The sequence below is a fragment of the Notolepis coatsorum genome, assembly GCF_963971535.1.
Source record: "Notolepis coatsorum genome assembly, chromosome: 2".
Lineage (NCBI taxonomy): Eukaryota > Metazoa > Chordata > Actinopteri > Aulopiformes > Paralepididae > Notolepis > Notolepis coatsorum.
In genome coordinates this window covers 44,327,086-44,471,264 of record NC_140166.1, presented here as the reverse complement: position 1 = coordinate 44,471,264, position 144,179 = coordinate 44,327,086, and the positions used below count along the sequence as shown (strand labels likewise).

Below are 144,179 nucleotides of genomic sequence, written 5' to 3'. Positions count from 1 at the left end.
AGTGCACAATTAAGAAACGACAATGAATACAAGAATCGTAACAATAAGTAGTAGTAGTAGTAACATCAAAATAAAATATAAAATGAGGTAAGATAAAATAGTCAATTATTTACAGTAGTAGTAGTAGTAGTAGTACGATAAATAAAATATCAGAATGAGGTAAGATCAAATAAAATAGTAAATTTTTAATAGGGCTATCTCCTGTTCTTGTCCTTGTTCAGGAGTCTTGTGGCTTGTGGGGAAAAAGCTGTCCCTGAACCTACTATGAGATGTGACGTGTCCTCACTCAAATGAGGCGTAGATGCGCTTTAGAACCGCCAGTTTACCCTTCCTCCGTGTGTTCCACTCTGCACGTCCATGTGTCGGTGATGCTCGCCTTGGGTTTTAAGAATTATGCGCAAGACTTGTTTTGGTTTGTTTGATTGATTGATTGAACATTTTATTAACCGATTGCAGAATGGGTACAATACAGTACAGCTCAATACACACAATTGTTAAGGGGATGCAGACCAGAGAAAGACTTTCGTCTTGTTTACATCAGGGTCCCCCATTTTCGCGGATGGAGACAAAGTTCAAAGACTTGCTTTGGTTTCCTTTCCGCAGATGGAGACAAAGTTCAAAGACGACGGCAACGACGTGATGACGAGGAGGGAGGAGCCGTTCAGAGCCGTTGTCAAGTTCTCCAGCACCAACATCCTGGAGTCTCTCAGGCACTGCGTGTCTTCAGGTACCAAACCTCTTCTTTATGTTCTGGGGGAGATGGATTCAGCTAGACCCCCCATGAATTGGACCTATCTCAAACCCCGCCCACTTTGCTTGATCCTTGTCCGAGGGAAGCAACAGTTGTGATTGGAGGATCGAGAAAAGGGGATGGGGTTTGTGTCGATTGAAACCATTTGTTTTGAAAACTCTAGATACAGTATTGAATACTGAGGTAATGACCCGGAAGTAAACAAGCACAGCTGCAACCGTTTTGCCAATTGGCATGAATACACAAACACACACACACACACACATACCTGACCTCCATGCCCAATTTCAGCCTCCTAGGGTGAAACCTGTGAACGTTGTAGACCGACCTACAGAGTGACATACAGCTGCTGGTCGCAGCTTCAAATTAAATGTATAAGAAAAGTCTCCAGAAAACAATGCAGGATTATTTGAAAATATTACCTACAAGTCCATAAATGGCCACAAGAGGGCAAACACACATATTATATGAGGCTAATTCCTTTCAAATGTACAGTATTTGTACAGTATTTGGTGCCACAAACTAAGCTATACCTCACCATTTTTATACCAGATGTACATACTGTATATAGAGGTATACTGAAAATTTTTGTTTACTTGTGTTTACTTGACTTCTTGACTTTATATTTTTACTTATTATACTTATTTATACTATCGTATTATTATCTAGCACACTCTCAGGAGCGAAACAGAACAAAACATTTCATGCAAAGTATTCTGTATTTCTGTATGACAAATAATAAAGAAACTTGAAACTTGTAGTGGCTATATGTCAACAATAAAAACTAAAAAGCCACTGAAGCACCAGGCAGCGAATCTTATGCAGATCAGGAAGTCCATTGTCCAGACAGGCATTGATGGTTTTGTGGCATTTATTGTGATTAAAGAATATACAGCAAAAAGATGTTTGAAATGATGTTTTCTTGTCTCTCCCTGACGCTGGTCAAAAACCATACACCTTCCCTGGGCCCTATTCCTCGTACCTGGTTCAACTAAGTCGATCAAAAGTCCCATTATCCAGATTCAATTAACCCGATGTTTGAATCCGCGCTTTCCCTGTTCCTCGAAGGTGGATTCACTCGTTAATTCTAACCAGACTTGATGCTCAGGCCGCCTCACCTGAAAAGACAGCAGGTGTCGATCGCAGAAATCCTGATTTTCTAACGCCATTGATTGATTGATTGATTTAAAACTTTATTAACAGATTGCAGAATGGGTACAATAGAGTACGGCTCAATAGCCTCGCCGACAAATTAAATGCATAATCTATAGGCTAATTTTAAATCCCTCATTACCCCAATCAATCAGATTATATTTCTTTAAATGTGCCTGCTGGCAGTAGGCTTAATGCCTGGAATGAATAATCGAATGAGATCTATTGCTAGCGAAAATAATTCGTTTTCAGAATAAGTTACTAACAAGCCCAAAGAGTATCTAATTGATACGAATTAATAGATACTTATGAGGATATCTGTACTGTATGCGCTCGGCTTAGGTATCATGTACTTTATATATAAATACATGGTTCCCAAAACGTTCAAGGCACGACCCCCGAAATAACGGTGTCAGAGAGGCTTGGAGGGAGGCTATACAGTTTCACTATTAATCAGGTTAATCTGTTTCGGACATCATCCATACATGCATTTAATTGATAAACCTTTGGTTTATACCAGTGACACCTCATGTTCATCATCAGCAGTGTTGGGCAAGTTACTTTTAAAAAGTAACTAGTTACAGTTACTAGTTACTTCTTCCAAAAAGTAACTAAATTACTTACTCAGTTACAAATTATAAAAGTAACTAATTACTTCAGAAAGTAACTATTGCGTTACTTTCAAGTACATGTGTTACATAAACAACATACACAAATCTAAACTATTTTAATGTTGCTGTGGGACAAAGTGAGACTAGCCTCCAATCAAATGCCATGTATGTAGATATTATAATTACTATGTTTATATAGTGGATCATACAAATACAAACACAATAGATGTTTTGGAACTTTTTATATGTATTGCCCCTCAACAGGCCACAACTGGGCAACATTAAATTATGCTTGTTAAGCACTATACCAAAAATAAATAACAAATATATACTGATTGATTGAACATTTTAATTAACAGATTTCAGAATGGGTACAGTACAGCTCAATGTACACAATTGTTAAGGGGATGCAGACCAGAGACTTTCGTCTAGTTTACATCAGGGTTCCCCATTTTCAATTCATGACATTTATGACATACACAACATACAGATATAAGAATCTAATCTAATCATCTAAAGTAATCTAATCATATATATATATCTCTGAGCACCTGAAGACTGTGCTATTAAACCAGGAAGTGCAGCACTGTTGATAAGGCTGTAGCCTCCACTACTGTAGTGCCCTGCGCTGCAACACAACTAACACAAGAGTGTCGCTGACTGCTCGCTTGTGTTGTTCGTTGGATTAGTTTTGGATTATTTGGGCTCGCCAAACAAACTATCAAAACACGGAACCACGCTCTGTCGTTGACCTTAGGGGCCTTTCTCACTCATTATATTCGTTTCCATTCCATTCCGTTCTAGCCCATTCCGAGATCTAATGCGAAATTCCCCCCTCCCTCTCCCCCCTCTAGTTTGTGTACACACTGCAGTCTTGGTTCGCTCCGGGTTCTGTTTACTGTTTGCCTTTTGAGCGTTTACGCTTGCCGTAGGCGATGATGTCACGTTCGAAAATGTAAACAGGAAGTGTCTTAACACGATGGCGGAGACTGGATGCTGATATAAAATGAACAAATAACCAATAAATATGAAGTTATATTTGAACCTCTGTTGTCAAGCCTTGTCAATATAACCCACCCCATTTTATCACGAATGGATGGTGTTGTAGAGTCCGCTTTTGAGCGTTTTGCAGGGTTAACGTTAACGCTAAGCTAACGGCTAACGCTAGTTAGCTTAGCCTTTTACTAGTAACATTGCTGCATCGATTATATTGAATGTCATTGATCTACTGGTCGACCACGGCCGACTGGTTGGGCACCACTGGTCTAATAGAAATAAATGCATTCGAACAAGAAAGTATAGTATACAGCAATGGCTAACGCTAAGCTAACGGCTAACGCTAGTTAGCTAAGCCTGTCCAGCAGCTAACATTATCCCATCGCTCGTGGCAATTATATTACATGTCATTGATCTACTGGTCGACCACGGCCGACTGGTTGGGCACCACTGGTCTAATAGAAATAAATGCATTCAAACAAGAAACCAATGTATAGAAATAGCATGGCAAACAAAAATGGCCAGGCCTAATGTGAGCCAGAAGTGCTGTGCTTTGTAACGTGGCTTCATGTTTTCATCCACTGAGCTGTGAGGTTCCACATGCTTGTTTTTGGTTGAGGTCTGAACTCTCAAATTGCCCATAAATATCGTTTTTTGTGTGTATTCTGCAGTTGTTGCTGTGTGGTTCTATCTGCCCAAAATTCAAGCAAGCATGACAGTAACGGCGTTGTGTGTGTCACGCCCCCCGCTCCCACTGGCCCGCATCCAAAACCACCTAATCCAACTGGCCCAGGTTCAGCGGGGGCAAAACGAATCAGCGCCGGTTCGATCCCAAAAGGGGTGTGCCCGTCTGAGTGAGAACACTCCCCCCGTGCCCCGGGACGGTGATTCGATCCCAATAGCTGAGTGAGAAAAGCTCCTGAGTCGCTTGTGTTGTCGCTGTGTGTCAGACTCTACAACTGTGACATCACAAATGTTCTAGAATGTTCTATTATGACAAGTAAATAAGTCAAGAACAAAACAAGAACACCATAAAGTCCAACATTTTTTAAATAAATGATTCCACAGACATAACTTTGACCACAAGACCACCTGACATCAGGGACGTGCACAGGACTTTAGAGGGGCAGGTGCTCAAAGGCTCAAAGGCCTTTCACTTAGCAAAAGCGAAAGGCCTCTCCTCTGTCCTGATTCTCCTAGATCTATCTGCAGCCTTCGACACAGTCAACCACCAGATCCTCCTTGCGGCCCTCGCAGGAATGGGAGTGGCTGGCTCTGCGCTGACATGGCTGTCATCATACCTCAATGACCGCTCCTACCAAGTGTCATGGAGAGGGACCCTGTCGGCCACCCGCCCCCTGCGGACGGGTGTCCCCCAGGGCTCGGTTTTAGGACCCCTTCTCTTCTCCCTCTACACTAAATCACTGGGTAACATTATCACGTCTCATGGCTTCTCCTACCATTGTTATGCCGACGATACTCAACTCTTCCTCTCCTTCCCTCCCTCAGATATCCACGTCTCTGTGCGGATCTCGGCCTGTCTGTCCGACATCTCAGCCTGGATGACGTCCAACCACCTCAAACTGAACCTAAGCAAAACAGAATTGCTCCACCTGCCGGCCAAATCCTCCCCCCTAACCGACCTTTCAATCACAGTCGAGAATGCAGCTGTGACTGCGTCCCCGACCGCCAAGAACCTTGGTGTTGTCCTCGACGACCAGTTGAACTTCTCTGCTCACATCGCAGCGACGACCAGAACCTGCCGATTCCTCCTGAGCAACGTCAGAAGGATACGCCCCTTCCTGACAAAAGAAGCCACCCAACTCCTCGTCCAATCAACAGTCATCTCCCGCCTCGACTACTGCAACGCACTGCTCGCTGGCCTCCCGGCCACTGCCACTAAGCCTCTTCAACTCATTCAGAACGCAGCGGCCCGCCTGATCTCAAACCTACCGAAGTCGGCCCATGTCACCCCACTTCTTAGGGACCTGCACTGGCTCCCCATTGCTGCACGAATCCGCTTCAAGGCCCTCGACCTAGCATACCGTGCGGCAAAGGGAACCGCTCCCGCCTACCTCCGGTCAATGGTCTCTAACTACACACCCTCAAGACCCCTACGCTCTGCATCTTCTGGCCGCCTCAGACCTACTCCTATCCAAGCTCCGGGAGGGTCATCAAAGAGAAGTCGCCTATTCTCAGTCCTTGCCCCACAATGGTGGAATGAACTACCCACCCCAGTTAGGACAGCCGAATCACGTCCAATCTTTCGCCGTCGACTAAAGACGCACTTCTTCAACCATTATCTGAATTAAAAAAAAAAAAAAAAAAAAAAAAATCTAACCCTAACTAACCGTACTGTCATGCACTTGTCCTAATAAACTAACCTACACTGTAGCACTCAACACTTTGATGAACATTGTTGCTCAGCTGATAGAGTTGTGCCCTTCCTGATGGCTTGTCGTACAGAACTTGTAAGTCGCTTTGGATAAAAGCGTCAGCTAAATGACTAAATGTAAATGTAAATGTAAAAGGGCACTATACCTGTGTCTTTTAACCGAGCACGCGAACCAGATTTTTAAGGGCCCTTTTCGGGCGGGGGGGCCCCCTTTTTATGCTTTTTGGGGGGTTTTGGTGATCAAATATTGAATATTGAAATATAATAATCAGTGCAGGAGCTCACTTATCCTTGAAAGACACTTTTATCACTGACTTAAAAGGCCCTACATCTCCATAAATGTTCAGGGGGGAGGGAATAAGTGCTTACCCCCCAAGAAGTGCTGTATATTCTGTATTGTTTAATATAAATGCCTTTTTTATTCCAATCCCGATTTGTATTTGAGATTCCCAAATCCCATCGGACTTGACTTCTTCGTGTCCCTCAATGAGTGTAATACCAGCATTCAACTGTATGCGCCACAGCGGTTTCTATCATCATCATCATCACCACCCACGCTATGCATAAAATATATAGGTCCGTGGAGAGGCACGCTGAGGAGGCCGTGCAAACTGCAATGGAATATGGGGCATCTCTCTCTCTTTACCTAATATTTTGATTCTATCCTGACATTTTTCAGTTGGAAGGGCAGTCTATATGCGTAACGGTAATTTTTTTTTTAAAGGGCACTTTTATTACGAGGCTCAAAAAGACAGGTGCTCAAGCACCCCTTGGGCTCTATGTGTGCACGTGCCGACATACCCACATATAGTGTCTTATGTATAGTCTTATGCATAATTGCACATAGTTCATGTATAATATTGTAAAATAGCTTAGACATAGCCTACTTGCATAGTCATGTATAATAAATAATGTATACTGCTGTACAATACTGCTGTAGGCATATAATACTGCTGTTCATAACCAGTATACACATATTTACATTAAACATAATATTCACCATTCCTTAATTACCATCATACCCACATAGACTGTAGCATAGCAAAAGTATACCGTTACCTGGCCCATGGGGACATTAACGTGTGTTGTCGGGCCTTACAAATACATTTGATTTTGATTTGATTATCAATAAGGTAGGATATCTGGAACACACAAACACTATTTTTTAAATCACATGCCATGAAACTCTGGGACCTGGCTGAATTTAAGACTGCACAAATCATGTTTAAAGCACGAAACAATTCACTCCCGGGTAACATCCAAAAATTCTGTTATAGAGAGGGGGGTTACAATTTAGAGGAGAGTCTAACTTCAAGAAACAGGCTGTTCATTCAACAATGTATGTATATTTCAGTTTGTGGAGTGAATATGAGTTGCATACGATAATAGAGTGTGAAGGTATACTGAATAGAACAAAGAACAAGTTGCAGGTTGAAAAAACTCTCAGCTCGGAACTAGGTAAAATCTGCATATGGCTCGCTGATAACAAACTATCATTACACATGGGCAAAACAGAGTCCATTCTCTTCGGTTCAAATAACAAACTCAGCAAGACCGACGGCTTCTCAGTTACAGTGGGTGACAATATTGTCACAAGGAAAGATGAAATTACCTACCTGGGTTCCATCCTAGAGGCAAATCTTTCCTGTGACAAAATGGCATCCAATGTAATAAAAAAAAGTCAACCAACGAACTAGATTCTTGTACCGGATCTCCTCTCTGGTAAACAAGAATACCCTGAAGACTCTGGCAGGAGCACTCATTCAAGGGTACTACGACTATGCTTGCACCTCATGGTACCAAAGCACCTCAAAGGCACTAAAAACAAGATTACAAACATCACAAAACAAACTGGTCAGACTACTACTTGACCTTACCCCTAGAACCCACCTCACCCCTGCACACTTTGACAACCTATAGGATGGCTTAGAGTAGGACAGAGTACAGCAACTTGCAATGGGCCTGGTCTACAAGATACACTATACGACTCTCATGCAGGGTATCTAAATTATGTATTTCTTAATGGGGAATTCAAATATGAGTACATTTTTGGGATAGGATAACTCTAACCTACATCATTTTGGATTTCAAAATTGCAATTTCTTTACTATTTTTAACCCCTTGGTCATACGCAGGTGCCAGAATGAATCTGAAAGAAATCCTATCATGCAAGGTGTCTAAATTATGTGTTTCTTAATGGGGAATTCAAATATGAGTTCATTTTGGGGAAGTGAACTGCATATAACTGGATACAACTCCAAAGATCAATAATAATAATAATACTAACAATAATAAATTGTATTTGTAATGCTCACAAAAATCTATGTGCTAAATCTCGATCGCCTGACTTCGTGAACTTTGCCAGGTTTCAATGTCTTGCTTGGACTCATTCTTGGACAGCAATGTCCTGCTGGTCTCCTACTGTACTGCTTTAGCCATCAACCTACAAACACAAACTTAAAGTCAACGTCAGCCATAAATAGGTGACAATGGTGACAGGCTTCTGCTAAGTACTTTTCACAAGAAAAGGGATAGAGAGATCAGGGCCCTATTCCCCGTACCTGGTTCAACTAAGTCGATCAAAAGTCCCATTATCCAGATTCAATTAACCCGATGTTTGAATCCAGGCTTTCCCTGTTCCTCGAAGGTGGATTCAGTCTCGTTAATTCGAACCAGACTTGATACTCAGGATAATTGCGAGCGGCCGCCTCACCTGAAAAGACAGCAGGTGTCGATCGCAGAAATCCTGATTTTCCAACGGCATTGATTGATCGATTTAAAACTTTATTAACAAGATTGCAGAATGGGTACAATACATAGCCTCGCCGACAAGTTAAATGCATAATCTATAGGCACATTTTAAGTCCCTCATTACCCCAATCAATCAGATTATATTTCTTTAAATGTGCCTGCTGGCAGTTGGAATGAATAATCAAATGAGATCTTGCTAGCGAAAATAATTAGTTCAACTCTTTCAGAATTAGGATAAAAACAAGCCCAAATAGTATATCTAATTGATATGAATTATATTATGAGGATATCTGTACTGTATGTGCTTAGGTATTATGTACTATATAAATACATGGTTCCCAAAGAGAGGCTTGGAGGGAGGCTTGCAGTTACACTATTAATTAGGTTTTAATCTGTTTCGGACATCATCCATACATGTATTGAATTGATTAACCTTTGGTTTATACCAGTGACACCCATCATCAGATAACAGTGCTTGAAAAGATAAATGCATTTTCTCAAATTCATTCATCAAAAACGTCAAAGGCTCATTCAATTTATTAAGTCACGTCACGTCATCAAATCCATCAAACAGCGCATCTCCTCATATATTTTAAACCCAGTTACAATATCACAATAACGTGTGACACTGTCACAGTGACAGTTAAACAATCCACAGATTCAGATTCCTCATAATTCATATCCACAATCCACGCATAGACGCTTCAATGTATGCTTGAAATACACAGCGAAGAATATTAAACTAATCAGAGCCAAACGCCCGATAGGTTTCATTCATTAAAAATATCCCGCAGGATTCACATTTGCAATGCGCCGTTATTGAAATAACCACATGCAGTGTGTATCGTGACTCCGAGCGCCGTATCCGTATAAATATGACGTGCATTATTCAGGACAAAGTAAATCTATAGGCTGAATATGATTTATTATCAGCATCTTAGGTATATTATTTTACATTTCAAAAGCCCCCTCTAGAAGAACGAAGCACAAAAACATAATTCAGAATGGTATAATGGGATCTAGACTGTGAGAATTATTTCAGGAAGCGAGCTGCATTTCTTTGCGAGGGTGTGGCCATGCAGGTTATCCAGCTAACTGAACTAAACTCTGCCCTCGACCAGGTTCAAACTTTCTGATCTGTTGCCATAGCGACTTAGACAATCCGATGTCGGGGAACGGAAATGTCTGGCTTAAGTCAAGCTATGCTGAAAATTATCCGGCTAACTCAGTTAGCCAGGTACGAGGAACAGGGCCCAGAGCTCAGGAGACGAGCAGGAGGGTGATGTCCAAGAATGAATCCAAGCAGGACTTGTGCAACCTGGTAAAGTTCAAGAAGATAGAGGCTTGATGGAGCCCCATGGATGTTCTCAATACATTGAGAGGTTTGTTAAAATGGTTACTGAGGTTTCTGCTGAGTAGTTCTGGGAAATAGAGCGCACCTAATTATGTCTGACGTTGACTTTAAGTTTGTGTTTGTAGGTTGATGGCTAAAGCAGTACAGTAGGAGACCAGCAGGACTTTGCTCCAAGAATGAGTCCAAGCAAGACATTGAAACCTGGCAACGTTCAAGAAGTCAGGAGATAGAGATTTAGCACTTCGATTTTTGTGAGCATTACAAATACAATTTATTATTGTTAGTATTATTATTATTGATCTTTGGAGTTGTATCCAGTTATATGCAGTTCACTTGTTAATCAATTTGATGGCTTTGTCATTATAAATTATTTCCCATATCTTAAATCTTCTAAAGGGATTTGAATGGGTGGGTACATTTGGCAATTTAGAAATACAAAATGATGTAGGTTAGAGTTATCCTATCCCCAAAATGAACTCATATTTGAACTCCCCATTAAGAAACACATAATTTAGACACCGTGCATGATAGGATTTCCTTCAGATTCATGTTGGCACCCATGGCCAAGGGGTTACAAATGGTAAAATCTGCCATTTTGAAATCCAAAATGATGTAGGTTAGAGACGAGTTATCCTATCTGAAAAAATATGCCCATATTTGAATTCCCCACACACATATTTTAGACACCCCTCATGTTAGGATTTCCTTAAAATTAATGTTGCACAAAAGTATGGCCCACCCTAATATAGGCACATAATCCTGGAGTTGGTCCTGCAGGCACCAGACTGTGGCTGCCCACTGCTCATAAATTAATTTCCCCAAGGGGATCAATAAAGGAATATCTTATCTTAAATAATTCTGTATATATATACCATATTTATATTTACCATATATATTTATCCACATCTGTCTGAATAAATACCTGCATATAATCCTTGTTATATACCTATGTACCTGCATATATAACCCATATAGTAACTCTGTATGCATTGACAATAATGCTGTATATACCATCATATATATTCTTATTTACCGTATATATTTATCCACATCTGTCTGTATATACCTGCATATAATAATTTGTACATACCCATAGTACTATATCTATATCTGTACACATTCCTTACATACTCTATAGTTATACAGTTGGCCAGTATGACTTACTACCATTACTACTATCTTTATACCTGTATCACTGTACACAATAACACTATAATAACACATACATCTGATTAGCATTATTACTCAGTAATACTAATTTGATATATACTCCAGTTTAATCACCTGTACATTGTATATTGCTAATGCACTTTGCCGTTACATTTGCACTCTGGTTAGATGCCAAACTTCTTCTTGTTGTACTGTACTTGAGCTGTATAATGCATTTGAATCTAATCTAATCAAATATAATATAATATAATCAAATCTAAATAGTTAGGATGGGTTAAATGCAACAGACAATCCCGGTATGTCTAAAGAATGTACTTGGCAGGGCGGCTACGTGGCGTAGTGGGCAAGGCGCTCGCAACGAAACCTGGAGACGCTGGGCTCGCCTGTTCGAGCCCAGCGCTCCACATTTGCTTTCAGTTTAACTGGTTGTCCGTACTAATACACATTGGCCGTATTAGGGGGTGGGAAACTGATGGGTGGGGATCGGGCGTTGTGGACAGCGACTCCTACAGGTCGGTTGGTGCGCCTGCGCAGTAGAATCAGGAAGTGTCGGGGGCAGCGTGAGCCTCCCACGCGTTACTCCTCGCCACTGAGAGATCGAGCTGCGCAGGTGAAAAGATGCGACTGCTGTTACCTCAAGTACCGGAGGGGACTTGTGCTATGTATGACTTAGTCCACATTGCAGCCTGCTTGTGGGAGGCAAGAAACAGCGTTCGTGACAGGGGAGGGTTGAAATTGGATGATACGAAATTGGGATGGGAGAAAATATAGAAAATGGGAGAAAAAGTGGATCAAAAAAAAGAATGTACTTGGCAATAAAGCGATTCTACTTCTACAGTACGACTACTTCTACTTTCCACCACAATCATCAATGGAGGGCTCAGCTGATCAAGAAAGACCGGTGACCACCTGGCACCTCTCTTTTTTTAAGATAGTAGGGCTAAAGAGATGCAATAGAGATTAGCAGTATTCTGACCGTGGTCTTTAGGCAAGAGAGACGTGAGGACAACAATGGCAGAAAAAGCAGCCCAAACTATTAGCCTAGAAGACTTCCACATTGTTCTCAGCCTTGTGTGTATAAGCACAACAGAAAAGGTCAAGGGAAGTTAATGTTTTTTCGTGTGTTTTTAACATTGTGAATACTGGGGAAACTGCAGCAGCAGGAGAGATTACTGCCAGATGTCAAGCGTCTTCATGGCGTGTTGTATTGTATTCACATAATTGTCTGTGTGGATGATGATTATATCCTACATTCTTGGCTCAGTAAGCAGCTTTGAAGGGACTTTGCTAAATGTGCCCTGTAAATCTTGCAAACATTTGTTACTGACAGGAAACAAAAGACCCTGGGTGCCGGGAGCAGATCACTTTAATCCCGGTCAAATGCAAAGCAGGCGTGTGCAGTGGCAACACATATTAGAGGGAAATAGTCCTTTTCTAACCTGATAACATAAACTTACTAAAAGGGCCCACTTTTTTTTCTTTCTGTAGCTGACAGGAAATACACTAGGGCCAAAGCTGTTCCCCCCCAATGGGATTATTCTGAAAATGTTGTTGTTGTTTCCGGCCGGTCCACCTCGCTTGAAATTGCAATGTATTTCCAATGGACACATTTCTAAATCGTCTCGTTTTAAAACAAATACCTATTCATGGCATGGTGTACCTTTCTGTGTGTCTTCATCCACAATCTATAGCTCAACATGAAACAATTCGCAATTCATTGTAAAATAATTACGTATAATTTTATTTCAACCAAAAATGCTTAAACAATAAAGTTAGTGATAGAAGGGAACTAATTTTGTGCAAAAATGGAAAGCTTGCCAATGTTCATGAGGCAGAATTATTACAATAGCCGATAATACATTTTCCCAATGATAAATCCCTATACGGGTGGACCGCGCGGGAAACTAAAGTGACGTCAGACTACACCTCCCTATATAAGCAGGTAGACATCCAATCCATTTCTTCTTAGTGGTAGACAGAGCCTATGACAGAAATGTTCCTGACATGCTCATAGAATGATGTGTGGCGTATTCTTCTCCACTGTATACAGTATAATATTTTGATCACAGTCAAGTTGTCAGAGAATTGTATTATATACTGGTTAGCAGTGAGGGACCAAATGATAAGGTAGGCCTATACAGCTAATTTAAAGTAGCCTGAAGGCAATTTTTTCATCTATATTTTAAGTTAACCCTTTCACTACCACACTACAGAAGGTTAACCCTTTACTATCACACTAAACAGACGGTTAACCGCCTGTAGTGTGATAGTAAAGGGTTAATCTTCTGTAGTGATTGATTGAAAAGTTTATTAACAGATTGCAGAATGGGTACAGTACAGTACAGCTCAATACATACAATTGTTAAGGGGATGCAGACCAGACAAAGACTTTCGTCTTGTTTACATCAGGGTCCCCCATTTTCAATTCATCATATGACACACACAACATACAGATAGACAGTACTGCTACATCTATACATTTATGACATACCAGATTTGCAAATACAGTACTGTGTGATACAAAAAAATCCAGAAAAAGAGTGTATATACATTTGACATAGAAACTGTACATTGGAGGAGGTTGGGTAGGTGGGGTGGGGTTGGGTGGGGCTGTACATTGGAGGTGGGGGGGGGGGGGTTGGGTAGGGGGGGGGGGGGGAGTCCCGGGGGACACTGTACCCTGTACATTGGAATACTGACATACGTTTGACATAGAAACTGTACATTGGAGGAGGTTGGGTAGGTGGGGTGGGGTTGGGTGGGGCTGTACATTGGAGGTGGGGGGGGGGGGGGGGGTTGGGTAGGGGGGGGGGGAGTCCCGGGGGACACTGTACCCTGTACATTGGAATACTGACATACATTTGACATAGAAACTGTACATTGGAGGAGGTTGGGTATGGTGGGGTGGGGTTGTACATTGGAGGTGGGGGGGGGGGTTGGGTAGGGGGGGGGACACTGTACATTGGAATACTGACAAAGCCATACTTGGTCTTTACTGTACAACTGGGTTAGGACATTTGTAGGGGCCAGTTTCGAATTGCAGTCTCCCGTAGGTGTTCTTTGAGAGTGTTTTTGAAAGTGGGTAGTGATTCACATTCCTTGTGATGCTGGTCCCAGGCTGTGATGCTTCCTGCCGGCGCATCCAATTCCCCCAATGCCCCAACTGCGCCATCATTGGTTAGGAGCAAGCGTGCTGATATGAAGGTTGCTGGACTTAGGAGCAAGTGTGTAATATGAAGGTTGCTGGGAACCTTCATGTTTTCCTGTAAAAGATAAATGCACACAATAAAAACACTGGGAGCTAGGCTGCTGTGCATGTTATATGCTCCCCCTGTACAGCACTTTGTGCCCCTGTGGCTGTTAAAGTGCTTTATAAATAAAGTTGGATTGGATTGTTGCTGCTGTTGGGAGCTAGGCTGCTGCAGTAGCTACGCAAGTGGGTCACAACGGTGTTCACGTTTTACGGTAATGTTGCGACAATGCTGTGAAAATACCGTAAAGCGTTGTGGTAACGAGAGGCGTGTACCACTTCCGCAACGTATTTGATTTCCGGGGTTGGCCTGATTGGCCGCGACGGCCACGTGACGCGCGTGGCACGCCCCCGCGGCAGCCGCAGCGGCAAGCGTGCTGCCGTTGGCGAAAGCAGGATGAGAGAGCGTAGATTTCGCTGTGTATCATTTAATCATTTATCATTTAACATTTGAAAGGCATACATTGTTGTCATACAGAAGTACAGAATACTTTTATCCAAAATACTTCTTACTGTTACACTGTTAGAGACTGTGCTAGACAAATTAATGACTAATTCGGTCTGAAATAGCATAACTAATAACGTTAGTAAGCACTGCTTATATGCTTATTATGTCTGCGGGGTACAGTAAACGTTTCTCCTGGTACATTCTGAAGAGCTTACTTACTTACTTACGCCTTTTACCCCGTTTGGGGCATAGGCCGTCAACAAGGGTTCTCCAAGCATCCCGATCCTGAGCCAACCTCTCAAGCTGGCCCCAGGTGTGTCCCATCTTCTTGGCATCATCTTCCAAGTCTCTGCGCCAGGTGTTTCGTGGTCGGCCTCTCTTTCTTTTCCCTTGGGGGTTCCACCTGAGAGATTGTCTTGTGATGCTCAGGGATGGTTTACGGAGTGTATGGCCAATCCATCTCCAACGCCGTTGGAGAATCTCTTTCTCTGCTGGCTGTTGTGTTCGTTGCCACAGGTCTTTATTGCTGATGGTGTTAGGCCAGCGAATCTGGAGGATTCGGCGCAGACAGGTGTTTAGGAAAACTTGTAATTTATTGGTTGTTGTGACAGTGGTCCTCCAGGTCTCAGCGCCATAGAGTAGGACTGACTTCACGTTGGTGTTAAATATCCTGATCTTGGTTGTGATGGAAATGTCTCTTGAGCTCCAGATGTTTTTTAGTTGGAGAAAGGCTCCTCTGGCCTTGCCAATCCTGGCTCTCACATCAGCATCTGTTCCACCTTGCTTGTTAACCATGCTGCCCAGGTAGGTGAAGTTGTCTACCTCTTCCAACGCTTCTCCTTCCAGAATGATGGGTGATGTGTTGTCAGAATTGATTCTCATGACCTTGCTCTTCCCTCTGTGGATGTTAAGCCCAAGCCAAGTAGAGTTGTCAGCGATGGTACTGGTCTTTTCCTGCATCTGCTGCTGGGTGTGAGAGAGAAGGGCCAGGTCATCTGCAAAGTCGAGGTCTTCTAACTGCGTCCATAATGTCCATTGTATGCCATTTCGTTTCTCTGCCGTGGATTGCTTCATGACCCAGTCTATTGCCAGCAGGAACAGAAATGGTGACAACAAACAGCCCTGTCTCACTCCAGTTTTTATCTGGAAGGCGTCGGTGGGTTGACCGCCATGAATTACCCTGCAGGTCATCCCCTCATAGGAGTTCCTGATGATATTTCTGTACTTCTCTGGCACTCCGTAGTGTCTGAGTAGCTTCCAGAGGGTCTCTCTATTTACGCTGTCGAAAGCCTTTTCATAGTCAATGAAATTAATGAATAGGGGTGAATTCCACTCTAATGACTGCTCCAGTATTATCCGCAGTGTTGCAATCTGGTCTGTGCAGGATCTGTTTTTGCGGAAGCCCGCCTGGTGGTCTCGTAGCTGTGGGTCGACTGCGTCCTTCATCCGGTCCAGTAAAATCCTGTTGAATACTTTTCCTGGGATGGAGAGTAATGTGATCCCTCTGTAGTTTGCACATTGGCTCAGATCTCCTTTCTTCGGTATTTTGACGAGGTAGCCCTCCTTCCATTCTGATGGGATGTGTTCTTCTTCCCATATCTTCTTGAAGAGAGGATGGAGCATCTCTTCCATCGTCTCTATATCGGCCTTCAGTGCTTCTGCCGGAATACCGTCGGGTCCTGCAGTCTTGCCGTTCCTCAGCTTCTTGATGGCTTTGCGGATCTCTTCTTTTGTTGGCACGCTGCAGTCTATCAGCAGATCCCTGTCAGCTTGGTGGATGTCTGGTGGGTCCTGTGGTGCTGGTCTGTTTAGCAGTTCCTCAAAATGTTCTACCCATCTTTCCTTTTGTCTTTCCTCTCCGATGATTGGCTGTCCATCTTTGTCCTTAACTGGTCTTTCTGGTTTACTAAACTTTCCTGACAGCTTCTTGGTGGTGTTATATAAGTCTTTCAAATTTCCATGTCTAGCTGCTTCTTCAGCCTCTGCCGCAAGACTCTCTATATAGTCCTTCTTGTCTGCCTTGATGCTTTTCTTAACCCTTTTTGTGGCTTCTGTGTACTGGTTTTGTGCTTTGACCTTTTCGGCTCTTGTTCGACTGTTGTTGATTAGTGCCTTCTTCCCTTTCCTCTCCTCTATCTTCCTCAATGACTCTGCTGATATCCACTCCTTGTGGTTGTGTTTCTTCTGAAACATTCTGAAGAGCACACCGCTGTATGTTGGAGAACCAGCGGTCTTCCGCTCCTCCTCACTCGGAGCGGCACCTCGGCACAGCTCAGCCCTGTGTGAGACGCGAGCAGGAAGGAGGAGATAGGAGTCCTTCCAATCGGAATATGTTGTTTCTTTACACATATGTTGGATTATGAATATGTCTTTATAGCTACAAATGAATGCTGCCAGGCTGGTCCGCGACCCTCCGTGCTGCGATCACCAGCGGGGAGAATATGCTCACGCGAGCGGCATCGCTGAGCTCTGGTGACGGTCTTATTGGGGCTTATGCCGAGAAGCAGTAACACCACATTGCAACTGTTGTGTTACTGCTTTCTGACCGAATTAGTCATTCATTTGTAGCTATAAAGACATATTCATAATCCAACATATGTGTAAAGAAACAACATATTCCGATTGGAAGGACTCCCATCTCCTCCTTCCTGCTCGCGTCTCACACAGGGCTGAGCTGTGCCGAGGTGCCGCCACGAGTGAGGAAGAGCGGAAGACCGCTGGTCCTCCAACATACAGCGGTGTGCTCTTCAGAATGTACCAGGAGAAATGTTTACTGTACCCCGCAGACATAATAAGCAGCAGTGCTTACTAACGTTATTAGTTACACTATTTCAGACCGAATTAGTCATTCATTTGTCTAGCACAGTCTCTAACAGTGTAACAGTAAGAAGTATTTTGGATAAAAGTATTCTGTACTTCTGTATGACAACAATGTATGCCTTTCAAATCAAAATCTACGCTCTCTCATCCTGCTTTCGCCAACGGCAGCGCGCTTGCCGCTGCGGCTGCCGCGGGGGCGTGCCACACGAGTCACGTGGCTGTTGCGGCCAATCAGGCCAACCCCGGAAATCAAATACGTTGCGGAAGTGGTACACGCAACGATGATTTGTTTACTTGGTAACACGGGTCATCAAGGTATGACGGTGTGAAAAAAATTATACCGCCCAAGCCATTGCTTATTAAATACATTTTCAGTCATTCAAAAAGAAATAAAAAGTGACAAAGTTGTTTAATTAAAGTACAAGTGGATAATGGATCAAAACGTTACCTTAGAACAAATCCCACAGCTTCTGTGACCAACACACTGAGTCTTCTTCTTCTTCTTTTCTATTTTATTGGCGGTTGGCAATCACTTTCGACGAGCATTACCGCCATCTACTGAAAAGGAGTGTGGATCTGGATGTTCTAAATCCTATAAAATTTTTGTTCTCAAAAAATTAAATAAACTCTCCATACAAACTTCTCCAGAACTTCTTTGCAAAATATCAACTATTTTAAGTGCTATCTTTTCCCTCTTCAAATCCCTAATAAGAACTTTCCTTTGCCTTCGATATAATGTACACTGTTCTACCACATGTTCTACCGTTTCTAGACTAACACTACACTCACATTGTCCATCTGTTCTAGTCGGCACAATATACAGACCGCCAGATCAAACTGGCTTTTATGATACTCTGGATGTGTGCTTAGCTGGAGCTGAGGATGCGGAAAAAATTCTTATTGGGGATTGGAACACGGATATGCAACAAAAAGATGCACCCGTCTTCAAATCCTTCAATAGGTTTTGTGATCTGCACGGCCTCAGCCAACTAATCACCCAACCCACAAGGATATCCTTAACCTTTAGTTTGACTATACTTTGGATTTCAGCCTTACTACTCTGTATATTCATTGTAACTCTATTAAGTTCACAAGCTCCTTTGGCCAACTTGTCCGCCAACTCATTCCCTCGAACTCCTATATGGGCCGGCACCCACGAAAAGGCAACCATAATACCTGAACGCCGAAGTCTGTCTACCATCTGCACTATTTCCAGCACAATATCCATCCTTGACTGGGACACTACATTTTGTATACTTATCAATGACGACATTGAGTCTGACGCAATTAAAATCTCACCCTTAGGCCTATTCTCCTCTATCTATGCTAACGCTATCATTATAGCTACTAGTTCTGCCGTATATACTGCAGCTATACTGTCACTCAATCTCTCTTTTTTTGAAATTCCAAGACTTGGGATTGTAAATGCCGCACCCACTCTGCTTGACTCCATCTTAGACGCATCTGTATAAACCACCAGTCTTTCACCATATTTTAACCTAATATAACTCTCCACCATATGACTACTAATTTCCTCGCTCTCCTTTAACTCCAATAATTCTATATCAACAACAGGGGTACCCATCAACCAAAGAGGAACTACTGGGAAACAGACTGTTGGACACACACTCATTTCCAGAATGCCCATCGCTCTAGCTTTTGACTCTATAATCCACCCAAAACTTTCTAGCTGTGCCTTCTCTTTTTCCTGACACTGCACTAATAAATGTTTGCTAATATGATCCTCCTTATGACCTCTAAGATTGGCCCAATACACTAACCCCAACTTATCTCTTCTAATATGCAGGGGCATTTCTCCCATCTCCACTTGGAGTGCTGCAACTGGCGTAACACACTGAGAGTCTGAACTCAGGCCTCCTACATAAAGGTGGTCTGCAGATTTGACAGCCAATCATCTTTCTCTTTGTCTAATTCGTTGATTGGAAACAGGTGGAAGGCGGTGAGGTTAATTTTCTCTAATTGGTTAATTGATTCTGGACTGGTGTGTTTCAACAGGCCATTTGAGGTGACTTGTAAGTCGCTTTGGATAAAAGCGTCAGCTAAATGACTAAATGTAAAATGTAAATGATTTTGAAAGCCTTTTTCCTCAATTGGTGATTAGTGAGAATTGCTCTAATTGGAACGTCTGTTGGATTGATATTAATTGTTTTTGAACTCGGTCCATTTACATCATTGACATGGCATTTAAATGTATTCTAATGTATTCATGTGACTGTGAGTCAGGAGGCTACATGTTTTTTCCAGGGCTCAATGAAGAGCAGCATACAGACACCCTGTACTGGATTGTTAGCTAACGAGAGTTACAAGCAGCTGGGATGATTAGGTTCAGAGGAGGTCCATGAAGACACTAGAGTAATATATAGTTGTTACAAAGGATCAGATTAAACGAATATATATATTTATTTATTGATATATATTGCATAGTATTTGTATATCGTTTGATATCCCCTGTATATTCCTTGTACATATACACGGAATATCCCTTTAGCCCAGACCATAATATTCCATTCTCCTATTGGACAGCGGTCCACCGGCGCCAGGGACCGGCCTCCGGAGTCAGGTTCAAAGTCACCGTCAAGACGTGTCTGGACATGCCCGGCCTTGCCCAGGGATACGCGACAGAAATGAGATTGGAACTAGTTTGTTCACCGTGCGTATAAATACGGCGCAGGTGAATATAGAAGCCCCTTACCCTCTTGCCTTCTTAGCCTTAGTAAGTTACCGATAAGTTGAAGCCTCACCCACGATACAACGTGGGGTGAAGTATGGCCTGTTTGGCCCCAGAATAGAGCATTGAGACCGTGTGCGAATTAATAACTGAATTGTCAGAGTTTGGCGCTATACCGTCGAGTGCGACATATTTCTATTAAGTCATTAATAGTCTATTTGTGTATAGTGTATCGTGCGGTTAAAGTTCTACAGTGACCAGCATCTCCGACGCTTCCTCGTATTAGCTAGAGTTCTTATCCAGGCTGGGCTGACCACATGGCGCTTTCACCCGAGGAGACCTAGACGAGAACCGTATGGACATGTACACTGGATTAATCTACCCGACGACTACATAGCCCTTTGCGGCTGGAATATATTTGCTTTGGTCCTGTGATTTATGGAGCGGATAATCGCCGACGCCTGCACGTGTTGGATTTACCCCGCGAGGAGTCAAGTCGAGTCGGCGCCTCAGAGAGACTGAGGCCGACTAGCTTTCTTCACTGTGGAGCTACAGTCTACAAGAGAACCAAGCTGTATTCGTCTGTGGATCAAGAGGCTACTGCACCGGCTCCTGTACCTGGAGTCTCCCTAGTCATCGTTGACCAGACGTTCTACTACCGACAGATCTTCTACCCTGCTGGCTTACAACCAGGGGGAACCCCTTCCAGTATCTCCCGCTATATTACTAGTGTACCATAGATATAATTCCCTAAGATTCAGGTTGTATAATTACCTCCTGCGTAACCAGAGAATGGACATTCATTATTGATTTGCCTACGCATATTCCTTTGCCTTACAAGTGCATACAAAGAATAATGTAAAGTATCCTATGTACCTTTTGCTCCATTAAATACTTGATTATACCTTTGTTTGGAACCGATTTCATTGTGGGAAGTGTTCATCATATTCATATATCGTGTACTGTATGGCCAGTAATTAAAGTACATAAAGCGGTAGTGGTTTAATGATACCATACTTATCAATACATTCAGGGAATTGTACCCCTCAGTTACAATTGGTCCTTCGAGCCGGATGGTAACTAGTGTAATATTAATATAGTGGTATTAATATTGACATGGCCTATGATGAACACTCCACAAAACGGTTCTCCTAAAGTAGATCGCCCGCAGCGTAGACGGCAGACACCTCAGTACTTAGAGGATTACGTTGCCAGTATACTACCTAGCCTTCTACAGACGGTAAACGCGGAATAAGTAGATAGTAAAATTATGTCCGACCCTATCGCCCAGGTTACCCCGCCAATAGAGGCCCTAGTGGGTTCTAACGTAACTGACCAAGCTCACGGTAGGGACCAGGAGGGACCTGACACGACTTTACCCCCCGCCAAGACCGAAGAAGTAGTCCCCGGAGAGCTCCAGGATAAAGACAGCTCTCCAGGGATGGAACTCTACCCGCTACAAGAAGAGGAGAGCACCCCGGAGATGGATCTCCAGGACTCGCCACAGGAGAACAGATCTCCAACGAGTACTGCCAGGAGCGGATCACCTCAACCAGCGTCTTCCCCCAGCGGGGCGGACAAGATGCTGGCACAGGCATTCCTCGCCAGCCTAGCAGCCTCTACAGAGCGCGATCGACTCCAAGCACAGATGCTTAGCGAGCGCGAACATTCTTCCATGGAAAGAGAACGCCTTCAAGTGCAGCAACGGAGCGACGAAGATCGTATACGTCTAGAGATTAGACGCCTTCAGACGGAAGAGAATATGGTAAGAGACCGGGCCGAAGCAGAGCGCGCCGCCGCCGAAGCAGAGCGCGCCGCCGCCGAAGCCCAGCGCGCCGCTGCCGGTGCCCAAAGAGAAGCAGAGCGCGACATCGCTCTCACCAAGCGCGAAGCCGAGCGCGAGCGATTACAAGCGCAGATAATGGAGCAGCTGATCGCCAGGGCGACACCCCCTCCCTCCGCACGGGGTTCCAGGGCCTCGTCAAGACACGGGTCAAGGGCACCCTCCCCTACCCGATCAAGCGACCCTGAGCCCGACCCCCAGAGAGAGCCTATACCCCCCTCCGAACTCTTTCCCCGACCGGTCCACGCGAGGACCAGTTACAAGGAAGAAACGGTGTACACCGCGGAGAGGCTAAATAGACGACTACAGGATCTAGAGGACCTGCCAGAGCAAGAAGAAGAGGGAGAGGAGGAGAGTCAAGCCCGACAGCAGCACAGAACTCCACAGGACCAGGAGGTCCAGTACAGCCCAGGCTCTACCCCCGCGGCTCTGCGCTACAGACCCCCGACTCAATTCACGGGTGAGCTTGACGCACGACCAGCCCCGAGGAATAGCACCTGGATACGCGGGCCATGGTACCCAGCAGGTACCAGCCCACCAAGAGGCGTAAGAGGAGACTCGCCTAGGAGGCCTCTCTTCCAACGCTCACCGATGTGCCAGCCATCCATGGCATCATACATTGGCACACCGACGTTTCCGGACTTCACCCACGAGAACAGAGCACAGTACACGGAGCTACGAATGTGCTTAGAGACAATGATGTCCGATGTAGCTGACGAACCGTACAAGTATGGTATCCTACTGAAGCACCTCAAGGTGCCCCGAGCGCACAATATAGCGCTGGCCTATGCCACCTCTACTACCCCATACACAGCGGCTCTAGCAGCACTCGACCAAAGATATGGACGCATATGGGATTACGTAATACAAGAGATAAGGCATATTGACCGCCTACCCCCAGCCACAGACAATCGCTCACTAGATGACCTGTCTATCAAGGTACAATCCCTGGTAGGGATGCTGGGGGCGCAAAGAGAAAGGGGTATGCACGAACTGTACGCGAACTCTAATGTCGAGAGGATCTTAGAGAAGCTTCCGCCCGCCCGACAAGAGCGATTCAGGCGGCAAAGAGACCACCGTGATCCTAACGGTCCCGAGCCATCCCTCCTAGACCTAGCCGACTTCCTGGCGAGAGAAGTCAACAGCCTACGGTTGGATACGTTCATGCGGAGCACCCCAAGCTCCAGAGAGGGACCTAGGAGAGCAAACGATGGCCGAAGATTGGTGACCGTCATGCACCAATCAGAATCAGTACCGAGCATCAAGAACCACAGTACCCCCTCGATGAAAGAGAAGTGGAAGATGGTGTGCCCGTACTGCGAAAAAGAACACTGGTTGTCACAATGTGACACGTTCAAGAAGATGACCGCCGACGAGGTGGGTCAATGGATAAAGTCCAACCGACGCTGTTACCGATGTGCGCGCAGTCACATGGCAGCCGATTGCCGCTTAAAGAAGAGGTGTAGTCGGTGTGACGGAGCCCACCTAGATGTCCTACACGACAGTAACAGAAGAAAGCCTGCACCCTCAAGCAGCACAAAGGCAAGTGTTATGTACATTGACCCCGCCAGCAGCGGGGGCGCCCGAGTGCTCTTAAAGGTGGTCCGCGTAACACTGAGTTACCAAGATAAGGTCATGGACACTTACGCCGTCCTTGACGACGGGTCAGAGAAGACCCTTCTCCTCGCGTCCGCTGCGGCCCAGCTGGGGCTGCGGGGGAGCGAAAACCAGATGACGATTCGGACAATAAGAAGAGATCTAAAGACGATAAAGGGCGAGAATGTCTCCTTCACTATCGCAGCAAGCGGGCAGCCAGAGAGACGGTATAGGATTACTAATGCTTTCACCAGCCAAGAAATAGGCCTGTCGCAGTACACCTACCCCATCGCCAAGCTGATGGATAAATATGTGCACCTGCGTCAACTACCTATCCCGCTCATAGACGGTGCCACCCCGACCCTGCTGATAGGCTCCGACCATGCAGACCTCATAGTCCCGATAGACCGGGTCCACACAGGGCCCAGAGGCTGTCCTGCAGCAGTCGAGACCCGCCTAGGATGGACATTACAAGGCCCCCTCGCTAAGTCTCTTAACCGAACAGCAGCCACTAACTGCCTCCACTCCAGAGTGACAGAAGAAGACACCACCCTCCTACAGCATGTCGAGAGGCTATGGACACTAGAGACAATGCCCTTTAAGAACGAAAAGAAAGACATTCGTTCCAAGGAAGACATTTACGCTATAGCACTCCTCGAGCAAGGGACAAAGAGAGTCAAAGTCGGCGGAGTGATGGGATACGCAACTCCACTCCTGAGGCGAGAGGGTATGCCCACCTTCCACGCCCCAAAAGAAGCGACGGAGCGGTATCTATTGAACACAGAGCGGCGCCTAGCCAGAGACCCCGCTCAAGAGACTGTGTACCGCGCTGAGATTAGCAAGCTGATCACAGCGGGACACATAAAGAAAATTGACATTAAAGAGGCCAATCAGACGACCGAATCATGGTACGTGCCGCACCACAAAGTCCACCACAACGGCGGGGATCGTATTGTGTTCAACTGCAGCTACCAGATCGGATCACAAAATCTGAATGGGGAGCTCTTGCCCGGCCCAACACTCGGCCCCTCTCTACTAGGCGTGTTACTGCGTTTCCGCCAAGACAAGGTGGCCATCAGCGGCGACATCAAAGGGATGTTCCTGCAGGTGAGACTAGTGGAGGAGGACAAGCCCCTGCTGCGGTTCCTATGGAGAGAGAGGATCGGGGATGAGCAACCAGCCATCTATCAATGGGAAGTCCTCCCTTTCGGAACCACATGCAGCCCATGCTGTGCTACGTTTGCACTGCAAAAACACGTCGCAGAGGACCCAGCAGCTGATGAAGAGGTCCGAAAAAGTGTAGAAAATAGTTTCTACGTGGACAACTGTCTGCAAAGCGTCTCGACGCCAGAAGAAGCCGAGGCCCTTCTACTCAAGCTCCGCGCCTCCCTGATCAAAGGCGGCTTTGATCTCAGGCAGTGGGCCAGCAGCGACCCGCAAGTATTGCGCAGCCTCTCCCCCGAGGACAAGGCAGCAAGCAGCGAGACCTGGATGGCGACCATCCCAGGAGAAGCCCAAGAAATGACATTAGGACTAGTCTGGCGCTTCAAAACAGACTCGCTCCATTATAAACACACACCCCTGACCAAGGAGCAGGGAAGGTCGACTGCACTACCGACCACCAGACGGAGTGTATACAGAACACTCGCCAGACAATATGACCCGTTGGGATGTATTCTACCTTACACCACCAGGGCAAAGATGATTGTAAGAGCGTTATGGGACAAGGACCAGGGCTGGGACGACCCCATACCCGAACACCTTGCATCCACATGGAGAGAGTGGGAGACGGAACTCAGCTCACTCCCAGGTGTTAACATACGCCGCAGCTACTTCCCACCCACAGTGAGGCCGGAGACGTGCCAGATGGACCTGCACGTCTTCAGCGACGCCTCCGAAGTAGCCTACGGTTCGGTGGCCTACTTGCGTGCCCGAGAGGAGGGAGGAGAAATACATACTGCTTTCATCCTGGCCCGCTCAAGAATAGCCCCACGAAAGCAACAATCTATCCCGCGTCTAGAGCTCTGCGCAGCCCTAGCAGGAGCGCAACTCGCCACGTTAATCCAACGTGAACTCACCATTCCGGTGCAAAGAACAATCTTGTGGTCAGACTCCACGACAGTACTCACATGGATCCGGTCTGATTCGTGCAGATACAAGGTCTTCGTGGGAGTCAGAGTCACAGAGATTCAAGATTTAACAGAAGTAGCAAGCTGGAGGTATGTGGACACAAAACACAACCCAGCGGACGTCATCACCCGGGGAATGTCCCTGGATGACCTCACCCGTCACAACCTATACAGTGACGGGCCAGAGTTCCTCAAGCTCCCGGAAGAAGAGTGGCCTACACCCACCCCACGGGAAGCGAGTAAAGAGGAGGCAGAAAACAAGAAATCTATGTTCTGTGGATTGAACACACTCGTCTCCACAGACCCCGACATAGACGATTGCCTCACCCTAGAGAGTGCGCAGCTAAAGACATTCCTGTGGCACCACCCAGAGGTTCAGCTCACTACTGACATTACTGCAGCTGACTACGAAGAAGCGGAACTTCTTCTACTACAACGAGCCCAGAGAGACTCGTTCCCCGATGAGGTAGACTGTCTACAGGGAGCAAAGCCCGTCCCATCAGACAGCAGACTGCTCCACCTAGCCCCCGAGAGCGACGCCCATGGTCTCATCAGAGTGGGTGGTCGTCTGCGGAGAGCTCCAGACTTACCGGATGACGTCAAGTACCCGACACAAGGTCACAGAGCTGATCATAAAGAAATACGACGAGGATGTGCATCACGCCGGGGCAGAGAGAGTCTTCGCGGAGATCAGACGTCGTTATTGGATACTGCAAGGGAGAGAAGCAGTGCGGCGCTTCCAGCGAACCTGTCTAGACTGTCGTAAGTGGCGAGCGCAGCCCAGTATACCCCGGATGGCTGACCTACCTACCTGTCGCCTCCGACTCGGCGACAAGCCTTTTCACTCCACCGGTATGGACTGTTTCGGCCCGCTGTATATAAAGAAAGGAAGAGGAACCGAGAAGCGGTGGGGTATTGTATTCAAATGCATGACCACCCGAGCGATGCATATAGAACTCCTTCCAACCATGAGCACAGACTCATTCCTTATGGCCTTCCGAAGATTCACATCGCGGAAAGGTAAACCGTCTATATTGTTGTCTGATCACGGGACAAACTTCAAAGGCGGAGAAAGAGAGCTGAGAGAGAGCTTCCAAGCTATGGGCCCAGAACTTAAGACCCACCTCGCTCCATACCAGATTGACTTCCAGTTTAATCCCCCGAACGCACCTCACTTCGGTGGAACTTGGGAACGAGAAGTACGTTCAATAAAGACAGCCCTGTACGCCGTGCTTGGGGCCCAGACCGTGGCGGAAGAAGTCCTAATGACAGTCCTCACGGAGATCGAGGGAGTATTGAACTCAAAGCCCCTCGGTTACGTCTCAAGTGATGTAGCAGATGTCGACCCAGTCACCCCCAACACACTCTTGATGGGGCGGCTGGACCCCGCGCTACCACAGACAATGTACAGGCCTGAAGAAGCGAACGGCCGAAGAATGTGGAGGTACAGTCAAGTATTGGCTGACAAGTTTTGGAACAGCTTCCTACTCCACTATCTACCGTCTCTACAGACCCGCCAGAAATGGGTGAAAGAGAGAGACAATTTGACAGAAGGAACAGTCGTCATGATTATCGACCAGTCACTACCCCGAGCTATGTGGCCGGCCGGCCGCGTAAGCAAAGTGATCACCGGTGCCGACGGAAAGGTCCGAGCAGCCGAAGTGCTCGTCCAAGGGCGGATCTACACCCGACCCGTGGCGAGGCTAATAGAACTGCCAAGGCTCCCCGATACCATCGATGACGACCATGACCCCATGACTTTGTGAACTGACAGACCCCTCACAACAGACATTGAGTAGTGGACAGTGCGGTTAATCTGTCTCTGCTTAGCTAATTAGGTGGGACTAATTAGGGGGCGGCTGTTACAAAGGATCAGATTAAACCGAATATATATATTTATTTATTGATATATATTGCATAGTATTTGTATATCGTTTGATATCCCCTGTATATTCCTTGTACATATACACGGAATATCCCTTTAGCCCAGACCATAATATTCCATTCTCCTATTGGACAGCGGTCCACCGGCGCCAGGGACCGGCCTCCGGAGTCAGGTTCAAAGTCACCGTCAAGACATGTCTGGACATGCCCGGCCTTGCCCAGGGATACGCGACAGAAATGAGATTGGAACTAGTTTGTTCACCGTGCGTATAAATACGGCGCAGGTGAATATAGAAGCCCCTTACCCTCTTGCCTTCTTAGCCTTAGTAAGTTACCGATAAGTTGAAGCCTCACCCATGATACAACGTGCGGTGAAGTATGGCCTGTTTGGCCCCAGAATAGAGCATTGAGACTGCGTGCGAATTAATAACTGAATTGTCAGAGTTTGGCGCTATACCGTCGAGTGCGACATATTTCTATTAAGTCATTAATAGTCTATTTGTGTATAGTGTATCGTGCGGTTAAAGTTCTACAGTGACCAGCATCTCCGACGCTTATCCAGGCTGGGCTGACCACATGGCGCTTTCACCCGAGGAGACCTAGACGAGAACCGTATGGACATGTACACTGGATTAATCTACCCGATGACTACATAGCCCTTTGCGGCTGGAATATATTTGCTTTGGTCCTGTGATTTATGGAGCGGATAATCGCCGACGCCTGCACGTGTTGGATTTACCCCGCGAGGAGTCAAGTCGAGTCGGCGCCTCAGAGAGACTGAGGCCGACTAGCTTTCTTCACTGTGGAGCTACAGTCTACAAGAGAACCAAGCTGTATTCGTCTGTGGATCAAGAGGCTACTGCACCGGCTCCTGTACCTGGAGTCTCCCTAGTCATCGTTGACCAGACGTTCTACTACCGACAGATCTTCTACCCTGCTGGCTTACAACCAGGGGGAACCCCTTCCAGTATCTCCCGCTATATTACTAGTGTACCATAGATATAATTCCCTAAGATTCAGGTTGTATAATTACCTCCTGCGTAACCAGAGAATGGACATTCATTATTGATTTGCCTACGCATATTCCTTTGCCTTACAAGTGCATACAAAGAATAATGTAAAGTATCCTATGTACCTTTTGCTCCATTAAATACTTGATTATACCTTTGTTTGGAACCGATTTCATTGTGGGAAGTGTTCATCATATTCATATATCGTGTACTGTATGGCCAGTAATTAAAGTACATAAAGCGGTAGTGGTTTAATGATACCATACTTATCAATACAGTCAGGGAATTGTACCCCTCAGTTACAATAGTACTGTTACATTTGTGACATATATGATATGCATATATACAGTACTGTTACCCATAGATCCTGACAGAGAGTATATACATATGATGGGGAGGAGACTGTACATTAGGAGGGGGTGGGTGGGTGGGAGAGAAATATACATACGGTGGGGAGAGAAATGATTTAGCATAGAAAACATGGCAAAAATATAAGCCTGCAAACCTCAAGAGGATGTAATCAAAGGCAGCATAACTACATACCACTTTAACATAATTTTTAGAGGTCAATGGTTTGAGGGTTGAACACAAGCACTGGAATACATCATACATGTATTACTTTTACTTTTGATACTTAAGTACATTCAATATCAAATACTTCTCCATTTTTATTTAAGTATAATTTTGAATGGAGGACCTTTACTTTATTAATATTTATTAATTAATAAAACAGTAATATTTTATCTAGCTATTTCTACTTTTACTTAAGTAAAGGAACTGTGTACTAATTCCATCACTGCATGGAGGTATTTAAGAATCATGATGAATCCATACAGGCCCACATGTCGTTCCCAGCCATGCTCTCACCCAGCGTATGAAATTGTGTTCAATCAAGGATGACAATGCTTTTTATAAGCAGAGCAGTATTTATTCAGAGTATATAGGCATTTTATTGTTCATAGAAAAACAGGCAGCAAAAAAAGGTAAAGATACAGCAGCAACAGCATTTTGTGTTTTTCTCCACAAGCTCTGAATCCATGAATATCAGGCGCTAACGTGCAGTCGGAAAGCTCATACTCTATACCTGCTGAAATAATATGTGAGTCTGGGAAGTTGGACATAAATGCTAATCAGAGTGAATTAGAATAATTAATACACTGAAATTACAGAATTTCCCAGTTGGGTTATAAAACCCTTGCCCAGCCTGAGGGGTGTTGGCAATATCTCTTCTTCTTAGAAGAGTAAATCATTTTCATTTGGATTTGGGTTGGATTTTATTTAGGCTACAATTACAATTGTAGTCGGAGTCCTGTTATGTCAAACTGTATTTCTTGCTCATTAAAAATATACATCATTCAATATAAAAGGATATCATTGACAATAAAGGTACAAAGTAATAGAAAACAATGAAATTGAACAATACATTAGAAATGTCACAAATTTATTCCATTGGTCAAGTTAGTGAGGTGTGTTTTTCCATTATTTCTTTCTCTTGAGAGAACAAGCAGTTCTACTGGAGAAATCAAAGTACATTGCTGTCCTATAAAATATTATATGTCTCACAAAGCAGATAAGAGATCATTGGTTGTGAGAACTACTGGCTCCACAACAGCAAAGCTTGAGGTTTCTTGCCGTCCTCTTGGCGAACTTCACCTTCCCTCGTTGCTGCATGTAAGCTGTGTACTCATTGGCCTTGAGTTTGGCGTAGTAGTCAGAGAACTTGTTGAAGAGGATGGATATGGGCAGGCCATTGAGGATGATTCCAAAAGAGATACAGATGAAAGCGAAGATGCGACCCAGGATTGTCTCCGGGTAGATGTCTCCGTAACCCACTGTGGATATACTGACCTGCAGGGGAACACATTGAGTTTCTGATTGATTGATTGATTGATTGATTGAAATTATATATATTTTTTATCCACTTTTTCTCCTCTTTTTCTATAATTCTCCCATCCAAATTTCGGTGTGCCAATTCTCCCCTCCCCTGTCTTGAACGTTGCTCGCATATGTCCCCCACTGGCCGGTTGTAGGGAGGATAGAAGCCTTGCATCACGTGTCCCCTCTGATACACGAGGAGGCAGCCTGTCACATCTTTTCACCTGCCAGCGCGGACTCTCATTGGCGAGGTGTAACGTGTGGGAGGCTCACACTACCCCTGCCATTTCCTGTCTCTGCTGTGCAGGCGTCCCCCAACCGACCTGTAGGAGTCGCTGTCCACAACGTCCAGATTACCACCCATCGACTTCCACCCGCTAACTCTGCCAATTGAGTTAGTATGACGGCCGGCCGAAGCCGGAGGCAACGCCGACAGCCGGATTCGAACCCGGTGTCTCTTGCGTTGGTGACGAGTGCAATGTCCGCTGCGCCACCCAGCCGCCCGATTGACATTTTTATTAACAGATTGCAGAATGGGTACAATACAGTACGGCTCAATACACACAGTTGTTAAGGGGATGCAGACCAGAGAAAGATTTTCGTCTTGTTTACATCAGGGTCCCTCATTTTCAATTCATCATGAACATGAATGAGACAGAATGAGTCACTGGCTAATGTGAAAATGAGATTCCCACAAGAACTAGTGTGAGATATTTTGAATGGAGAAAAAAATGATTGGTCCAATACTATTAAGCTTAATCTTTTATTTAGATTGAGCTTGTCTTATCTCAAAATTACATTAAGAGTGTAAGTAGAGACGGACAGGCATGTACCATAATAATACTAACATTTGAATACTAAAATACTATGTTGATACTAGGCCTACATCAACTCAAGGGACACCAACAAACTGGACAAGCTGGTGAGAAAGGCTAGCTCCATGGTGGGAGTCGAGCTGGTCAAACTAGAGGTGGTGGCAGAGAGGAGGATGAGAAGGAAGATGGCCGCTATCCTGGAGGACCCCTCCCACCCTCGTCTATACTTTCCGTAGCCGCATTTCTCCAGGACGCTCTCTGATTGGCCACTGACTGACGCTCTCTGATTGGCCACTGACATGTTTGCCCAATCGCGTGACGAGCTGTGTCTTTGCCCATTTCCGCGTCGAACAGCCTGCAAACTACCTGGCGTTCTATCGCCATGCTCTAAGACAAACTCTAACCTTAACCAACTTCGAAAGAGTGCCTAAGCTTAACCGTCGAAAGAACTTGCCGTCACGCTCTAAGACAAACTCTAATCTTAACCTACTTCGAAAGAGTGCCTAAGCCTAACCAGTGTAGAAACTGACGTCGGCCAATCAGAGAGCGTCCTGCAGAAATGCGGCTACGGAAAGTATAGACGCCTCCCTCTCTAGCGTTATTTCTAAACCTAGCCGCATTTCTGGCAAGACGCTCTCTGATTGGCCGACACCTGTTTCTACACTGGTTAAGCTTAGGCACTCTTTCGAAGTTGGTTAAGGTTAGAGTTTGTCTTAGAGCATGGCGATAGAACGCCAGGTAGTTTGCAGGCTGTTTGACGTGGAAATGGGCAAAGACACAGCTCGTCGCGCGATTGGGCAAACGCGTCAGTGGCCAATCAGAGAGCGTCAGTCAGTGCCAATCAGAGAGCGTCTGCCAGAAATGCGGCTAGGTTTAGAAATGACGCCCCTCTATATGAGGAGTTAACCAAGATAGGAGCATGTTCAGCCATAGACTCATACCCCCCCCCCCGCCCGACAGTCCACTAACCAGCTCAGCCAGTCCTTCGTGCCAGCAGCCATCAGGCTCCACAACCGTGGGCATGGACTGCTGCCAACTGCTGGAGAACTAATGGCTGCAGACTCAAGAACTATTAGGAATGTCTGATTGATTGATTGATTGAAAACTTTATTAACAGATTGCAGAATGGGTACAATACAGTAAGGCTCAATACACACAATTGTTAAGGGGATGCTAGACCAGTGAAAGACTTTCGTCTTGTTTACATCAGGGTCCCCCATTTTCAATTCATCGTAACATTTATGACATACACAACATACAAATATATACAGTACTGTTACATCCAGACATTTATGACATACAAGATGTACAAATATACAGTACTGTTTGAAAGACAGAGATCCTAAAAGAAAATATATACATATATACATTCGAGGGGGAAGAAACTGTACATTGGAGGGGGTTGGGTGGGTGGGTAGGGGGCTGGTTTGGACATTTACCGGGGCCAGTTTCGAATTTCAGCCTCCCGTAGGTGCTCTTTGAGAGCGGTTTTGAAGGAGGGTATGGATTCACATTATTTTACGGCTGTGCGTAGGGCGTTCCACATTGTTGTGGCATATTTGCAAAACGTGTTTAGTCCCTTGTTTGAGCCGAATCTGGGTTGAACATGACTTGTGGAACTCCCTCTGGTGTTGTGGTCGTGGAATTCACTGACCTTTGGGAAGTATTTCGACATTTACATGGGTATCTTAGTGGTGTAGTGTATCTTGTAGACCAGGCCCATTGCAAGTTGCTGTACTCTGTCGTCTACTCTAAGCCATCCTAGGTTGTCAAAATGGGCAGGGGTGAGGTTGGTTTTAGGAGTAAGGTCAAGCAGTAGGCTGATCAGTTTGTTTTGTGATGTTTGTAGTCTTGTTTTTAGGGCTTTTGAGGTGCTTTGGTACCATGAGGTGCAAGCCGTAGTACCCTTGGATGAGTTCTCCTGTTAGAGTCTTCAGGGTATTCTTGTTTACCAGAGAGGAGATCTGGTACAAGAATCTTGTTCGTTGGTTGAATTTTTCTGATTACATTGGTTGCCATTTTGTCACAGGAAAGATTTGCCTCTGCCCACTATAAGTGTGACTCTTAACCACCAAAACCTGCACGGATTACAACATGACATAAATCATGCCAGTTAGGGTACCTTGTGTTTACTGCACCTTGTGTATACTGTATTCATTCAGATTAAAATTCTTTATTGCCAATATTCATTGTAACGTATATAACTGATTTGCACCTTTGTTTACACTGTTTATTTTTCTCATATTTCTATATTCAGATCTAATTGTATTGCCTATATTTACAGTATGTCTTTCTATTACTACCCTGCCCATACCTGTACCTCTCCTCCCCCACGCTGCTATGACCCCCACATTTCCCCATGGGGATCAATAAAGGAATATCTTATCTTATTTACATTTACGTTTACATTTACATTTACATTTTACATTTAGTCATTTAGCTGATGCTTTTATCCAAAGCGACTTACAAGTTCTGTACGACAAGTCAGCAGGAAGGGTACAACTCTTTCAGCTGAGTAACGATGTTCATCAAACAGTGTTGAAACTTGGGTGCTGCAGTGTTGAGTGCATATAGTAGAGACATATTAGTATAGTAGGTAGTAGTATAGGCAAGGACGATTATTTAGTGGGAAAATGCATGATAGTAGAAGACATTTAGAAGGTTATTTTAGTAAATTTATAAATGTTTTCTTCATTTCAACTTTCTTTTTGTTAAATTACATATTGCAGATGTCTTTTAGGGCACCTTTCAGCCAGGAAGATTTATGCCAGCGATATCTAGTGCAAAATTCTATTTCAATATCGCAAACAAAAAAGGGCATTATGGCACCCAAGATAAGAAGAAAATGGCTGGGGCTGTTGCCCCCCAACTCTTTGCACACTTGACCCTAGAATGACTGCATGTATAAACCTCCCATTCGTTGACCATTTCAGTCGGCATTCTCCTCCCCTTCCGCTTGCTGTTTTACTTTTGATCATCTTCAACCCTGCCTCTGCCCGTCTCCTGTCTGCACTTGGGTCCACATCCCAGCCTGGTTTTTACACTTCTGATAAACATTGCACTATATGTCATGGCAGAATTAAGGAACCCTGATTATAGTACAGTAGATATATATTGATATATATTTAGATAGTAGCTATATAAAGTATTCTGATAATAATAATAATAATAATAATAATAATAATAATAATAATAATAATAATAATAATAATAATAATAATAATAATAATAATAATAATAATAATAATAATAATAATAATAATAATAATAATAATAATAATAATAATAATAATAATAATAATAATAATTAATAATAATAATAATAATAATAATAATAATAATAATAATAATAATAATAATAATAATAATACAATTACATAATAAATGTAGCATTATATTATTCTCAATCATCAGTACAAATGTTCTATAACATTAGAAAATAGGTATTTTAAAAATAAAATAATGACATGGTGTAGGTTACTTACAGCTGCCCACCACCACGCATGAGGAATACTGGTGAAGTTGGTTTGCGGCATGTCATGCTCCACCGTGTAAACCATGGCAGAGAAACTGAAAATCCCCATGGCGATGAAGAGGAAGAGGCAGCCCACCTGCTGGTAACATTGACGCAGGGTGAAACCAAACGCCCGCAGTCCTGTCGAATGGCGAGCCAGCTTCAAGATACGAAAGATACGCATCAGCCTCATGATGCGCAGCACCTGGCCCAGTTTCCCAACACGCCCCACGGCCTGCATGTCCGCCTCGTGCTTCGCGTAGTTCTCCTGGTTATCAAAGAACTCCAGGATAGCCTGCACATACTGAGGCAAGATAGCGATCAGGTCTACTGTGTTAAGCATGCTCCTGACAAAGGCCCTCGTGTCGGGCGTGGACGCCAGGCGTAGTGTATACTCCATGGCGAAGAAGGCGATGCACATGGACTCCACGTGTTCACAGTGGGACTTGCCACTGAGGTCACCCGAGTGGGTCTTATACTGCATGTCTTCCACCGTGTTGAGAGTCATCGCCACCAGGGAGATGGTGACGAACAGGCTGGAGGCCACCGCCACCCCCTTGGCCATGACCGAGGAGAACGGCTTCTCCATCAGGTTCCAGATGATCCTGCGCACGTTACCCAAATACATGTCCTGGAAGAGCTCCTCGTTCTCCTCGACCTCCACCTCGGCCTCCAGCTCCCGCTGGATCTTCAGCTGCTCGTTGATCTCGTCCTGCCGCTCTTCGAAGGAGATGCGGCAGCAGCGGTGGGTGTTCTTGATCCTCACGCCCCAGTAGTTGATCTCTTCCAGGTAGTTGCGGGGGCACAACTCGTCCTTGATATAAAGCACACCGGTCCGGTAGAAGTTGAAGATACTGTGGAAGACATCTGGGTCCCTGTCGAAGAAGAACTCTTTGTTTGTCACATTGTAGTCATCACAAAGGTCCAGCTTCTTGTTGTGATCCGTGTAGGTGGCCAGCCGCCCTATCCTGGTTTTAGGGTACTTGGCAGCCATCCTGTAGGCGATCTTGTAGGACTTCCCTCCAACATTGACGTTGATCATATAATTTCTTTTGGAGGGGGAAAGCGGCTTTGAAGTGGGGTATAAAGCAATGTCATCGTCATCATCATCTTCTTCATATGCAGTGTAAATGTCATAGATGTCCCTGCTCAAATCCTGCATGGAATTCCAATCCTTGATGCAGCAGTCCTTGACAAAAGGAAGGATGCTGTCCTCAGAAGGTCTCCTGGTTTCTGACTCTGCGACTTTGTAGTTGGGGAAGAGACTCTGTCTCCTGTTCCACAAGTTCTGGACCATTTTGGTGCTCCCCATGTCGATGCCCAAGGCTACACAGCAGACAGCCCACTCGGATCTGCCTGCATTACTATCTCCTAATACCCCTTTGCATAAGCATGGAGGAGGGCGTGCAGGATGCCTCACTGCCCCATTAATGTTGCTGACTGAGAGGATCTGTGTGCTTATAGAACATCTAAATACCATTATCCCCTGCCGAGCTCCCGGGCTGAACAAACTCATCTCTTGCATTCATGAATCTGTAATGCATGTTGTGGATTACCGGTAGTGTTGATAGGGTTTCCATGAGTGTGTGTGGTTACTGTTTGTTTTAGAGACTGAATAAAACAACCAATTGAGAGTTGGGTTAGCTTTATTTAAGTTAAAAACCACAAGTGCAGTGCAAGGAAAACAACACAGGATATACCCATACTACATCACTTTTGAGGATATGCAAAGTGAGGAACTGAAGTCAGAGGCAGGTTTCCTCAGTAATCTAAAATGCAGGATAGGACAAAAAATGGAACATATACAAACAAGACAAGAAAACAACATTGTACTTTGCGTAGATATTTTTTTCAGGCCTTTGGTCATTCATCTATTTATAATCCCCATAGATTACAGATGGAGGAAGTCATACTGGAAGGTTATTAGAAAATACCACTTCAGACTTTATGTTCTTATACTCTTTGAGCAAAAACAGAAAGCCAAGTGATCACAATCATTTCATTTGAAATGTAAATCAAAATACCATCTGGCTTTTGTTTAATTGGAAAGAAATGTACAAATCTTATAATCATGATTATTTGTATTTTATCTTGTAATTCTTAAGACCCCAAAGAGAACAAGAGGGAGTAGATAAAAGAGGATAAAGGCTTTAAGCCATTAGTATACTGTACGTCCTGTTTGAGGGGCAGGTGTTGTGAGTTTCACAGGCATATGTGAGTCAAGCACTCTAAGACATAAACTACTGTTTTGCTGTATGAAACCCTCATACATAATATATTTTAAAGCTACAATAAATAGGGCAACAACTGACTGACATATTGATTTAACCAACAACCACTATTAGAAGGTGTAATTTTCATTCGAAACAACACCGCTATCTGACATCCATCTGGGAGTGGAATCCTCTTATAGGATATCAGATTATTGGTGATTAAAAGGTCTGCTTGTCCAGACATGTCATTATACAAGGCCACTGGCCTGTGACAATAACCGTTATTAAAGGAGCACTTCACCAGGAAATAATGCTGAAGTATTTTGCACAAAATCTTACAAATATCCAAAAACAATGTATTGATGAGACAATACAAATTATATTCTTCTATTTTTTTATATTCTATTATATTCTCTTCTATGTGAACACTGGACAAAAGAAGCCAAGAAATTGAGTAATGTTGTTATAGATGTTTATAAAAGAAAAAACATCTGAAATAAATTTCACCAGGTAATTTCATCAACAGGGGTCTAGTTTGTCACAGTGGGCTGATACTGTTTACAGTAATTAGCAGTGGTGGAAAAAGTACACAGTTCCTTTACTTAAGTAAAAGTAGAATTACCCATGAATGAATGATGAATGAATGAATGAATGAAAACTTTATTAACAGATTGCAGAATGGGTACAATACAGTACGACTCAATACACACAATTGTTAACACTTTAGTTGCCAAAGGACGAGTTTAGGCGTCCTTCCCCGCCATGCTCAAGTTGCCGAAGACGCCGTAACTCGTCTTTGATATCAATATTTCAAAAATCTGTGATCGGAATCATATTTTCCATCCGCAGCCTTCACACACAGTTCAGAGCTCCTCTCAATCCTCTAGCGGTTCAAGAGCGCCATCTGGTGGCCGATCGGCAGAAGCGCCAAACAGGAAGTGATGTGGCTGAAGTGCTGATCACCCATATTACTTCCGGCCACTCTCTATAGCTCCCGCGACTCCATCTTGACACAATACATAGCGATCCGTTGCCAATAACTCGATAAACAACATGATTTGGACGTATATACCATTATACAACCTGGAAATGGACCGGGTATTTTTACATCCCATAATGGAAAACTGTCTACCCCACGCTGATCGCCCAACGGCCCGCAGAGACTGGGGTGAGTTTTAGCGTGTAATATTTCCGTGTTCGATACTAACTGATCTGATGAACATATGTCCCACATTAGATGAATGGTATAACGCTGCCCACGGAATTATAAACGCCCCCTCGCCCATCCGGTCAACATCAGATGACGTGTAGTAACTTCCAGAAGTACTTCCAGTTGTAATTTTTTATATCGCGCTGATTGCTATCAAACTGTATTTCATCATCAATATAATGCATTTGGGGCTATAAATCACGTTCTGGAGAAAGCTGCAGAAAGAGATGAAAACATACTTATACTTTAGATCATATTTTAGTATGAATATGTGAATGAAAAAGTTTAACGTTGCTACACCATGAACAATACAAATAGGACCTTGAATGGGCCCTAATAATGGCAATCTAGCAATAGAATTTAAAAAGTTATAGCCCTGCAAAGAAGGGGAACTTCTCCATGTTAAATAGAGATGGCAACGGATGGTATATCATGAATCTAGCCTTAGGCAATCAAAGTGTTAAGGGGATGCAGACCAGAGAAAGACGTTTGTCTTGTTTACATCAGGGTCCCCCATTTTCAATTCATAGTGACATTTATGACATACACAACATACATGACATTTATGACAGGGACATACAGGTATATAGTACTGTTACATTTGTGACATATACGATATGCAAATACAGTACTGTTACCCAGAGATCCTAACAGAAAATATATACATATGATGGGGAGGAGACTGTACATTAGGAGGGGGTGGGTGGGAGAAAATATATACATACGTGCAGTGTTAATTTTGGCAGCTATTTTCATTTTAGTTTTAGTCTTAGTCATATGTCAAGTGCTCCTTTTTCGTCATCATATTTAGTCATCTTCATTTATTTTTCGTTTAGTCAGTTGAGCATTTTAGTCTTAGTCTTTAGTCTTTCACTAGTCTTTCACTACCACACTCATTCAAGGGTACTACGACTATGCTTGCACCTCATGGTACCAAAGCACCTCAAAGGCACTAAAAACCAAATGACAAACATCTCAAAACAAACTAGTCAGACTACTGCTTGACCTGACTCCTAGAACCCACCTCACCCCTGCCCACTTTGCCAACCTAGGATGGCTTAGAGTAGACGACAGAGTACAGCAACTTGCAATGAGCCTGGTCTACAAGATACACTACACTACACGACCAAGGTACCCATGTACATGTCAAAATACTTCCCAAAGGTCAGTGAATAGTACCACGATCACAACACCAGAGGGAGCTCCACAAATCATGTGAAACCCAGATTCGGCTCAAACAAGGGACTAAACACGTTTCGCAATTATGCCACATTTTACTTATCCAGCAAGCCATCCAGAGAGATCCAAGTCTTCGCCGACCCTCAGAACAGCGTGGAATCGGTATTTCCAGTACCCAGCGCTGAATCAATAAACGCGATCGATATTTGGAATGGCGATCAGGAATTGGAATAATCTTTTTGGAGAGCATCTGATCTGAGGTAAGGAATCTATTTTACCAGTAGGATAATCGGATCTGTTTTCACAGATATCAGCGTGTGTGTGTGTGCGCTGATCAGGAAATGAGAGAATAGATTTTTCAGCCCGCTTCTCTAGCGTGCATAAGTACACATATACTATCGATAATCTAGCCGAGCGTTTATTTGAAAACGATTCATAAATAGGCAGAAAAATGACTTTTTTTATTCCAGAATATTCCAGTAAATGCCGTTTATCACAGAATCTTTATATTTTCCTGAAACTTTCAAGAAAACGAGGGTTTTTCAAAATGGTATGAAACGGAAATGAACCGATTAAAAAATAAAATAAAATCCGTTTAGACAATGACTGCAAACAAGTCATTGATAAGCGACGGCCAGATTAGACACATAGCCATAATTTAAGACATAGATTATGCGTTCAAAACGCTATCATTGAAGTGGGTGCTGGCATTCAACCATGTTTTGACCATGTTCACCAGTGGCATCCAAGTGTTAACAATTGTGTGTATTGAGTGAGCCGTACTGTATTGTACCCAATCTGTTCATAAAGTGTTCATTCATTCACTCACACCCTGTGTGAGGCATTTGCTGAATGCAGGAAGCTATTTGGCTCAGATTCATAATTATTTCCATCAATTAACGTATTCTGTGTATTGCGGACAATATTTGTTGGTTTAGGATAAATAGTAATACAGACGACCTGTCCTGATTTCCCTCAGGCTGGGGAACTAGACGTACCATTGTGGCCTGGGTGTGTGCTGTGTGTGTGCGGCGCCGGGTGTTTCGTTCATTCAGTTTGAGTGTAAGTCTAGCTCTCTCTCTCGTCCGTTTGTATGACCGGTGTGTTAATAAATGTTTGTCTCGTAGTGTGCAACAGCCAGCATGTAATGCTTTGATATTCATCGTAATTTCTGTGTCATGACAGGTGGTGGTCCTTGTCAATAGGTGGTCACTGTTTGGCTACTTCAGGTTAGGGTGTATGTGAATTCAGTCTGTCTCTCTTTGCGTATTTATACATGGTGATAATTTTGTATGAAATTCAACTTACTCTTTCTTTTAACATAGCATTCAATAAAGATAATTATATTAAGTATAATTGCTGTGTCTGTCTGTTATATGCCCTAAGCCTCTTGGTTACAATAGCATTGAATAATAATCTCGAAGTGAACTTCCTGTCTGTTTAACTTTCTGTCTAAGTGCATGTCTATGGCTTGGGGGAAACATGCACTTTTAGAATCACCAGAAAGGCTTTCGAAATAGTGAAATGCCATGTTGGCCTCAATATTTTCTAAACAAATGATATGAAATGGTTATGAAATGAACAAGAATGTAATAAAAACGGAGCTCAATGCATACATTTGATGGTAGAAATCAGTTTGTTTCCCCAATACCAAGATGGCGGCGGTCTCCTGACGTCAGAGTGTAGCAGCTAAAATACGTTTGACGTCACATGAAGGTTTTCCCACAATCCCCGGCGGTGTAAAGTCACCTCTGTTGTTGTTGCAGTGAGGGCGTGTTGTTAGTGTCAGCCAGACAGTAAGCTACAACAGAACCATGGCACCTCCAGTGGCAGTGTCACCCCTGATCAAGGTTTGTGTTGATCAACATGCAATTCATACGATTATATGTGTTATTTATTGTGCAAATACCTATGTATGTTTCATTACAGCACACGAAGTAGCAAGCTAGCGAGCGTTAGCTGTGTGCACCCTGCTGCACAGACTATGCATCATGCAGAGAAACTGCTCATGAATTGGAGCAGGTCAAGCTATAAATACGGCATTGGGCTACATTTGACATTAGAAATGAATACAATGTCCTGAATTATATTTATCAGTCATATTAAATAGCCCGCTAATTCTGTTTTTAATTCTGTTAAACTCACAAGGTACACCACTAACGACGTTGAACACTTTGCTCATTCTAAAGTCATCTAGGTTATTATATCGATCAATGCTCGTGGATTGACATGACATGACATCGTTTCCCCTCATCATTACAGACGGCGAGATATTCAGCTTTAATCGCTGGTATCATCTTTGGCAAAAGGAGATATGGTGAGTTGTTGTCCTGCTGCTGGATGTGTGAGAGGACACGGTGTCCTGCTTTGATTGATTGATTGAAAACTTTATTAACAGATTGCAGAATGGGTACAGTACAGCTCAATACATACAATTGTTAAGGGGATGCAGACCAGAGAAAGACTTTCGTCTTGTTTACATCAGGGTCCCCCATTTTCAATTCATCGTGACATACATGACATACCGATAGACAGTACTGCTACATCTATACATTTATGACATACCAGATTTGCAATTACAGTACTGTTTGTGATACAAAAAGAGTCCAGAAAGAAAAGAGTATATACATTAGACGTAGAAACTGTACATTGGATTGGGTAGGTGGGGGTGGGGGGGGACTGTACATTGGAGGTGGGTGGGTGGGGGGGGGGGTGGGTAGGAGTGGGGGGGGGGGGCACTGTACAACTGTACAAACAACACTGTACATTGGATTATTGACAAGACCATACTTGGTAATTTACTGTACATTGGAGGGGGTTGTGTTCGGACATTTACAGGGGCCAGTTTCGAGTTGCAGTCTCCCTTAGGTGTTTTTTGAGAGTGTTTTTGAAAGTGGGTAGTGATTCACATTCCTTTACAGCTTTGGGTAGGGCGTTTTCCACATTGATGCTGCAACGCTGCTGCTGGTGACTCCATTGAACTTCACCCTGGCGTCCAATATTAATATGCTAATATATCCCATGCAGGAATGCCATTTATATGAACCCTTTCACTGCCACACGACAGAAAGTCAACCCTTCGGTTGTGTGATAGTAAAGGGTTAACCGGCTGTGTGGCCAGTCAAAGGGTTAACCAGCAAATCTGGTATGTCATAAATGTATAGATGTAGCAGTACTGTATATGTATGTCATGTATGTCATATATGTACTGATGAATTGAAAATGGGGGACCCTGATGTAAACAAGACTAAAGTCTTTCTCTGGTCTGCATCCCCTTAAAGTGGAAATGAAGCAGTGAGCATAAATACATATTCATAGCATCACATTAGTATTTAGATAAGCCACAGAAGAAGTCACGTTATAAAAATAAGCAGTTTCTAAGAAAAAACGATTTGTTGTGTACATTTCTGAAGCATTTAGCATTATGGGCGCGGCCATTTTGTTGCTGACGTCATACCGTGGCTTGGGTGTATACACTCTGGTTAGCTGCCTATATTGAATGGGTCGGTCAGCAAATAAAATGTTGCCTACAAAACAACGGGACCGCGGTGGTTCTGTTTGTATTGCTCCTGGCTGTTCAAACTAATTTTACCATGTGAGAGAGAGGAAAGTTGGTTAATTTCCACAAACTACCAGTGAAAAAAACAGTGTTGTTGACATGTTGGCTCGGGCTGCCTGCACCCAGACGGCGCGACCAGCCTGTTGGACAGGGAAGGAGGATCTGCACTTCTGCAGCGAACACTTCATTGCCTCGGATTATGTTGTTGGGGTGGGAGGTTTGTCCAGAAGACCACTAATCAGCTGAAGCCCGATGCGGTTCCCTCTGTCTTTGACAGACAGACGCAGGCAGTTCAGCGTCGGGATCATTTAGCCTGCTGGCTACCTAGCTCCACTTCAACCAGCGTTGGGAGCTCCAACGTTAGCTTGCCGATGCTACCAGCACATCGACAAGCTAGCGTTGGGAGCTCCAACGTTAGCTTGCCGATGCTACCAGCACATCGACAAGCTGCTGGAGCCAGCTAACGTTAGCTTGCTGATGCTACCAGCACATCGACAAGCTGCTGGAGCTCCCAACGCTGGTTGAAGTGGAGCTAGGTAGCCAGCAGGCTAAATGCTCCCGACGACATCGACAAGCTGCTGGAGCCAGCTAACGTTAGCTTGACTGGTTGCTGGCTAACTAACGTGGCTACTCGTCCCGGGAGATAACGGCGCTGCCTGGCTGGTTGTTGGCTAACTAACGTGGCTACTCGTCCCGGGAGATAACGGCGCTGCCTGGCTGGTTGCTGGCTAACTAACGCTAACCAGCCAGGCAGCGCCGTTATCTCCCGGGATGAGTAGCCACGTTGTCGTCGGGGAGCATTTAGCCTGCTGGCTACCTAGCTCCACTTCAACCAGCATCGGGAGATCCAGCAGCTTGTCGATGTGCTAATAGCCTCAGCAACCTAACGTTAGCTGGCTCCAGCAGATCGACAAGCTGCTGGAGCCAGCTACCGTTAGCTGCTGGCTACCTAGCTCCACTTCAACCAGCATCGGGAGCTCCAGCAGCTTGTCGATGTGCTAATAGCCTCAGCAAGCTAACGTTAGCTGGCTCCAGCAGCTTGTCGATCTGCTGGAGCCAGCTAACGTTAGGTTGCTGAGGCTATTAGCACATCGACAAGCTGCTGGAGCTCCCGATGCTGGTTGAAGTGGAGCTAGGTAGCCAGCAGGCTAAATGCTCCGCGACGCTGAACTGCCTGCGCCGGTCTGTCTGTCGAAGACCGAGGGAACCGCGTCCGGCTTCAGCTGATTAGTGGTCTTCTGGACAAACATCCCACCCCAACAACATAATCCGAGGCAATGAAGTGTTCGCTGCAGATCCTCCTTCCCTGTCCAACAGGCTGGTCGCGCCGTCTGGGTGCAGGCAGCCCGAGCCAACATGTCAACAACACTGTTTTTTTCACTGGTAGTTTGTGGAAATTAACCAACTTTCCTCTCTCTCACATGGTAAAATTAGTTTGAACAGCCAGGAGCAATACAAACAGAACCACCGCGGTCCCGTTGTTTTGTAGGCAACATTTTATTTGCTGACCGACCCATTCAATATAGGCAGCTAACCAGAGTGTATACACCCAAGCCACGGTATGACGTCAGCCATGACGTCAGCAACAAAATGGCGGCGCCCATGTTGAAAACAGGGATATTATATTATATTTTTCAGACAAATAAGATGGATTTCACATTTGATTATAGAACCCTGTCTTACACAAGGTACACAACAAACAAACTAGGATCACATTGCTCACTGCTTCATCTCCACTTTAACAATTGTGTGTATTGAGCTGTACTGTATTGTACCCATTCTGCAATCTGTTAATAAAGTTTTCAATCAATCAACCATCTGTGTATTGTCGCAGTGAACGGGTTAACCGTTTTGGTAGTGTGGCAGTGGAAGGGTTAATGCGTGTGTACAGTTTGCTCATACATTTTTTGAACATCCCTCAGATGAACTGAAGCCTATTGCTGCGGAGGAGAAAAGGGTTGAGGAGGCGGAGAAGAAGATCCGAGAGGAGACTGAGCGCATTGCTAAAGAGCTGGCAGAAGGTACTGTACACTCATCAACCTTGAGTCACACGTTGTCTTTGCTCAACGATGACTATTTTATTTACTGTATGACCAACTATACATGAACAAGTGGTATCTAATCAATTCAGTGTTATTATACACTTCTGGCAGTTACTATTTTATGAGCAGTTAATATAATATTCATTGATACTCAATCATTCTGCTTTATTCAGAGTTTGGCTATAGCCTTTTTCATACAGTTGCCCAATTAACCCTTTCTGGTGTATGATCACAAGTGAGACTAGACTTTCGAGAACTGAACATTCGAATTATATTACTTCTAGAATTCCAAGATGGAAGTCTGAGACAATTCAGCAAAAAAAAAAAACTAAACTTAAAGCTGAAAGGGTTAAATATAACACATTTTCATATTCTGATCTTTTTCTTTCCTTTTCTCATTACAGCGAGTGAAGAAAGTATTCTGAAATGAAGTGCCGGAGTTGAAGCGGCCTTCTGTTTGCAGATTTCCATGTTCTTGTGCAATTTCCACTGTTCCTTTTCCTCCCCGGGTCAATGCTAGGTCAAAACTGCTCCGCTTCTGTTACATGGATCATGTATTCACTCTTACCTCGGATACATTGTCTGGATGCCCCAGATATATTTTTGCTGCTTATTTACATGGCATGTAAAATAATGGCTTATTTGGATTCAGCATTGTAATATTTCAAATGCAGCAGTACTGTATATTATTAAGTTCATATTTGTACTCGAATGTCATAAAAAATAAAATAATACAGAATTACATCACTGGCATTATTGTCTTATTTCTTTTTTTTTTTGTTATACTTAGTTTTGATATGTGTGACATTTGGTTATAATGTTCAATAGTCCCCTTATCCTGGTGTGTTCAGATGCATATTGATATCCTGGACACTAGTTAAACTAGCCAGACGATGTTTAACTACAGCCTGGGTAAAAAAAAACATGAATGTTGTACTTTAAGTACAATTTTGAGTATTTTTATTTTGGGGGACTTCATACATTTACTCCATACAGTTTTAAGCCATCAACTCAAGCCAAGGCAACCATGACTGGACTACCAACCCTTTAGCTTGTCCTATAGAGGTTAGTGCATCTATGAGAAATCTATGCGAAATATGAGAATGTAGAAAATCAGGACTCAATGTCATCCAGTAACGTTAGACCTCTGATTACCTAAAGGCAAAGAAGGCATCCATTAAAGAGAAAGTCCACCCTAAAACAATTCCCGTTGTGCTGTTCCAATCTTGGAACATTTAAGCAAATATCTATAAATATAGACGACCGTCTCCCTAAAATCAGAGTCCAGACTTGAATCTGTGATGTCATCAAGTGACACCCTATGTGGGCGCATAGGGTTTTTGTTTGAGCCATTACATCCAAATTCGTTTTATTTAAATGTAGGGCTTACAGCCCATATCCCAGTAAAATCACCATGGGTACAGTCATAATGTCCTTACAGGTGTTTCATTATTTACAGTCTATGGAGCAGCTCCAGGATTTGTCTTGATGACATCACATCTCGTCTCTCTGGTGTTCATATTTGTAGGAGCCATTATGGTGGTGGCATATTATTTATTATTTGTATTATTATTGGACAACTGGTGGCAGGCTTTAGATGGACAACTGGTTGTGTATTTAGAGAGGGTCACAGGTGAGGAGCCACACCGTTCTTACCAGCAGCCAGAAGCAGACGGAGACGGACAGAAATGCAGAAGAACAGAGAATCACTACAGAACCCACACTGGCATTATGAATGGTATGTTCATCATTACAACTGCAACTTCAACGCATTAAATACACCTGAACCTGGAATCACGAATGGACATCCACCTTTGTTTGTTTCTGTGTCTACTGCGTAGGATCACTCTCATACCTGCAGTAAAGTGCAAGAGAAAACAGGACATTGGAAGGTGAAAATTTGCCATTACAATATTATTCACAAATCGAAATGGAGCTGTACAATATAGAAATCGCATAATGCAAATTATATTTTAGAGTGGATTTTCCCTTTAATCCCATTATTTTTTTCAAATTCAGATTGAGGATAATCAGGGATTAATACAGTTGACAGATGCTCATGTCTGTGCCACGTGTCAGGAGGCAATATCCCCATGGGCTTATTATAAAGCAGCAACAATACTAATTCAACGCTAATTATAGGTTGGGCTTATTCTTAGCATACTGTGCCACTTGGCTATACCTGGGATAGGCCTACAGGCTGCTTATAGCATAATGGACATAATACACTGTCCACTGATGTCTGGCCATATGCTATTCAAACTGACTAGCCATATTACAAGAATATTACCCTTAGACTTCATAGGTATCCTAATACAGGGTTCCTGCAGGTTTCAAGTCAAATTTAAGACCACTTTGAATATATTATTATTATTATATTTCATGGCCATACTGGCAAAAAAAGTATGAAGGAAAATTACTAGGAATCTAAAAGACGGCGTGGGAAGCCTGTCATATACTCATGAATCTTTATGCATGTTTTGTCAACCTGACTCTCAGCTACATTCTGTAAAACAACATTTTGTCTGGGATTACTAAGGAAAGCTCAAACAGCAGACAGTCTGTTACTTAGGTTAGAGTAGGTTACTTAACTACAGTCAGGGACAGGGGAAGCTCCCATGCAGCTCTGTGTTGCTGTGGATGATGACACAATATGTCCACAACTTGAGAGATTTTCTTCTCATTACATTGTAGTTTTGCAAGCCACAACAAAAACAATTCTTACATATGATTTTAATATATAATATAATAGTGTGAATCATGTGCTTATCTACAAAGTGAAAATTATATTTAATAGAGTTAGACTAATCTTTTCTATCAAATTTCTATTTTCAATTTCTTTTTTACAACATCAAACACAACAACGACATCAACAATAATAATAATGACAAGATAATAAAATAATAAATACAGACTTAAAATGTGAGTAATAATTACAAAATGCCATGATACATCCTTTGGTTACCCTATTATCCACATTACTTGGCCCTATTTGGCAGAATCATCAACCTGTACTCTAGTATAGCCACAGGAAATAAATAACCCATAATATCCTCACACAGAATCTAAATCAGTTATTAAAGTTATTTATCTGATATTTCAAACTCTAGGTAGAAGTTCTCTATCTCGTTGCCAGCGGAAGAGATTGTTATTAATAGCTTGCTACTGACTAGTTTTTTCCTAAAACATTTTGTGAAAACAAGGATAAACAAAAATCACATTAGGTAGGGGAAAAAGAAAAGACAATAACCCCCCCCAAAAATAATAATAGAAAGGACAGAAACACTCACTCGCTCCCCCCACCCCATATACAGTATTCAGTATTCAAGGGCTATACACGCTCTCAACTTCACGGCAGCAGCCAACCAGACAGCAACACTAGACTCCTTGACCCCAATCACAATCAAATGCCGTGGATATCTCCAAGTAGATCATGTCGAGATGAGTGAGGATCCACCCACTTAGACACAGAGCTTGCCCGGGTGTATCCAACATGTGGCAATCAGCTTATTGGCAGCTGTGACTGTGAGGCCAGCAACAATTAGTCTTTTCATATGTGTAGTAGTCGCCAGCTGAGACATGGCATTCAGAAGTAACACAGAGGGAGATACAGGTATGGTCAAGGAGAAAATATCTGATAGTTGAGAAGTAAAAGAGGCCTTGCATGGAATGTTTATGTAGTTCTTCCAGGATGGCTTATTATTTATTTTGGATTTCATGGTGTCTTTGTTTTGTTCTTGATTTATTGTGATGTTTCTTCTTGACTTGTTTAAAGAAGACGTGTCCGGCCCATTGTCGGGCCTTACAAATAAATTTAATTTGATTCGATTTATGGCTGCTTGTAACATAACCATTATTTTGTGCAAGAAACAAACAGTTGCTATGTGTTGATTTATGGGAAAAATCTACAAAAACATATAATAATTTTTAGTGTCCATTACTGGATCCTGTAAAATAATTCATAGTAGAATAGTAATATCATGCTTTTCCAGTGTTTTACCTACTCTACCACTGCACAGAAAATAGGCATTTTCTTTACCATTGGTTACAGGCAGCCATACTGGAATAGAAAGAACAACATAACCTTCTCCTGCCATGACCTTCCCCTCCACCGTCACCAACCTGGGTGTGAAAATGTACCGTCACCTAAACTTGAGGCCCACATCAAACACCTATGCAAAACCTCCTTTTCCACCTCAGGAACATTTCCAAAATCCGTCCCACACGCACCCTCCCAGATGCTGAAAAACGTGTCCACGCCTTTGTCTCCTCCAGGCTGGATTACTGTAATGCACTTCTCATCGGGATTCCTAGCAAGAGCCTCCAGAGGCTCCAATACATACAGAACAGCGCTGCTAGGAGTGTGTAAGTACGACCACATCACACCCATCCTCCACTCACTTCACTGGCTCCCCATCACCACCCGGACTGAATACAAAATATCCCTTCTGACCCATCAGTGCATCCACGGATCTCCTCACCCCAGAACCCTCCACTCGTAACCTTCGCTCTGCCAACACCAATCGCCTCCGTCCCCGCAGGACCAAGCCTGTGGAATGCCCTCCCTGACTACCTGAGAACACCACAGACCAGTTTCTTTTAAAAGAGGACTAAAAACGTACCTCTTCACTCTTAGTTTTAACTTTAGTTTTTACCCTGTAGCACTTTGGGATTTGGTTTCCAAATGTAAAGTGCACTACAAATTGAATGTGTTATTATTATTCCATGCAAGGCCTCTATCGTTTGATTATTTGTAATAACAAACATAAAAGAATACTTTCTTTTCCATTTAAAATGTCATGTTTGTTATTGGACAGTTTAACACATCTAAATCCAGACACTGTGATAATCTAATCCATGACACCGTCAACAGGAGCTGCTTTATGGACTGAATGAATGGGAGGTGAGGACCTTTAAAGCCCAAAAGGGCTTAATTCTATTCATAGTATTCAATCGGAGACATCTTGGTTGCAAACAACAGGTGATTATAATCAAATGGCAGGTGATTATCCTTAAATGTCAAAACATGCCATGAGAGTACTATGTAGTGAAAATAGTTTTGAAAGAGAAACTTATGTATACATCATCATTTTCCCTAGTCCTGGGTTTCTTTCCCAGTTCATCAGTTTCAGCGTCTTTGGGTTCCTGAAAAGCGCTTTATAAATCAAATGTATTATTATTATTATTATTATTAGTTCCTTTTGTGTGGCATTCAGAATATGTGGTGGGAGAAACTCTTAAAATCTCACACATATCCCAAGGCTCTAAACTGTTTTGCACACATTAATTTAGTTGGACAATTATTGAGTTTGAATATATCCTCTCGTGATGTCATCAGAGGACACTGAATCATTGTGTTAATTACATCTCAATGAAATGATGTAGATGAAAGAATAGCAATCCCTATTGCAATTATATCTATTTTTTCCATCAACATCATTTCAAATATAGATTGAAATAGAAATGTAAATTCAATCGAAAATCATTTCGGTGCTGAAATTCAATCGTATACCCTTCAACGATAACATTTTCATCAGAAGAAGTAATAAATAGGCTACAGTACATGCTTTTGATTGATTGCACCTTAAAGAATAGTAGTAAATAAAAACCCAAATCATAATAATGCAATCCCATACATTTGTCAAGATCTGAACTTTGTATTACATTACCACCTGGACAGGTTCATATATTGCCAAGCAGTAAGCAACTTTCAAATGAATCTTTACAGTATAGGCATCTGGGTGGAAAGTGTCAGTGTAACCGAGGTGCCAAGAATATACCTGTTGTGTCATGTAAATATGGTACTGGTGAGTTGCATTGCGGTGAGTTGAAGCAAAGGTAAGTGAGCGAGTAAGTAAGTAAGGCTTTATTTGTATACCACCCTTCCCAGCACGAATGCACAGAGTGCTTCACATGTTTAAAAACACAAAAGAAAAGAACAAGGAAAACAGTGAAAAACACATAAAAACAGTGCTTCACCAGTTTAAAAAACAAAACAGGTCAATTCATAAAAAAAACATACAATATAAAAACAGGCATGGACAAAACAGAAGAAACTAAATCACGTTGTGTACGTGGCCAACGCCAACCTGAACAGGTGGGTTTTTAGTTGACCCCTGAATGAGTCCACAGAGGGGGAGGCTCTCAAGATCTGGGGGAGCTCATTCCAGAGCCTAGGGGCCACAGAGGGGGAGGCTCTCGAGACCTGGGGAGCTCATTCTAGAGCCTAGGGGCCACAGAGGGGAGTAGGGGATATCTGCAGAGCCACAGAGCCCAGGCGTGGACGGGTTTGAGGCGGGGCTTCGTGGCGTAGACAAGTATTAGTGGCCTGGACAAGTATGTGTTGGAGTGCGCAATGTGTGTGCGCATGCGTGTGGACTGGAGCACGTGAGAGTATAAAGAGTCAAAGAGTCAATTTCTTCCTAACTCTTTCTCACAGTGTGGTGTGCGCGCACTGCGCCGGCAGAACAAGTTCTTTCTTGTTCTTTCATCTTCAACCAAAGATGTCTTTCAGTAAAAATGTAAGTACCTATTTAGCTATTTTGGACATTAGGTGCGCACGTTGCTTATCAAGGCCACCACAGACCAGCTGTGCAATCGAATTTAATTAGCTAACTGGCTCTCTCTTTCTCTCTCTCTCTATCTTTACTAAATATAAACGTGCAAGTGGTGTAGTAGGACTGCTATCTTTACTAAATATAAACTTGCAAGTGCATGGTGTATAGGACTGCTATCTTTACTAAATATAAACTTGCAAGTGGTGTAGTAGGACTGCTATCTTTACTAAATATAAACTTGCAAGAACACCTAAAGGTACAGTATGTTGGCACCTGTTGCCAAATCTGTGTTTACCAAGCCCATCTGACTGTCTACAATGATTTGATCCTGGACGATTCTCTCTCCTTGCTTTTCTGTACTCTCAGGCCGTCGTAAGTGGCAGAGAACCGTCAAACTGGTTGCAGAAGTACATCCAGAGGTCACCAAGCAAGAAGCGGTCATGGTCAACGTGTGCCCCAGTCTATTTTCAGGACGACGGGCATCAAAACGCAGTGTTTGACTTCTTGTCAAACATCCTGGCCAGCACAGTCTCATCTGTACCCATCCTGGATAATGTAGCCTATATCCTTGAGGTCTTGCTGCCTGAGGTGAATTTGTATGATATTTTTACTTTTCACTATGTATGTACTATGTATGAAACAAGCCTTTGTTGAGAGATTTCAATTCTAATGTGTGCAGTTATTGAAAAATAATGCATGATCCAGGGGCTAATTTACTTGCCTTTGTCTCATGGGGTAAACTGTAATCTTCTCTCTCCATGACAGGCCACTATAAGCGCTATTGCAGCACTCAATGAGGTCACCAGTAAGAGGGCTGAAGAAATCTTCTGGACCCCAGATGTCGACAAAAGGCATGCCAACATTATCCTAATCATCAGATTCGTTTATATTATCTGAAACATTTTCTCTTTTAAATGTCTGTTTTGAATTTTCTTTGTCACAGTATGTGTTGTCCTGGTCATATCGCTATTAGACCTAACTCAGTATGTATAGTGGTACAGTGTAGAATTACCAGAATATTGCATTGTCAAACCTTTTTACATTTTCTATATATTATGCTTTTTCATATTAGTGAGTGGGAGGCATTCGATGACAAAATCGACCATGAAAGGAAGAAGCAGCGCTGAACTCGGCTGCAAGGGTCCTCACGCACACCAAACCCTGGCAGCACATCACCCCCACACTGCAAAAACTCCACTGGCTCCCCATCAACTACCGAATCCCCTACAAGAGCCTCCTCCTCCGCAATCATTCGTTTTTTTTTTTTATTATCTTTTCCCCCCTCCTTTTTCCGATTTTTCTCCCATCCCACTGTTAGTCGTTATGCCAATTCCCAACCCCCTTCCTGGTTGTTGCGCGCCCAGTCCCTGAGCGCGCCCCCCTACTGTTGGTCCGAGAGGCCGGAGACTGTCACATGCTTTCCTCCGACGCATGTGCAGCCAGCCGGCAGCCAGCCTGGCAGCGCAGATTCTCACTGGGAGAGTGTAACTTGTGGAAGGTCGCACTACCTCTCTCATTGTACTGTACTTGTCTAATAGATGAACCCTTCAAGAGCAACGGGTACAGGGTTTTAAGACTGCGATTGTGACATGAGTACATGACTGGTCATATTGTTGTGACATGTAGCCAGCAAACAATGTATGGACATACATTCCCAACCAACTGTTTAAGTGATCGCCCAATTTAACAAAAAAACAGAGGACGTCTCCTCTGTTTTGAGGCAGATGGAGGAGGGCAGGATAATTAATTGCTTTCTCTGCATTGCTCAGCGGTGGTGATTATGGCCTATTTAAAGCAGCTACAACTAGGCAAAAGTTCCTCAAACACCCATCGATCATTCTGTCAAGCGCCACGCCTGTATGTCCCTATGTCGATATGACCCTGATGTAAACAAGACAAACGTCTTTCTCTGGTCTGCATCCCCTTAACAATTGTGTGTATTGAGCCATACTGTATTGTACCCATTCTGCAATCTTGTTAAAATAAAGTTTTCATTCACACTCAAAATCTGTGTTCATTTTTATTTTGCATACTAATATTCTGTGTCTTAAGTCGTACTTGTATTGAAAAACTGATTTTATATGTCTGAGGAGAAGACTGGTACTCATCATCTTCGTCTCCACAAAAAGAAAAATGACATGTGAAGTATGTTGTGTGGTCATCAAAGAGAAGTCGCCTATTCTCAGTCCTTGCCCCACAATGGTGGAATGAACTACCCACCCCAGTTAGGACAGCCGAAACCCGTCCAATCTTTCGCCGTCGACTAAAGACGCACTTCTTCAACCATTATCTGAATAAAAAAAAAAAAAATCTAACCCTAACTAACCTTACTGTCATGCACTTGTCCTAATAAACTAACCTACACTGTAGCACTCAACACTTTATGAACATTGTTACTCAGCTGATAGAGTTGTGCCCTTCAGAACTTGTAAGTCGCTTTGGATAAAAGCGTCAGCTAAATGACTAAATGTAAATGTATTACCCCTCAAATGTATATACCGGTACTCTTATTACTATATTTTTGTATCACAAACAGTGCTGTATATTTGTAGATCTGGTATGTCATAAATGTCTAGATGTAACATTACTGTCTATGTAAACGAGACGAAAGTTAAGTTGAAAATGGGGGACCCTGATGTAAACGAGACGAAAGTTAAGTTGTGTATGTGTGTCGTAAACGAGAGAGTGAGCGAGCGAGAGAGCCCCCCCCTCCCCCTCATCCGCATGCGCAGTAGTGCAAATACTTGTCCAGGCCACTAATACTTGTCTACGCCACGAAGCCCCGCCTCAAACCCGTCCACGCCTGGGCTCTGTGGCTCTGCAGATATCCCCTATTGACAGAGGGGGAGGCTCTCGAGACCTGGGGAGCTCATTCCAGAGCCTAGGGGCCACAGAGGGGGAGGCTCTCAATATCTGGGGGAGCTCATTCCAGAGCCTATGGGGCCACTGCTTCAAACGCTCGGTCCCCCTTAGTCTTTAGCCTGGTTCACCACCAGGAGGGCCTGATCAGAAGACCTCAGGGACCGGCTGGTTCACCACCAGGAGGCCTGATCAGAAGACCTCAGGGACTGGTTCACCACCAAGAGGCCTGATCAGAAGACCTCAGGGACCGGCTGGTTCACCACCAGGAGGCCTGATCAGAAGACCTCAGGGACCGGCTGGTTCACCACCAGGAGGCCTGATCAGAAGACCTCAGGGACTGGCTGGTTCACCACCAGGAGGCCTGATCAGAAGACCTCAGGGACCGGCTGGTTCACCACCAAGAAGCCTGATCAGAAGACCTCAGGGACCGGCTGGTTCACCACCAAGAGGCCCTGATCAGAAGACCTCAGGGACTGGTTCACCACCAGGAGGCCTGATCAGAAGACCTCAGGGACTGGTTCACCACCAGGAGGCCTGATCAGAAGACCTCAGGGACTGGTTCACCACCAGGAGGCCTGATCAGAAGACCTCAGGGACTGGTTCACCACCAGGAGGCCTGATCAGAAGACCTCAGGGACTGGTTCACCACCAGGAGGCCCTGATCAGAAGACCTCAGGGACTGGTTCACCACCAGGAGGCCTGATCAGAAGACCTCAGGGCTGGTTCACCACCAGGAGGCCTGATCAGAAGACCTCAGGGACCGGCTGGTTCACCACCAGGAGGCCTGATCAGAAGACCTCAGGGACCGGCTGGTTCACCACCAGGAGGCCTGATCAGAAGACCTCAGGGACTGGCTGGTTCACCACCAGGAGGCCTGATCAGAAGACCTCAGGGACTGGCTGGTTCACCACCAGGAGGCCCTGATCAGAAGACCTCAGGGACTGGTTCACCACCAGGAGGCCTGATCAGAAGACCTCAGGGACTGGTTCACCACCAGGAGGCCTGATCAGAAGACCTCAGGGACTGGCTGGTTCACCACCAGGAGGCCCTGATCAGAAGACCTCAGGGACTGGTTCACCACCAGGAGGCATGATCAGAAGACCTCAGGGACCGGCTGGTTCACCACCAGGAGGCCTGATCAGAAGACCTCAGGGACCGGCTGGTTCACCACCAGGAGGCCCTGATCAGAAGACCTCAGGGACCGGCTGGTTCACCACCAGGAGGCCTGGTCAGAAGACCTCAGGGACTGGTTCACCACCAGGAGGCCTGGTCAGAAGACCTCAGGGACTGGTTCACCACCAGGAGGCCTGGTCAGAAGACCTCAGGGACCGGCTGGTTCACCACCAGGAGGCCTGGTCAGAAGACCTCAGGGACTGGTTCACCACCAGGAGGCCTGGTCAGAAGACCTCAGGGACTGGTTCACCACCAGGAGGCCTGGTCAGAAGACCTCAGGGACCGGCTGGTTCACCACCAGGAGACCTGATCAGAAGACCTCAGGGACCGGCTGGTTCACCACCAGGAGGCCCTGATCAGAAGACCTCAGGGACTGGTTCATCACCAAGAGGCCTGATCAGAAGACCTCAGGGACCGGCTGGAGCTATAGGGGTGTATGAGGTCCGAGATGTACGTTGGGGCCTGTCCGTGAACTGCTCTATAAGTAAAAACCCGGACCTTGTATTGAATCCTGAACTGGACAGGAAGCCAGTGCAGGGAGGCCAGTACTGGTGTGATGTGGCAGGACCTCCTGGAAAGCAACCTAGCAGCAGCATTTTGGACCAGTTGTAGCCGGTCCACTGAGGCTTTGCTCAGGCACGTCAATAAGGAATTACAGTAGTCCAGCCTGGATGAAATAAAAGCATGGATAGCCATTTCCAGCTCTGCGTGCGATAAAATAGCCTGGAGTTTGGCTATATTCCTGAGGTGGAAAAAAACAGGTGCGGGTCAGGGATTGTATGTGCTTCTCGAAAAGCATGGACTGGTCGAATGTTACGGCAAGATTTTTTTATATTTGTGTGGACATTTCCCTTGAGCGGTCCCAAGAGGTTTGTTACCCTAGAGAGGCAATTTTCTCCGCAGCTATAATTAAAATCTCTGTCTTTGCCGCATTAAGCTGGAGGAAGCTACTGGACATCCACTCCTGCAGGATGCCAATCTTCTCTATATTGTTGGGGTTAAAAGAAAAATACAGCTGAATATCATCTGCGTAGCAGTGATATGAAACATCCTTAAAATTGCTAATTAAAGCTGTGGTGCTTCCGGGTTGGCCGACCGTCCATACTAACACAATTGGCAGTGTTAGCGGGTGGGAAGCCGGCGTGGGTGGGTCCAGCGACTCCTACAGTTCGGTCGGGGCGCCTGCACAGCAAGGGAAGAATCTAGGAGAGGTAGTGTGACCGTCCACACGTTACACTCTCCCAGTGAGAGTCCGCGCTGCCAGGTGAAAAGAAGCGGTGGGCTGGGTACACATGTGTCGGAGGAAGCATGCGATAGTCTCCGCCCTCCCGGACCGACGGTAGGGGGTAGAGTGCGCAACGACCAGGAAGGGGATTGGGAATTGACATAACGACTAACATTGGGATGGGAGAAAATTGATTAAAAGTGAGAGCATATAAAGGGCAAATAAAATTGGGGCCAAAACAGACCCCTGATTCCTTTATTAAGCCATATGTGTAACCACGTTGTAGGGGAGAACTATCGGACCTAAAAGGGCCCACGGCCACAGAGAAGCTTCCCTCACTGAGGTACGAGGCCAACCACTGTAGGGCCGTCCCTGAGATGCCCACCCACTCCCTGAGCCTATCCAACATGATGTGGTGGTCCACCTACCGTATCAAAGGCTGCACTCGGGTCCAACAGCACCAGGACTGTGCCTGAATCTGAGGTCATCATGATGTTGCGTTAGGTGAGCCAATCCCTCGGGCCATGTGCTATTATATACCAACAACAATTACATAAAGCCAATATAATGCTGCATTCGGGAAACAGCTTATAGCTGGGATTTTGGTAACTGGATTAGACATAAGATTTAAACCCAGCTTTTAGGCAGCTCAGTCTGTGTCTCGGGTATATAAGGCTTGTAGAAGCAAAACTTGTCACAGTCAGTCAAGACACTTGGACAACTTTGGGATTGAGCTTGCGGCTTCATTCTACTCTCCAGGTAAGGGACCTCTGCTTTGTAGGGACTTTTCATGTACATCTGTAGCTTATTAAAGTCTTATAAAAGTGTATTAAGATTGCACATTTGTGTATAGAATAAAAAAATAACATTTTAAAATAACTGAATAGGTTCATGAAAGTAGTTTACTTATATCTATTGCCAATTCAAGTTTGTTTTCAGCTATTACAAGAATGTTTTGGGGGGAAATCACAACGTATTTGTGACTTTGAACATCATTTAAAAGATCAACCATTCAAAGGTTTGCCATTTCATTTACCCTCTCAGGGGAAATAAAAGGTCTCATCTTTAAGTGGGCTTGCTTGTCTGGTCTAGAATGGACTTCCAAATGTTTGCCCTGGTGGTGGTCCTCCTGGCCTCTGTGGAGCAAAGCTGGGCCTCGTGTGTGGTGGACAGCTTCACGGTCAAACCGGACTTCGAGCCCACAAGAGTGAGTCGAGCAACATATCCACTCGCATCCTACAAAAGGCAATAGACGACCCTCACAGGGCTTTATATCAATGGTCCTCAACGTGGGCTCCTGGGGGACGTTTCATGGGGGCCCCAGACATTTGATTTTTTTTTCACAATTTCATTCACTAGAAGACCGCAGAGAATATACTGTATAATAATTTCGTATAATATACTATTTCAATTTCTCAGCTACAGTAGACTGTTCTTGGAATTCTTGACTTCTAACAACTAAATTCTTCTCACATGGGGGTCCCCGAGACTAAATCTAATCAAATGAGAGTCAGTGGCCTAATGTGTATACATTTGGGGGTCCTGGACACAAGAGAAATAACCACTGCTCTATAGTATGTTCCCGATATAACGTGTCTGGGTGGCAGTATGCTGGGAGGTGGTTCTATATATTCCTAACATGACGTGTCTGGGTGGCAGTATGCTGGGAGGTGGTTCTATATATTCCTAACATGACGTGTCTGGGTGGCAGTATGCTGGGAGGTGGTTCTATATATTCCTAACATGACGTGTCTCGGTTGCAGTATGCTGGGAAGTGGTTCGCTCTGCAGAAGAAGGACCCAGAGGGCTTGTTCCTCGAGGACAACATCTCAGCCGAATACACGATCGGAGACGACGGAGCCTTGGTGGCCTCTTCCAGAGGCAGAGTCACGCTCTTCGGGTGAGAGCCGCCGGTCATCACTCGTCACCGGGTCAAAGTGTCCGAAGTGAGGGGTTCAGAATGACTTGTCCCGATAAGAAATTAACAGTGTGTCTGACATCCCTTTATCTCCTCGTTTCCTCCAGGTTCTGGGTGGTGTGTGCAGACATGGCTGCCCAGTACACGGTGCCTGATCCTGCAACGCCCGGCAAGATGTTCATGAACTACCAGGGACTGGCCAATTATCTGTCCAGCGGAGGTCAGCCTCGTCTTTGAAAACACACACCTTTTTCCTGTGGTTGATTAGTACTTTAATCCACCCCCACCCTACTAACCCCCCCACCCCCACCCCACACAAACTACTAACCCCCCCACCCACACAAGCTACTAACCCCCCCACACTACTATCCTACACACACACAAACTACTAACCCACTCACGCTACTACCCCCCCGCCCCACACTACTAACCCACACAAAAAATCGATACGTAGTAGTATCGCGATACTTTGCGTGGCGATACTGTATCGATACAGGGACGCCAAGTATCGATATTTAATTACCGTATTCATAAATATTTTTTTTGTATAAGGAAGTTGCATTGTTCATTTCAATACCTGTAATAGTACAGTAGTCCACACACACACACACACACGTGCATTCAGTTAAGTTGGAATATGACTAATACAAACAGTTCAGTTTGTCAGGTACATGCAACACAGATTACAGTGTTTACATCTGTCTGCTTGAGAAAATACCATGTTCTGCAATACAAATGATTGAAGTGAGATGAACAGACTGAACTTTATTTTATTAGATAAAACATGTTGACAAAGTTTTACTTTGCAGTTGAAAAAGGGTAATACATTGAATGTGATGAAAAAAAATATATAATTTTCTTTGGAAAATCGCGATGTATTATCGTATCGTGACGCAAGTATCGCGATAGTATCGTATCGTGAGGTCTCTGGCGATTCCCACCCCTACACACTACTACCGCCCCACCCCACTGACCCCCCCTACACACACACAAACAAACAAACTACTAACCCCCACACACACTACTACCCCCCCCCACACACACAAACTACTAACCCACACACACACACGCTACTACTCCCCCCCCCACACACCATTACCCCCCCCCTACACACACACACACACACACACACTAGTAACCCAAACACACACCCGAGACCAACACAATGCTCGCCTGTCTGTCCCCCCAGGTGACAACTACTGGGTCATCGACACAGACTACGACAACTACGCCATCACCTACGCCTGCCGCACCCTTAAGGACGACGGCAGCTGCGACGACGGCTACTCCCTGATCTTCTCCCGCAACCCCCGCGGCCTGCCCCCCCCCATCCAGAGGATCATCCGCCAGAAGCAGGAGGAGATCTGCATGACGGGACAGTACGAGCACGTGCTGCAGTCCGGTACGTACTGTTGTTCAATTCAATATTTATTATTTACTGTGTCTTTTAGAGATTTTGTACTCGGTTTTTCTGTTTCTACCACACTACCAAAATGGTTAACCCTTTCACGGCGACAATACAGAAGGTTAACCCTTTCACTGCCACACGGCAAAGTGTTAACCCTTTCACAGCCACACTATAGAAGGTTAACCCTTTCACTACCACACTACAGACGGTTAACAGTCTGTAGTGTGGTAGTGAAAGGTTAACCTTCTGTAGTGTGGTGAACGGGTTAATTATTCTTAGTCCTAATGCATCAGTGTTGAGTTTTCGGATGTAAAAAGATGTACTAAATTAAATACATACAAATGTAACTAAATATCGTGCAGTGAAAGTTAAGTTAAATAAAAATAAAAATCATAATAATTGTGAAACTGACTGTTTCTCCTCTCAACAGGAGCTTGCTAAACGTCTTCCCAGTTTGGTGGTGCAGTCCAGCGCCAGCTGAAGAGAGACGTCTAACCGAGGGACCGTTAAAAACTGGATTATGTTCAGGTTTACCATTTGAGGATTCCCAAAAGATGAAAATCACCAGGTTAATCCAATTCAAAGCCTTGTTAAATATCACCTACGGATGCTACGCAAATGTATGCCAAATACAATTGAAACTATGGGTGGTCATCAGAATGTGGTTGTCATTTATGTTGCATAATATCTCTGCTGGATTGTGTCAGTGAAAATAAATTTTTATAAAGAAACTTGCAGTTTTTCCTTGTCTTTGTAAAAACCGTTATCTCTTCTGAAGTATAGTATATAAATCTTCCCCAAGTAGTTTAATTAAGACAAACATGTACTCATCCAATGTGCAATTACAGTCAAATACTTTCAGATACATAAAATAAATGACAAAAACAACGAAATTATTATACAATTATTCTCTGAAAGATGTATTTACACTGTACAAAAGAATACAAAAGTACTACAGCTAAAACTATAATTGGCACATGAAAATACTCTCCTCCATGGAGTGTGCATCCATGGTACCATGTTGTGAAGTGGTGGTTCGCTAGCGGTCCTCTGAGTACCTCTCAGGCAGTGAGAACGCTCCAGGCCGCCTCCAGTAGTCCACCGCTCGAACCCGGTACACACCAGTAACCTCCAGGTTTACTAGAAAACACACAACAAAACAAAGTATACATAAGGGAATGTATCATCTTTCACTGATCCTTATGTTATTCTTCAGTGCCTTTTTGCCATTAAAAAAAGAATGCATCCTTACCTGGGGAGTACACATGTAATGTGAAAATGGTATCCCGAGTATTGATCCTGTGGAACGCCTTCTGTTCCTCTGAGAATTCTACTTCATATGTTTTGATGCATCTAACAAAACATTAAATAAACACACTTAAATGTCTCCAATAGTACCAAGGTTATGTGAAGGGGGAAAAAATACTAATGAAGAAAAGTTCTATGGTGATTGTCGCACACGTACTTGGAATCAACACAGTGATCTGACCAGATGACCAGCACTTGGCCTTTGGTGATTTTGATGAACCGTAATCCATTCACCTGATAAATAATCAATAAATACACATAAAATGTAAAGTACTGACAATAATAATAACAATAAACTGTATTTGTATAGCACCTTTCATACAAAAATTGCAGCTCAAAGTGCTTCACAACAGAAAAAAAGACAGGCATAAAATGAGCACATATAAAATCACCGTTTTTCACATTAGGATCTAACATCCCAACAGGCCACCTTGTTTATGGTTTGATTCAGTTTTAAAAATAGACCATAATAAAAAGAAGTTAGAAGAACTCAAGCACATGGCTTGCAGGGTAGCCCCCTCGTAGTCAATTGTCCTATTTTTTCCCTCAGGGAAGAAACGGTTATGATTGGAGGATCACGAAAAGAGGGCAGGGCTTTAGATAGATCAATTAGTAAAATATCAGTCTTAAGACTTGTTATTGTAAGTTGCCTTTTTTTCATTTGTATTTTATTCGCCGTTTATGCTGAATGAGTTATTTCCTGGGAAATGAGCACACGTCTGGCATCACAATAATACTTACCAATAAGCTTTGGTCTTCAACAAGTGTTAAGATTTAAAGAGGTCCTTCTGCATGACTGCATTCATTTGCTGAGGGACAATAATGTCCCTCTAATCAACTAACCGACTGTTTAAAAAATAAATATTATTATTATCAATAATTATTTCATAAAAGAAATTTAAACAAAGACAGATATGTACATATATACATCCTAAAACAGAATGTCTTTAGTTGAGGACAGCCCTAATGGCCTGAGATGGCACCGACCTGGTCTGGCATGGCCCCGGGCAGGGCACACACATAATGTGAGATGGCACTGACCTGGTCTGGCATGGCCCCGGGCAGGGCACACACATGGACAAGGAGGACGGAAGGGACAGAGAGGCCGGCCTTCAGGGTCAGCGTGTCCCCTGCAGGGACAGGGAAAGGTCCGTCAACCTGAGGATCCTGCAAACATGAAAAGGATTCAGCTTAATCCACAAGGAAATGGTAAAAGCCAATGTGGGATAATGTCATACATATAGACCATTTTACAGTTTGTAAACAATGATGCATTTTGGGCGCACGGTTTGGTTTTCACGGAGGTCTCCAGGAATAGTCTGGATGAAACCATGTCTGACGACAGATGAAGCGTGTCGAAGTACAACAAAGTAGTTTCCAAGAATGTCCCTCAAGTCTCCCCGAAAGTTGCACGCACCATTTGGAGACAGAAGAAGCTGATTTATCTATAAAATGTCGAAAAGATAGGGTCTCTAGAAAATGCTTGTGCTCATGTTAGTAGCTTTGGTATTGTATACATTTGTCAAGGTTTGAGAAGTTGTGGGATGTGTGAGATTGTGTTAAAAATAAACCAGTGTTATTCTGGTGAACTGCCTAATTAAAAAGTGCTATAGAGAAAAACGTTATGTAGACTAATCATCAACAAGAAAATAGATTCATGAATTTATAATTTAAAATATTTTGGCAGGTCCAACATGAATGTTATTAAATGTTATGTGCATGTAGCATACGCCTACTTCTCATTGACCCATGTGGAATGGATAAAGGTGCTACGAGTTAAGAGGTCCCCGTTTCTCTGCTCCAGTTTTCAAAAAGAAAACGGCGGCTTGCTCACTTGTTTACTTAATCTTTTTCAACCTAAAGTGGAACCTAAAATATCTTTCTGACAATTAGTATAAACTAGTTTGACAGTTTGATCTGAACTTATTTTTGGAATGCTGTAGCAACTAGGGGTGGGACGGTACGCATTCGAACCGTGTACCGAACAATACACACATGCCCCGAACCGTGGAGGTCGTACCGAACGGTACGCATTCGAACCGTACACCGTTCGGTACGACCTCCACGGTTCGGGGCATGTGTGTATTGTTTGGTTATATAACGTTAGCCTCGAGCTAGGCTAACGTTACGTTAGCTACGAGCTAACTAACTTTAGCCGCAAGCTAACTAATGTTAGCCGCAAGCTAACCGTGGAAACGCTCACAGAGAAGTGACTCCACGACACCAGTTCGATTAGTGGGGAAGGGGGGTATATTGACGAGGCTTGACAACAGAGGTTCAAAGATAACTGTGTTCAATAACGAGCCAGGAGACTAGAGCGTGTGTGTCAACTGCGTCTGCAACCCATAACATCCTGGTCCCTGCTGGGACGTACCAACTCCACACACCACTGTGTGGGGGGGGGGGGGGGGGTTATATTCCCCATTCCCTTGTAAAATTTTTAAGATAACAACAGTTACAACATTCCTTAGTGCAAATTATTATTAATTCAAGAAACCCCATAAACCCTAATCATCTTTTCTGTGACTTTTACTTTTTGATAAGAAAGTCTAGTGCTGGTTGAGCATTATGCATACTTTATGTTGGCCTTTGTCTATAATGTGGCCACAAAAATGGAAAGGTTTAATAATTTTTTGTTTGCACTAAGTTAATACTTTGACAAATGTTGCCTATATACAGTTCGGTCTTTGTGTGCCAAACATTATTAAAAGGTAAACTTTTTTTTTACCAAATAAATTAGAAGCATGTTTAAATCAGCAATGCCTCCCCTCTTGCTGTACCAAAATCTCTCCTAGCTCTAACCGTCACTGTCAAAATAATGTGCCTGATGTCAAATGGCCTCATTCTTTCAGTTTTTGCATGACTATGAGAATAACTGAAAAGTTGGATTATTTTTAGGCTATATATCTTATGTTGATGTATGGTATTTTTGGAGTGTTAAATTAAAAAATAATAAAAAACAACGTATACCGAACCGAAAACCGAAAACCTAAAACCGTGATACGAACCGAACCGTCGATTTTGTGAACCGTTCCACCCGTAGTAGCAACACATGTTGCGTTATGAGAAACAATCAGTCACAGCCGTACAGGTCTTTCCTTCCCTGCAAATATAGTTGATCACACTCGTGCAGGGCTCTCAAATATAGTTGATATGGTGCAGGGCTCTCAAATATAGTTGATATGGTGCAGGGCTCTCAAATATATTTTATATGGTGCAGGGCTCTCAAATATAGTTGATATGGTGCAGGGCTCTCAAATATAGTTGATATGGTGCAGGGCTCTCAAATATAGTTGATATGGTGCAGGGCTCTCAAATATATTTTATATGGTGCAGGGCTCTCAAATATATTTTATATGGTGCAGGGCTCTCAAATATAGTTGATATGGTGCAGGGCTCTCAAATATAGTTGATATGGTGCAGGGCTCTCAAATATAGTTGATATGGTTTATATCACACTGGTGCAGGGCTCTCAAAATAGTCACACATCAAAAGCGTATAACTCAAGCCAATGTGATAAACTATGCCCTTCTGAAAAGCAGTTAATTTTGGTCACTTAGCAACGTTCAGCTACAATCTATAAAAAAAAAAAAAAAAAAAAAAAAATAGGCACATTTTCCATGCAGTAAAAGATGCCATTTTGTTTCTTACCTCCACAGTCCTGAGCCGTCTGAACTGCTCTGCTGTGGGGTAGTCTGGGCTGCCCATGCTCTGCCACAGCTGGTACGGGTTAGTCCCGTTATTATCAAGGTAATATGTGACGTATACAAGACCTACACAGAAAAAGACAACATGTAATTAATAAAAGGCCACATTGGACTTTGACTTGAGAGGGGGACACCCTTCAGTTTAAAGGTTCATATGTTAGGATAGTCTAGTAATATTTGTGAACCATTCACATTCACCATGAACCATTCACTCCCGAAGCCGGAAAACCATACAACAAAGATGTGAATGTGTGATTTTATCAATATGTAAAACCTGGATCTGCTCCATAGAGAATTAATTGGGGAAAGATGAGACTGTGACAGCAGCACCCAGAGGAATGTTTTAGGGATGAACATGTTCTGGTTCAGAATTGATAACAGTGATACAGAATGTATTAGCTTACAGCATGTCCAAGAAAATTAGACTTGCCTAGAACATTTTGTTTTCTCCCACTCATCATTCTGTCAGTAAACTCTATCCTTAATGTTAATCCAATACTCTGCTGTCCGCCTCTGTGAATAATATCTTGTCAAATTATTCCACATTGACAATGAACTAGGGACTGATTTTGCGGACCTGCAGAATGTTTTACTTTTTATATCCAAATGAGCTTTATTCTACAGTGTTCTGAGGTCTGAAACAGGTCTGTACCCATATACTCAAGATATTCCTCCGGGTGCTCTGTGTCATTCCAACCCCTTCCCAATAGGGAGGTGTAGTCTGACGTCACTTTGGACAGCCCGCGAGGTCCACCCGTATAGGGATTTATCGTTGGGAAAATGGATTATCGGCTATTGTAACAATTCTGCCTCATGAACATTGGCAAGCTTTCAATTTTTGCACAAAATGAGTTCCCTTTTATCACTAACATTATTGTTAAGCCTTTTTAGTTTAAATACAATTTGACGTAAATAATTTTACGATTAATTGCAAATATTTTCATGTTGAGCTATAGATTGTGGATGAATACACACAAAAAGGTACACCATGCAAATGTTCATGCTTTATTTGTTCGATTTCAAGCGAGGTGGACCGGCCGGAAACAGCAATGACGTAAACACTACACCTCCCTATTCATAGTTTATGGAGAATGTCTGAATAATCAGTTTACAAAAGCAAGAACAGAACAGACCCATCCTTTCCTGATGAACCCACCCTTTCGACGAGCCAGTCCTTTCAGTGACACAGTGACCTCATCCGTCTTGGTGGAGGTGCAGTTGTCATCACTGTTGTAAACCAACACAGACGCCTGCCAACTGTCGGAGCTGCCTGGTATCAGAGGCTCGTGGGTGCTGGCAAGAACCCCCACTGTGCTGCCGTTATCACTGGTCCCTCCCAATTCCAGAATCTGAGCCAGAACCTGGGTTTCTCCTTAGGGTGTAACCACACACACACACACACACAAAACAACAACTTCTTTATATTTATCTATTATTAAAGAGATTTGCACTACATTCATACCTCATTTGCACCCTACCCTAAGTTTTGTACCTCATCTCATTTCTGCATTGTACCTCACTGTTACTCATTTGACTCTGTGTTGTATATTGACTGAACATTCCTTTACTTACCTTTTAATTACTTTCACACACACTCTCAGGGGCTCATACAGAAACAATCTTCCCTCTATCCAAGTGTATTGACAAGTAAGCTAGTGACCACTGCTGTCCCTGTTGTCAACACTACCATTCCTCCCATGTGTCAGGCTCATTCTCATCCATTCATCTTGAAGACCTAAATCTAAATAAATCTTAAGATCCCAAGATAATGTTAGGTTAAAGGAACACGCCAACATTTTGGGAAATTAGCTTACCGTCTTCTCCAGAGAGAGAGACAAGAAGATAGATACCAGTTTCCTCTCTGTGCGTTCAGTAGAAAGCTATCTGGCTGCATGTTAGCCTTGAATGAAATTAAATTAAATCTAATCCTTACCTTGTGAATACAAATCTAATCGAATAATCAGTGCTGATACCAAGCCCTACTTCTTATGTATAGACAAACTACTGCTGTGTAAGGGCGGTCGGATGGCGTAGCGGAGATTGCGCTCGTCACCAATGCAAGAGGCTGCGGTCTCGACTCCCGGAGTCAGCATTACCTACGGCTGCATCTATATGATGAATTGAAAATGGGGGACCCTGATGTAAACAAGACGAAAGTCTTTCTCTGGTCTGCATCGCCTTAACAATTGTATGTATTGAGCTGTACTGTACTGTACCCGTTCTGCAATCTGTTAATAAACTTTTCAATCAATCAATCAAAACGGCTTGGGTCGATCGTCATACTAACTCGTTTGGCTGGGTTAGGGGGAGGGAAGTCGTGGGTGGTAATCTGGCGTTGTGGATAGCGACGCCTACAGGGCGCCTGCTCAGCGAAAGGCAGGAAATGGTGAAGGCAGCGTGACCTCCCACGCGTTACGCTTCACCAATGAGAGTCCTCGCTGCCAGGTGGAAAAAGAGTCACTGGCTGTCTCCACATGTGTCGGAGGAAGCATGCGGTTGACTTCAGGGTTCCCTTGTACCGACCAGTATGAGGAACATGCGCACAACAACCAGGTAGGGGAGGGGGGGAATTGGCATAACGACTAAATTGAGATGGGGGAGAAAAATAGAAAAATCAGGCGGAGAAAAAGAGGATACAAAAAAAAATACTGCTGTGTAGATTTCAATAAAACAAAACAAAACCAAATTTATTCATAAAAAGATTTCTGATTCTCTATCAGGAGCTTTCATACCTTGGTGCTGAGATGGTTAGCTCTGTGTCGGCACGTCTGCAAGTGTTGCACACAGTGACTGTTTAAAAAAGAAATGTATTCCATTTCTTTTTGGGCTTTCTGTATTTTTCACCCATCCCAATTTAGTCGTTATGCCAATTCCTTTCCTGGTCGTTGCGTGCATTGCCCCACTGTCGGCCTGGGGAGGGTGTAGAACTACCGCCTCCTCCGATACATGTGGAGTCGCCAGCCGCTTCTTTTCACCTGACAGCGAGGAGTTTCACTGGGGGAACGTAACGCGTGCGGAGGTTCATACTACCTCCCCCAGATCCCCTCCCTGCTGAACAGGCGCCCCGACCGACCAGTAGGAGTCGCAGTTTACAACGACCAGGACACGTACCCAACCGGCTTCCCACCCGCTAACACTGCCAATTGTGTTAGTAGGGACGACTGACCAGGCCGGGGGTACCGCTGACAGCTGGATTAGATCCCAGAGTCTCTGCGGTGGTAGGCGAGTGCTTAGTCCACTGCGCTACCCAGCCGCTCCCAACACACAGTGACTGTTGTCGAGATGTCAAGTATAGATTGAGTTTGTGACATTGCCGGTCATAGAGGTGCTTCACATCTAGAGAAGGTTGAGAACCACTGACCCAGCAGAGCCATGACAGTGAGAACTGTTCAGAACCACTGACCCAGCAGAGCCAGCAGACCCATGACAGTGAGAACCGGCTTCCTGAGCAGCTGGACGTGGGGCGGCTGGGTGTTGTTGACCTGGAAGCGGGCCGTCAGGGTGCGCTGGCTGAAGGGGTAGGGGTGGTAGCTGAGGAAGGCGTTGTCATTGCTCAGCAGGGTGTAGTTGATGGTGCTGTTCGGGTCGGCCAGCAGCAGGTCCTGGTGCTGCCAGATCACCTGGCGGGAGGGAAGACGGAGATGAGTGACGAAACCGTGTTTTGAGTGAGTTACAGGTATATTGACATTGAATAAGTTATGAATGAACTGTAAATCTTCACTTATATTTGACTGCACTGCTCCTGAGTCGATTCTGCCTTCAGTCAGAGCTAGGGATGGGTACCGAATCCGGTACTTTTAAGGGTATCGACCGAATCACGTCGGCACTATCGAGTACCAATTGACGTGAGATCCACCTGTGCCACATTTCGGTATTGCAAAAAAAAATATATATATATATACACGGTATATATATTTTTTGATGACGTCAACGTTTCGTTTACCGCAAAACAAAACCTATGAAGTGTGCCGCACGTTCACACGCACTTACCTAAGATTTGACTTGATTCAACAACAAAAAAGCAGTCGGGGCAATGGCAAGCCGAAAACGGTTGCAAGTGTGGTAGGTAAATAACATTTTTAGAGACTAAAGTACCGGAAAAAGGTACCGTTGGGTACCGGTATCGATTCAAATGCGAACGGTACCCAACCCTAGTCAGAGCACCAGAGTCTCACCGTAGAACATGATCAAAGATAGGTTTTTTCCCCCCACACATCCCATTTCATGCCACACATTGTATTAAGCATGCTGCTTACTAGGAGGGAGACAAAATGGCAGGCGCAAAAAATGGCTGTCGAGGGGCAGTGTGACGCGTCTATACTTTCCGTAGCCGCATTTCTGCAGGACGCTCTCTGATTGGCCGACGCCTGTTTCTACACTGGTTAAGTTTAGGCACTCTTCGAAGTTGGTTAAGGTTAGAGTTTGTCTTAGAGCGTGACGGCAAGTTCTTTCGACGGTTAAGCTTAGGCACTCTTTCGAAGTTGGTTAAGGTTAGAGTTTGTCTTAGAGCATGGCGATAGAACGCCAGGTAGTTTGCAGGCTGTTCGACGCGGAAATGGGCAAAGACACAGCTCGTCACGCGATTGGGCAAACAGGTCAGTGGCCAATCAGAGAGCGTCAGTCAGTGGCCAATCAGAGAGCGTCCTGCAGAAATGCGGCTACGGAAAGTATAGACGCCACTGTGACATCATGTGGAAACAACTGTGTGTATATAGCGTATGTAGTTTTTCATCACATGCTTCTAAAAACCCACCTTGACCACCATGGCTGCGTAGGTGACGTCCGCCCTCCACGCCTGTGGCCTGGACCAGCACACCAGCGGGTCGGCCTCATCGTTGTAGACGGGCAGGCTGCGGAAAAGAGGGAAGCGCTGCTGGATCTCGCCCACCGTCTGGACCTCCTGCTGCAGGATGGGCAGGGAGTAACCTCCACCCTGTGGAGAGAGAGAGAGCAACACCGGACATGTAGAGGGCAGGGAGTAACCTCCACCCTGTGGAGAGAGAGAGCAACACCTGACATGTAGAGGGCAGGGAGTAACCTCCACCCTGTGGAGAGAGAGAGCAACACCGGACATGTAGAGGGCAGGGAGTAACCTCCACCCTGTGGAGAGAGAGAGAGCAACACCTGACATGTAGAGGGCAGGGAGTAACCTCCACCCTGTGGAGAGAGAGAGAGAGCAACACCTGACATGTAGAGGGCAGGGAGTGACCTCCACCCTGTGGAGAGAGAGAGAGAGCAACACCTGACATGTAGAGGGCAGGGAGTAACCTCCACCCTGTGGAGAGAGAGAGAGAGAGCAACACCTGACATGTAGAGGGCAGGGAGTAACCTCCACCCTGTGGAGAGAGAGAGAGAGCAACACCTGACATGTAGAGGGCAGGGAGTAACCTCCACCCTGTGGAGAGAGAGAGAGAGCAACACCTGACATGTAGAGGGCAGGGAGTAACCTCCACCCTGTGGAGAGAGAGAGAGCAACACCTGACATGTAGAGGGCAGGGAGTAACCTCCACCCTGTGGAGAGAGAAAGAGAGCAACACCTGACATGTAGAGGGCAGGGAGTAACCTCCACCCTGTGGAGAGAGAAAGAGAGCAACACCTGACATGTAGAGGGCAGGGAGTGACCTCCACCCTGTGGAGAGAGAGAGAGAGCAACACCTGACATGTAGAGGACAGGGAGTAACCTCCACCCTGTGGAGAGAGAGAGAGAGCAACACCTGACATGTAGAAGGCAGGGAGTGACCTCCACCCTGAGGAGAGAGAGAGAGAGCAACACCTGACATGTAGAAGGCAGGGAGTGACCTCCACCATGTGGAGAGAGAGAGAGAGCAACACCTGACATGTAGAGGGCAGGGAGTAACCTCCACCCTGTGGAGAGAGAGAGAGAGCAACACCTGACATGTAGAGGGCAGGGAGTAACCTCCACCCTGTGGAGAGAGAGAGAGAGCAACACCTGACATGTAGAGGGCAGGGAGTAACCTCCACCCTGTGGAGAGAGAGAGAGAGAGAGCAACACCTGACATGTAGAGGGCAGGGAGTAACCTCCACCCTGTGGAGAGAGAGAGAGCAACACCTGACATGTAGAGGGCAGGGAGTAACCTCCACCCTGTGGAGAGAGAGAGAGAGCAACACCTGACATGTAGAGGGCAGGGAGTAACCTCCACCCTGTGGAGAGAGAGAGAGCAACACGGGACATGTAGAGGGCAGGGAGTAACCTCCACCCTGAGGAGAGAGAGAGAGAGCAACACGGGACATGTAGAGGGCAGGGAGTAACCTCCACCCTGTGGAGAGAGAGAGAGAGCAACACCTGACATGTAGAGGGCAGGGAGTAACCTCCACCCTGTCGAGAGAGAGAGAGAGCAACACCTGACATGTAGAGGGCAGGGAGTAACCTCCACCCTGCGGAGAGAGAGAGCAACACAGGACATGTAGAGGGCAGGGAGTAACCATCACCCTGAGGAGAGAGAGAGAGCAACACGGGACATGTAGAGGGCAGGGAGTAACCTCCACCCTGTGGAGAGAGAGAGAGAGCAACACCTGACATGTAGAGGGCAGGGAGTAACCTCCACCCTGTGGAGAGAGAGAGAGAGCAACACCTGACATGTAGAGGGCAGGGAGTAACCTCCACCCTGTGGAGAGAGAGAGAGAGCAACACCTGACATGTAGAGGGCAGGGAGTAACCTCCACCCTGTGGAGAGAGAGAGAGCAACACCAGACATGTAGAGGGCAGGGAGTAACCTCCACCCTGTGGAGAGAGAGAGAGCAACACCTGACATGTAGAGGGCAGGGAGTAACCTCCACCCTGTGGAGAGAGAGAGAGCAACACCTGACATGTAGAGGGCAGGGAGTAACATCCACCCTGTGGAGAGAGAGAGAGCAACACCTGACATGTAGAGGGCAGGGAGTAACCTCCACCCTGAGGAGAGAGAGAGAGCAACACGGGACATGTAGAGGGCAGGGAGTAACCTCCACCCTGCGGAGAGAGAGAGAGCAACACCTGACATGTAGAGGGCAGGGAGTAACCTCCACCCTGAGGAGAGAGAGAGAGCAACACGGGACATGTAGAGGGCAGGGAGTAACCTCCACCCTGTGGAGAGAGAGAGAGCAACACCTGACATGTAGAGGGCAGGGAGTAACCTCCACCCTGAGGAGAGAGAGAGAGCAACACGGGACATGTAGAGGGCAGGGAGTAACCTCCACCCTGCGGAGAGAGAGAGAGCAACACGGGACATGTAGAGGGCAGGGAGTAACCTCCACCCTGAGGAGAGAGAGAGAGCAACACGGGACATGTAGAGGGCAGGGAGTAACCTCCACCCTGTGGAGAGAGAGAGAGCAACACGGGACATGTAGAGAGAGGGAGTAACCTCCACCCTGTGGAGAGAGAGAGAGAGCAACACCTGACATGTAGAGGGCAGGGAGTAACCTCCACCCTGTGGAGAGAGAGAGAGAGAGCAACACCTGACATGTAGAGGGCAGGGAGTAACCTCCACCCTGTGGAGAGAGAGAGAGCAACACCGGACATGTAGAGGGCTGCCCGCTCTGAAGGCTCAAACACCCGACATGTAGGGCTGCCAGTGCCAGCTCTGAAGACAAACAAAGCCACGACCCCTAGCTGCCAAGATGTGCCCCTCCCGCCGACTTGTTGTTCACAATTTGTAAGTCGCTTTGGAAAAAGGCGTCGGCTAAATTACTAAATGTAAATGGTTGCATGTGGGAAACACAATTTTACAGATTTGTTGATTAAATCAACTTCCAAGACTATTCGTTGAATAGGAATTTCTTTAGTGGAGAACAGCCCTACTGACACGAGCCAAATATGTGATGTTGGTTTCTTTTTGGAACTCTAGTTGTACTTGTGTATTTTAGCACTACTGAATTTCCCCATTTCTCCACACAATGCTTGTAAAACACTGTAAACACACTGGAGATATATACAGTCTAATGTCTACCGTTTGCCGTCTCTGTGCACTGTGTGTGAGGTCCTCTTGTCATTATACCATGTGTCACCAAGACAATTTCCATACATGATTTTAGGACCAATGATCATTACATTTATATAGTGCTTTTCTAGACATTCAAAGCGCTCCCCACAATGTAGAGTGGAAATGGCCTCCTTCACCACCACTGGTAGCACCCAACCTTGGGCTACGCAGGCTCAATGGCTGCCATACACTGACACCAGGCACACATCACACTACACAATGGCTGAACAGCTCAGGAGACAAGGATTGATATCAGCCAATTAAGGGAAAGGGATGATTAAATGGCCTTGATGTCAGAGACCTGATTGGTAATTTGGCCAGGAATGTCGGGGAAACCCCTACTCTTTGTGATAGACACCATGGGTTCTTTAACAACCGAAGTCAGTCAGGACCTCGGTTTAGCGTCTCATCCGAAGAACGGCACTCGCAGCTTTAAGGACAGAGTGCTCCCTGCTGGACAACAACACTACTTTCCGACAACGGCCTTGACCAGGGCTCGAACCGGTGATCTTCCGATCATTGGTCCAGAGCTCTACTCATGTAGCCACGCTGCCGGACAATGGCATGGACATGCAAGCAAGCACTCACGCACACAAAGATGCACAAAACCTCAACCTCATGTGTCATCCATACCGCCAACAGGAAGTCCCACCTTCTTGTGCACGGCCACGTAGTCGAGGCGGACCCCTCTCTCCCCGGTGAAGTAATTGGTGCCGTTGTAGCAGTGTTGCAACATGGCCCAGCAGTAGGGGGAGTGTGGCAGGGAATGGCAGGAGTCCCCTGGACCCCCAAACTTCAGGGCCCCGCTGGCTGCCAGCAAGCCCTCTGAGCAGGCGTCATAGTAGTTCAGGAACCCTACACAGAATAACTGTACATATTATATATATATTCACTCTACCGGTACATATTCTCACATATATTCACTCTACAACACGCCGACATGGTAGCTCAGGTCCAGTGCAATAAGAAAAGCAAGCGCATGAATGTGAGAATAATATTCTCACATTCATGCGCTTGCTTTTCTTATTGCACTGGACCTGAGCTACCATGTTGTACCAAATCAATTACCGCCTACCAACAATAATCGTATGCTCTTGAATAGAGCTGAAGATATATTCATTATTGTAGTGATATGCAGTAGGCACTATATAGTGGCGGTGCGCGACCCGGACGATATATATGGGTGCTGCACCATATATGTAAGGGTCTATGTCAAAGAGAGTAAACTTGAACTTGGTGATGTGATTTCAGTGGACTATTGACATAGAGTGTTGTTCTACATATATGTTCTGCTAAGGAAGGTTCTGCATTCTGGGAAAGTATATATGGGGCAATACTGCTAAACAGGGGGGATGTAGTGATATGTAGTAGGGACTATATAGTGCCGGACGATATATATGGGTGCACCAGTCTGTGTGTAAGGGTCTATGTCAAAGAGAGTAAACTTGAGTCCAGTCTACAACTAAGTGTCTTCATTGTCTCGATAACACTTCAAATATAATTCAGACATCTCTGGACGTTTCAAATATGGCTTGAATGTCATTCTTAGTCGTGAAGAAAGATGTTATCGTTACATGCCATGCTATTCATTGACACAGAATATCACACGCTATCCAATTTCTATAACAATAATGAGTAGGCTCAGCAACATGTTGCCATAATTACCCTTGAATACAACATTCATTTTGCCAGATTCTACCATTAGTGTATGATTACGATATTTACTAATTTAATATATTTAATAATATTTACCTTGTATCGACACGGTGACGTTGTCAAAGTCGTGGTTGTTGGGCTCGTTCCATGTTTCAAAGTTCCACTGAGAGACGCTGCTCAAGCCGTACCTGTCTGTGATGCACAATCAGCTGTTTAACACAAAACACAACAGAACTCACAAGAGTGCCATCACCCCGATGTGATTATGTTTCAATCACTGTTCACTCACCAATGTACCTCTTGGCTACGAGGTGGATCAAGTTCCTCCACTCTACCACTTGTGTTTTGTCCTCGAAGTCGGTAAAGTAGTTGGAGACGCTTCCCATCAGTTCAAAACCTGCAGCACGTCAGACAGTAATAGAATAGAATAGAAACCTTTATTGCCATTTCAACACATTGAGAGAAAACGGGGTTTATCAATGTGATGTATAGATTGGGGGGAGATGACCACAGCTAAAACGGTGCCGGGTCAGAGAGGTCGAAGTGCAGGCTGACGGTGGAAGCAGGAGACGGTGGTTCAGTAGAGCAGGGTGATTGTTGTGAGGCACACTGCCAGCGAGAGAATGTTTTGAATTCCTTGTAACAAAACATTGATAAGAGCGAGTGTACTGTAGGCCCAGAGCAGGAGGGAGAGAGGTTCATCTTAATGAAACGTGAAATGTGTGTAAAGGTTAAATGCGGTTGTCATGACAGCGCGGCACATGACAACCAGAAAGGGGTGGGCCGTCGTTGCTACGACGAAGATCTATAAGTCGAACGGTGTTTCCGGGTGTAGGGCAGACTAAAATCTGACTGAGACCAAAGAAACGAATCCCACAGGAGGGAAGGGACCAAGAGACTCTCTCCTCTTATCACAGAGGGGGGGGGGGGGGGGAGAATGCCACATCATCATTAGCTTCGGCTACCACGAGGATGGTCGTGGCTGACGACCAGGCCTGACCACTTTTGGACTGAATAGCAGAGGGACAATAGAACACACCGAAAGATCATTAGAATAGACTTTTCAAGGACAATACAATCTGTTAACATCTGAGCTGAGGTTTCTGTTTATAGAAATAAACAACGCTTTTCCTTATAAGGTATTACGCTGTGTCGGAGTGTCGAATTCTTACGGAGGTGGAGAATTATTATGGTTTGCGGATAGTACTAACGGGGAGAGATAAGGATCTTATCAGCCAGTGTCGGAGACGTCAGGACCATTAAAATGACACAACGCAGAGGAATTGGATGGAGAGCCAAACAGACGAAGACGTGATACTGGCCAAATTGATCAGGATCTAACAGTTGGTTGCCGATGACAGCCGGATTTGCAAGAGATAAAAACAACGGGAACAGTTGGTTGCCGATGACAGCTGGATTTGCAAGAGATAAAAACAACGGGAACAGTTGGTTGCCGATGACAGCCGGATTTGCAAGAGATAAAAACAACGGGAACAGTTGGTTGCCGATGACAGCCAGTTTTGCACAAGATAAGAACAACGGATAAAGACTTTTTCAATAATGGGACGACAGTGAACAACAGTCATCGTGTGTGGGAGAATCATGATCGAGCAAGGCCGGCCAGCCCTGGGAGAGAGCGGCGAGTCGAGCGGTCATGAGGCGGACCAGCGCTGTAGGAAAAACAGCGCTTAGGAGAAAGATCGGAGGGAGACACCGACAGCGGTGGAGACGATCAGGAGACAGACTGGAGGAGGAGGAAGCAGCAGGGGCCAGGCACCGTAGCCTGGTACACAGATCATCCACGACGAGAGAGAGGAGACGGCGGCGGTGGAGGAGCAGATGTGGAGAGGACAGCCAGAGACACTGAGCAGTAGCAGACTAGGGGAGACATTTTTGCCTAGGGGACTCGCCCTGGAAGGGGGACCAGCTCAGGAAAGGAGCCGTCACTGAAAGGGGCCCTTGACCTAGGAGACGGGACCGGCCCAAGATGGGAGGTGTACTGTAAGAGGGAAGGGAGCGCTCTGATTTGGACGTGGGGTGTACCTAATAGGGGGGCCGAAGGGTTTAGGTGTGTTGTCTGGAAAGTTGCAATCTGTGTTTTTCTCTGTCTCTCTCTCTCTCTCCTCCCTGATCGTTGTTTATCCTTTCTGGTTTGGGTGTGATGCGGGTAATGGAAAACAATAAGGCAAACAGCAGGGGCCCTCATTGTTACGAGTCTATTTTTGGGTATAATTAATTGAAAAACCAAGTAGTCTGTTGATTCTGAAGGTTGATTAAGAATCAAAGGGGGGAATGAGAGAAAACGGGGTTTATTCAATGTATGTGATGTATAGATTTGGGGGAGATGACCACAGCTAAAATGGTGCCGGGTCAGAGAGGTCGAAGTGCAGGCTGACAGTGGAAGCAGGAGACGGTGGTTCAGTAGAGCAGGGTGATTGTTGTGAGGCACACTGCCAGCGAGAGAATGTTTTGAATTCCTTGTAACAAAACATTGATAAGAGCGAGTGTACTGTAGGCCCAGAGCAGAAGGGAGAGAGGTTCATCTTAATGAAACGTGAAATGTGTGTAAAGGTTAAACGCGGTTGTCATGACAGCGCGGCACATGACAACCAGAAAGGGGTGGGCCGTCGTTGCTACGACGAAGATCTATAAGTCGAACAGTGTTTCCGGGTGTAGGGCAGACTAAAATCTGACTGAGACCAAAGAAACGAATCCCACAGGAGGGAAGGGACCAAGAGACTCTATCCTCTTATCACAGAGGGGGGGGGGGGGAGAATGCCACATCATCATTAGCTTCGGCTACCACAAGGATGGTCGTGGCTGACGACCAGGCCTGACCACTTTTGGACTGAATAGCAGAGGGACAATAGAACACACCGAAAGATCATTAGAATAGACTTTTCAACGGGCGGTTAGGTGGCCGAGCGGAGATTGCGTTCGTCACCAGCCCCGGAGCTGAGCTGGATTTGCCTGTTCGAATCCAGCTCACAGCTCCGGGGTTGTCACCAGCTTGGCTGGCCGTCTGCACTGATACAATTGGCTGTATCAGAGGGTGGGAGAAGCTGGCGGGGTGGGTCCGGGTCGTTGTAAACAGCGACTCCTACAGTTCGGTCGGGGCGCCTGCTAAGCGCGGATTGGACGTGAGGGGGATAGTGTGGTCCTCCCACACGCTACGCCCTCTCAATGAGAATCCGCGCTGCCAGGTGAAAAGAAGCGGTGATTGGCTGGACGTGTGTCGGAGGAAGCACGTGGTAGCCTCCACTCTCCCAGATGATCTGACTGTGGGGGGTAAGTGCGCAGCGACCAGGAAGGGACTGGGAATTGGCATACGACTAACATTGGGATGGGAGAAAATCGGAGGAAAATGGAGGGGGAAAAAGACCAAAAAAAAAAAAAAAAAAATAGACTTTTCAAGGACAATACAATCTGTTAACATCTGAGCTGAGGTTTCTGTTTATAGAAATAAACAACGCTTTTCCTTATAAGGTATTACGCTGTGTCTGAGTGTCGAATTCTTACGGAGGTGGAGAATTATTATGGTTTGCGGATAGTACTAATGGGGAGAGATAAGGATCTTATCAGCCAGTGTCGGAGACGTCAGGACCATTAAAATGACACAACGCAGAGGAATTGGATGGAGAGCCAAACAGACGAAGACGTGATACTGGCCAAATTGATCAGGATCTAACAACATGGTTGATTGGGATTTGTCTTGGTGCCACATACAGTACAGACATTATAAAAACATACAATATAAAAACACAATACATGCAATATAATCCCCACAATAAAAGTTTTACATAAACAATTAAAAAGAAAAAATGCTACAGTACCTAAAATAAATTTCTCAGTGTTCCAGTTTAAAGTGCATATTGCCTTAAAGTGCATGTTGGCTGGTGCTAGCCCTTGTGGTGCAAAGTGCCTGTACATTTGTACTTGAGTTCAGGTGACGGACAGCCTCGGGATATGTACCGTTTTTAAAAACGGGATGTCCTGCACCCGAGACTTGAGTCTTCTGCCAGAGGGAATAATACCAAATGGTGAAGGTGAGGAAGAGCTAGAGGCTATAGAAGTTGTGAGGGGATGATTTAGAATACCTGGTCTTAGTCCATTTATCCGCAAGAGGTCGATCAGCTGATCCAGTTTGGTGAAGTTGTACCGGGTTCCTCCGTCAACATATCTATGACAATCCACAGAAATTACAAATTTGACTGTTGCAATTTTTCAGTATTCACCTTATAAACCCTGTGTCCACTTCTGCCATTTAGGGATGTGCTGATCATGTTTTTTTTGCCCCCAATCCGAGACATTTAATATTGAGTATCTGCCGATACAGAGTCCCGATCCGATATTTGTATTTTCCTAGATAATACAGCTGCACTGTGCACACTTTAAGTATATTTAAGTTAGTGAAACCAATCCAGTATAGGGCAAATATGCTTGGTAATTGAATATCTATGCCTAAAGAAAGAAAACGCCTATATCACAGCTTTCCCTTAATAGTTTTTTACAAAAAAACTATGGGAATTTGATCAGGCTTAATATAGCCGATACCGACCAGTGCTGATCAGCTCCGATTCCGATCTGTCCGATCAGAACATCCCTACTGCTGTCTTTTCATTTCCTGTAGCTGAACTTCATGACAAAAATGCTAGCTAGTGGGGGTAATCCCAAACTAAATAAATATTGCTCTATAAGCACAACACTATTTAGCTAGCTCAAATAGAGCAAGGGACTTGGTGTTTTTCAATCAAAATTGAGACCTCAAAGGCTAATATATCCCTTTCTAGATACAGTATTACAAGCTCATAGGGAGTTGAAAGACAATATTTGTAAGGTGGCAGTGTCCTTGTTGCCTAGCAACACACGGTAGACAGATACTAAGGCTGCTTCCCTTTAGTCGAATAATCAGTCGGGTTGGTTTTATTCCAATAAGGCCTTGTTGGTCAATTAGTTTTTTTTTTTATGCTGAATGAGTTACTTCCTGAAAATTGATAATCACATATCTGGACTAGATTTAAAGAGGTCCCTCTTGTGTGACTGCATGTAGAAAATGATTTTACAGATGTATCCATTAAATTAACTCATCGGTTAATTTACAAACTCTAATCAACTAAGAACTTCTTTCGTGGAGGACAGCCCTAATAGATGCATACCCAAACCACCAGTGACTGGCAACTATTGTTAAAAGAACAAATCCTCTATCCTCTCTGTGCGTTCAGTAGAAAGCTATCTGGCTGCATGTTAGCCTAGCTTAGCGCACAACGCTTCCATTCATTGTGCTATGCTAGGCTAACATGCAGCCAGATAGCTTTCTACTGAACGCACAGAGAGAAAACTGGTATCCATCTTCTTGTCTCTCTCTGGAGAAGATGATAAGCTAATTTCCCCAAATGTTGGCGTGTTCTTTTAAGCTGAATCTGTAATGCCGTCAAAAAGGAACTTCTAGGTAAACATGCCCTTCTTGGTATGCACAACCCAGTTGAGTGGGGATAGGGGGGGGTGTGCTATTGCTGGCCACACCTCAGGCTCTGCCAAGAGAGGTCTGTATGTATGTACAGTATATATATTAATTATTAATATAATATATATGTAGCTATGCCTATGGCTATAGTGACTTGGTATACTGTGAATTTCTCCAGACCTCTCGGCAGAGTCTGAAGTGTGGCGAGCAATAAGCGACCTCTCATCTATCCCCACTCAACTCCAACCAACACAGAGAATGTAAACAAAGCACAATACCAAGAGGGGCACTTTTAGTTACATTAGTTAGAGGTTGCTGTTTGACAGCATTACCGATTCCTACTTTAAGCCTCCAAGGAATTTCTGAATGAACCTACATTACTCGTTGTGTTCAGCTCCATTCAAGAGCATAGCTTTGTTTTCATGACAGAAGGATGGAACACGATGCCGCCCCCACTTACCGTGCTGTGACCAGCTCCAGCATCCAGTGGACCCTGACCTGTTGGATCCCTTCATGGGGAACTGAGCCTACATAGGCCAGGTTGAGCACCTGGTCCCGGCTCAGGTCAAACTGGTCAGCCTGGGTGTGTGGGAGAGGGGGGCTGGAGACAGGTAGGTAGGTAGGTACTTGTTTTTTTTTTTAGGTAAGGCTAGGTGATAATTCATTATGGTGATGTATCGTATCGATATTGTATCGTGATCGCTGCATGCAAAAATAAATCTAAATGAATGATTCTCACGCTCATTCTCTTCATATGAGCTCTTCAATATTCTTCTCTAAAAATAACAGCATTTTGGTTTGATATGATGGACAGCATTTGGATTATTCATGTTGTGAATAGATTCTGGATCATTACTGTGACATGAATTTATTTCAGCCCTAGTTTTACTGTAGCACCCATGAGACAGTAGAGGGACTGAACTTGTCTCACTGAGACAAACCTTAGTCTATCTTTTAGACATGGTTGTGTATGATAGAAATATAGACATACACATTAAATATAAGAAGTAAACCTTTTTCCACTAAGCAGAGTGGCTGCTAGATTCCAAACGTCACTCGCAGCCCTTACAATTATGGCTGGCTTGCAAGGCAAATGGCAAAGAGGTTGTAGAATAGGTCGATTTACCAGCCACAGATACAACTGTCAGCATTTGACTGGTGCCAACAATAATGTACTTTTCAACCATGCAGAATATACTACAACTTGCTCACATTCAAATGTGCTATGTACCATTTATGACATGCATTGAGGAAATGACTTGAGTTCATTCAACATACCAGAAGCCAGAGCTTCTCCAGAAGTGTGTCAGGTCTCTCAGCGGTCTGTCCACATCCACCGTGATAACAGACACAGAGTCTGAAGTGTTGGTAAAGTTAATCAGCAACACTAAGACAAAGAAGTTTACTCCTGCATGTATAAACCTGAACATGGAAAATGGGGGACCCTGATGTAAACAAGACGAAAGTCTTTCTCTGGTCTGCATCCCCCTAACAATTGTGTGTATTGAGCTGTACCGTACTGTACCCATTCTGCAATCTGTTAATACAGTTTTCAATCAATCAATCAATTTAGCTACCCTCGCTAGGCTAGACAGCTAACTAAATCCAAGAGAAATCAGCCTTGGAACGTGATATCGCAAACGACAAATATGAAGACATGTCGACACAGCAGCCGTGTATAAGAACCATAATTACACACGAGTATTGTACTGTCGCAACATAACGCAATATCAACAATAAAGTACTTTAAAAGTACTCTGCGCTCATGTAGCTTCAGCAGTATGTCGTCATAACCACGCGACTGTGTTGTTAAAAAATGTGGGCGTGTCCTTACTTACATTTTTATTTTATTTTTTTACTTCCGCATCTTTTGAATATGCTGTAACACAAACTCTGGCATTCAATATTCATATATTAATGGATCGAAATGTCTGAACATAATTATTTTATTTCGTATTCATTGTACATATGAAGGGAAAAGAAAAGCTAAAACCATAGACTAAGATTTACTACTTTTTAACAGTTATTTTAAAATGTATTTGAGAGAAAGTCTGAGCTATGCATTATGAAACTTAACTTAATCATAATAATCGCTGTTTTACCTGGAATGGGGAGGCAAAGCAGCTTGCGATTCTCGACCAATAAAAAGTGTTTAGGGGCGGGACTCGGCCGCGTGATTCGCTCAACTGACAAGAATTTTGATTTCCTTATTCATAAAGCAAATTCTGGACTCATTTTTCCTATTGGTTTCAGTTAAACAAGCTATCACTCAATGTCAAAAAAATCTAACTTCATTATTTTTTAGAAATAAGAACAAAAACATTTCGGACGGAACCAAGATTTGTATCAATAACAATGAACAATGAGTTTCATCAGTGACATTCTTAGGTGTCAATATCGATGAGAAACTCTGCTTTAAGAATCATTGTGAAATAGTTTGCAAGAAGGTTTCAAAATCGTTGGGCATTATAAAAAGGGTTAAAAAACAATTAAAAAAGCACATTACTAACTTTGTATTACAATTTAATTTATCCTCACATCTTTTACTGCAATATAATTTGGGCCAGCACTTACCCATCTTACTTACAAACAATCCATAGAGCTCAGAAATCATTTGTAAGAATTGCAACCAACTCTTCTTATTTAGCCCCAACCAAACCATTATTTAAACAACTGCAACTACTCACAATTTATGAGGTCAACAAGTATCAAACAGGGATTCTTATGTACAAAGTAATTGGTCTTCCTTTATCTTTGCCTAATTCTTTTCAAACTTATTTTGAGTTTAATTCTCATTATCATGCACATCTCACAAGAAGAAATAAAGACTTACACATTCCTTTCTGTAGGACCTCTGTTGCCAAATTCTCATTTGTTTATCAAGGTGCAGTGATGTGGAATGATATATAAAATCTAATAGAAACATGTTCCACTTTAAATATATTTAAAAGTAAGCTTAAAAAAGAACTACAGATCCTGTAGTCTAGTATCCATTTGTATTTGTGTAGTCTTTTTTTTTTTTAAATCCCAACATTATAATAGTTGTATAATGCTGTATTGTATGTATCTGTGTGTATCTGAGAGGGATATGCGCATGTGTTTGTGCATAATGTGGGGGGGGGGGGGGATACATTTTAATGTGCAGTTAGGTTTAAGAGGGGAGGTCGCTTATAAGCCCTTGGTTTTTTTTTTACCTTTCCTGCACATTTGAACTGTTCTTCTATTTACTTATTTTATCCCAGAATGTATGTTTGTAAGTGCGAATAACAATAAACAAATAAACAAAACTAGTCACGGATGAGATACAACTGGGAACGAGGTTACTCGACTAGCTCTCACGTCCACCCTCATGAAGTGCTTTGAGCGGATGGTAAAAAAAACTCACATCATCTCCTCACTATCGGACCCACTACAGTTGGCCTACAGACAACACCACCGCCCTTACTGCCCTCTACCACCTGGACCAGAGGGACACATTATGTGAAAATGCTGTTCATTGACTACAGCTCAGCATTCAATACCATTGTGCCCTCCAAACTCAGGCACCTAGGACTCAACCCAGCCCTGTGCAGCTGGATCCAGGATTTATTGACAGGCAGACCCCAGGCTGTGAGGATGGGCTCCATCACCTCCTCCACACTGACTCTCAGCACCGGTGCCCCCCCCCCCCCGGGCTGCATACTCACCCCCCTCCTCATAGTGGACTACAGGAAGTCCCAGGGGGGCGAGCACGCCCCCATTCACATCGACAGGACAGCAGTGGAGTCGGCAGTTTGAGGTTCCTCGGGGTCCTGACCTGGTCCCAACTCCCATCACACAACTTTTACCAGTGCACTATAGAGTATCCTGACTGCATCACTGCTTGGTATGGCAACTGCTCAGCCATCGACTGCAAGGCTCTGCAAAGGGTGGTGAAGTGAGCACAACACATCACCAGGACTGAGCTGCCAGGCATGGAGGACCTCTACACACAGGTGCAGAAGGAAAACCCGGAACATTATCAGAGACCAGGCACAAACGGCTCACTCTGCTACCGTCTGGCAAACGGTACCGGAGCATCCGCACAAGAACGAGCAGGTTCAGGGAGAGCCGTTTCCCACAAGCCACAATACTCATGAACAAGGACAAGAGCAGTAGAGAGCCCTAATAAAAACTCTTGAATGCACACCTCTTAAAAACTCTTGAACAGACACTTTCTTCAAATAATTTACTTTTATTTTATCTTACTACTACTACTACTACGTTACCATTCTTGTATTCATTGTTTCTTAATTGTGCACTGTTGAGTCTGAGCTCAAAACACAAACATTTCATTCCCTGCAATGCCCCTGTATTGTTGTGTATTTGACAAATAAAGAACTTTGAGGTAAGCAGCATTGAAACTTAATACGCCATTCATAATATACTATCTATAGAGCATGTCCCTCTACATCCATAACTGCGCTTTCCCCGTGTCGTCATGGATACCAGCGGATCTCTTCTTCTGCCCTTATATGGGCAACTACCCGACTCCTGGATACCCCATGCTCCAAAATGCTCCTCCAGTCTTTTCAAATGTTTTTGCAAAGTAGCTCCTGTTTGGGTTATATCATAACATGGTATATCAAGATATGAGTTTCCATACAGACATACTTTTCCAAAGGTGTTTCCACCGTATAGTGGCTACAATATTGTACCTGTTGTCCTATTGTTGTTTTTGGATGATACGAAGTCATATAACACTTGCCAAAAAGAAAGACCATGCACTGTAATACATTTAGCACATGTCATTAAATAACCTGAAAGAAAAGGACAAAGAATGTGTTACTAGGACGTTTATTCAAAAAAGTAGAGAAGACATGAAAGGCATCATTTACAAGTGAACTCAAATGATAGTTAAAACATCCGACAGTTATACACATCCATTTACACAACCTGTACACATCAAACATGTTGTCCTGTAACATCTTCAAATTAATTTCAAAATAACTTAAATAGGTTTTTTTCTATGTAAAAGTGCAAATCCTTTTTAACGCGTGGGCTGTCTGCGAGTAAGACCGTGGCGGTAGACAGGCGGGTTCGCATCTTCTCTTGTGCAACTTTACAACAGAATGTCAGAGTAGGAGGTTTTTACCATCATTACCTTCTCTTTCTAGAGGATCCTCAACCCAAATCAGCATATTGTACAACCCCAGGATAAAACACCACTAAAAATGAGCATTTACTGTAGCAGTGCTCTGCAGTAATGAAGTCGAGAGTCATTACGAAAAAGTCATTTTCATTTAATTACAGCATAGCAACAATGAATGCAATGGTAGTGGAGGCCATTCTCTACACACACAGTATAGACTTGGGAAACAGTGGGAAAGTAGTAATAGTATAATATAAGTTACTTTGGTTGACGACAGAGTGAGCGGGTGAGGAAGGTGGTTCTCTCCATAGTCACAAGGCATAATGAGGTGATGGCAAACTTAAAAAATAATAATATTAAAAAATAATCCTGACACTGCATAGTCTCTACAAGCATCCTCCCTATTGGGGGGGGGGGGGGGGGGGGGGTAGGGGCGGTTGAAAGAACCCACACGCGCTATTGGGCCGTACATGCGTACATAGTACATGCAGCCAATGCAAAGAAATTAAAATAAAAAATATATAGGAAACTGACACGTTATCACCACGAGTAGAAGATTATTATACAGTATATTTTCATTATGAGCCACCGGTCACCGTGTATTCTACTGGACTACAGAATGGAAACAATTCCATGATGGAAATAAAAAGTTTGTTTTTAGGCATTTAATTAAAATAAAAAGGAGAATAGCAAATAAACACCACAAAGTCCTAGTGTATGTGTTGTGTGTTTGTGTATGTAGTGTGTGTGTGTGCATGCATGTGTATGTGTAACTAGGACTTCTGCTCGGCCCCAGCAGCAGAGGTCGCCGTGCTCTCGGGCTTAAGGATCTGATAGGTGATGAGATACTCTGGGAAGGCCTGGAGGAGAAACACAGAACAGAACAGAGTAAGAACAAAATACAAATAATAATAATAATATATTATACCAGGGCCCTATTCCCCGTACCTGATTCAACTAAGTCGATCAAGAGTCCCATTATCCAGATTCAATTAACCCGATGTTTGAATCCGGGATTTTCCTGTTCCTCGAAGGTGGATTCAGTCTCGTTCATTTGAACCAGACTTGAGACCCAGGATAATTGCGCGCGCCCGCCTCAGCTGACAAGACAGCAAGTGTCGATAGCAGAAATCCTGATTTTCTAACGGCATTGATTGATTGATTTAAAACTTTATTAACAGATTGCAGAATGGGTACAATGCAGTACGGCTCATAGCCTCGCCGACAAGTTAAATGCATAATCTATAGGCTAATTTTAAATCCCTCATTACCCCAATCAATCAGATTATATTTCTTTAAACGTACCTGCTGGCAGTATAGGCTTATGGAATGAATAATCAAATGAGATCTTGCTAGCGAAAATAATTAGTTCAGCTCTTTCAGAATAACGATAAAAACAAGCCCAAATAGTATATCTAATTGATACGAATTATATCATGAGGATATCTGTATGTGCTTAGGTATTAATATTATGTACTATATAAATACATGGTTTCCAAAGAGAGGCTTGGAGGGAGGCTTGCAGTTACACTATTAATCAGGTTTTAATCTGTTTCGGACCTAATCCATACATGCATTGAATTGATTACCATTTGGTTTATACCAGTGACACCTCATGTTCATCATCAGATAACAGTGCTTGAAAAGATAAATGCATTTTCTCGAATTCATTCATCAAAAACGTCAAAGGCTCATTCAATTTATCAAGTCACGTCACGTCATCAAATCCATCAAACAGCGCATCACCTCATATTTTAATCCCAGTTACAATATCACAATAACGTGTGACACTATCACAGTGATACAATTAAATATTCCACAGATTCAGATTCCTCATAATTCATATCCACAATCCACGCATAGACGCTTCAGCTTGAATGAAACGCATCCGGGTGCTCCGTTAAGCAAATACACAGCGAAGAATATTAAACTAATCAGAGCCAAACACCCGATAGGTTTCATTCATTAAAAATATCCCAGCGGGATTCACATTTGCAATGATCCGTTTAGTCCGTTATTAAAATAACTGTCGCGACTCGCGAGCGCCGTATCCGTATAAATATGACGTGCATTATATAGGACAAAGTAAATTCATAGGCTGAATATGATTTATTATCAACGTTACTGCAGACATATTTTACATTTCAAACGAAGCACAAGAACATAATTCAGAATGGTATAATGCAGATCTAGACTGTGAGAATCATTTCAAGGAAGCGAGCTGGCATTTCTTTGCGGGGGCGTGGCCATGGTTCATCCAGCTAACTGAACTTAACCCTGCTCTCGACCAGGCTCAAACTTTTTGATCTGTTGTCATAGTGATTTAGACAATCGAGCGTCGGGGAATGGAAAGGTCTGGCTTAAGTCAGGCTATGCTGGATATTATCCGGCTAACTCAGTTAGCCAGGTACGGGGAACGGGGCCCTGGTCCATTTTCAAATAAACCCCACATGGAACACTGTCACAGAGACACTTGGCCATAGGTTGCTTTAAAACGAGGAATGCATCCTGTGGGCATAAATATTTTAAAAGGATTTGAAAAGTTGAAAGCACGCCATCTGAAGACAATTTTGTCTCAGCCTTCAGTGCAATTTATTTTCAAGAACATATTTTCATCATAGTCTTTCAGTTGGTATTTATGTATAATGTTTTATTTACATTTTAATTCCAAAACCCCCACACACTGTATTAAGTATATCAAATAACTTACATACATAATTTCTCCATAAAGCCTTAGGGCATAATCATTAAAGTTCAAGCTATGCTATATTTTCATCTGCATCATCCTGATTGATCTACATTGAACTGTAGTTAACATAAGGAGTGTAGTCTGATGCGATCACTGGAGGACAATTTCTAACTAACTAACTCTCAAGCCAAACTGTTAATAGTTTGGATATAATGTATATTGTTGTACGGTACTTGTGCTGTATAATGATAATACATTTGAATCAAATCTAATATTATGGGGGACATATCGGGGGAGGAAGGATAGCTGGAGGTGACGAGACTGACCAGTAACCGAAAGGTCGCTGGTTCAATCCCCGGCATTGACAGGATTGCAGCTGTGAGCCGGTGTCCGAGAGGTGGCTGCCTGGTATTACAACTACGGTGCCCACAACCTCTGCCTAAGTGCCCTTACGCAAGGCACTTGGACCACCCCCAAACTGCTCCAGGGGCACTGCCCCTGTGCTCTGACCTCCCTGAAGCGATGTACATGTGTGGGGGACTGTGTCGTCATGTACACATTGCCTCGTGTACACAGACAATAGAGTGATCTTCACACTGACAATAGAGTGATCTTCCTCCATGTGGGAGAGCATGGACACATAATGACTGGTTGTCAGTGAAGTGCCCCTTCAAAAGGAAATTAAGAGTATGTGTGTGTGGTGTGGTTTCTGGTCTCACCTGCTCTCCCCTATAGATGACGTACTCGGCGTAGGCCAGGCCGTTGACGCTGGGCCGGCCGATGACCGAGTGGTGCCCCGGGGGTGCGTGGGCCATCTTCATGGCACTGAACTGGAGGAAGGACTTCCCCAGTGTCACCCTGCAGAACAGCATCTGTCTGCGGAGCACAGGAGACCACACGCCGGTCACATGACAGCCCTCAACAGCAGGGGCAGGAACAACGAGCCCATCCAGATTCAATGCATCGTTAACACATTACATTTGGATTATATGGTTAGATACTTTTTATTATTGCGTATAAATGCGTCTTTAACATGCATTTGAACATATATCCTCGCCATTACTATATGCCCGTCGCGGTTAAAACATTTTGAACTAACGTTAGCGTTAAGCTAGCTAACGCTTCCATTCCTCTTTGACCTGTCTCTCGTAAGCTACGTCATCCCCCGCTAAGAGTCATGGGAGATGTAGTAAATACAACAGTCCTGTGTGTGTGTCTTTATGCAGATCGTTATGCAGTTTTAAAGCACCTTGGCTTTGTTCTGAATGCACTTTGTTGTAGTTATCCTACAGAGAAAAGAAAATGAACTTGACTTTAATGCACATTTTGTTGTATGCAAAGAGAAAATGTTTAAATTGTACAATCTTTCAGCAGTCAGTCTGGAATTAATGTATGCATTCAAAAGTGCTGAATAAATGTTTTATGGGCCCATAAGTGATTAATATTATTTAAGTAATTTTTTTGGCATAATCATGTCTTTTGCCATAATCAGGTAGCTGAAAAAAAAATATATACATTATATATATATATTTATATTAATCATTTTCGGCCTTTGGTTTTCGGCCAACTGTTTCCTATTTTCGGTATCGGTTTTGGCCAAGAATTTCCCATTCGGTGCATCCCTAGTAGTAGGTATACAAATGTGACCGGACTGGATTCAGTCAACAATAACTAATAAACAGGGCGACAGTGGCTCAGGAGGTAGAGCAGTCGTCTGGCAATCCGGAGGTTCCCGGTTCAATTCCCGCTCCTCCCAGGCAGTGTGACGATGTGTCCTTGAGCAAGACACTTAACCCCTAATTTCTCCCGATGAGCAGGTTGGCACCTTGCATGGTTGCCTCCGCCGTCGGTGTGTGAATGGGTAAAATAGTGATTAACAAATTGTAAAGCGCTTTGGATAAAAGCGCTATATAAAAACGCAGCCATTTACCATTTAAACAAAACTAGATCCGAGGCGGAGTGAATGATACCACTGTGCAGAGAGTATGAATCGAACGGTCACAAACCCTGCCCTCTTTTCTTGATCCCCCAAATCACAAATGTTGGTTCTCTCGGGACAAACAAAGTGGGAAGCAACAGTCGTGGTTGGAAGACCAAGAAAAGAGGTCAATGTGGTGTAGTCCAGTGTATCCAATAACGGTAATAATCTTGCATTTCTTTTTAAATCCAATACAGTGGGGCTGAACATCATATCAAATTAACAATCAGTATCACAACAGGCAAGAACGCAATATCCATACAGTGACGACTGCGATATGGGCATTCTTTTTTTTATTAGTTTGGAGAATAAAGTAGACAATTAGATTGTAAAGGAGTCACACCTAGGAATTGACGTGATCAATTCTTTGGGAAGCGACAGCTGTGATTAGAGGATCTAGAAAAGAGGGCGGGGTCTGAGACAGCTCAACACTAGAAAAGAGGACGGGGTCTGAGATAGAGTTGTTCCGATACCGATACCAGTATCGGAAATGCCGCCAATACTGCCTAAAATGCTGGTATCGGCGAGTACCCTCTAATGCTGCGCTCCGATACCACGTAATTTATCAACAACACTGCGGTCTGTTGAGTGAGCATTATAAAACAAAAGTGCGTTTAACCGACCGTGAATTAAAGTGTCAATGCTGTTGTCATTTTAACAGCAGATACTTTCTTAAATGCCATCCTCCCGACAGAGCGGTGTTGACAGGGAGCTCAGATGGGTTCGCTTGGTGGTGTTATTAGCATTGAACAGCTAACCGAAAGCTAGCGTTAACTAACGTTAAAGGTTTAGCCATAACGTTACCTTGGCTAAAGTTGGGGCTATTCATAATCCAGCAATAATGGCTGCAGACCTGCAAGCAAAGTACAGCAAGTTGGCAAAGGAGTATTCCAACGTAAATCACATTTTCACCAGTAACGTTAGTCTTTCCATCTGCCGGTAGCTCATGCTAGCTAACCTAGCTCACGTTAGCGTCGTCACTGAACCACCTCGCGTACACAATTAATGACATGTTGCGGACAGCCATATCGGTGACAATGTTTAGCTTTTAGTGCCAAATGATAAGAGTCTGAGGCGGAGTCTCAAAAGAGAATGTCGAATATTTATTGTGCAAAAATCACAACAGAGCCTCTACTACTAACTGAACCGGAGCCTTCTGGTAGCAAGTGCAGCAACTAATAATGTCAGTGTGGATCATTGGAGTAGGGTATATCTGCAGTGCTGCAGCCCCACTCATTGATTAATGATACTAATACAAATCTATACAATCACCTGTTGTTGAATAAATACCATTAATTTCTAGTTATTACTAAAAAACAGTATATATAAAACAGTAGCTGTATATATATATATATAAAAATTATAATTTATATAATTACATTTTTTTTTTTTAACACTATGATCGCCGCGGACGAGTTTTCACGTCATTCGGAGCCATGCTCATTCTGCCGAAGACGCCGTAACTCGTCTTTGATGTCAATATTTCAAAAATCTGTCATCGAAATCATATTTCCTTTCCGGAGCCCTGAGACACACTGGTGATCTCCTCTCAACTCTCTAGCGGTTCGAGAGCGCCATCTGGTGGCCGATCGGCAGATCGGCCAAGAGGGAGGGGCGCGCCAAACAGGAAGTGCCCATCCATATGTGCTCCGGGCACTCGCGATCGGTAGCCGGACTCCATCTCAACACACTGGATGATCAATCGCTCGCCCTAACTCAATAAACAACGTTATTTGGACGTATATAGTATTATACAACCTGGAAATGGTTCATCAGGATCAACATCCCATAATCGAAAACGGTCTACTCCACGCTGATCGTCCAACGGCGCGAGGAACATACGGTAAGATTCAGCGTTATTTTCTAACCTATTCCATATAAACTGCTATGATGAACATATGACCCACTCTGGATGAATCATCTAACGCTGCCCACGGAATTATAAACGATCCCCCGCCCATCCGGTCATCATCAGATCATACGTAGATCATTCTAGAAGTACGTCCAGTTGAAATTTTTCATCTTGCGCCGATCGCTACCAAACTGTATTTCATCATCAATATAATGCATTTAGGGCTATAAATCACGTTCTGAAGAAAGCTGCAGAAAACGATAAAAACATACTTATACTTTAGACCATATTTTAGTATGAATATGTGAATGAAAAAGTTTAACGTTGCTACACCCTGAACAATACATATAGGACATTGAATGGGCCATAATAATGGCAATGTAGCAATAGAATTTAAAAAGTTATAGCCCTGCAAAGAAGGGGAACTTCTCCATAGATAAATAGAGCTGGCGAGGGATGGTAAATTATGAATTTAACCCATGGCGATCAAAGTGTTAATGTATGAACTGGTATCGGATCAGTATCGGCCGATACCCAAAGCTTAGGTATCGGAATCGGAAAGGAAAAAATGGTATCGGAACATCTCTAGTCTGAGACAGCTCAACACTAGAAAAGAGGGTGGGGTCTGAGACAGTTCAACACTAGAAAAGAGGGTGGGGTCTGAGACAGTTCAACACTAGAAAAGAGGGTGGGGTCTGAGACAGCTCAACACTAGAAAAGAGGGTGGGGTCTGAGACAGTTCAACACTAGAAAAGAGGGTGGGGTCTGAGACAGTTCAACACTAGAAAAGAGGGTGGGGTCTGAGACAGTTCAACACTAGAAAAGAGGATGGGGTCTGAGACAGTTCAACACTAGAAAAGAGGGCGGGGTCTGAGACAGTTCAACACTAGAAAAGAGGGTGGGATCTGAGATAGCTCAACACTAGAAAAGAGGGTGGGGTCTGAGACAGCTCAACACTAGAAAAGAGGGCGGGTCTGAGACAGTTCAACACTAGAAAAGAGGGTGGGATCTGAGACAGCTCAACACTAGAAAAGAGGGTGGGGTCTGAGACAGCTCAACACTAAAAAATAGGGCGGGTCTGAGACAGTTCAACACTAGAAAAGAGGGTGGGGTCTGAGACAGCTCAACACTAGAAAAGAGGGCGGGTCTGAGACAGCTCAACACTAGAAAAGAGGGTGGGGTCTGAGACAGCTCAACACTAGAAAAGAGGGTGGGGTCTGAGACAGTTCAACACTAGAAAAGAGGGCGGGTCTGAGACAGCTCAACACTAGAAAAGAGGGCGGGTCTGAGACAGCTCAACACTAGAAAAGAGGGTGGGGTCTGAGACAGTTCAACACTAGAAAAGAGGGTGGGGTCTGAGACAGATCAACACTAGAAAAGAGGGTGGGGTCTGAGACAGCTCAACACTAGAAAAGAGGGTGGGGTCTGAGACAGTTCAACACTAGAAAAGAGGGTGGCGTCTGAGACAGCTCAACACTAGAAAAGAGGGCGGGGTCTGAGACAGCTCAACACTAGAAAAGAGGGTGGGGTCTGAGACAGTTCAACACTAGAAAAGAGGGCGGTCTGAGACGCCTCACCTGTGACACAGGTAGCAGGAGCGGTCCTTGTGCGTGGGGCAGCCGGTGCCTCCTCCGATGCCGTACACGTACTGGTTGCTTTTGGAGGAGTTCTCTGCGAAGTAGATCCCGGCCCCGAACATCCCTCCTATGTAGGCGTGCCGCTCGTCAAAGCCTTTGTGGATGATGGCGTTGATGAACGGAGAACCTGGGATGAAGATATAGAGACCATAGAGTTGTCGATGGTCGTTGACACGTGTTAATAGTTGAATGGTTATGAAGTAGGGCTGGGTTTATATGGAATAAAAAATATTTTTTTTTAAATCAACATTCCTTTCATATACAAATGTGTTAAATACTCTAGTTGATGGACACTGCATTGAAATGCATCGTAATGTTATCAAAAAACTTAAAAAAAACTTTCCACAAAGAAATTCTAGTTAATATTATATATAAACAAAGCTTGTTTGAACAGTGATTCTCAAAGTGGGGGCCATGGAATTGTGTCACAATATCATCATTTCATCACGATGTGATCACACTGAAAGACCATATATTGCCCCAACCCTATAATTAAGAACCATACGTTTAAAATATGGACAAATACGACAAGCGTGCACTCCCACTACCAACCATTAGACAACTCCTGGTATTAACCATCAAATTTAAAGGAGAACAAGGAACCACATAAAACAGGACCTATGGAACCTATAACAAACGATCAAAACAAGACAAATCACCGTGAAAGAGCATGCGCTCGTTGTGGTGGTTGTGGTTCTCGTCGGCGATCTCCTTCTGGCGGTGTGTGTAGCGCTCCCGCAGCTTCTTGTTCACCACCTTCTGGATCTGTGCCCAAAACACATTACCACAGCTTACTACATCTATTGCCATGTCCGCCCATCACAAACACACAACATGTCTTAACGCCTGTCCCCGTCTCCTCCCTGTGAGTGGATGATGACCGGAGAGGTTGACGTCCCGTGGTGATGGCCGGGAGGATGCGACCCTCTCTACGCCGCCCCCCATACCTCAAATGGATCAGTCATCAGCTCTATTTTGAATCTTTCATAATGCTCTTATGTACCGCAGTTGCTATTGCATGCACTTATTTGTGTTTCATTACACGTATGTACATACTTACCAACTGTTTCGCCTGTTTTATAGCAACACTACTATCACAGACATCTAAGAAGGGAGGATCCCCCCCCCCTTGAACGGTCCTTCTAAGGTGTCTCCCCTCCACATTACCTGTGGTGCTTTTTTCCTATTGCTAGGTTTTTAGTGCGTTTTTCCTTACCTTGGCGTGGGGTATGTCTGAGAGTGTTGCATTCATTTATTTAACATTTTAGTTTGGATTTCATGGCATTTCTGTTTTGTTCTTGATTTATTGTGATGTTTCTTCTTGACTTGTTTAAAGATGTCCGGCCCATGGGGACATGTGTTGTCGGGCCATAAATGTGATTTGATTTGATGTGCGTCTGTGCACTCTGACCTTGATGATGTTGTATCTGCTGAAGACTCCCCCGGCGTTGCCTCCGTCCCGGTGTTCTCGGATGGTGCTCTGCATCTGAGGCGGCGTGCAGAGAGGAGGAGACGGTTCAGTACGATCGCATCCTCATAGCTCTGCTCTTTCTTCTATTAGCCAACTATTTGAGCACTAGGGTCTTAGTGGATTAAGACCTTTTTCCAGTCGAAGAGTTGTTTTTATGTGGGGTGTTTTCCTCCATGATGATAAGAGGTATTTTCTTGAAACTGATAAGCTTATCTATGGCATCACAATAATATCCACAAATATGATTTAGTCTCTCACCAGCATAAAAAAGAAGCAGTGAAGCTAGACCAGCACTCTCAGGTTCAAGTATTTAATGGCAGCCTGAAACAAACATGTTTCGGAAGTAATTCCGAAACATGTTTGTTTCAGGCTGCCATTAAATACTTGAACCTGAGAGTGCTGGTCTAGCTTCACTGCTTCTTTTTTATATATTACTTAATGGGATTTCAGCACCCAGTGTAGAATTTTGAGAGTGCGGTCTATCTTGACATTTGTCTCTCACCAGCATGACATAACTATTAGTTTGCAGAAGTAACAAATTACCTGCCGTCGTCAGGGGCGCCTGCTCTGTCGAAGCTTTTAAATCCCTGCTCAAGACCCATCTTTTCTCTCTCTCCTTCAACCTACCCTGATCTCACCTGGTCAGGGCTTGACCCTTAGATTAATCTGTCTAGTTTAGTTAGGATATCTATTTGCTCCCTTGTCTGCTTTTCTGCAGACATAGGAGAACCTTTTAACCTCCGTCTCAGTCTTCACAATTTTCTTATATACTATGATTCTACTGTCACCATGTATGCATATGCTCACTACTTGTATTTATTGCTCCATCTCCGCCCACTACAAACATGGGAACTCTCTAACCCCCTCCTATTGCTAGGTATTAGTGAGTTTTTCCTTACCTTCGCGTGGGGTATGTCTGGGAGTGTTGCATTTATTTAATATTTTTTGGACCTTATGGTGACTTATTGTGGTGACCTTATGGTCACTTATTGTGATGTTTCTTCTTGACTTGTTTAAAGAAGAAGTGTACAGCCCATGGGGACATTAACGTGTGTTGTCGGGCCTTACAAATAAATTTGATTTGATTTGATTTAAGTACAATAGTGGGAAAATCACAATAGTACAGAATTGTCAAATTAAACAGACTATTCAATTAGTCTATAAAATCCTATGACTCTTAAGACTGACAATTTCATAAGTCAAGGTCAGCCCTCAAAATCTATTTGCACAATGCACAGAAAACAGTGAACTCTACCCACCTCCTCCTCCACAGACTGGCCCTCCTTGTCGTCCGAGGCCAGGTCGATTAGGACCGTGCCCTGGTTGGCACAGTGGAATGTAAGGTATGGGTTGGCACCTGAGGAAATAAATTGAATACATAGTTCGAAGTTCGAAGTTCATGACCCCATAAAGAGAAAACACTTTTTTCATCCCGTCAACTCTTGTCCAAGGATGTATTGTACAGCTATGTATAGGGGGGCGGGTACCGTTTTGAATCTTTTCAAATCCGGTGTCAAAACAGATACTCTAAAATGATGCCGCTTGACATCCGGGTTGAAATCCAGCTCAAGATGGCAGCATAAACGACTAGCTCTCGATCAACACTTCTGATAAACAAGTCTGACACAGAAATGGAATGGAAACTAAATAAAATATTAATGTTTCAAAAAAAGAAATAGAATCATGCCACTTCTGTTCTTTTTTTTTATTATAAATAAATACCATGCAAACACTGAATCACCAATTGAAACTATCAGAAGACCATAGTTAAATCCGTTCCCTCTGCCTCTGAAAGGGAGGTTGCACGTCCAACCACAGAAGCGAAACGTTTCTCTGTGTCTTCAACCAGCTAACAGCTTGCTATTTGGAGAAGAAGAGTCCTCTGACCTGGTTGACCCCCCAGCAGCCTCTCCACACCCTTGATGAGTTTGTGGCGGTGGCCGTAGGCATTGATCCCAATCTCCTTCAGCTCCTCGTGGCCCATGTCAGCCAGCACGTCCAGGGAGATCTGGAACGAGAGCAGGGGGGACCGTTAGAACTGGGGCTGGGCAATACTATCTTATTATATATCTTATATCATATCTATATATTGTCTTTCAATCAAATAATCAATCAACTAATACAATTATTATATTATATTGTCTCAAATCTATGATAATAACCACATACGTGTACATTCCTGGAAGATCTGGAATATTGTTTCAGATATATCAGAGGGTGTAACATTTGAAAATTATAGTTTTGGATTGACACACTTATAGTTCAATGAATATCAGTTGGATAATTTAACATGTGATTTAGCATACATGAGCAGACATTATGCTATGTATCGATATTAAAGAACCAGTACAATGATGTTAATTCAGTCAGAAAGACCTATTGTGTAATGTTAATCTCAGGAGTGTCATTTTTCTTTCAGCTTCAGCGGTATCATTTGTTTTATTATAACTGTTTTAATGCACACTCTCTGAGCACAGCCAACTTTAAGTACCGTTGTTATATCTGAAATGGTCTTATTTTGTTGATATCCAGTCATTATTTTCACAACAGTTCTATCACTTGCAAAAAACGCATTTAGATTGAAAAACGTGATTTCCATTGTACCGAATCTTCTTCCATATCACTTCGCCCCATTTAGAACTCTCCTCTGGCACAGGACAACAGCGCCCCCAAGAGGTGAAAACATAGACGATAAGAGGCCTTTCACAAAATGTTCAAAGACAGCCCATTTTTCCTCCATGTTGGAAGAAACAATGGTTGCTATGTGTTAATATGTGAGAAACATTAGAAACAAAGATTTGATATAATTTGTAGTTTCATTACCGGATCTTGTAAACAAGTCACAGTGGAACAGTAATATCATGCTTTTCCAGTGTTTTACATAACCTACCACTGCACAGGAATTAGGCATTTTATTTTCAAAAAGTGGTTACAGATGGTCACAGGCAGCTAGGGCTGTCCCCGACTAAGGATTTGGATGGTCGACTATGATTGGCCAAAATTTGCCGTTAATCGACTATTAGTTGGGGGGGAAAAAAAAATATATATATATATATATATATATATATATATATATTTTTTTTACATTTTTTTTTTTTTTTTTAAATGTTGTATCATGCCATTTGGGCTGTGGGGGGTGCTTAATGTCTGAAGGAGTCGACTGAAGGCTTCTTGTCCTCTGCAAAAGCATGCAATTGGTCCACTGAAGGATACATCTTGATATTTGTCTACGGTAGTCTAGTGTGTTCATTAGACGGGTGAAATCCTCTTTCAGTGCCTCTGTGCCTGTTTTCTCAGGCAGTTAGCCTCTGGTATGCGTGCCATTAGCGTTAGCCACGCTTCTAGGCCTCTTTTCTTTTGGAAAGAATGATAAAACAAAATAATCGACTAATAGGGGTCACCCCTACAGGCAGCCATGTTGGAAAAAAGAGAACTGCACAAACATTGTGTGCTGGGCCTCCGCTGACTGACCGGAGGGATGTGTGCTGGTGTGATCCTACCTGCTCCCGCTCGAAGATGTCCCTGAGGTGCTCCAGGCCCAGGCTCTTCAGGAACTGACTGATGTTCATGTCCAGCATCGCCACTAGAACACAAACAGGAGATCAAGGAATGCATGGAAGAGACCCGTGGATCATCTGAACCAGGGTTAGAAATTAAAAAAAAAATTCCAAGGGCTTTTTTTTTGCCCCCCTTAATTGATTTTTGGGGGCTTTTTTTTGTATTTCGGGGGCACTGAATTTGTATGATAAACGGTAGGGGTGGGACGGTTCACAAAATGGACGGTTTGGTTCGTATCACAATTTTGGGGTCACGGCTTTCAGTTCGATATACGTTAATTTTTATTAAAAAAAAATTTAACACTCAAATCTAAACATGCTTCTCATTTATTAAAAATAAAATAAAAGGTTTACAGTGTTTACAGCCTTAAATAATGTTTGGCACACAAAGACCGAACTGACTGAAAAATATAGGCTACATTTGTCAAAGTATTAACTTAGTGCAAACAAACAATATGCTCAGCCAGCACTAGACTTTCCTTTCTTTAATTAATATAAACACACAAAAACAATGTCAACCATGTTTAAATTCCCTGATTGTCAGTTCTTAATGGAAAGATTCGTTTTCTCCTTGAAATTATTATGTTTCTGTCTACATTTATTTAGACTAACATTATTAAAATATTGAGTGCAACTGTGGTGGATTACGTAATTCGGTGAGTTGGAACTATCTATGGGTTGGCGCCGGGTCCCCACGGACATTTTAGCGTGTGGCACCTTCAGCTCCGGTCACGTTAGGAGGAGTTCATAACATCAACAAGCAGCGCGAAAGCGGCAATAGTCCCGGTTGGAGTTAGTAAAACACAGTTGTATGTTAGCCTTCTTGGATGTTGAATAAACGCCTATCATTGTCTTTAAACACCCCGCCTCTCAGACTCCCATTTCCTCCTCTGCTACAGTAGCTAGTAGCTACGGTGACATTTCATTGACTGTACAGTATTAGCTTGCGGGCTGCGTCGGGCTACCATAGTTAAAACGTGCGTTGTGTTTACAAACTGCTAACGCTATGGCAAGATGTGTGTAGGCCTATGTAATGTTAATGGCTATGTTTTTAAAGTCGTAATGAAGATTGATTTATATTGTGCGTGCCATTTTTACACAAACTGACTAGCACCTGGCTGCAGTGCTGCTGCTGCTGCCTGCAGCCAGTGCAGAACACCGGCTCCGCCAAATGAATTTTTTTATTTGCGCATCATCTGAACCGTACGATACACAGACGCTCCATTACCGGATAAATATATATATATAATTAGTAAACTGTCGGGGCATTAAGTGCCCCCCTTAACTGATTTTCGAGGGCATTTTGTCCATTTTCAAGGGCATTATGCCCCAAGCCCCCGTTAATTTCGAACCCTGATCTGAACAGAGCAGTGGCGTGGATTAGGAAGCCATGCACTTGGAAAAATCGATGTCAGGAGGAAATCGATACATCAAACAGACTGAACCGTTGTAACAACGAATAAATATACTTCACCACGGTGTGAAACTCAACAGCTTAAGAACAAATTTGCACGGTACACCGACTTTTCTTCAACACACAACTTTGGCTATTCCAGATTGGCTATAAAGTCTGCCCATTTTTAATTGTGAGCGTGTGTCTGCATGTAACACCATCCTTCACAGTTTTGGAGCTGATAAAGTGTTGGTCAATATGACAAGATTGTAACAATTTCTTTTAATACCCAAACTTTGCATATGGCTGACTATTGTTGCTGAAATGCCAAACATATATAATTGGCCAGTTGATAAATCATTTTACTAGTCACCATGATTAAAACAAATTGATGACATTTTGAAAGTCAGAAAATACAACTAAAATACTAATACAGACAAACATCCATTGTACATTGTACAACCTGGCCTATCGCACGGCGAAGGGAGCGGCTCCCGCCTACCTCCGGTCAATGGTCTCTAACTACACACCCTCAAGACCCCTCCTCTCTACATCCTCAGGCCCCCTCAGACCCACTCCTATCCGAGCTCCGGGAGGGTCATCAAAGAGAAGCCGCCTATTCTATTCATCCTATTCATATACTAATATGTCTTATGTCTATGCACTCAATACCCGCAACACCCTAGTTTCAGCACTGTTTGATGATCATTGAAAGAGTCGTACCCTTCCTACTGACTTGTCGTACAGAACTTGTAAGTCGCTTTGGATAAAAGAAGTCAGCTGAATGACAAAATGTAAAATGTAATGTAACAACTCCCTCTCTCGACACCTCGTCATCATGCTACTCACGCTCTCCCTCCTTCCTGTCCGTCCCCGTGGCTCCGTCTGCCACTCCGGAGGCCCCGACGCCGGCGGCGCCTGCCAGCTCGCCCAGTGGGCCGGACAGGTTGTCTATGCTGCTGGCGGCCGACAGGCAGGAGGGTGTGGAGGCCGGCGAGATGACCGAGGCGCTGACCACCGTGGCCTGGGGTTTGAAGCAGCTGGGCAGGGCGTCTGGGGGCATGGCGTCCATCAGCAGAGCACGGATGTCGTCGGCCTGGAGAGGGAGGGGGGTGTAGGGGGGGCCGTGGTCAGTAGGTGACGAGATGTACAATGTTCTTTTTTTTCTTGTCATGTTTTGTCCACATATTTAAAGGGATAGTTCAGATTTTTGGAAACCCCCGTTTGCTACTTAACAATGATGTTGTTGATTTGTAGAATCCATGCTGGTCCTTCATACTTGCTCTGGCTAGTTGGCCAAAAACCAATGGAAAGTCAATGGCGTCAAGCTCCTGTCTGTTCAAGCCGATTGAGAACTGAAATCTCCCGTACAGACAGGAGCTCAACCCCATTAACTCTGCATTGGTTTGAGGCCAACTAACCAGACAAACAACATCAACACTAAGTAGCAAATAGGGCTAGGTTTCTAAAAATCTGCACTATCCCTTTAATTTCTTTAGACTAGATTTGATGATTTTAGTCTGTGTTCAATGTGATGCCGATGTACTTTGCAGACCGGCATAGGAACCCCTGTGTACAATATGGGAATGGTGTGAACTACTTTGGGTAAAACATCTAACCAAACTACTACAGCTTTTTACTTTATTTACAGACAGTGGGACGGATATGTACATCTTCATTTGTCATCAAGCCTCCGTGACAAGCTTGTCTCGACAGTAAACTCCCTCTACTTTAGCTTATACAATTTTATTCAGCACCTACAATAGTTTGAAGATAGTCTGTCCTCCCCTGCCATAACAGGGACGCCTGCACAGCCAGTGTACAATCATACAGGCACAGATCACCACTTCAAAACCCTCGCATCCTGCTCGGCTCCAAATTGCACTACAGGCCACTGTCATCACGGGATGTTGTGCCATTCAATGTTTTATAAAATGGTTAAAATGTTTTATATATCAAAACTATATTGAGTAACGTCGAGTTGCTATTCAAGTCCTCTGGTTGATAGAACTATAAGCTCGGACACGTGCAGTTCTGACTAAGACTTCCAGACGCCTCGGCGGGCGTGGCCGTTAGAGTGAGTGTATCCGTTACCGTGGCCAGGTCCAGAGCCGTCTGGCCCTCCTGGTTCTTCATGGTGGGGTCGGCTCCGTGGGCCAGCAGCAGGGCACACAGCTGGGTGCGGCCCTTCTGAGCCGCCTCGTGGAGGGGTGTGAACGCCCACTTGTCTGTGGCGTTCACGCACGTGTTGTACTTGATCAACAGGGCCGCGATGTCAACGTGCTGCAGGAGGAGGAGGAGGAGACGGGGAGTTAACCACTAGATGAGACTTCAGGCTGTGGAACCGTTATGGTTTCCAGCTCCTACCGCTCAGCTGGAACTTAAAAAACAGGCATCTGGCAACAAGTAAACAGAAATGAGAGTACCCAAAGTTTTTACTTCAGTGTTTTTCAAACCTCTTTAACTCTATTTCATTAGCACTCAAGAGTAATTCTTCTTGGTGGAAGAAAAGATCAGAATGTTTCCGTTCAAAAGAGACCAGACTGATGCATGTGCTATAAGTATGACGACAGGCGTGTTTGCGTGATATATTGACTATTGAGGATTATCTAAAAGATAAATCGGAGCGACGCACTGTTTCATTCATCACTATGTACTGAATAAGAGTACAAGAGACATGGATGATGCGTGTCGTGACTGACCCCATAGGAGGCAGCGTTGTGTAGGGGGATGAGGCCTCCTTTGTCCTGGGCGTTGACGTCAGCCCCGTGCTCCAGGAGATACTCAGCCACCTCCAGGTTGTTGTAGCCGGCTGGGGAGGAAACCACAGACATGTCAACATGAAACATTTCATTTGATATCATCCAAGGGGAAGGCATAGAAATACAAATGTGGTTTGTTTTCCATAGTAGTCATTAATTTGTAGCCTTTTATTTTTTCTTAGGCTACATACTGGGCACCAGAGGTGTGGACTCGAGTGACAAAAACAATGACTTGGTCCCACCTCTGCTGGGCACTGTTCATTTACCCACAGGGCTCCTAACCTTTGGCTACCTGCTATGATGGCGATACCAGGGTTCCAGCAGGTTTCCACAGGTAAAATGTAAGACTTTTTAAGACCATTTTAAGACCACTTTGAATTAGGGATGCACCGATCTGACTTTTTCAGTCCCGATACAGATACCTGGGTTTGGGTATCGGCCAATACAGATACCGATCCAATACCCATTGTCTAAATTTTCTTTCCAAAAAAGTTAAAGAAAGAAAACATTTTATCCACGTTTTTTATTTTTTTATATTAAAATATATTTAGTTTTTAAGAATTGTAAAGGATCTCAAGTGTGTTTTTGATTTGTTGTAAACAAAGACTTCATTCATTCAATTAATAAACTGTATGCCTCACCGTCACTGTGTGGAAGAGACTGGGATCATTCTTTTGTGCAAGGCAACATCAGGCTCGACTTAAAACATTACTTTCCTAACTTAGTGAAACTAAATGTAACAAATTAACACAGATATACATTTATATCTATTAAAAAAATTACAGATACCCGATCCAGCTATTTTACTGATATCGGCGGCCGATACCGATACAAATATCAGATCGGTGCATCCCTACTTTGAATAGAATTTTATAAATATTTCACGGACATATCGGCAAAAAGGTATGAAGGAAACTGATACACTATTATACTGCTTACTTTGAAGTCCAGACATTTAGAACAAGATACAGAAACGTTATGGCAACATAAAAGTAACTTCAACATAAAAGTTACTTTCTACTCCAGTGTTCCCACACATTCAGTATTTACTTGTCACACAATGAGATTTTGATGGTATGATTATTGTCTGTGGATATATCTATAATATATCGGTTATATCTCTGTTGCTTATACTTAATTTATACCGGTCTACAACTGCCTTACACTAATCATAACTACCTACACTAATCATAACTCAGTGGTAAAGGCATAAAACGGAGTTGTGATTGTTGTCTATATGCATCTACCCTCTGTACAGCACTTTGGTTGACACGTGTCATGTTAAATGTGCTATATAAATAAATCTGATTGATTGACCTACTTCAAACTATAGTAAGTGTACCTATATACTGTAATACTGATACTCCCTAGCTTGTTAGCTAGCTAGCTGCAACCTGTAGACTCAAAGAGGCGGGATAGTTCCTTTCCGTCTCTGCTCGACTGATGATAATGCTAATAACCTTGACCCTCTTTGATGCAGCCAGACACCAACAACATTTTATTTCAGTCCTAACCAAGTGGAACCAGGGCCTGTATTTATCACACTTCTGTATAGACTGTACATATACTGTATATACCGGTATGTATATATGTATAATGAACATTTGTTTCGTTTACACTCGTCTACGTACTTGACTTTCTATTTTATACTTATATTGTACTATTTTACACCATCTTGTTATTTTATCTAGCACACTCATGAGCAAAACAGAAAGAAGCATTTCATGCAAAAGTATTCTGTATTTCTGTATGACAACTAATAAAGAAACTTGAAACTTCTACAATTAGGAGTACTGCACCAGGCCTAGTCTGCTCTGACCGTATACACCTCACTATTGCTGCTTTTCCATCGTCAAAAGGAACCTTCTATAAAAGGAACCTTTCAGAACCTTGGTTCTGAGATGGGTTCTTGTTTCTTTTTCCACTGTAATACAAGAAGTGATGGAAGGTTGATGGAAGCAAACATTCACCCCCAGCTAGCTGCCTGTTTATGGATGTGGCAACACATTTCTTGACCAGTCACAATGGAGAGCACTGCTAGCTCCGCCCCAATGTTCCTGGAACTCGCGTTTAGTAGCATTATCCTGAGCTGCTCCAAAATATAGTACCGTTTACCATGGAAACCACTTTGGAACCTGTGAGCTCGATTTGACAGTGTGGTTCGCCACGGCAAGTTCTTAAAGTGGAAAAGGGCCCACATGACTGGTCTTAGATCAGAACTCCTACTTTGAGATGCTTGATAAATACAGGCCCAGACCACAAGGGGGAGTAGAAGGGGACCATGTGTGCGTTACCTGCGAGGTGTAGCGGGGTGGAGTTGCGTCCCTGGGTGTCTCTACAGTTGATGTTCTCAGGGGAGCACAGTTTCTGCACGCGGGCCAGGCAGCCTTTCTTAGCAGCGTCCAGCAGGGCTGCGTCTCCCCTCAGCAGGTCCTGAATGTCCGTGTCCCCGTCCTTCACCATGTCCAGAGGCATGTTGCCGTCCCGGTTCTTCTTGGTGGGGTCAGCTCCATGCTGGGCCACAAACACACAAGCGTCAGGGAATGCTCCTCAGTATTACATACATTTACATTTGGTCATTTAGCTGACGCTTTTATCCAAAGCAACTTACAAGTTCTGTACGACAAGTCATCAGGAAGGGCACAACTCTATCAGCTGAGTAACAATGTTCATCAAAGTGTTGAGTGCTACAGTGTAGGTTAGTTTATTAGGACAAGTGGGGACAGTAAGGTTAGTTCGTTTTTTTTTTTTTATCATTTTCATTTCAGATATTGGTTGAATAAGTGTGTCTTTAGTCATAGTTTAGTACACAGTCAAGGCAGAAAGGCAGCGTCTAGTAGAGTAGACAAACCTACAAGCCACAGTTCAAATTGAACACCATTTGGATGGTGGCTGATGTTCATCTACTACCCTGCACATAACCCACGTACAATGTCTATTTATCAGGCACTATGCCACGGACAACTCAGGTGCTGGTGTTTGTACTTAACGCACACAGCTACCTTGTGTTACTTTCCTACTCTGTATAACTACCTCATCATTATTCTCAGTATGCACTGCTGGATGCTCATCACTTCCCGACACAGCTGCAAGCTATGGCAAAACTGATGTTCAAGGCGCTAAATATAGTCTGCTGTCTGCTGCAGTCACGCTATCCCTGTGCTCCATAATAGATGTCATGTCACTGCATCATGCGTCTGTTGTTACTGTAAAAGTTGTTATATGTTCTACACTGCTTTGTGTCCATCACTACTGTAAAAGTTGTTATATGTTCTACACTGCTTTGTGTCCATCACTACTGTAAAAGTTGTTATATGTTCTACACTGCTTTGCGTCTGTCACTACTGTAAAAGTTGTTCACTGTGAAAGAATGCCCCATAATACAGTGTTATCGGCAATGACAAACGAGGATGATAGGTAGGGTTGGGTACCGAACTCTGTACTTTTAAGGGTACCGACCGAATTACGTCTGTACTACAGAGTACCGACCGATTCACGTTAGATAAACCGGTGCCACATTTCGGTGCCTAAGACACGTCCATTTGGAAAGACCAGATGAGGTCAGAGGAGTTTGATAGTATTTACCGAGGATGGCCAGATAATGTTGATATTTAAACTTAAAAAATTATAATACATAATAAATGTATACATGATCATGCACAATTAAAAAATAGGAGAGGGAGGTAGGGAGGGGTTTTAGTTTGTGTGGTGCGATAATGTTGAAATTGATAAGTTTAGACTTTAGTTTAACAACTGAAATAAAATCGTTGTTATTACAGAGAGGGTACAAAAAAAAGGTACCATCGGGGTACTGGTACCCAACCCTAATGATAGGAGCAAGACAATACGGTAACAGCACGATAATAAATACCTTGAGCAGCAGCTTGCAGATCTCATATTTGCCCTTGGCTGCAGCCTCGTGCAGAGGGGTGAACTTCCACAGGTCGGCCACGTTGACAGAGGCCCCGTGTCGGACCAGCAGCTCAGCCACCTCGTAGTGACCGTAGGAGCAGGCGTTGTGGAGCGGCACCAGCCCACTGCGGGAGACATCACATTAATGTTAAAACACACTGCGGGAAACATCACATTAATGTTAAAACATCACACTAATGTTAAAGGTCCCATGTCTTATGAATTGCCAGTGTTTAGCATTGTTTTCTAGCAATGTGGGGTTGTATCAATGGGGTCTGTGTCTCTAATTCTCATTTTGGCTCATCAGTCCACTTCATATGTCACGAGATCCTCCCCCACTGAACTAAGCCATTCTTCGCGTACCTGTGACGACGACGTCCAAGAATTCTGGTTGTAGCTCACACTCAACCATTCGCTCAACAACAGAGCAAGTGGAAATACTGACACTTCCTCAAACGGGTTGACGTGCGCGGGTGCCGACAGAGAATCAACAATTCGCTCAACAATGGAGCAGTGGGAATAATGCGGAAGCGGTCTCCCTGTCCCCGACTCTCCCTCCCTCTCTCTCTCCACCTGCATTTTACACACAATCGCTCGAGCCACTCACACAGTGCCCACGCGCGCACAGAGCGATCTATCCTCTCTCTCCCTCCCTCTCTCCACCTGCATTTTACACACAATCGCTCAAGCCGCTCACACAGCGCACACGGAGCGATTTATCCTCTCTCTCTCCCCCGCTCTCTCTCTCGTATGTATCACGCTGTGTGGGTGACTGTCACTCAAAGCGATTATGGGCGGAGCCCAGCCCAAAACAGCTTGAAATCTTGAAGTGGAAAAATGCTGCTTTAGAGTACTTCATTAGAAATACAAAACAATGCATACAAATAAATAAATAAAAACATACAGATGTGTTCCATAGACTCACAGGAATTGTGTAAAATTGCCCAAATAGTGAAAGGAATATCAAAACACGGGACCTTTAAAACACACTGTGGGAAACACCACATCACTCCTCTTAAACCTAGAGTTCCCACTTCCCACACGTTTTGGCTTTTGCATGACCGTTTCACTGCGCAATTTAAATTACCTATATTTGTCAACGTCTATGTTCATTCCACCGATGACATTTTATTGTCGAGATGTTATCTGGGTTATTATTCCTTCAAAAGATAACTAGATCTACCAGCAGCCAAGTATAATTCATGAAGGAATTGTTTAATTCATGGGGTTGAATAATTTTCACTAACTTTTCCAGGCCTGGAAAACAGGGCTGGGCAATTAATCAAATTGTATTTTCCAATTACGGTTTTGGCTTCCAACGATTGAGCAAGACAATCAACGTTTAGCCAGGTCATGTTTTTGTTTTCCAGTTGAATCATATTTAAAGTTAACAGGAAATCATATGTTGAAAAGAGGGTTTTTATTAAGTAGTTGTATCAACGTTTAGCTAGGTCATGTTTTTGTTTTCCAGTTGAATCATATTTAAAGTTAACAGGAAATCATATGTTGAAAAGAGGGTTTTTATTAAGTAGTTGTATCAACGTTTAGCTAGGTCATGTTTTGTTTTCCCAGTTGAATTATATTTAAAGTTAACAGGAAATCATATGTTGAAAAGAGGGTTTTTATTAAATAGTTGTGATCTCAATATTGACAAAATAATTGCCATAATTGAGCAGTCCTACTGGAAAACACACACTTCTCATATCCTCTTCCACATTTCCCACGACGGTAGGAGACCCGAACACAGAGTGAACTCACCCTTTGTCTTTAGCGTGGACGTCAGCCCCGTGGTGGAGCAGGTACTCCACCACAGCCACGCGGTTGTAGCCCGCCGCGAAGTGGAGCGGGGTGGAGTGACGGCCCTCCAGGTCGCGGCAGTTCACGTTCTGAGGGGTGCACAGTTGCTGGAGAGACAAAAACGCACACAAATTGAAACAACTGTAACTAGCTAAACATCATTCCATTCATTAAAAAGATGCTGCGTGACTGCAGCTTGACGAGGTGAGAGGTTTAGTATTATTCTGAAAAGATGTTGTGTGACGCCAGCTTGACGAGGTGAGAGGTTTAGTATTATTCTGAAGAGATGTGTGACTGCAGCTTGAGGTGAGAGGTTTCGTATTATTCTGAAGAGATGTTGCGTGACGCCAGCTTGACGAGGTGAGAGGTTTCGTATTATTCTGAAGAGATGTTGTGTGCCCGCCAGCTTGACGAGGTGAGAGGTTTAGTATTATTCTGAAGAGATGTTGTGTGACTGCAGCTTGATGAGGTGAGAGGTTTAGTATTATTCTGAAAAGATGTGTGACTGCAGCTTGAGGCGAGAGGTTTCGTATTATTCTGTAAAGATGTTGTGTGACTGCAGCTTGAGGTGAGAGGTTTAGTATTATTCTGAAGAGATGTTGTGCGACTGCAGCTTGAGGTGAGAGGTTTCGTATTATTCTGAAGAGATGTTGTGCGACTGCAGCTTGAGGTGAGAGGTTTAGTATTATTCTGTAAAGATGTTGTGCGACTGCAGCTTGAGGTGAGAGGTTTCGTATTATTCTGAAGAGATGTTGCGTGACGCCAGCTTGACGAGGTGAGAGGTTTAGTATTATTCTGAAAAGATGTTGCGTGACGCCAGCTTGACGAGGTGAGAGGTTTAGTATTATTCTGAAAAGATGTTGCGTGACTGCAGCTTGACGTGGTGAGAAGTGTAGTATTATTCTGACCTGCACCGTGTCCAGATCGCCAGCTTTGGCAGCTTCCAGGAAGCGGTAGTCCACATCAGAGTTCCGGGTGGGAACATTTTCTAAATCAAAAAAAGAAAGCATCACCAATTGACCTACCATTAATAACAAACCCATGGCTCAATAATAATGGCTCAATACCAACTTAAAGTTATTCCTCTTTAAATCAAAGCCTGGTTTTTACCATTGAGGATCTGCTGCACGGCCTCGTTGCCCATCTGGGAGGCGGTGAAGCCCTGCAGGGAGACGATGGAGGGGTCGGCCCCGTAGCTCAGCAGCAGCCGGCAGGTCTGGATGTGGCCCGCGAGGGCGGCTCTGTGGAGCGCCGTCTGGCCCAGGGTGTCCACCGCGTTCACCTGAGGACGAGACACGACGCCGGTCAGTCTACACTAGGGACGTTTCAGAAGAGACACAGCGACGTAGGGCCGGGCGATTCTTGCTAAAATGTGAATCACGATTTTTCTCTCTTAAGAATTGAGATGACGATTCTCTCACACAATTCTTATTTTTTCAATAAAATCATTTATTGCACTCTCTTAAACAGACAACGTGCTTGACTTAAACTTAAAAGTCTCTTGTAACATACACAATAACTCAAGTCAGAATCGTCATCATTTTAAAAAAGTAAAGTAAAAAGTTTAAAAAAAAAACGTAAAAAAAGAAAATTGTCATAATTTAGAAATGAGATTGCATAGGTCTATGAATCGAGATCGCGATTTTTTTCCCCAATTAATTGACCAGCCCTACATCGACGGTCAGTCTACACTAGGGACGTTTCAGAAGAGAGACGCGTCGACTGTCAGTCTGCACTAGGGACGTTTCAGAAAAGAGACTCATCGACGCATTCTCATTTCCTCTTTTGCGTCACGTGGGGTTATACAAGGTTTTTAATGACCTGGCTGGAAGTTTGAAAGAGATAATAAACAACTTCCGAATTTGAAAGTCGATCGTGAAAGCTCAATGAAATGATGTAGATGAAAAACTAGCATCACTTCACTGAGCTGTAATTAACACAACACGTGGATTCAGTGTCCTATGATGACATCACGGGGAGGAGATATGCAAACTCATTAACTCTAAATAACTGTGCGCTTGGCCCCTTTAAGAACATCCAGGTGGTGTGAACCTCTGACCTTCGCTCCATGCTTTTGCAGCACCTCCAGGATGTCGTTGTGAGCCCTCTCTGCTGCGACATGCAGGGCAGTCATGAAGCTACAGAAGAAATGAGAAAAAAAAAAAAAAAAAAAAAAAAAAAACACAAATCAAATCACTACCACGGAAACCGGCGACTAGAATAGACACGATTGACGGGTGAGCCGCTGTGTTTGGGGGGGGGAGCTCTTACTCCTTGTTCTTCTCGTTGATGTTGGCACCTTTACGTAGCAGCAGCTCAGTGACCTGCTTCCTCTTGGGGTGCGGCGAGGCCACGGCACAGTGCTGCAACACAGATCAGTTCAGTCAGACTACGCTGCCCTGTCGAGGCTAACCGCAGTAACTTCCAAACAGTGAAACTGAGAAAAATGGCTTTCAAGTTTTTTGACTTGCCATCCAAAATGTGTTATAGGTAGATAGATGATAGTACCCAGATTTATGAAGTAATCTTTAGGCATACTGCAAAAATATGACGTAATTATTTTAATTAACCCCAAAAAATCAGATACTGCACTCTGCTGCACGATTTCCTTAAATAATTATACAGGTAATGTACAGGCAAAGTGCAGTAACTTCAAATACAATGTTGTTTTCCCTCCAGCTTTCATAACTTAACCTAGCCATTTTATTTGGATCATCATCATTCCAATATATTCAGGTGTTAAATTTCATTTTCAAAATGGCTAGGTTAAGTTATGAAAGAAATTAACAATAACAATCACTTATTACCTCAAATTTCTCAAGAGAAGTTGATCTGAAATATTTGAGGGAATTTCCTTTGGAAAAACCAAATGTTTTTGGTTTGATGTCACACTTTACATTACCGCACAGTTCAACGAGATCAACTTGATTTGCATAACCTGTGATTTCAAATACGGGACAAGATTCATGATATTAAATCGATAGTAGGGATGTCCGATATTATCGGCCTACCGATATTATCGGCCGATATCGGCATTAAAATGTGATTTCGGAAAATATCGGTATCGGTTAAAAAAAAATATATATAACCTTTATTTACCCAGGCAAGCAAGTAAGAACAAATTCTGATTTTATTTATTGTCAAAAGTATGCATAATGTTGTGTTAATTCCACAACAAGAGATATGTAATGTTAATTACCTGAAATTATTCAATTTGGGGGGGGGGGGGGGGCACCCTACATATATCGGTATCGGTTGATATCGGTATCGGAAATTAAGAGTTGGACAATATCGGTATATGTAAAAAAGCCAATATCGAGCATCCCTGATCGATAGAGAAGAAGTCCTCCTGATTATCGAGATATAAATCTGCCATATCACTTACCAAATTTAAAATGATCTCTTTTTCAGAATTCTCTTGAATTCTTCTTTAACCCTTTCACTACCAAATGGTTAACCCTTTCACTGCGACAATACAGAAGGTTAACCCTTTCACAACCACACTACATAATGTTAACCCTTTCACAATCACACTAGACGGGTTAACCTTCTGTAGTGTGGTAGTGAAAGGGTTAAAAACCACACATGTGGTTCCATTATCAACATTAGGTTTACAACAAAGCCATGGCACTGACCAGAGCGGTCTCGTTGGTCTGGGGGTGTTTGAAGCTGATGATCTCCAGCGCCAGGGTCTTCTTCACTTTGGCCATGTCAGCCTCGCGGGCTGCCTGGAGCAGAGAGTGACCTTTGAACTCATCTACAAGTCAGGGAGTAGAAAAGACGAGGGGAAACCATCAACAGGAATGCCATAGATAGAAAGTATGACCGCCCCCCCCCCCCCCCCCCCCAGTCATGTTGTTGTTTCAGTCAGTGTCCGATGGTGTTCATTAGGAGTGTGATATACTGTATATAGATATATACAGTATATATAGTCCGTCACACTGTCCATGTTGTCCAGTTGTCATAGACATTACGCGTCTGTTATGGTGTAGAACATTGTGGGCGGTCACCTGTATGTTCTGTTCATCTGGTGAATAGCATTTCTGATTCAGATTCTTGTGCATTTTGCATGCGTTTTGTTCCTCTTGCATTTAACCTCTTACCCCTGTAAGAGGTTAGTGAACATTTTTCACTTTTGGTCAATGTTAGCATGGTGTTATTCACCGTCAAAGATGGAAAACGAATAATAATAATTTATATTCTCCTTTGGTTCATTACAATTTACTCAAGCATAGTAACAGACACAATATTTCTGACACTGGGAATACATTCCCTGAGGTCCATAGATGTCCCTAGATACCTAAAAGAACATGCAAATGGACCTTGTAGAAGTGGAGCAATATTCCATTTACTTGGGTATGTACTTTTAGGCGAATATTCTGAAAATATGGCTAGGGCTTAAGAGGTTAATATGTTTGTCCCTTGCCCTCTTCTTGACTTGTTTAAAGAAGACGTGTCCGGCCCATGGGGACATTAACGTGGGGCCTTAACACTTGTGCCAGCCGCGAGAAATCTCGTAATTTCATGCCATGCGTTGAGTGCCAACGACGAGAAATCTCGTTATTTAATCGTTATTTTTTTTTATTAGCGATTTCCATTAATTCTTCATCAATCTAGCCTCACGTTACCATTGGGGATCTCTCTGAGCCCGAACAGGGAAAATACCGCCCCCTATCGTCTCTCCGGATGGTATTGCACCCATTGGATTGGACTGAATGAAATGGATGGGAAAAAAAGATTCCGGAATCCACATTTTACTTATCAGGCATGTAACCCGAGCCGATTGCATTCATTGCCGAGCCACAGAACAGCGTGGAATATGTGTTTCCAGTACCCAGCGTTGGATCAATAAACTCGATCGATATTTGGAATGGCGATCAGGAATTGGAATAATCTTTTTGGAGAACATCTGATCTGAGGTAAGGAATCTATTTGACCAGTCTTGGGATAATCAGTTTTTTTTCACCTATATCTCAGCGTGTCCCATAGTGTGTGTGTGTGCTGATCAGGAAATGGATAATCGATTTTTCAGCCCGCTTCTCTAGCGTGCATAAGTACACATATACTATCGATAATCTACCGTTTATTTGAAAACTATTCATAAATAGGCAGAAAAATTACAACGTGTTTTGTGTATTCCACTAAAGGGCGATTCCTGCAGAATCACCTTTTTTCTGTAAGTTTCCAAAAACGAGCGTTTTTCAAAATGGTATAAAACGGAAATTTACTGATTAAAAAACAATCTGTTTCGACAATGTTGACTGCAAACAAGTCATTGATAAGCGACGGGCGTATTAGACACATAGCCATAAGTTAAGATATAGTAGATATAGTTTATGCGTTCGCAAATGTGCTCGCCCTCCCATTGACTACAGAGCTGGCACTCAAGCTCTAAATCGTGCGCCCCCTGCTGGCACTCAAAAGTGTTTGTAGCCGTGTGTGGATGTGGATAAATTATTCAATAGTGTGTGTGTGTGTTTGGGCTGTCGATTGCCCCCAAGAATATAATTAGAGAAATGTCTAATGAATTTTTAATATTCATGATAAAATCTACATATGATTACTACATCAAAGCAGGCGTAGAATTGTTACAATTAACAAGTTAAGTGTTGAATTGGCTATTATGGGTAGCATAATTAGGCATTGGGCTGTGCTCTAACATTTGTTCATTGCATGCCCATTTTTCCAAAAAATCTCAAAAAGTGATGCATTTTTACATCAGGAGTTTACCTCATCAATAATGTTTTTTATTATTTATTTATTTATTAATATAAATAAATACATTTACATTTGACTGGCAGTTTTTGGTAGTAAAATTCATGTATTATTTTCAAATGAGAGAAATGTGTGTGTGAATGAACGCTCACAGGTGAGCCTCTCCTTCAGCTCCGGGGTGGGGGCCATGTCCACGGCACTCTTGCTGTGACAGTTGAGCAGGGTGGGGTCGGCCCCGTGGCTCAGCAGCAGGGAGCACACCTCAACACGGTTCTTAGACGCCGCCTCGTGCAGAGGGGTGAACTGCCACAGGTCCATGGCGTTCACACAAGCTCCGTGCTAAAAGAGGTCAGAGGGGGCAGGGGTTAGGAGATCAAGGGTGTGGCTTGGGGTCTGCGACAATCGTTTGATATTAAGTAGGGCTATCAAAATATATGCTTTAACTTTGGAGATTAATTAAAATGATTTAAAGCATTAAAATAAATTAATCTAGATTAATCTATGGAGTGAAAAATCATCAATCTTAGCGCCGCGGATATAAGAAAGAGGTCTAGCCGAGTCAATGTTGATGGTTTTGTTGAACATTTGTATTTCACAGGAGAGAAACTGTATTCAAAGAAAGCTATTAAAATAGTGTTTGAATCTAAATATGCTTTCTTTGTGTTGATTTTACATTAATTCTATGATTTTACTCAAGTAAATATCTGTTACAAGCTTCGGTCTTAACACTTTGACTGCCTAAAAACGATTTACAACGTCTTTGCTGGCGATGCTAAAGTTGCCGGGGGACGCTGTACGTCGTCTTTATATCAATATTTCAAAAATCTGCGATCTGATCCATAATGTCCCTCCGCTGGCCTGAGAACCACCAGCAGGACCCACTGAGCTCTCTGGTGGTTCAGGAGCGCCATCTGGTGGCCGATCGCGCAACCGCTTAACAGGAAGCACAGTGGAGGTTGTGCTAGATGTCCGTATTGCTTCCGGCCACTCGGGATAGGTTCCGGCACTCTAGCTCGTCACACTAAATAGCGATCGATTGCCAATAACTCGATAAACAACATGATTTGGACGTATATACCATTATACAAGCTGGAGATGGACCGGGTAATAATATATCCCATAATGATAAAATTTCTACTCGACGATGATCGCCCAACGGCGCGCGGACACTGGGGTGAGTTTCAGCGTGTAACGTTACCGTCTTCGATAATAACTGATATTATCAACATTTGACCCACATTAGATGATTGGTATAACGCTGCCCACGGAATTATAAACGCCCCCTCGCCCATCCGGTCAACATCAGATGACGTGTAGTAACTTCTAGAAGTACGTCTAGTTGGAATTTTTTATATCGCGCGGATTGCCATCAAACTGTATTTCATCATCAATATAATGCATTTGGGGCTATATATCACGTTCTGGAGAAAGCTGCAGAAAGAGATGAAAACATACTTATACATTAGACCATACTTTACTATGAATATGTGAATGAAAAAGTTTAACGTTGCTACACAATGAACAATACATATAGGACTTTGAATGGGCCCTAATAATGGCAATGTAGCAATAGAATTTAAAAAGTTATAGCCCTGCAAAGAAGGGGACTTTCTCCATAGACAAATAGCGCTGGCAATCTATGGTATATCATTAATTTAACCCATGGCAGCCAAAGTGTTAAGTAGAAAAATGCTATTTTTAATCTAGATTAATTACAGAAAATTGTGAGATTAATTAATTAATTTTTTTTATCTATTGACAGCACTAATATTAAGATAATTTCTTGTAGAACTGTGTTTTCAATGAAGACCTTGTTGTGTTTTCAATTATTGATTATAAAAACGGGTAGCTCAAATCAAGCGATCCGATTGGTTCATATCTGTGGTATAATAACTGTATACCACGGCTATGACGTCTAATTCCTCTGCGTAATTCAGTATCACTCTGTGTCTGGAACAAAGCTAGCCGACTGGTTTGTTAGGGTAAAGTTAACAAACATCTACAGTGCACCTCTGTGGGGCTATTCCAACGAGCTAACTGGTTAACCCTTTCACTACCACACGACAAAGTGTTAACCATTTCACTACCACACTACAGAAGGTTAACCCTTTCACTACCACACTACAGACGGTGAACCGTCTGTAGTGTGGTAGTGAAAGTTTAACCTTATGTAGTGTGGTGGTTAAAGAGCTAGTGCTAAATGCCTGCAGGAGGGATCTGCTGGAACGGAATACAAGACACCAGAGGGATTTATGAATGGTTGTAATAATAACAGGATGTAATGCAGGAATGCTAAATTAGCGTGGTTAGCCGTCTGGTAAGTTTGTCTGTTGGGCTGCTAAGGTTAGCTAGCAAGTCTAACCAGTTAACGTTGGGTCATTGGGCTATTTTAGGTCTTAGGATGTACATGTTCAACCATTTATTGGCACGTGTTGCTGCGCAGTACATCCAAAGAAGGGAAGTGACTTCCACTTCATGGGGTCTAGAAAAAGAAAGGGGAGGTGCACGCCTGTCCCTAGAGCTGCCGCGATTACCGCATTACCGCGGTATCGCTGTTACATCACGGCCACCGCAGAGTAGGCTGAATACCGCGTCACCGCTGTTTTTTATAATAATAATAATAAATTACCCTCCTCTCGTTGGGCTTGCGGCTCTGCAGATATACCCTACTCTATCGAGGTTCCAAGCGACCCTATTGGGTACCAGAAAAGTCACGTGAAACATTGCAGACCACTGATTGGTCAGAAGAGACGCGTCACACGTTTTTTACGTCCTGAATGTCAGGTCATCACAACACGGCTAATAACGTTAGCTTTAACTCTCCGCCGGAGTGGACTACCATCGCTCTTCAGGAGTACTAAACGAGACATAATGATTTTACTGTCTGCAACGAATGTTATAATAAAAGCCCTTCGTTCTATACACTTGTCTGATTGAAAACTTTATTAACAGACCGCAGAATGGGACAACTCAGCACGCTCTGAGCAAAGAAAGGAACTGAGATATGAATAGAGTATTGCTTGCCTTGTTATGGTCCGGTAAATACGCTGATGTTATTGAACGTATAACTATATAATGTTAATGCCACAAAACGAATGCCTTTATTATAAAGTAGTAACTTTATAGTAATAATAATAAGAAAGGGTCGGGGGGGTTAGGGGTAACCACCCCTGCCCGCGACACCGAGTGAACGGCGCACGACCATAGGGGAAACTTCGAATCCGTGTTTCACTTTCAATAACTAATGCGTGCTTGCCGAATCCCAAACAATATTCATGCTGCAAAGTCATCCTCTAAAGATAGACATTTAGACTAGAGGCAGGCTATATGCTATAAAGAGTAGACTACTACTAAAAAAAAAATGCATTCAAACTTTTTTTTTTTATTTTTTTTGTGCGCGTGCGGTAATAACCGCGCGGTAGGAAATATTTTGCAAATTAGTGCGGTAAGGAAAACATCAATACCGCGGCAGCTCTACCTGTCCCTCACCTTGAGCAGGAGCTCCGTGACCTCAAAGTGACCGTAGGAGCAGGCGTTGTGAAGAGGAACCAAGCCACTGCGGGGGGGATGACACAAGGCAGGTTAGAAGCATGAGCTGCATTTATTATGACACATTGAATATTGATGATCCCCCAGTATAAGTTCTGGGGCTCGAGCCTCAAAAAGGCCTTGAAAGCGTGGGTGCTTTCAACAGGAGTCCAGGGCTCCCACAGACATTGCAAAAATAAATCCAATCCAATATTTATGGCTTAAAACCAATTTCCGACAATTTAGATTAAAAAAAAAAAAAAAAAAAGCAATGTCTTAATTCAGATTTTTTTTTAAATCATGGATGAACAAAACTTTCAAATGCGAATGGTCGATTTGAATTCCAATGACTTTTTAAGCACCTTGTTAAAAAAAATTGGCTGTTTCAAAAGGAATTCCAGGCCTTGACCTTTTTGTGTGTTGTCAAAAACAAAGCACTTTAAGCACTTCAAGGACCTTGTGCGAAGCCTGAATACTGATGATCCCCCACTAGTATACGCTCTGGGGCTCGAGCCTCAAAAGGCATCGGGTGCCTTCAGCCGGAGTCTCACCCCTTGTCCTTGGCGTGGACGTCGGCGCCGTGCTGCAGCAGGAGCTGAACGATGCGCACACGGTTGTACCCGGCAGCCAGGTGCAGAGGGGTGGACTGAAAAGAGAGGGACGGTCGTGAGGACACACAGACACGGGCCTTGGGAGAGAAGACACGGGATGGGGGGGAGGGAGTGAGCAGCTGATTAGGCTCAGAAGCGGTGTGTGCTGCACGCGGGGGGGGGGCTCTGTGTGAGTTGCGGTTTGAATGGCAGGATGATGATGCAATGTAGTTATGATTCGGGGGGGGGGGGGGGGGCAGATCCGTCGGCTGTCATTATTGTGCCTGACCTGTGTAAATGACAACTGTACTGTGCAAAATGTCAACCTCAAAACCTTGTATTTACAAGGAATGGGAAATAAAAAGAAGTGAATATTGTACGGTTAAAATGAGTATTCCATTAATACAATTTATGATACCAATAAACAAACAAAGAAAAAACTTAAAAAAGGGGGCACTTCACCAAAAATCAATGCAGTTTTATTTTGCACATAATCTTAAAACACATCCAAAAACTATTTTGCACACATCAATTTAGTTCGACAGTTATTGAGACTAAACACGTTTGGATATGGGGACACTGAATCCTTGTGTTGTGTCTGTGAAATTATGTAGATGAAAAAATAGCAATGCCTCGTCTTTTAGGGACTGCTACCTTATTACATCGAGCTGTAATTAACACAACACAAGAATTAAGTGTCCCTGATGACACCACTGGTGGCCATATTCAAACAAATTCACTCTCAATAACTGTCAAACTAAATGTATGTGTGCAAAACGTTTTTTTTAATGCATTATTATGTGCACAATGAATCAGTATTGTTTTTTTGGTGAAGCGCTTGCCCCTTTAATTCCAAAAGGCTATGTAGGAAGTAAGTGTGTTTTAGTGTCCGTCTGTCTGTGCAAGCCATCTAAATGTCCCGTGGCTCCAGCTCAGCCAAACAAAGCAATGTTAGTTTAAGCAAAGCTGTGGAACAGATTACAGTTGTACTCATTCTCTACTCCAGACATAAGAGTCGAGCTGAAAGCGTAGCTCACAATCAAAAGAGCAACAAACATTCATTTTCTACGGTCCCATGCACTTGTATCAAACACAAAATCAGAAATAAGACCACGGTATTAAAACTTAAAAGGCATACCGACAGCATCTGCATCTTGGGACAGTGTGCAAGGAAAAATCAGGCCAGCGTCATTCAAGTCTCAAGATGATGAGAGCAATCACAAGGCGACACACGCTCATAACCACGGATGATGACGGCACAGCGATATGACGAGCAGCGGTGAAATGATTCCGTTCGTTATGTTTTTCTTTATTGTTGAAATACCAACCGATCAAAACAGAGAGTGTGAGAGAGGTGGACACACATTTCACAAAGACAACACATACGACAAAAACTGTTGGGCAAAATGCAAGGGCAGGCCTTCAGTCATGCATGAGTGATCATCAAATACGTGTCAAATAATAAACTAAAAAAAGATCAGATAGGTGATTTGAGAGCAAGTGATGTTGAAAGACTGGCGGAGGTGTGAGAGTTGAAGAGGGTGCAGGGAGAGGGAGGCACTGAGCAGGCAAGGAGGAATTTTGAGCTCCTCTCCAATTCTAAAAAAGGTGAAGGTCGTCACCACAACACCAACCCAACTCCCGACGCACTCACTGTGCACGTGTCCACTCGCACTGCGCACGCGCTCTCCCTCTCTCTCTCTCAAACACACACACACACAAGCACGCTTACTAACACACACACACACACACACACAAGCATCGGGGTGGGATAGATGACAGTGACCCGTACACCCAGGTCCAATGATGTGCAATTACAAGTGAAAGCCAGCTTATTGGTCAAATAAAAAAAATGGATTAAAAGAAAAAAATCACAACAGTGCACCAATCAAGTGGCTGTTATCAAGGTCGACTTACCAGCATTTTTTGGGATGTTGACTGATCGACAAATGTTGCCAGAGTCACACAGAAAACAAAATGAAACAAAATAAATTACAAAATGATACCATTTCCTTTTTAAACCACAAATTCTGTCCACCCTCAATGAAACACAGGCCTACTTATACAGTCCAATCTGTCAGCATAGTCTATATTCAAAGTGGCACCAGGGTACAGTGAGTAACAAGATTGGGGTTAATGTGACTTTTCATTCACCAGGTTGTCTGTAGCATTCTGAAAGACAAGGACTCCATAGTGTTGCCCAGCCAGGTCTGGAGGTGCAGGGCGTGCTCTGACACTGACCCCGATCTGCCTCCCTCCGCACAGCGGCTTAGTTCATGCAAATTCAAAATATGCTACAAAACAGAGGGTGGGGATGGAAATCCAGTGTGAATACGAGGGAGAATTTTGCTTGGTAATTTATCATTTTTCAAAATGCCATGAAATAAGCCTTTGGGATCACATTTATCTAAAAAAAAGGACCTTGTTAGCCATTATGAATTAGTATCCAATGCAAAAATACAGATTATGCTAGCCGGTCCTATGAATATGCAATTAACGTCTCGTTGATGTTACTGAAAATGAAACGGCTAAATGCTGAAGCCTCTTTGGTATAACTCCTAGCTGATGGATAATGCATGGAGGGTGAAAAACAGTAGGAGTAAATAAAATAAAAACCAGGGCCAAAACGGGACGAAGGAATGAAATGCAAAGAGCAAAAGATAAATAATAACCTAAAACTACTCCAACGTTTGCTATGCAAAGCAGCAAAACACTGACATATGAGTCAAAAGGTGGTGCCGAGTGCACTCTAAAAAGCACAATACTGAGTGCACTCTAAAAAAGCACACCAGCCTTCTCCTCTCCAATCAATGAATCCACAAAGCCAAACACAAACAACACATCCCATTGCCTCCAAACACGGCTTACATTTTAAGGTGAATGTACTGAGGAGTCAAAATAAAAACATATAGTTCGTTTTCTACCCTGGCTGAGCTCTCAGTCCAAGATGGGCTTGTGTTTCTAAAATTATTTAAAAGATAATCGCTCTCAATCTGTCCATATCATGGAAAAGCAATTACAGTGGAGAAGAGAAACTGCCACTGCTGGAATGTCTGTTGGGCTGAAGCTAAATTATTTAAAGTAACGTAATCTATTCTGCAGTCATATCCTATTATTTGTCCTGTAAGCAACTGCAATCACACCGTAGACAAAATGAAAACAGGATCGGTTGTCTACTTCAGTTTACCAAGTTAACAAGGGATCTTCACACTATTTGACAACGACTAAAGTAAATGCATGGAAACGAGACTGCAGCAAATGAGGGTTTGCTGCCACTTCCAACAGAACTGATCCCTTTACTGCCCGTTATTATCATGATTTAACAACAGTTCACGTCCAGAGAGCAGAACGGTGCCTTCTCATGCTTTAATACAGTGAAAACAACTATGTTTTTTGGTGCTAATCCCAACGTTATAAACAAAAGAGGAAAACGAAACCAAAAAGAAATGAAAGTAAATGAAAATGCTGAATCCACACATATTAGGATTAATAATGCAGGTGAGATTGGAGGAACAGATTTCATGACAGAGGCTAAATGACATTAGAGATGGGTCCCCTGTGCCTGTAGCCTATATGGTGCAATCATTTACCCACGTTAAAGCAGTCCCAGATAAACCCCCCCCCCTAACCCTTTCACAACCACACTACAGAAGGTTAACCCTTTCACTACCACACTACAGACGGTTAACCGTCTGTAGTGTGGTAGTGAAAGGGTTAACCTTCTGTAGTGTGGTAGTGAAAGGGTTAATCCAATAGACAAGAAATCCTCTTCATAATGCACTGTAGGAACTAATCCGGCCACAAACAAGATAGTGTTTTAAACCCTCAAAAGGGTGTGACATCACACACATACTAGTCAGGAGCAGTCTTGGTATTTTTGGTCACATACAGTACAGTCCATATGAACAGTCAAAAACAGTTTTGCTCTTGTTTCGGCACCGGCCGGCACATTGGCTTTGTAATGGAACAATTTCAGTTCGTTTTTCCTGTCCAGTTTTACTATGGAAGTCAATTGAGAAATCAGATGGGAAGAAGAAAATAAAAAAAGTCACAGAAATTGCACATATCTGTACTTTCACTTATAGTGACATGAGGGTGATGCCATGGTTTATATTTTCTATGCACCGTCAGGGACTGGCCAAAACTACATATCCCATACTGTGTTTGAGTCCACACTACAGTACACTTAAAATCCTATTACATCCCATTAAAATGTTCTGAGGGGCATTGGTCAGGAAAGACAGAATAATTCTATATGACAGTCTGTGACCCTTAAGTGGTCATTAGTGAAATTATTCTCAGTTAGTTCTTGATTGCAAATAAAATATTCAATATTTAACATCATGTACAATTACTTTTGGTCCCCTATAATGGTGTATATACAATTTATTAAAAGGGCTATAATTCCTACACGGCTAGACGTTAACACCCTCAAACTCAAAGTCTGCACTTTAACCTCATAGTCATTGCTCCATTTCAAATCCAATGTGCTGGAGTAGAGCCAACACAACACAACATGTGTCACTGGACTCAGACTTACAGACTACACTGTATATCTGAGGCAAACAGAATGTGCAACATTACATAACATAGTGCTGGTCTATAGCAGATAGTGGCTATGGTCTTACCTTGCGGCCATCACTTGCGTGGCAGTTGACGTTTAATGGAGTCAGCAGTGCCATCAGCTTTTCTTCATTACCACTCCTGCAGCATTGCATGTTAAGAGGACACAAAGGAGATCGGCACATTAGGGATTCTTTACTAAAGTCAATGCGTTTACAAGTAGGTTAATATTCTCGTTCTCGTATTGCTTCTTTTGAATTGGTAAACAAATCATCCCAATTAGAACAGATGGGATAAGCTCATATAACAAGAGAAGAAAATAGAATACTGTAAAACTTAAATTAATAGCCCAGGCTTTTATTTGTGTCCATCATTGAATTTTACTTTAATTTCATTTGCACAAGACTCTTGCTCAGCAAAGATGGAAAACACCATCAAATTGTTTATTTAAACCAGTATGAATATTACCTGTATAAAATGAGGCTATTGAATCATGTATCAATTACGAATCATTCATTAGACATCACATCTAGCGCCAACCTCTCACACCGAGAGAGAAAGAGTGTGAGGAGTCAGGAGGAATGGAGTGATGTTTTTTTTTATAATCAAGAGTTTATAATAAAACACAGGATACTTTTTTATCATAAAACATATCTTGTGTTTTTGTTGTTCTCAGAAAGTGTCAGTCAGTTTTACAAATGACTAATAATGGTGAGTAAATGACAGTTATCATGCAGGTGTGCTGTATTTTTGTAGTTAGCTAACATTATGCATTAGCAAGCATTGTTGTGATAATGAGCAGCAGTGATAACTCTTGGATGATATGCTGTGTGTAGTCCATGTTGTACAGGTGACTGGTAGATGTGCATTTGTATTTCCGTACTGAGAGAGAGGGGGGAGGCTACATAAGTGGAGTGGCCAGTACGTAGTAAGTTGTACAACAAACTAAATGGGCTGGGGGGAGAGACATAATGGAGATATGTATCGCCGCTGAGTTTCCCGAGTTTTGTTCAGTACCAACTTATTATTGCAAATGATGAAAAGAAAAACAAAACGGCACCTGTAACAAAAAGAATATATATTAATTTAGACCTGGCTTCTAATTGAGAATGGCCTTAATTTGTCTAAACGTGCAGCTATACCCGGCCGGTAAAAGGGAACTCGTGTTAAATTGGGACTCTTGCTTTTAAATGAAGGTTTACATGATATAGCCAACTGTTCCGTCTTCCATACAAAACAGTAAACACACTGCTTCATTCTAGTCTCAGGTTTTATAATGCCTGCCCTGTAGGTTGGAAACAGCCCATCACCTGCCATGTAAGGCTAAACAATCAATTCATGCAGTATAGGCTAAGTTAAAAGCCATGTATGCAAAAGCCTCCACCAACAAGTTAATTTCCAGTCTGTATTCCTATGCTGTGTTTGAGAAAACTGTCGGATAAGATTGAGTCATTTTACAGCAGTTCGGTAGGAGTTATTTGAAGGCTTGTGATTTAATTTCCTAAAACAATTTCATTTCAAGTCATCATTCTCTCTCGAGTTGGGCTGTAGCTTGATTACAATAGCCAGTACCAGTGAACAGGCAGTGCTCTTTTGTCACCATGGACAGAGGCACTCCTTTCTTACCCATTATGGCAATTTTTTTTTGCCGTAGATAACCCTATCAAAACAGCAGTAAAAGAAAAGTGTATATTTTCAGCACTACGTTTGTTTAGCAGTGATTATAAGTGTTATTAGCTAAATATGAGCTTATAAAAAATATCAGCGCATTGCATCGGAAAATCTGAGGATTTATACGGTTAGAACAGGAAGAACAGATAATGTCTCTCTACCACAACCACAGCTGTGAGTGAATTACGCGAAGGGGAGCAACATATGGCAGGAGACTTATTTCACAAAACAAATGTTTTTAACACAGGGTAGCAGCTAGGAAGTGACAATTTACCCGGTAAGTAAAATACCCGGAAGACTAATGAAAATGAAACACAACATTTTAAACAAATGTATTCTTTCTTTGCGGCCCGGTACCAAATGATCCACGGCCAGTTACCGGTCCACGACCCGATGGTTGGGGACCTCTGCTAGAGAGCCCTCTCTCTATCCTCCATTATGCGCAAGCTTACAGACTTGCGGAGCGTGTACTGGAGTAATTATTCTATGTGCACTGCCAGCCACCAGTTGTATTACGTTTTGCAAATAAGGAGACATATAGAGAACATTTCAAAGCACTCAAAATTGCCAATATCTCCATTTCAACCTATTTCTGAATTGCGCAACATTTTTGGGGTTTTCTGAGGAATCGTGAGCTCCTTAACAAGACGGCCTAGAGACTGTGCCACGTCACATATGGCTAGGGCTTAAGAGGTTAATCCCCTTGGGAAAATTCAAGCTTGGGGGGAGGGGGGTCTTGGGATGGGTAAATTGTATACAACGCTTGTAAGCTAGTATGTGTGCATGTGTGTACAAGTCATTAGTACTTGAAATTTAATCATCTATGAAAAGCAGTCATTAGAACATAAAATAAATGTGCAAATAGGGCTAGCATGTAGCGTGTCACAGCAACTTGACACCAAGCTACTCACCGTGCAGCCTCCAGGAGTTCATCCTTCTTGTACTCACCTGAATTAAAGCAAATTTTCACATTAGAACAAAAAAATAAGTTGTACATGACAACGGCCCAATAGGGGTTGAAATACTCTTACTGTTTAACCCTTTCACTGCTGCACTACCTAACGGTTAACCCTTTCACTGCGACAATACAGAAGGTTAACCCTTTCACTGCCACACTACATAAGGTTAACCTTTAACTATCACACTGTAAAGGGTTAACCTTCTGTAGTGTGGCAGTGAAAGGGGTAAAGAAAACAAGTGTATTGGGATCAAGTGTGTGGGTTATACAATTTGTTTTCATTCAAGGCAGAGCACAGACATATTCCATCTCTCTCCAACAAGGTAGGGGTGGATGGGAGACACTAACCAGTGAGCACAGCCTTGGCAGAAGGATCAGCCAGGTCCAGAGCAGACTTGCCGTCAGTGTTGCGGATGTTCGGATCTGCCCCATGCTGGAGTAGCACTGAGTGGTTACAGATAATATTCACAAGTTAGAGATGCATGTTGAACATAATTCATTGTTTAGAGCAGGTAGCCTCTATCAAGTTCTTAAAAAGATCTATGCTGAACTTATGTCAACCTCTACAACTGGCAATGTAACTCGCTCATTCAATAATTCATTCACATGGGGGCAACAGTGGCTCGGTAGGTAGAGCAGTCGTCTGGTAATCCGGAGGTTCCCGGTTCGATTCCCACTCCTCCTGGGCAGCGTGTTGAAGTGTCCTTGAGCAAGACACTTAACCCCTAATTGCTCCCGATGAGCAGGTTGGCACCTTGCATGGTTGCCTCCGCCGTCTGTGTGTGAATGTGTGAGTGAATGGGTAAAATGTGAAGAACAAATTGTAAAGCGCTTTGGATAAAAGCTCTATATAAATGCAGCCATTTACTATTTACATTCATTCACACTTACTTTAACTTTTCTGGGCCTGCTGTACTTCTCAAGGCGACATTTTTCCGGTTCAGAAGTGCCGATAACGAGAGTGTATGCATGTGTATGTATGCAAATCCACAGCTAACATTAAAAGGAACATGCCAACATTTGGGGAAATTAAATTAGCTTACCGTCTTCTCACGAAGCGGACAGTGCCGGTTAGCCTAGTAGGCATTGTCCAACTAACACCTCTCCCGAAGGCTAATTCATTGTGCTAAGCTAGGCTAACGTGCAGCCAGATAGCTTTCTACTGAACGCACAGAGAAGAAACTGGTATCTCCATCTTCTTATCTCTCTCTCTGGAGAAGACGGTAAGCTAATTTCCCAAAATGTTGGTGTGTGTTCCTTTAAAAGATTTAACTCTTTTGGGCCTTACCGATGCACACGTCGATCTTGCCCTTGATGGCAGCCTCGTGTAACGGAGTGTAGTTCCAGTTGTCCCTGGCGTTGGGATCGGCTCCCTGACACAGCAGGAGACTGACCACCTCGGCGTGGCCGAAGGAGCAGGCGTTGTGCAGGGGGATGAGGCCTCCGTCGTCCCTAGCGTGCACGTTGGCTCCCGTCTGCAGGAGGTGCTCCACCACATCCTTCCTGCCAAATCCTGGAGGCCACAAATAGATCAATACAGTCTGCAGGGCTTGACATTAAGGCTCGTCCAAGACAAGTAAAAAAAATAATGGTCGGACAAGCTAATACAGCTTTTTCTTGCGTGCCAGTCATGCTTACCAATCAGAAGTGCTGTGCTCTCATTGCTCACAATTACCAATCAGAAGTAGCCCAAGGTAGGGTTACATGTGTATGCCCAACAACAACAGCTTGTGAAACTCCTGTGTGTGAAGACCTTACTACAGGGCTCCAGAGTGCGTCGCATTTTGCGACCCGAAATAAGTCCCAGCTTTTTTTTTGCGCTGTTTCCATGTGCAGTGAAAACTCCAATGCGTCTAACAAGCTTTGCACTCTCGTCATAACGCTAGCTAAGCGAGCTAACCCTGCTGAGAAAACAGCTGAGCTGAGTAAGGAAAGGGTGGGGGGAGCGGGGTTCGGTGGGGTGGCGTCTCTCTTTCTCTCTACTGGTTCAATTCACGTTTAAAGGACGACTCCACTTTTTTTTGGAAATTAGCTTATTTAACATCTTCCCTGGAGTTAGACAAGAAGATGCATACCTTTTTTGTCTCTGTGCGTGCATTTTAGCTTTGGGAATAGACGCTCCGTTAGCATAGCTTAGCTTCATCACTGGAAGTGAGGCAGGACAGTAGCCTTACAGTGCCTTACAGTGTATTGCAAGGTCTGACATTGACCAAACTTGATATGCATGACCTTGGTGGGCTCTAGGTCAACTCCTGAAAAGGGGGTCAATGTCAGACCTTGCAATCAAAAGTTAGGGGGCGCACTGAAATTATGGCAAGGGTTATTAGCCCCCTAACTTTGATTGCAAAGTCTGACATTGACCCCCTTTTCAGGAGTTGACCTAGAGCCCACCAAGGTCATGCATATCAAGTTTGGTCAATGTCAGACCTTGCAATACACTGTAAGGCACTGTAAGGCTACTGTCCTGCCTCACTTCCAGTGATGAAGCTAAGCTATGCTAACGGAGCGTCTATTCCCAAAGCTAAAATGCACGCACAGAGACAAAAAAGGTATGCATCTTCTTGTCTAACTCCAGGGAAGATGTTAAATAAGCTAATTTCGAAAAAAAAGTGGAGTCGTCCTTTAAGTAGCAAAACGTTGCACTATAAAATGAACTGGGTAGTTGATGATAATAAACATTTAACTTCATTAGCTGAAATATTCTAAAATCATTTAAGCCATTCTCCCTTTCTCTGTGTGTGTGTGTGCGTCCGATATCTGGTCTTTGGAAAGACCAGATGACGTCAGTGGAGTTTGATAGTATTTACTGTGAGGATTGCCAGATAATGTTGATATTTAAACATAAAAAAATTATAATACATAATAAATGTATACATGATCATGCAACATAAAAAAAATTGTTGTAGGGACGGTTTGGGAGAGAGAGGTAGGGAGGGGTTTTAGATTGTGTGTTGTGAAGTTTAGACTTCAGAGAGAGAGAGTAAAGTACCGAAAAAAGGTACCGTTGGGTACCGGTATCGATTCCCAGGTAAAAATAAACATTTCCAGACTCGGTGTCCCAAGCAGACCCACCGCGTAGGCCAGATGCAAGGCGCATTTTACAATAAACCTCTGTTGGGCTGGTTTTAAAAAAAAAATGCAATTATAATCGCAAATTGAACGCAGTTGCAATATCTGTCCGAAAAATCGCATTTAGATATTTTCCCAAAATCGTTCTGCCCTAGCGTAGACCAGGGTTTAACCCCTGGTCGTCAAGAGAGAGGGGAGATGAGGAAGATGAGCTGATGCTGATGGGGAGTGAAGATGAGCTGGCGGACTGGTCATACAGTATATACCCCTCACACAAAAAAAGTGATTACACGGCCATTAGAGCCATTTATAGGCGTGGCATTTTATATTCTATATTCATATTTCATATTGCATGTGTCCGCAATCTCCGGATGGCAAAATTCAGTATGGTATCTACAAAAACGGTAAATGATCTGCGCTTTGTTCATTTGCTTAGCATTTTACTATACTTGCTTGTTCTCAAGAAGTAGCTGAATGAGCTTGTGGCATCTTTTTGCTTTTAATCATTGTTAGCAGCATGGTGTTATTCACCGTCAATCCGAAAAATCAAATAATAATCATTTATATTCTCCTTTTGGGCCATTACAATTTACTCACGCATAGTAACAAGACACTGGGAATACATTCCATGAGGTCCATAGATGTCCTTAGATACCAAAAACATGCAAATGACCCTTGTAGTTGTGGAGCAATTCTTCATTTACTTGGGTGTGTACTTTTAGGCGAATTTTCTGAAAATATGGCTAGGGTTTGACAGGTTAACTTAACTTTAAAAATCACAAAATCATGCAACATATGGGTGTAAAATATGTGGAAAATGTACTGCATTAATCTGAAACTGGAATAAAAATGATTCATGCTTATTATTATACTATACTAAATTCCAATCCTAACACTTAACCTTTTAACTAAAAAAAAAAAGGTACTGAAAGAAATAGAACCATACCATCAGTCAAGATGACTAAAGTAGATTTATTGGAGTAAAAAGTGTAGTATTGTAACTTAAGGTTGATTTTATTATTTGGGGTCTGGATCTATTATAGGTCCACCCCATTTAGTTAATTTATTATTTGGTTGTAAATCACTAATTATCCCCCATGCTTGATCATATCTTTGGATGTCTATATTATTAATCGTGAGTGACATGTTTTGTAGTTAGTTAAGTTATTTGATTTCCCCTGTGACCACACTGCTGAAAGAGGGGGAAAAAATAACAATAAGCATGAATCATTTTTATTCCAGTTTCAGATTAATGCAGTACATTTTCCACATGCATATCAATGTTTATGCATGAGTAGAGCTGCTTGCTATGGCAACAATGGGGATGTTTTCATAAAACCTTGGCCTCTTGATGACAAATTCCTCGTGATTTTGATGAGTTTTAACATTATTCAGTCGGACAGTCACACAAAAACATAGAAGTTGTACGATATAATGTGTCCATTTTAATGTTTTGGACTACTACTACTAATGCGATCTATGTTTTTAATGTAACATTGCAAACGCTCAGCCTAGTATTAATGATGAGCTTTTAAATGTATGTGTTGTGTTATTGTCGTGTTTTTGTAGTGGCCTAACAGCCCTGGGACCATGACGGAAATAAGGGGTTTACTCTCTCATGTTATCCTTTGGATCCTTGTTGTGTGTTTTTAACCCATCAATAAAATAAAATCCAAATCAAGCTGTTTTGTTGCACACGATCACACCGAGCTATAGCGCTAAACCCGGCCTACACAGAACAGGGTTAGCTCTCCGTGTAGCTGCCTAGCTCCGCTCATGTTGACCGGCCAACACAACAACAGTGGCCGCCATCATCATCACCATCAATGCCCGTCGTGTTGTTGCCTCTTTAACTTAGAACTCACCCGCAGCGAAATGAAGCGGGGTGGACTTTCGGCCGGCCATATCCTTCGCGTTCACGTTCACGGAGTCGACGAGTCTCTTCACTCGAGACACGTCGCCATTGCGGCAGGCCTCGAACAGCTCCCTGAACGCTCCTCCTCCGCCGCTCATCCCACCGCCGCCGCTGCTTCCATCGCTGCTGCTGCTGCCTCCGGAGCCGCCGGGGCTCGTGGCTCCTCCTGAGCCGGGGCTCGAGGGCGTGGTGGCGGGGCTGGCGCTGCACGCGAGCACCGGGGCCGGCGGGACCACCGGGGAGGCCGCAGCAGGAGAAGAAGAAGAAGAAGCCAGAGTCTCCATTCCGGCTCCGCCGCTACATTCTCGCTCGCTCTCCGGCGGCGGTGGCACTGCGACGACGACGGGCGAAGTCAGCAGGACCAACGACGACGACGACGGCGGAGAGCCCGGGGGACTCGCCGACAGAGAAGTGTTGTTTCGTGGCGGGGGGGATTGTAAAGTACTTTGTTGCTGCTGCGAGGAGCGACGAGACACCGCCATTATCAGCAGCTCTCTCTCAGTCTCTCTCTCTCTCTCAACAATAACAGCAGCTAGTCGCTTCCGGTGAGAGTGGTGGTCGTGCTTCCGGCGAGGAGGACTGCTGCTGTCAGCTGTGTTTGTCTGTGACTTCACACTTAATTGACACAGACAGATTGCATTTGCAACAACCAATTTTATATATCCATATTCCATGGATATTGGAACCTATTAACGTTAGTCTACCCCACCCCACCTGCCCAACCTCCTTCAATGTACAGTTTCTTCGTCAAATGTATATACTCTCACACTTTGACAACCTAGGATGGCTTAGAGTAGACAACAGAGTACAGCAACTTGCAATGGGCCTGGTCTACAAGATACACTATACGACTAAGGTACCCATGTACATGTCAAAATACTTCCCAAAGGTCCCCCATTTTCAATTCATCATATGACACACACCACACGACATACAGATAGACAGTACTGCTACATCTATACATTTATGACATACCAGATTTGCAAATACAGTACTGTTTGTGATTAAAAAAAATGTGTCCAGAAAAAGAGTGTATATACATTTGACATAGAAACTGTACAGGTTGGGTAGGTGGGGGGGGGGGGGGGGGTATTGAGCCGTACTGTATTGTGTGTATTGAGCCGTACTGTATTGTACCCATTCTGCAATCTGTTAAATAAAGTTTTCATTCATTCATTCATTCATTCACAGTACTGTATTTGTAAATCTGGTATGTCATAAATGTAGCAGTACTGTCTACCTGTATGTCATGTATGTAATATATGTTATGATTAATTGAAAATGGGGGACCCTGATGTAAACAAGACGAAAGTCTTTCTCTGGTCTGCATCGCCTTAACAATTGTGTGTATTGAGCTGTACTGTATTGTACCCATTCTGCAATCTGTTAATACAATTTTCAATCAACCAATCAATCAAACGTGTGTCTAAATTTGGAAAGTCATCAAGAGGCCAAGGTTTTATGAAAACATCCCCATTGTTGCCATAGCAAGCAGCTCTACTCTTCCTTGAAAAACAGAAGAAAAATATTAGTTTTCTCAGATTTCTAGTTAGGAGAGAGTGGCGCTAAATGAGTGTGTTAAATGTCCTGGGGCACAGGAAGAACATATGTGATTTTTTTTTAATGGCGGGCGTAGTATTGCGTTCACATCAGAGTCCCACTTATGGTGACTGGTTTGACCGGCCCTATAAAACTTTTTATAAGAACAGTCTATTTACCCTGTAATACCCTACCCAGTACCATAGTAACTAGTACCCTCTAGTACCTTGTACCCTGTCGCCCATTTAGTACCCTGTACTTCCATGTAGACGTAGTACCATGGCTTGTAGTACTATGTATACGCTGTAGTACCCTGTAATACCATGTATTATCATGTAATACCCTGTCTTACTATAATAGTACCCCAAACTACCATGTAGTACCCCATACTACCACATAGTACCCAGTAGTACCATGTAGTACCTTGTACTACTGTGTAGTACACTGTAGTAACATAATGCTTTATTATAGTCTCACCCATTCATTTTCTATTTGGTCAGATTTGACCGTACAAACACAGATGTTTGAATAAAACACTTGAAATTCAATGAAAGTGGTGATAATTAATTTTATATGATCCTTGCCATGGAGTCCTGTCTGTCTTGTCCATGAGATGGGGTGAGTCCGATTTGTGTTGACTCGTATAACATTGATGATAATAATAATGATGTTTAAAAAATACATGTCATTATAAATAAAAGCCATAACTTAGGGATAGTCACTAATCGTCACAGTAGCCTAGTAACGGTTCGGACTACAACTCGTAGCTACTATCTCTAACTTATAGGCACAGTCCCAATAAAATCATCTGTTGCTACATCTTCTAAATTGCTAATTATTTCACGTGAATCCACAGTCAGTCTGAATCCACTTACTTTAAGGGGAGACACTGCAGGTGAATAGGGTAAAAAAATTAACTAATAGATATCACAATGAAACTTCCCCACTTGATTACTTATATTAAGACACGACTTTTTTGTATTACAAGTTTTCTGAAATTGTATGTTTAAATATGCAAATGAGGCATGATCTACTTAAATATGCACTAATTTGCATATAATTCCAGGACAGAAATCTGAACATTGGATAAAGCCATTTTCAAAATTATAGTTTCATTTTGTTGACATATTAGAGCCAACGGTTATTACAGAGGGGATTTTGGATATCTCTTTTTATCACTCCATAAATCAGAAAATACTCCATTCAGTCCATTTTTATGGTAAAATTCCATATTTCGCCATGTTTTTAGGAATAAAATGTGATATAAATCAGGGTATGAATGCGATATCAACAAACCCTTCTGTAAATACCTTCAGAACATATATATGAATAGAACTGGAAGGTTTGGTGTATGTGAGTGCTACTGAAGTGGAGATTTCTGGCTCAGAGTATGAGGAAAAACTCTTAAAACTCATTTTTGGGAAAACGCCTTCAAAGTTCTGTATTGTAAAATGCCATACTTTTTTTTTAAACAGATATTTACAAACACAATACCTAATCAAACCATTAGTAATAGACAACCTAAACACATGCCTGATAACTGAATAATAATAATAATGATGTTATTGAATTGAATGGTGGAGGTAAACGGTACCCTATCCCCCCCCCTCACAGTAAACTGTGGTGTTCCACAAGGAAGCATACTAGGTCCGCTACTGTTCCTAATTTATGCAAATGACATGTCGTCAGCTTGTGACTGCAACTTGTTCCTGTTTGCGGACGACTCAGCCCTGCTGGTCTCTGACAAGAACAAATTACAGGTTGAAAAAACCCTCAGCTCAGAACTAAGCAAAATCTGCATATGGCTCGCTGATAACAAACTATCATTACACATGGGCAAAACAGAGTCCATTCTCTTCGGTTCAAATAACAAACTCAGCAAGACCGACGGCTTCTCAGTTACAGTGGGTGACAATATTGTCACAAGGAAAGAAGATATTACCTACCTGGGTTCCATCCTAGAGGCAAATCTTTCCTGTGACAAAATGGCATCCAATGTAATAAAAAAAGTCAACCAACGAACTCGTTTCTTGTACCGGATCTCCTCACTGGTAAACAAGAATACCCTGAAGACTCTAGCAGGAGCACTCATTCAAGGGTACTACGACTATGCTTGCACCTCATGGTACCAAAGCACCTCAAAGGCGCTAAAAACAAAATTACAAACATCTCAAAACAAACTGGTCAGACTACTGCTTGACCTTACTCCTAGAACCCACCTCACCCCTGCCCACTTTGACAACCTAGGATGGCTTAGAGTAGACGACAGAGTACAGCAACTTGCAATGGGCCTGGTCTACAAGATACACTACACGACCAAGGTACCCATGTACATGACTAAATACTTCCCAAAGGTCAGTGAATACCACGATCACAACACCAGAGGGAGCTCCACAAATCATGTTAAACCCAGATTCGGCTCAAACAAGGGACTAAACACGTTTCGCAATTATGCCACATCAATGTGGAACGCCCTACCCAAAGCTGTAAAGGAATGTGAATCACTACCCACTTTCAAAAACACTCTCAAAAAACACCTAAGGGAGACTGCAACTCGAAACTGGCCCCTGTAAATGTCCGAACACAACCCCCGCCAATGTACAGTAAATTACCAAGTATGGTCTTGTCAATAATCCAATGTACAGTGTTGTTTGTACAGTTGTACAGTGTCCCCCACCCACCCCTCCTACCCACCCCCCCCCCCACCCACCCAACCACCTCCAATGTACAGTCCAATGTACAGTCCCATAATCCAATGTACAGTGTTGTTTGTACAGTTATACAGTGTCCCCCACCCACCCCTCCTACCCAACCCCCCCCCCCACTCCTACCCAACACCCCCCCCCCCCCACTCCTACCCCCCCCCCCCCCCCCCCCCAACCACCTCCAATGTACAGTCCCACCCCCACCTACCCAATCCAATGTACAGTTTCTACGCCTAATGTATATACTCTTTTCTTTCTGGACTCTTTTTGTATCACAAATACAGTACTGTAATTGCAAATCTGGTATGTCATAAATGTATAGATGTAGCAGTACTGTCTATCTGTATGTCATGTATGTCATATATGTTACGATGAATTGGAAATGGGGGACCCTGGTGGAAACAAGACGAAAGTCTTTCTCTGGTCTGCATCCCCTTAACAATTGTATGTATTGAGCTGTACTGCACTGTACCCATTCTGCAATCTGTTAATAACGTTTTTCATTCATTCATTCATTTCAACAGAACTACACACAGGCTACAAACAGTGTAGTACAGTGTAGTACCCCCTAATAGGCAAAAAATATTTGAATAGATATCACTATGAAACTTTCCCAATTTGTTATGTACATATAAACTAAGAAAAAATATATTGCAAGTTTTCTGAAATGTATGTTTATATATGCAAATGAGGCACTTCCCCATTAAATATGTGCACAATTATGGATGCAATAAGGCAAAATGATGTAAAATAAACATCTAAATGTGTGTTATTGACGTTTTATTGCCACTAGTTTCATAGAAGACATGTTTAGGAAGCAAAATATAACAAAATCTCAAAATCAACAAAAAAAGTATATTTGACTATTCACCTGCAGTGTCTCGCCTTAAAAAAAGAAATGGCATGGGTTTTATACATTTAAATGTGAGGAGTAGGCCTATATTGCAACATCAAAAAGTAGACCACCTAACCCTTTCACTGCCACACGACAGCCGGTTAACCCTTTCACTGTGACAATACAGAAGGTTAACCCTTTATTATCACACAACCGACGGTGATGCTCCATCATTAGCTCCGCGGATGCAGAGCTAATGATGGAGCATCGCCGTCGGTTGTGTGATAGTAAAGGGTTAACCTTCTGTTGTGTGGCAGTGAAAGGGTTAAATATCCTGATATCTCAAACAGATCCTGATGTCATGGTAATAACAGACTCATGGTTAAAATGGAAGGGGGGGGGGTCATGTATGTGAAAACTTGTTTTTCTGTTACCATTCTGCAATCACACTATTGTCAAATGTTGTGAAATGCTTGTTTTAAAAATGAACTTGGGCACAAATAATTCACTAATTGTCATTGGAGTGTATAGACCGCGGCTGACGCTAGCTCTGTTGATAAAATAGCAAATGTTTTATCTCTGTATCCTGATACTGAAATGCTCATAATGGGTGACTTTCATTTAGATTGGCTGGGTAGTAATTCTGGGTATCTCAAGGAGGTTAGTGAAAACCTAAACTTAACCCAATTGGTTACTGAACCAACTAGGCCAAACCCCAAAAATCACTCAAAATCTACTTTAATTAATTTAATGTTTCCAATAGATTAGACAGAATTATTGCTAGTGGTGTTTTTGATTTAGGAATCAGCTATCATTGCCCAATAGCCTGCATCAGGAATACTAAGCTAAAGAAAACAAAATCACACAATATTATAAAAATAAATCTAAAACATTTCAGTGATCAAGCTTTCCTATTTGATCTACTCAACAGTGACATCTTCCCAGGAAGACTAGTTGTTGCTGCGGTGGTGACTAATGGAGATCCGTAATAAAGATAAAGATATACTTACTATTATATGACATCTCATATACTGAAATTCCGGATGTAGAATTGGCCTTAGATTTCTTCATTAAAACTCTCCTATCAATCATTGATAAACCATTCAAGAAATTCAGAGTGAAGGATAGGTCAACCCCTTGGTTTACACCTGAGCTATCACTGCTATTCAAAGAAAGGAACAGAGCCATGGGCGATTGCCAGACGCTCTCGCGATCCATCCCATTTGTTATCTTTTAGACAGATTAGAAACAAATGTACACCATCGGTCAACAATGCTAAATCAAGCTATTATTTAGATTTAATCACAAGTTCATTCTCAGACCCAACAAAATATTTATTTATATGCGGATGACACAATTATTATCTAGCTACTGACAACATTCATTTAATGCTCTGCGAGATGAGCTTATAGGCCTTAAGCTTGTACTAAATGCAAGCAAAACTAAATTCATGGTGTTCTCTCGGGCCAGAAATATTGATCACAACAGTTTGCATATATCGACTAGGAATGGGTCTGACATAGAAAGGGCAACTGAATATAAATATCTTGGAATCTGGCTCGATGATACATTTTTGTTTAAATATCATAGTCAACCTTGCCAGTAAATTGAGGAAAAAAATTGGTTCCCTGTACAGGAATATATCTAGTTTCCCAATGATGTGTAGAAAGAGGGTTATTGAAGCAGTCTTTCTATCTGTCTTGGACTATGGAGACGTGATTTACAGAAATGCTGCACAGATTGCCCATGGAGTCTCTGGATTGTCCAGAGATAGATAGGCATGCAGGGTTTGGGGAGTAGGTGCGAAAAAGTGACTATAGCTTGGCCGAGAAAGTGCCGATCGACTTGGGATTGGTCTCTCCGTGTTCAGGAGACTCAGGCGTATACAAGTCTATTGGATCATGTCTCCAGCACCCCAACAGCCGTAGCTACAACCACTTCATGTCAAGACATTCATTAATTTTCTCCCCCGCTCTCTCTCCCATGATGATTTCAGAATACCGGAAGTGTTGCGGTACATGAGATTGTGCTTCATTTACATTTATTTAATTTGTATCATTATTATTATATATATTTTTTTTCATACAGTAATAAAAGTAAAAAGAATAAAGACCAAACACTATACAAAATATACAATATACAAACTAAAGTACTTTGTATGCACAAACGTTTTTCAATGGAAAAATGCTGAATAATATGTTTATGCTTCACTTACTCTGTTTCAGTAATACTGAGAGTGAATCTGAAGATAGCTCTATGTGTACCCTTTCATTAGAGCCAAAGACTTTGACAAGCGTTCAAGAGTTATAGCGTTTGGAGACGTATAGGGTCATTGTTATCAATTTTGGACCTGTACTAGTAGATAAGGATTCAGGTTATGGCCCCATTGTGTTTTCCAGCTCATACCTCTTACAAAACAACCTGTAAGAGGCATCTGTTTGCAAAATAATTCAGACAAAAAAAGAAAACTTTTATTTCAGTGTGTTCAAACCTCTGTAACTCTATTACAGTAGCACTCAGAGTGATTCCTCCTGTTGTGGAAGAAACGTCAGAATGTTTCCTTTCAAAAGACACCAGACTCATGCATGTGCTATATAAATGATTCAAGAATAGCTTTCAAATTACTTTGGGTATGCAATCGACAGGCGTTTTATGCAAAATTTGCAGGACTGTTAAGAGGTTTTAAACTGCTAGATTCAGCTTATCGTTCTGCTCTTAGATTTATCACTGGTGACAGATATGATACACACCACTGCATCTTATATGAGAAAGTGGGTTGGTCTTCTCTGGCAGATAGGCGAAATCAACACTGGTATTTATTTATCCTTAAGGCCATTCATGGGAAATGACCTCCTTATCTCACATCATTACTAGTTTGGAACTCTAGACCCTATATAAACATGCTCAAATTATTTAGACTCTTATGTTTAATTAATCTGGATCTCTGGCAAATGGTAATTATTCATTTAGAATAACCACTGAATAGTCAAATATGAAAAATGGGGCAAATGCACATCCCTGGTGCACAGCCTGAGTGCCCTTGGCATCAGTTACCCGAGCAGAGAGAGAGAGTAGGGCTTAGGGATGACCCATTTGCAATGGAACACAACCAGAGACAGGTAGTTTCTTTTTAAATTAAACATTCAATGTGTCCCTGTATGGCGGACACCATTCCTTAATGAGCTCAGAATAATATACACAAGTAGCTGTCCCTGATAACAGTAGTTTAGGACAGTGCATATCAATCAACAGTTTATTTTCTTTTTTTTTCTTTTTTTTGAAGTCTTTATTTCGAACATGCAATGAATACAACAAACAATAACAAAAAAGAAAAACAACTCAATCTGCATGTTCGAAAAGGAGTAGGAAGAAGTATACACTTATTTAATCCTACCCCTTTTCCTTTTCCTTTTACATTTATAAATGAATACAAATTAAAACTGTAAATATGCCAACATTAGCAGGGTTGCTATAGTTTTCAGTTGTAGTCCCTGGGCTAGATGTTTAAGCCAGAAAAGAAACAGAAAAATAGAAGGATATTAAAGCTAATATAAAAACAGTTTAAAACATTCACTCTCTAGGCATTTGTGCATCTATAACAAATAATAATAAAAAAAAAAAAAAAAAAAAAACAGTGTACAGGAACAAATCAAAGCTATACATGTATAAACACCGTATAGGCAGGCACACATATGGCACGCACACATATACATAAATCACATAACCACATAATCACAATAAGGACAGTCAGGCTAGTAGGCACGCACTGTTTGTTACGGTCAAGCTAGTAGTAGTGCTGCGGTTGACTCCACCCCTACTCCCAGCTACTCAAGCAGCAGCTGATGGAAGTGTCCCTGACAGCCTCCCTGGACCAGTTGACATCAGCCGCACCGCTGATGAAGGAAGCTGACAGATGGTCTCCAGGGGGGCAGGGCTCTGCCTTGAGGCGGCAGCAGCAGAGAACACCGACACACAGAGGAGTCAAGAGGTTGCTATTGAAAGGAAGCATCATAATAGCGGAAGCCTTTGAATGTTATGAACAAATCCATGGGACCAATGTGAACAATGCGTTGGCAGTTTGTCAAGTGTCACGCTGGCTGTGGGTGTTTGTAAACCACTAAAATGGACTGAATTGGAGTAAACTAGTTTCATTACTTGTTTTTCTACTAGCTAGCTGACATCCATTACTGATGACAATCTGATGAAGGTGGTAGTGGCTGAAGGCCACCAGAGGGCCCCCAAGAGTGCTTGAAATGTCCCACAAAAGAGCTTGGATTTATTTATGGTGATATATCATGTCAATGGTACTCATACAAAAACACAATATTCTGTTAACGGGCTGACTATCTAATCCTTCTTTTTATTGGACAAAAATCAATAGGCTACAATTATAAATATTTACAAAGACAACAGGATACAAGCAAAACGGCAGTAGGTGTGCGAATGATCAAACATTAACAATAGTTGATAGTATTGGCGGCAGGACAGTGGGGGCCCCCCAAATAAAATGATGCTTCGGGCCCCATGAAGGCGTGGGCCGGGTCTGGTATCCAATGGAGCTTTTGACCACTAGGATTTTGAAAACGTATGTTATGTCAGTCTTTTCATACGGAGCAGACGCATGGACGCTGAATGAAGAGGCAAAGAGGATGATATACTCTTTTGAAATGTGGACGCTGAGGAAGATGCTGAAGATAACATGGAATGGAAGGATAAGATCAAGAATGAGGAGGTACTGAGAAGAGGGGGTATACGCAAAGAGGACAGCTGCTGGAGAGGTTGAAAAAGAGAAAGATGGAGTTGTGCTGGCACGTGCTGAGAGGATCCAGCGGTGGTGATGGGGAAGGTGGATGGAAAGAGAGGAAGTGGAAGACCAAGAAGAGGCTGGGTAGACGATGTCTGTGATTGGAGCGGAGTGAGAGGCGGAGTCACAGAGTTGGAGAGAAGAAGTGGGGACAGAATGGGTTGGAGTGTGATAGGCAACCTTCGGAACGAAGATGCCACCTGATGATGATGAGTTTATGAAATTGGCGCTATAAAACACAGTAGGAAAAACGGGTCCCAGAAAACTGCATACAGTATCACATGCTCTTCCAACATGAGGACCCACAAGGACACCAAGAGCACAGGAGTCATGTAGAACACAGAATGAGTGCACTGGGGGCATGTAAGCGTGTCCCTGTGCTTCAAATTGATTGGTCTATGACCTCCCTAACTGCCTGTCAATCAATGGAGGTCAGCTAAAACTTAACATGGTGACATGCTATATAGACAATTCAAGAGAAAGGAGAGCAGTGAGAATTTACTTTGCAAAGATTATATGAGGTAAGAAATGTATTCAGCTTGTAGATTATAGAACCGGAATAGAAAACCAGCTATTTGGGTGAAAAGGTGAATATTCAAGTGAGTTATTCACAAGACAAACTTTGGATACCGTTAAGCAGCATCACTACTCCTCCTGGTTGTTTGACTAATCCATTACAGACATTTAACACCTGAAAGAAGAAGTTGGGGGTTAAGTGCCTTGCTCAAGGGCACTTCATTGGTAGCTGGTCGGAATCTCTTCACCCACTCTGCTTCTCTGACCTTTAGGTTTTAGGCCCTTTAGTGTGAAAGTGTGTCGGTTGTGGTGTGGGTGTGCTGCTTAGCGCTCATGTTTATAATATATGTATGGTCACGTCTTGCGATATGAAATATAGTCGTTCTCATTGATTCTATATAGTTAATAGTTAATACACCTATATTAACATAGTCCTTTATAGTCCTTTTTTCCACGCCGTGAAAATGGCAGCGGTGATACACATACGTCTGTCTCAAGACTTAGTCCTGCATGTATCAACAAATGCGCATGTTGGTGTGAAATTTATGTGTGCCATTATTACTATCAAGTAACTGTAATAATTGTGGAATATTACTATAATGAGCTGTATGTGTATGAACCAAGCATCTCACTGTAATGTACCTGTACTTTATTCGTGACAATAAACTACTACTACTACTTGTGGACTGTGGATGTAAAATAAATAAAAATAAACAGCCCCATGGGCAAAGCAGGCTGTACTGATATGACTTTACTGTACCTTCATGGCGTGAACGACATTTCTCATTTTGTCTGGGATCCCAGTCATGATGGAGGGCTCTGGCACAAGAGGGATCTCTCCTTTCATGCTTTTTTACATGGCAAAAGAAGTAACTTGGATTCATCGATAGGCCCATCTGATGAACTGCCAAGTTAGAACAACCAATGTCCACAGGGGGGCATTCTGCTGCAAGGATTCAGTTGTGGTGGGCTGGGGTGCTTTAGAGAGAATGCCAAACCTGTGAGCCTCGACAATCATTGAGTTAATCTTGAACTAATTGCCATTGAGAAGAAGAGTGTTACCTTTCTTACAGGCTTGGTTGATTGATTGATTGATTGAAAACTTTATTAACAGATTGCAGAATGGGTACAATACAGTACAGCTCAATACACACAATTGTTAAGGAGATGCAGACCAGAGAAAGACTTTCGTCTTGTTTACATCAGGGTCCCCCATTTTCAATTAATTGGACGTCTCTTTGTGCTGATGGACAAGCGTGGGTTGGTCCATCTCTATGATGGTGATGCAGTAGTCTTTGCTGTTCGGAGAGCCAACATGTTACAGCGTGAGCACATGTAATGATGGTGAGTTTAGCATGGATAAACCCACCTCTTCAACTTGGCCTTTAACCCCTAATTTCTCACTTTGTATGTTGTGTCTGTCCACTATGTTTGTTACGTTTGTTATTCCACCCCCCCCCCCCCCCCCCTATGTAAAGCGACCTTGGGTCTTTTGAAAGGCGCTATATGAAATTAAGCTATTATTATTATTATTATTATTATTATTATTATTATTATTATTATTATTATTATTATTATTATTATTATTATTATTATTATTATTATTATTATTATTATTATTATTATTATTATTATTATTATTATTATTATTATTATTATTATTATTATTATTATTATTATTATTATTATTATTATTATTATTATTATTATTATTATTATTATTATTATTATTATAGTGGGGCTGTCCTAAATTTAAGAAACTCCTAGTCACCAATTTGTAAAATGAAACAATTTGTAAAATGGTGTTCCCCACATTATTATAGTCCCATTGTAAGTGATCACATCATTAATAATTATACAGGACCTCTTCAAATAGTTTATTAAAGACAAAATAATATTTGTGAATTGTGATGGCAGAGATGTGTTTATAATCTTCTAGTTAATTATTCATTCAGCATCAACTGAAATAGACCACAACGACCATTTAGTCGACTAAGAGAGGACAGCCCTGAGATAGCACTGAATGTGAGGCCCCACTTTTTGATTTATTTACTGTTTTTTTTAATCAGGGACAGTGCATATCAATCAACAGTTATACATTTATAAATTAATAAAAAAAAAATTTTTAAATATGCTAATGTTTGCAGGGTTGCTAGTTTTCAGCTGTAGTCCCTGGGCTAGATGGTAAAGCCAGAAAATAAACATACAAATAGTAAGACATTAAAACTAATATAAAAACCATTTAAAACATATTCTTTTTTTTATCCACTTTTTCTCCTCTTTTTCTATTTGTCTCCCATCCCAATTCCGTTGTGCCAATTCTCCCCTCCCCTGTCTTCAACGTTGCTCGCATATGCCCCCCACTGGCCGGTTGTAGGGAGGATAGAAGCCATGCATCACGTGTCCCCTCCGATACACGAGGAGGCAGCCTGTCACATCTTTTCACCTGCCAGCGCGGACTCTCATTGGCGAGGTGTAATGTGTGGGAGGCTCACACTACCCCTGCCATTTCCTGTCTCTGCTGTGCAGGCGTCCCCAACCGACCTGTAGGAGTCGCTGTCCACAACGTCCAGATTACCACCCATCGACTTCCACCCGCTTACTCTGCCAATTGAGTTAGTATGACGGCCGGCCCAAGCTGGAGGCAACGCAGACAGCCGGAGTCGAACCCGGTGTATCTTGCGTTGGTGACGAGCGCAATGTCCGCTGCGCCACCCAACCGCCATAATTTTTTTTTATCCACTTTTTCTCCCTTTTTCTATATTTTCTCCCATCCCAATTTCGTATCATCCAATTCAACCCTCCCCTGTCACGAACGCTGTTTCTTGCCTCCCACAAGCCGGCTGCAATGTGGACTAAGTCATACATAGCACAAGTCCCCTCCGGTACTTGAGGTAACAGCAGTCGCATCTTTTCACCTGCGCAGCTCGATCTCTCAGTGGCGAGGAGTAACGCGTGGGAGGCTCACGCTGCCCCCGACACTTCCTGATTCTACTGCGCAGGCGCACCAACCGACCTGTAGGAGTCGCTGTCCACAACGCCCGATCCCCACCCATCAGTTTCCCACCCCCTAATACGGCCAATGTGTATTAGTATGAAC

General features: G+C 43.3%; 5 protein-coding genes across 7 annotated transcripts; 2 read left to right on the top strand and 3 right to left on the bottom strand.

The window, feature by feature from the left end:
- Window positions 1-30,427: 30,427 nt before the first annotated feature.
- LOC311223336 (potassium voltage-gated channel subfamily V member 2-like) lies at window positions 30,428-36,365 on the bottom strand (the record flags this gene model as incomplete). Its single annotated transcript, XM_084308128.1, has 2 exons — window positions 30,428-30,697; window positions 35,025-36,365. 2 exons carry the CDS (start codon window positions 36,363-36,365, stop codon window positions 30,428-30,430), a joined length of 1,611 nt encoding a protein of 536 aa, XP_084164254.1.
- Window positions 36,366-41,387: 5,022 nt separating this feature from the next.
- Window positions 41,388-45,799, top strand: atp5meb (ATP synthase membrane subunit eb). Its single transcript, XM_084307633.1, has 4 exons — window positions 41,388-41,505; window positions 41,918-41,972; window positions 45,137-45,235; window positions 45,661-45,799. Exons 1-4 carry the CDS (start codon window positions 41,470-41,472, stop codon window positions 45,684-45,686), a joined length of 216 nt encoding a protein of 71 aa, XP_084163759.1. The 5' UTR covers window positions 41,388-41,469; the 3' UTR covers window positions 45,687-45,799.
- Window positions 45,800-58,166: 12,367 nt separating this feature from the next.
- On the top strand, window positions 58,167-60,651 carry LOC311224341 (purpurin-like; the record flags this gene model as incomplete). Its single annotated transcript, XM_084309298.1, has 4 exons — window positions 58,167-58,280; window positions 58,837-58,973; window positions 59,099-59,211; window positions 60,181-60,651. The coding sequence occupies 4 exons, from the start codon at window positions 58,167-58,169 to the stop codon at window positions 60,639-60,641; spliced, it is 825 nt and encodes a 274-aa protein (XP_084165424.1). The 3' UTR covers window positions 60,642-60,651.
- A 728-nt stretch (window positions 60,652-61,379) lies between these two features.
- idua (alpha-L-iduronidase) lies at window positions 61,380-82,280 on the bottom strand. Of its 2 annotated transcripts, XM_084309297.1 has the most exons (14): window positions 81,792-82,280; window positions 80,974-81,114; window positions 79,147-79,229; window positions 75,339-75,446; window positions 75,146-75,241; window positions 74,046-74,248; window positions 70,168-70,347; window positions 68,818-69,034; window positions 66,571-66,786; window positions 65,359-65,480; window positions 62,749-62,874; window positions 61,865-61,941; window positions 61,652-61,752; window positions 61,380-61,539 (listed from the first exon to the last, which is right to left on the bottom strand). In XM_084309297.1, the coding sequence occupies exons 1-14, from the start codon at window positions 82,040-82,042 to the stop codon at window positions 61,439-61,441; spliced, it is 2,022 nt and encodes a 673-aa protein (XP_084165423.1). In that variant the 5' UTR covers window positions 82,043-82,280; the 3' UTR covers window positions 61,380-61,438. The 2 variants fall into 2 exon arrangements, 1 of the variants encoding a protein (XP_084165423.1); XR_014619434.1 differs by lacking the exon at window positions 61,865-61,941 and having other exon boundaries at window positions 61,418-61,539.
- A 3,038-nt stretch (window positions 82,281-85,318) lies between these two features.
- LOC311223910 (poly [ADP-ribose] polymerase tankyrase-1-like) lies at window positions 85,319-131,216 on the bottom strand. Of its 2 annotated transcripts, XM_084308673.1 has the most exons (28): window positions 130,631-131,216; window positions 126,985-127,209; window positions 126,045-126,140; window positions 125,650-125,686; window positions 123,133-123,208; window positions 120,422-120,442; window positions 118,466-118,560; window positions 117,876-117,942; window positions 114,539-114,725; window positions 112,307-112,428; window positions 110,943-111,034; window positions 110,731-110,809; window positions 109,782-109,953; window positions 109,580-109,659; window positions 108,633-108,778; window positions 106,834-106,999; window positions 105,257-105,476; window positions 102,903-103,012; window positions 102,295-102,483; window positions 101,050-101,296; window positions 98,751-98,833; window positions 97,138-97,258; window positions 96,510-96,607; window positions 95,191-95,265; window positions 94,439-94,544; window positions 93,720-93,906; window positions 89,032-89,188; window positions 85,319-86,483 (listed from the first exon to the last, which is right to left on the bottom strand). In XM_084308673.1, the coding sequence occupies exons 1-28, from the start codon at window positions 131,160-131,162 to the stop codon at window positions 86,397-86,399; spliced, it is 3,873 nt and encodes a 1,290-aa protein (XP_084164799.1). In that variant the 5' UTR covers window positions 131,163-131,216; the 3' UTR covers window positions 85,319-86,396. The 2 variants fall into 2 exon arrangements, with proteins under 2 accessions (XP_084164799.1, XP_084164800.1); XM_084308674.1 differs by lacking the exon at window positions 120,422-120,442.
- Window positions 131,217-144,179: the final 12,963 nt, after the last annotated feature.

Coding starts and splice junctions, on each gene's coding strand:
- atp5meb (XM_084307633.1), top strand. CDS start 41,470: ATGGCACCTCCAGTGGCAGTGTCACCCCTGATCAAG. Junction 41,506..41,917: donor CAGTGTCACCCCTGATCAAG/GTTTGTGTTGAT, acceptor TCATCATTACAG/ACGGCGAGATATTCAGCTTT. Junction 41,973..45,136: donor CTTTGGCAAAAGGAGATATG/GTGAGTTGTTGT, acceptor AACATCCCTCAG/ATGAACTGAAGCCTATTGCT.
- idua (XM_084309297.1), bottom strand. CDS start 82,042: ATGGGTACAGTACGGTACAGCTCAATACACACAATTGTTAGGGGGATG. Junction 79,230..80,973: donor CTGGAGCTGGTCACAGCACG/GTAAGTGGGGGC, acceptor GGATTGTCATAG/ATATGTTGACGGAGGAACCC. Junction 74,249..75,145: donor CGTCACCGTGTCGATACAAG/GTAAATATTATT, acceptor TATTCTGTGTAG/GGTTCCTGAACTACTATGAC.
- LOC311223910 (XM_084308673.1), bottom strand. CDS start 131,162: ATGGCGGTGTCTCGTCGCTCCTCGCAGCAGCAACAAAGTACTTTACAA. Junction 112,429..114,538: donor GCTGAAGGAGAGGCTCACCT/GTGAGCGTTCAT, acceptor CCTGACTTGTAG/ATGAGTTCAAAGGTCACTCT. Junction 86,484..89,031: donor TCATCTATAGGGGAGAGCAG/GTGAGACCAGAA, acceptor TTTCTCCTCCAG/GCCTTCCCAGAGTATCTCAT.